Source organism: Chiloscyllium punctatum, chromosome 39, assembly GCF_047496795.1.
Source record: "Chiloscyllium punctatum isolate Juve2018m chromosome 39, sChiPun1.3, whole genome shotgun sequence".
In the NCBI taxonomy this organism is placed as follows: domain Eukaryota; kingdom Metazoa; phylum Chordata; class Chondrichthyes; order Orectolobiformes; family Hemiscylliidae; genus Chiloscyllium; species Chiloscyllium punctatum.
In genome coordinates, this window is record NC_092777.1 from 28424254 (window position 1) to 28568432 (window position 144179).

A 144179-nucleotide genomic window follows, 5' to 3' on the forward strand; every position below is an offset into this window, starting at 1 on the left:
GGAACAGAGGGATCTTGATCTGCAGGTATATAGATCCCTTAAAATGGCCACCCAAGTGGACAAGGTTGTTAAGAAAGCATATGGTGTTTTGGCTTTCATTAACAGGGGGATTGAGTTTAAGAGTCATGAGATCTTGTTGCGGCTCTATAAAACTTTGGTTAGACTGCACTTGGAATACTGTATCCAGTTCTGGTCGCCCTATTATAGGAAAGATGTGGATGCTTTGGATACAGTTCAGAGGAGGTTTAACAGGATGCTGCCTGGACTGGAGGGCTTATCTTATGAAGAGAGGTTGACTGAGCTCGGACTTTTTTCATTGGAGAAAAGGAGGAGAAGAGGGGACCTAATCGAGGTGTACAAGATAATGAGAGGCATAGATAGAGGCGATAGCCAGAGACTATTTCCCAGGGCAGAAATGGCTAACACAAGGGGTCATAGTTTTAAGCTGGTTGGAGGAAAGTATAGAGGGGATGTCAGAGGCGGGTTCTTTACACAGAGAGTTGTGAGAGCATGGAATGCGTTGCCAGCAGCAGTTGTGGAAGCAAAGTCATTGGGGATATTTAAGAGACTGCTGGACATGCATATGGTCACAGAAATTTGAGGGTTCGTACATGAGGTTTATCTTACATGAGGATCAATGGTCGGCACAACATCGTGGGCTGAAGGGCCTGTTCTGTGCTGTACTGTTCTATGTTCTATGTTCTATGAAAGTTTAGCTGCAGTGAATGTGTTCACAATGTTTGACTTAGAATCTTTCAGAAGGTAGGCCTGGACCTCATTGCACTGCTGACAGAGTTGTGCACTGCTGAAGATCTCACCCTTCAGATGAAATGTTGTACTGAGGCTTTATGTGAGAGAGACCATCTCTAATATTGATACATAATTAAACCCATTGTACATATCGAGGAAGAATAGCTTACCTCTCTTTATTGCCCTGAGTGGTATTTGACTGTCAACCACTGCCTAAAACAGCTCTGGTCAGCTCTGTCTTTGGAACCTTGACTGCCCCACTTCCCATGTGACAACAGTTACTCCACTACAAACCTACTTTATTGGCTGTAAAATGTTTTAGCCACCCTGAGGGCTTGAATAGTGCTATATAAATACAAGTTGTTACATTTTGGGTCTTTAATTGTTTTGTTGTCTGAGACCTTTCATGCCATGTTGGTCAAATGGAACCCATATTGTCGATTATTCAGGTGCTGGCTCTTTGAACTGCCACTTAGCCCCAGTCTGATCTTTCCCTATAACCCTACACACATCTTTCTCCTGACGTACTTATCCAATGATATCTTAAATGTTGCTAATGACCCTGTTTCTGCCTTCGCAGGAGGCAGCATATTTTGGATTATAATAGCCCACTTTACCAAGAATTCCCCCTCCTCTCAGCATAGGCAATTTTGCCAAACATCTTACATCTTTGTTCTCTAGTTCCTAACCTTTCTACTAGTGAGGCTGGAGAGAGGGAACGATCACCAGGCCTGTGAGTCAGGGGAGAGAAGACTCCCCAACGTCCACTTGAAAGTTATTTGAAAAAGCAGATTGTTATGAAATACCTGCAGAGAGGCTGGTATCCTGTCACCAAGTTACCCTTTCTTGACTTGAGTACAGTACACTGGCTGTGGCCAGCCAGCTCAGAGTCAGTCTCCTGGATTGAGGACATGCTAAATATCCTGTTTATATCTGTCAGCCAGGGCTCCCTGATTGCGCCAGATTAATAACTCCATTCAAGGATCTCATAGTCAATGAAATTCACCTAATTCTAATCGCTACAAGTTAAAATAACACACTATTGTTTGGCACCCTCCAGAGGATTCTGAATGTAGTAGACCTCACCCAAATGGACTACCTGTGCTCCTGATTCATATGTTCGTACCAATACGTGCATATGAATCAGGAGCACAGGTAGTCCATTTGGCACCTTGAACCTGCTGTATCATTCAATAAGATTATGGCTGACCTGTTTGTAAGGTGAATTGTAAATTCCCATCCACCTCAATAACCTTGGGTTCCCTGGCCTCACAAGAATTTGTCTGATCATCTGCTATTAATATTGTAAATCTGGTCTTATAGAGCCCTTTAATTAACAGATTAAAGAGGTTTAAAATGGTGGCTCCTTCTGATACAGTACCTCATAATGGCTGTGTAGAATTTTCCACTGCTAAATTGGGATGTTTTGTTCACATTTAAAGATCAATAGCAAGGCACAATTTCCAACTTGCTTCAGGGGAGAAAGGGAAATTGGAAAATTACTAGTGAACCACTGGTGACAGCTTAATTTTGAATGGCTCTCTCAAGAAGTCTGGAAACCATCATGAGTTGTCAACAGCAACAAATAACAATAACTCTCAGCCCCACTGTCTGGTTAAGTCATGTATAGGAATGTTTACTTACCTTGCAGTACTGGGATCAAAACACATCTTTGTTATTAATCCCTTTAAAGCCTCAGTGAACTATGAACCAGAATTCATGCGAATGGTGATGTTGGCAACAAAGACCATCAGTTAGACTGCCCACTTCTAGATTCTTGATGGGTAGCCTCACATCCCTATTTGCTAGGGAAAAAAAGTCATTAAAATGTGTCAAAGTGTACCTGACTGATATGGACTCGTGGTTAATGGCTGATTCACATCTTATGTACTGAGAGAGGGTTAAGGAATTAATTATTAAGTGTTTCCGTATCATGGAAAGAATTGAAAAATATGCTGAGGTTTCATATTTTCAAGACTGGTTAGTAAGATTGGAGTTTGTGTCTCTTTCCCCCTCTTTGGTTTATACCCCGCAGTAATTTTCATTGCTTTTGCTAATTCTCTAGGGCACCAGTCTGCTTCAACAAGAGCTGTTTATTGCTGCTGCAAATCCCAGAGTCTGGATAATTTCATTTCTGACAGTCTGTCCAATCAGTAAGTGGCTGGTTGTTTAATTTTAAACAATGTTATGCTATTAAAGTAAAGCCAGCTCGATAAAGACTGAAGCTGTTATCACTTATACATGCAACTTATCCCTTCATATCATACCGTGGTTTATTTGTTCCCATTGTACTCAGCCAACCTGACTTTAGCTTACAGAGCACTCAAGTGATGAGGTTTCAATTGTTTACAGTCTGCTTTCCTTGATTTCTAAACAGTGGCTACATTTCTGAGCCACAGGTCTGAGAGGTGACGCAAATTAATTGATTTTACTTTGAGGAATATTATGGTGAATAGATGGCAGGCTGCTGTGAGGGAAACAATTTCACCAAGTTATTTATTCATTGTGGTTTCTGAGGTTTCACATGAATGGCAGCACAAGGACTGGCCTCAGAATCTTCTTGTGGATAGTCACAATATTTGCTGATTTAAAGCAAGCCAGGAATTAAGTCATTGTTCACAAAGGACCCCAGGATCGTAAGGATCTGTGACACTGAGACAGAGAATTCCCGGATTCTAACCTTTGAGCAAGCTTTTTAACCTGTTGTGCCAAATCTCAACTGATTGCATTGCTAAACCTTAATATTTTTGATACTCAGCCTTGAATGTGATCATTTTCATCAAAACAGAAGCAAACACTTGTCACACTAATAAGTGCAGGTGATAGTAGCAATGTGTTCATGTAAAGATCTTGCTATAAATACTCGTATAATGGGAGGTGACAGCCTGTTGGTATTATTGTTGTCCAGAGCCCTAAGTAATGTTCTGGGGACCTGGGTTCAAATCCCATCTTGGCAGATGGTGAAATTTGAATTCAATAAAATCCGGAAGTAAGAGACTAAATGATGACCATGGAGCCATTGTCAATTATTGGAAAAACTTATCTGGATCGCTAATGTCCTTTAGGGAAGGAAACTGCCATCCTCATCTGACCTGACCAACATGTGATTCCAGACCTGCAGCAATGTGGTTGACACTTAACTATCCTCTGGACAATGCGATGGGCAATACATAGAGTCATGGAGTCATAAAGATGTACAGCATGGAAACAGACCCTTCGGTCCAACCTGTTCACGCTGACCAGATATCCCAACCCAATCTAGTCCCACCTGCCAGCACCCAGCCCATATCCCTCCAAACCCTTCCTATTCATATACCCATCCAAATGCCTCTTAAATGTTGCAATTGTACCAGCCTCCACCACTTCCTCTGGCAGCTCATTCCATACACGTACCACCCTCTGCATGCAAACGTTGCCCCTCAGGTCTCTGTTATATCTTTCCCCTCTCACCCTAAACCTATGCCCTCTAGTTCTGGACTCCCCGATCCCAGGGAAAAGTCTTTGTCTATTTATCCTATCCACACCCCTCTATAAGGTCACCCCTCAGCCTACGATGCTCCAGGGAAAACAGCACCAGCCTGTTCAGCCTCTCCCGAAAGCTCAAATCCTCCAACCCTGGCAACATCCTTGTGAATCTTTTCTGAACCCTTTCAAGTTTCACAACATCTTTTCGAGAGAAAGGAAACCAGGATTGCTTGCAATATTCCACAGTGGCCTAACAAATGTCTTGTACAGCTGCAACATGCCCTCCCAACTCCTGTACTCAATACTCTGACCAATAAAGGAAAGCATACCAAACACCTTCTTCACTATCCTATCTACCTATGACTTCACTTTCAAGGCGCTATGAACTTGTACCCCAAGGTCTCTTTGTTCAGCAAAACTCCCGCGGACCTTGCCATTAAGTGTATAAGTCCTGCTAAGATTTGCTTTCCCAAAATGCAGCACCTCGCATTTATCTGAATTAAACCCATACATGCTGGACTAGCCAATGATGCCCTTATTCTATGAATGAATAATGAACATTTATCATAGTGCTGCACATAGTAACTATAATAATTCTTCTTCACTGATGTTTGGAAACCATAGACCCAGACTGGCTCATAAGAAAATTGATATATGCTTAAATCTGATAAGGAAAACAAATATGACTCTGTTCTACCTTGGATCCTTCCTAAGAATTAGAGTTAGAATTGATCTCAGGGGCTTCTCTGCCTTTATGCCTGGTGATCTCCATACAGTTAAGCAGTAACACCTTTGATTAATGCAGCAACCTTTTTAATAAACAATGTTCTGCAGTAGTGAGTACAAGTAGGGAAAAAGAAATCGAGTATGAGAGAAATTTTGCCAGAAATATAAGGTGAGAAGGTGTAAAAGTAGACAGAGGCTATTGAGCTCATCAAATCTGCTTTGTCATCTAATGAGATCATGGATGATCTTATTATCCTCAACTACAGTTCTTTTTTCCTTTTCCTTACAACCCTTGCTTACTTTACTGATTAAAAGCCTGTCTATTTTTGCCTTGAATTCAGTTAAAGACTGAGCCATTATAGCCCTCTGCAGTAACGAATTCCACAGAATCACTACTCTCTGAGAAAAGAAGTTCCTCCTCATCTCTATCTTAACTGTGCAGCTCCTTATTCTGAGGTTATACTCTTTGGTTGTAGACACTTTCAGAAGGGAAAACCACATCTCTACATCTACGTTGTAAAGTCCCTTAAGAATGTTGCTTCTTTCAGTAAGGTTCCCTCTCATTCTTTTAAATTCCAATGAGTACATGCCTATTTAACCTCTCTTCATAAGATATTCATCCATACCTGGAATTAGCCCAGGTAAGGTGAGCAAACCCAACCATTCCACACTTGCAAAAATCAAAGTACACTGTCCAATATTTGATGAGATTCTGCAATTGGGCAACATTTGCTGAATTATCCTGATTGTACATAGGCAAACAATGTGGGATTATCAGTCGGGCTGTGCATTTATGCATACTGCAACTTACCAGTATTTTGGTATGCTTCCATGAAGGCATTAAATGAGGTTTGGGAGTTCTCTTCTGAGACAGAGATAACAGAGCCATTCACATACTGAAGTTTCACAAACAAGGTCACTGTCCTTTACTTGTTGGATTTCAACCAGTTGCATTTTAAAAATTTTCCTTCCATCCTGTAGACAATGTTGATACCACTGGGAAGCTTGTTCTTGACAAGCTGAAGAATGGTGGCAATGAAGATGAAGAAAAGGGTGCCGGCAATGACACATCTCTGCTTAACCCTGACTTGACCTGAATGGATTCTGTCATATTACCATCAACGAGGACCATTAGTAGCATCCAAAATCAACTTTGCTGGATTGGCCACATTAAAGCAGCCTGAATTCTGACTGGCAAAGTGAATCATCTTCACTCAACTCAAAGACTAAAAGAAAAGCATGTCAAAGACTCTCTGAAGGCTTTCCGAAAGAAATGTCATACGGATGTTAACATGGAGGAGATCCTGGTTCAGTAGAAACTTACTTGGAAAAACCTCCTGTATGAAGGGACATAAGTCTTCAAGAGGAAGTATGGAAAAGAAACCTGAGAAAGGAATGCCACTGATTTCAAGGCCAAGGAATAACTTGACATTCTGAAAACCCCTGCCAAATATGTGGTGATGCTGCTGTAGGATTGGGCTCATCAGCCACACAATGATCAATAGAATCCATGGCCACTAACAGGGAATTTCCTAGGTGTGCAATCAGACTCGTTAATGAGTGATTGCCAATGATGATGAATATAAGTCACATATATGAAAACACAGGGCCCTGTTCTTTGCAGACAGAAAGAACATATACATACACTGTGTCTATTTCAACTCAACAAAAATGTGGCAGACAGTCTCTGATTCATTTCTCAGGGCAATGTCGTGATCAATCAGTGTCAACTGCTTTCTTTAAAAAACTTCAAAAAGCTTGACCATTAACTTCTAAACATAATCCAGTTTCTGCATTCTCCATGGCAACACCTCTGACATTCAGAGTCCATGTACCAACCACATAGCCTAAATAATGTTGGAGAAACTCAACAGGTCTGGCAGCATCTGGGGAGGGAGAAACAGAATTAGTATTTCAATACTGGTAAGACTCTTCTTCAGAACAGCAATACTTAGAGGTACATCATCAGCACTCAGGTCTCATTCAATCTAAACTTGTTTTATCCCTTACATTGGTATTCTTGTGAATTGTCCTGATATGGAAGACAAAGAATTTTGATGAGTTTTGAAGAGCTGTCTCTTTTCTGCAAAACTCAAGTTCTGCACTACTAAACAATTATAATATTTATTATTGATGTTAGCAAGTATACATCCCAGAATAATCATCACTAATCACTTCAGGCGAATATTACATTACATTTTGTGGTAGACTGCCATTCTCAACGCATGGGTGGCAAGGTGACAGAGCAGAAAATTCAATTATTTATAGAGAAAGTTCCATTTCCGTGAACTGGAGTCAATGAAATGAAACTAAGATGGGTTCTGTTTGGGTGATCTGTACTGCCAGATAACTGCCTGGAAAGCACAAAATAAAATCTATCCTTTTAACCTCACACATGGAATAATGAGACAAAGATCCTTTTAGTTCATTTCTAATATTGTATTTTTGAGGTTAATGATGCTGGAAGGACAAATAATCTAGATTGCTCGATGTCTCTTTTCCCCCACATTACTGTAACCACATTCTTGAATATTAATCTTTTATTTGCACAGTCATTGCATCTCCGAACTTACCTAGGTGCCTCAATGTTATCCTATGTTGACGTCATCATCCTTAAGTCTCTGTTCTGTGTAAAATCTAGCTCCCAATAAGATTCCTTTTGTAGGTCTTCTTTTCCAGAATTTTAAATCTGGGGAAGTTCTTACCACCCTGAGGTTTTCCCTTTTCCAATCTTCAAGTACTTAAATCCTAAACTGCTAGCAAAAAGTCAAAGTCCATAATTAACTTTCATTCGTTTTTATGTGTCATGTAATGTTCTGTGGTGCCTCACTTTGGGTTCTTAAGTGTAAAACAAAATTTTGTGAAACAAAAAGATTGTAATTATACTTAGCAATGATGTTTAAGCCCATGTTTATGATCGGCAGGGCTTTCTTTCAATTTCCTGCCACATTTGTCCCACACTCAAATTTTCTCAATATACCCAAAGGCTTAACCATGAAGAAATGAAATCAAATATTACATAACTGAACACTAGCTGAGTTTTAAATTGCTTTGGGTTAAATTCTTCTAACATCACAATTAGCCATTTGAAAAATGGTCTGTTAGAAGCTTCCTCAAAACATACTGAACATAACATTTCTTAAATAATCAACTTCTGAAGAGCTTTTGATGGGCTCCATGAGTAAAGCTGATGACTACTGACTAGACATTGGCCAACCACTAAACAGCTGCTTGTCAGACAGCCTGGGAGCTCCTTTTATTGTCAGATGGTTTCATGTGATCCAAATATTTCATTGGCACAAGCAAACAAGTTCACTTAGCATGTGGTGTAAGGAAGATTTGTGCTTGGCACACTCTTTAACAGTTGCAAAAAGTATTTAATCACAAACCAGAATCAAGTGGCATTTGAAATTGAATAGGATCCTTTACACCACTGAAAACAGATGAAATTGTGATGTCGTTGAAAATGTGTCTGTGCTGAATCAAGCAAGAATACGTATGGGTAGGTGAAGTGCTTGCTTTTGGATGGGCACTCTATGTCTAATCTTTGCAAAAGAAAATATCATAATGTCCAAAGAAGAGCAGCTATTATTTTATTTTTGTGCTGCATGTCTATTCATTGCATCAAATGAAAATAACTAGCATCTTATTTGTAATTCCCTTCCCTGCCCTCTCACCACGTGTGGTGTCCTCTTCATGATGGGGTATAGTTCCAGGGGTATTAGCGACTCCAGAATAAAACCTTGCCAAAATTGTTACTGCTCAAAATTGTGTGACTCCAGACAGAGTACCTCAGGCTAACAGTTTGGGGAGTACAAATCAGCTAAGTCTTATCATGTACCTGCATTTCTCAGTTGATTTAGCAATGACTTACGATATGATTCTGTTTATCAATACTCATTTCTTTCTGCATCATTTAACTCTGTCAAACTGATGATTCTCAGATAAGAGTGAAATACTGCAGATGCTTGAAATCTGAAATAAAAACAGAAAGTACTGAAGAAACTCAGCAGGTCTTGCAGCATCTGTGGGGATACAAGTCCAATACAACTCTGCTTCAGAACCCATGACTCAGAAATTAAAACCTATTTCTGGAATGATACTTGCATTTTGAACAAAATATTCCACGCCATGCCATGTTTGTGAAATTAAGACTGAATGCTTTTCAAGTAATCTATAGAAACTGTATGATAAATTCACTAGATACAACCATAATGCCCAGCTCGGTGTTCACTCTATTTACTCATGTGTCTAAAATACAATTCACACTTTATCTTACAATCAGATTGTCATAAGTCTGTTCCCAACCTTGTTGCACACACAAATCATACTTTCAGTTTCAGGCATTGAGTTTCAAGGAAAGGATTTATTTGAAGTTCTCTGATTCGGTTCTTATTATTTCTTAGTGGAGGTCTGTAATTTGTACAGTTAACATGTAAGACTGGGGAACACATGTGCTATTCTACACAAAAAGACTACTGTAGTAGGAGCAGGCTATACTTAAAGGTTCCAGGAAATGTTTAGTTGGTTGATTGCAAAGCAGTTCATAATATATCCAGTGTATGATCTAGCTGGGGTAGTTGTATCTCAACTGTCTATTACATTCAACTAAATTACTGCAGACTTCCTTGTAATTGAGTAATATGCTCTTCCAGCACAATATAGCAAACATATATATTAAACACAAATCAAACTGTAGAATGTCAATAACTTTGGTAACTTATACTTACAGCAATAAATATAAACTACTCAATGGGAAGTCATGGAGTACAATTACTTCACAAAAGAAAAGGTCTCATAATATATCAGTGGCAAATTTATAAACATTTAATTAAATTAGCTCATGAGTGAAATCAGTTTGTATCACTGGGACTTATTCCAGGGGCTTATTTCAGGAGATTGTTTTCTCGGGTAGTTCATGTACAAAGTACAATTTTTTTTATAGTTAGGCAAATATTTTGATTTTTGGCTCATTTGAAGCTTCCAATGTTCTGGCATTCACAGAATCATATTTCATTTCAAGTTGTGCTTTCAGAACAGACAAAAAGGCAATTGGATGAGAGATGTTGAGCTAAGATGTATATGGACCTTTCAGGGTGAGTATCCAATCCTACAGCCAATCATTAACCACCTCAATGGGTTATCACACTTTAGTCCCATGAATTGTTGTCAGTCCAAAGTACATCTGATCTCTACTAAAAAAGATAAAGTCAACATAGTCCCAGAGGACTGCTTTCTCACCAGAGAAGGCTACCACCATACCTCTGGTGAGGGGAGATGTTGCAAAGGAGAATTCTTCATGGTAACCTCAGCAAGTTTGGGAATTGAACCCATACTGCTGGTGTCATTCTGCAATGCAAACTAGCCATCCAAGCTAACTGACACACTCCTAGTGCAATACACTGAGTTCCAGTAAATATTATCTGTACATAGGCTTATCTTCAAGTACAAAACCTACATATGGTTTCACCGATCTTTGAGAATGATCGGTCCTTTACATCCAAAAAGAATAAATGGACAGAGAACAAATATGCTTTTGCCAACAATTTAGGAATTTTCCATCAGTGAAAAATTGATGCTAACTTTGGGTAGAATAAACATGTTTACATTGAAAGGTGCTGTCCTGTGAGTGGATTTTTGTTAATCTTCCACATCCAATGCTGATAAGGGCTACCTAATTTTTCTCCACACCCAGCTCAAGAGATATTTTACCACACAGTAAAGATGAAAATCTGCTCATTGGCATTTATCATGAATCAGTATCATTTAATCTTTATCATTATCTCAGTTGTATACATAAAGCTGAGTGCATGTCATTTACAAGTGTTGATGGGTAAGGACTACTCTGTTACCCATTTTGCATTGTTTCATCAATCTGAATATACTCTAATCCTTCTCTGAATAAATTTTAAATTCCTTTTTTTAATGTGTAAGTAGATGACCATATGCTTACGAAGATCTTCCACTAAAGACATTGATTATTAAAGCTTTCTCGCTGCTTTTGACCATATCTTTGTTCCATAGATGGTGGACATTGTTCTGGTCCAAAAGGCATAGCTAAATACATTAATAGAGTTAAATAATCATGTTCTCCCTTTCCTTTCTCCATAGAGTTTTCACATGAGTTCCTCATCAATGCAGTGAGGATGGTTTTGTGTGAAGTCAGAGTTCAAACTTGTGGCTCAAATTGGAATTTAACCTTCAACTGATGAAGCTGCTGGGATTCACCAGCTCTGCATAAGAAACAGGAGCAGAAGTAGACAATTTAGCCCCTCAGGCCCCTCAGGAGGTTGTCCTGATGAAGGAGCGGCGCTCCGAAAGCTAGTGCTTCAATTAAACCTGTTGGACTATAACCTGGCGTTGCGTGATTTTGAATTTGATATTTACCTGATACTCTTTCGCATCTCAATTTTAAATGAATCTCCGATTATTCTGTAATAATGCCGCTTTGTTTGAGATTTCCTCAGTAGTGGAAACAGCTTAATATCTACCTTGTCAAGCTCCTTCACAATCTTGTATGTTTCTAAAAGTTCACTCCTCACGCTTCTAAACTCTAACGAAGAAAGACTTAACCGGTTTAGCCATTCTGGCTATGTCAGTGCTTTCATCCTGGGAATTAGCTGAGTAAATTGCTTTGAACTGCCTCTGATTCTAGCATATCCTTTCTTATATACAGTTGTGTTTTTTTTTACGTTGTTAGTAAATTCTTTATCTTTAATTTTAAGGAGTTAAATCCTCTTTACATACAGATTCGCATCCAAATGTTGATTGAAACTTTACTTCATTTGAATTTCTATCTGCCTTGATATTCCCAAGTTTTGAATGTTCGAAGATTCTATAATTTCTATAAACGCTGTTTGCTGTATTACGTAAGGTTAAGGTGCATGCAGGATGATACAATTTATCATTGGATACATAAAAAGATACACTACTTTCCACAACCAGCTGGCAATACAGGGGCTGGAATGCATTATCAGCCAAGTCAATATTACTTTAAGTTGATAAGATGCCCCTGGAGTTATTTTTTAACAGCCCCCTTTAAGAAGTGGCTCATTACTTAACAATGTTAATTGGTTTTATTTTACTGAAAATATGATTTTAAGTTGGAGACACTTGACACTGATTGTGAGTCTTGGAGTTAGGAGCTACACGTTTGTAATGGCTTATTTTGTAAATAAGACAAAAATTGAGTTAAAACCTATTTTCTAGGCTCCTCTTTATATCAATTCAGGAGGTTTCACAGTGAGAGCAAAAATATCACTTTTATTTCGAAAGGTCTGATTTTTCAGTAGATTTTGAAGTACTTACGATTGTTTTCAATGTGCATCTGACTTTTGGTCACTGTCTGTTCTATCTCTTAGCCTATTTGATTTTAACTGCCTCTAGTGGTGCCAATGCTGTTCGATGAAGAGTTACAGGTCAATGAAACAAAGAAACAAAACACTATAAACTAAACTGTGACACTAGTTGTCACTCATATAGCACACTGCATATGCAAACCTTTCATTCAGTCACTGATACACATATGTCAACTAAAGGCAGCTTTGTTCATAGATATGAGAAAACAAACTTTTTTAAACAAACATTGTTAACATAGGAATTCTGAACTTTCATTTCTCTATTAAACCTTACATGACTGATTATTACTGCTAATTATTTAACAGATGTTTATGTAATGTGAGTTATATTATTTAACTTATGCAGAGTGAAAATTACAGACAACATCTGACTAATTGTACTTAGTGGCAATGCTTACACTTGTATTTAAGTTAGTTCAGTTCAGTGGATGGCTCAGCAAGCAAGTTTTCCAGTTGACATTAAGACATTGAATAGTTTCTCCACTGCTGATGAGCAATGGGGCAGCATGGTGGCTCAGTGGTTAGCACTGCTGCCTCACAGTGCCAGGTTCCCAGGTTTTATTCCAGCCTTGGGCAGCTGTCTGTGTGGAGTTTGCACATTCTCCCCGTGTCTGCGTGGGTTTTCTCCAGGTGCTCTGGTTTCCTCCCACAGTTCAGAGATGTGCAGATTAGGTGAATTGACCAGGCGAAATTGCCCATAATGCTAGGAGCTAGGCAGAGGGAAATGGGTCTGGGCTGGTTCCTCTTCGGAGGGTCGGTGTGGACTGGTTGGGCCGCACTGTAGGGAATCTAATCTAATCTTGTGTATTGCATGCTAACCAGACAAATCATACCTTACATAAGTATACTAAGGTATTAGAACAGAATGCAGAATATACTGTTAATTGTGAATGATTGGCATAAGAAGGGGTGAAAGCAGTCAAATGTTAGATGAGTTGAATTTTATATCCTGTAAAGAAGAGAGACTGACCAGGATAATACTGGACCAGAATCCTGCAACTGTGGAACCTTGGGAGTACAGGGAATTGAAAAGAGGTGCAAGTTTACGATTGTCTCAAATGATATACAATAGAGTTACCTTTCTATGTGAATAAAGCATCTGAAAATCAGGAAATTGAACAAATAAACCTAGCTTTTAAGCATTTGGCATATGTAATTATGTATTACTGTATTCCTGGTTTACATTTGTTGTCCATCCCTCATTGGCTCTCTAGACCATTTCAGAGAGCAATTAAGAGTGAAACTCATTACTGTTGATCTGAAATCACATGCAGACCAGGTGGGTAAGGACAGATTAAATTAAACAGATTTTCTTTCCTGAAGGACATTTGTGAGCTAGATGGGTTTTCACAACAATTGAGACATGGTGCTGAATTCTTTCATATTTTAGCTAAGTGTTGTTTCCCTCCATGACCCATGGCAACTTTTCTCACACAGTCTTTCGCAGCCCATCTCGATAATAATGTAACCAGGCCACACTATACCCTTCTTGTTCAGTCCAGCAGTCACAAAGGCAGAAGAGCTTGCTGCTACTGAGATTTCTGATGAAAGATTTCCAAGTGAGCTGATCATTCTTTTTGAAATTTAAATCCCAGAATGGTTTGTAAAGTTCATGTTTCTTTTTAATATTAATTAATATCAAATAAATAATCTTACAAACTCCAAAACAGATTCCTTACTATTAACTCTTACTATTGTCAAACTAGTCCAATGTACAAAATATTGGTTACACTAATGAAGTTAACAATCCCTTCCTTTCACTAACTATTAAAATGCTGTTTAACTTTGTTTGAGACATGTGTTATGATATGAATAAAGGTTAATAACAACTTTTCAGCTCAAGTCAACCAGTGATGTGCACTGCAGATCAAATTTAAGGAAGCTGCTTTATCACAAACATCAGCAAACAATTCATACTAGGACCTGATCAGGTGCACCCTAGAACTTTGTGGGAAGCTAGGGAAGTGATTGCTGGTCCCCATGCTTAGATATTTGTATCATCAATAGTCACAGGTGAGATGCTGGAAGACTGGAGGTTGGCTAACATGGTGCCATTATTTTAAAAAGGTGGTAAGGACAATCCAGGGAACTATAGATCGGTGAGCCTGATGTCAGTGGTGGGCAAGTTGTTGGAGGGAATCCTGAGGGACAGGATGTACATGTATTTGGAAAGGCAAGGACTGATTAGGAATAGTCAACATGACTTTGTGCATGGGAAATCATGTCTTATGAACTTGATTGTGTTTTTTGAAGAAGTAACAAATACGATTGATGAGGGCAGAGTGGTGGACATGATCTGTATGGATTTCAGTAAGGCGTTTGACAAGGTTTCCCATGGCAGACTGGTTAGAAAGGTTAGATCTCAATGAATACAGGAAGAACTAGCCATTTGGATACAGAACTGGCTCAAAGGTAGATGACAGAGGGTGGTGGTGGAGGGTTGATTTTTCAGACTGGAGGCTATGACCAGTGAAATGCCACAAGGATCGGTGCTGGGTTCACTACTTTTCATCATTTATATGAATGATTTGGATGTGAGCATAAGAGGTGTAGTTAGAAAGTTTGCAGATGACACCAAAATTGAAGGTGTAGTGAACAGCGAAGAAGGTTACCTCAGATTACAATGGGATCTTGACCAGATGGGCCAGTGGGCTGAGGAGTGGCAGATGGAGTTTAATTCATATAACTGCGAGATGCTGCATTTTGGGAAAGCAAATCTTAGCAGGACTTACACACTTAATGGTAAGGTCCTAGGGAGTGTTGCTGAACAAAGAGACCTTGGAGTGCAGGTTCATAACTCCTTGAAAGTAGAGTCACAGATAGATAGGATAGTGAAGACGGAGTTTGGTATGCTTTCCTTTATTGGTCAAAGTACTGAGTACAGGAGTTGGGAGGTCATATTGCGGCTCTACAGGACATTGGTTAGGCTACTTTTGGAATATTGCATGCAATTCTGGTCTCCTTCCTATCTTGTTAAACTTGAAAGTGTTCAGAAAAGATTTACAAGGATGTTGCCAAGGTTTGAGGATTTGAGTTATCGGGAGAGGTTGAATAAACTGGGGATATTTTCCCTGGAGCATCGGAGGCTGAGGGGAGACTTTATAGAGGTTTATAAAACTATGAAGGGCATGGATCAAGTAAATAGACAAAGTCTTTTTGGCAAAGTCCTTTTGCCGCATGGGTGGTACAGTGGCTCAGCAGTTAGCACTGCTGCCTCACAGCACCAGGGACCCTGGTTCAATTCATGCACTGGGTGACTGTGTGTTGCACATTCTCTCCGTATCTGTGTGGGTTTCCTCTGGATGCTCCAGTTTTCTCCCACAGTCCAAAAGATGTGCTGGCCAGGTGAATTGGCTATGCTAAATTGCCAATAGTGTTAGGTGCATTAGTTGGGGTAAATATAGGGGAGAGGAATGGGTCTGGTGGGTTATTCTTCAGACGGTTGATGTGGACTTGTTGGGCCAAAGGGCCTGTTTCCATACTGTAGGGAGTCTAATCTAATCTTTTCCCTGGGGTTGGGGAGTCCAGAACTAGAGGGCATAGGTTTAGGATGAGAGGGGAAAAATATAAAAGAAACCTAAGGGGCAACTTTTTCACACAGAGGGTGGTATGTGTAGGAATGAGTTGCCAGAAGTAGTGGTGGAGGCTGGTACAATTGCAACATTTAAAAGGCATCTGAATGGGCATATGAATAAGAAAGGTTTGGAGGGATATAGGCTGTGTGCTGGTTGGGTTGGGATATCTGGTCAGCATGGATGAGTTGGACCGAAGGGTCTGTTTCTGTGCTGTGCATCTCTATGACTATAATTCTATATCAGCTCAAAAAGAAAAACAAAATATAGTTTTCACAAGATCACCTATTGCTGCACTAAAAGAGATTGCATGAAAAAAAAACACACAGCAAAGGAGGCTATTTGATCCATCAGTTTTGTGCTGGCTTTTTGAAAGAATGATGCATTAGTCTTCCTCCCTTCTTCTTTTAAAATCAATCTGCAAATTTCTGCTTTTCAGTAAATATTCATTACCCTTTTGAAAATGTGTATTCTAAACTGATGTTTTGATTTTTATATTTGCTGATCTGCCACATGTGAAAATCATCAGCGATAATATGTTGTGTCATATAATCTATAATATATCAGTGCCTTGTAGTGTACCAAGACTACAAGGCTATTTTCTAGAAACAGAGCAACCATAAAGTAAATAAAATACCTGTGATGATGTTGAGTTTCAGATAGTCTTTAATTTGTTGAAAGATCATAACACACTGGTGCTTACAGCTTTTGTGAGTTACTTGACTTTGATATTCAATACAGATTTTCAAATAGCAGCCCATCACCAGAAATAGTCTATTTTTCAGTAATAGTACCATTGATAATGTCAGGCAAATCTGTTCATTGTAACCTGAAAGGCAATATCTTTTTTCTTTATTCACGTGTATCCAACCAGTCTAGGGGTGCTTGGGAAACTTTTACGCATTCCCATACACTTTTCTTGGTCAATGAACAGTGTGTTTGCTTTAACAGAGAGGTCATACTCCAGGGATGATTTTTTATGTACCAGCATTTGTAGAGTGTCTTCAGCATCCTTTAGCCTCTGCTGCAAGATCTGAATGGTGTTATCAAGTTCATGGACTTCATTAACAAGGCTGTAATAAAGACAGTGAAAAAAATGGCCTCAAGAAACTTTCTAAGTTAAGCTTTAAATGAAATATAACTCCAAGTTTTTACATTATATCACTTGCCTCTCTTCCATTTGATGACTATGAAAATTCCTTACTTATTTAATGTGCTGCTGATTGAGGAATATTGTGCTATCTTATTTGGCCCATGTTGCATCTTATCCAGTTTATTAACATTATGGAGTAGGACACTTATTTAAGTCACGAATCTCCTAGTATAATGATGAAACTACACGAGGACAACATTTATCTATAATTCTCATGAGGTGAATTGAGGTAGTTACAGTATAGAAACATAGATGCATAAAACTATATCTACCTCCATCGAGAAAACACATTATATTTTGGCCTCAACCACTTTCTGAGGTAGGGAATTCTACAGGCTCACCACACTCTGGGCAAAGAAATTTCTCCTCATCTCAGTCCTAAAAAATCCAAATTCTTAAACTATGACCCTGGTTTTGAACTCCCTACCCAAGTATATCCTTCCTGCATCTACCTCACTGGTTCTGTTTGAATTTTGAAGGTTTCTATTAGACTCCCATCCTCATTCTTCTAAACTGTAGTGAATACACAATCCTAAACAACTCAATCTCTCCTCATACCTCAGTCCTGTCTTCCCAGGAATCAATTTGGTAAAGTTAAGCCTAATCCTAACCTCTAGAGCAAGAATATCCTTCCTCAGAAAAGGAGACAAAAATATTCCAAGTGTAGGTTCAGCAAGATATCCTCATTCCTTTACTCAAATCCTCTCACTATGAAGGCCATTACATAGTTTTTCCTGCCTGCTGCACCTGCACGCTCTAGGACAAAGGAGGAAAGTTATGTGTGGAGTGAGAGAAAATGGGTGAGATTTTTAAGGGGCACTTTGCATTGGTATTCACCGAGGAGAAGGACATGACGGATGTTTAGGTTAGGAATAGATGTTTGATTACTCCAGGTCAAGTTGGCATAAGAAAGGAGGAAATGTGTATTCTAAAAGGTATTGAAGTAGACAAGTCCCCAGGTCCAGACGGATGTATCCCAAGTTACTGAGGGAAGTGACAGAGGAAATAGCTGGGGCTTTAACAGATATCTTTGCAGCATCCTTGAACACGGTGAGGTCTCAGAGGACTGGAGAATGTTTTCCCGTTGTTTAAGAAGAGTAACAGGGATAATCCAGGTAAATTATAGACCAGTGAGCCTGACATTAGTGGTAGGGAAGCTGCTGAAGACAATACTGAGGTATAGGATGTATTCCCTTTTGGAAGAAAATGAGCTTATCAGTGATAGGCAACATGGTTTTGTGCAGTGAAGTCACGTCTTACCAACTTAACAGAATTCTTTGAGGAAGTGACAAAATTGATTAATGAGGGAAGGGCTGTAGGTGTCATATACATGGACTTCAGTAAGGCATTTGAATAGGTTGCCCATAGTAGGCTGATGGAGAAAGTGAAGTTGCATGAGGTCCAGGGTTTTACAGCTAGATGGATAGAGAACTGGCTGGGCAACAGGAAACAGGGAGTAGTGGTGGAAGGGAGTTTCTCAAAATGGAGAACTGTAGCCAGTGATATTCCACAGGCATCGGTGCTGAGACCAGTTCAAAGTTAAAAATCATACAACACCAGGTTAAAGTCCAACAGGTTTAATTGGAAGCTTACTAGCTTTCGGAACGATGCTCCTTCATCAGGTGGTAGTGGAGGGCTCAATCCTAACACACAGAATTTATCGCAAAAATTTACAGTGTGATGTAACTGAAATTATACATTGAAAAATTGATTGTCTGTTAAGCCTTTCATCTGTTAGAATACAGTGATAGTTTCACTTCTTTCATGTGTAAATCACAAAACCTTGTTTTAAAAAAGTTGCATTCTCGGGTGAGCTGTTAACAATGGTGATAGCTAGACAATATGTTGAAGGGGTTGGCCCCCTGTGTTCTCTATGTCATGATGTTTAGATTGATTCTAATCTAAAAAGTAAGATAACAGAGTTCTACATGAATGCATGCAGTTTTTGAGCAAAGTACAATGTAACCTTTCAAGTACAAATTTACCCCACAAAATATATGTGTGCATGTGGGTCTTTGTCTGTCTGTTTGTGTCTGTCTGTCTGGGTTGGAGGTTGTGAGTGTGAGAAAGTGTATGTGTGTGTGTGTAGTGAGTGCCGAGTGTCTTCAGTCTGTGAGAGGGTGCATGTGTGTCTGTAAGGGTGTGTGTGGGTGTCTGTGTGTATGTGTGTCCGTGTGTATGTGTGTATAGGAGTGTCCGTGTGTGTGAGAGTGTGTGTGTGTGTGTGTATGTGTGTGTATAGTGTAATGGTGGTCACCTGTAATGTGACATGAACCCAAGGTCCCTGTTGAGGCCTTCCCTATGGGTACCGGACTTAGCTATCAGCCTCTGCTCGGCCACTTTTCGGGACCAGTGTTGTTTGCGATATACATAAATGATCTGGAGGAAGGTATAGGTGGACTGATTAGCAAGTTTGCTGATGACACTAAAATTGGAGGAATAGCAGATAGTGAAGAGAGTTTTCAGAGAATGCAGCAGGATATAGATAGATTAGAGAGTTGGGCAGAGAAATAGCAGAGGGAGTTGAATCCAGGCAAATGCGAGGTGATGCATTTTGGAAGACCCAATTCAAGAGCAAACTGTATGGTAAATGGAAAAGCACTCGGGGAAATTGATGTACAGGGAGACCTGGGTGTTCAGGTCCATTGTACCCTGAAGGTGGCAGGTCAATAGAGTGGTCAAAAAGGCATACGGCATGCTTTCCTTCATCAGACAGGGTATTGAGTATACGAGTTGGCAGATCATTTTACAGTTGTTTAAGACTTTGGTTCAGCCACATTTGGAATACTGCATGCAGTTCTGGTTGCCACATTACTAAAAGGATGCAGATCCTTTAGAGAGGGTGCAGAGGAGGTTCACCAGGATGTTGCCTGGTATAGAGGGTGCTATCTATTAAGAGAGGTTGAGTAGATTAGGATTATTTTCATTAGAAAGATGGAGGTTGAGGGGGGACCTGATTGAGGTCTACAAAATCATGAGAGGTATAGGCAGGGTGGATAGCAAGAAGCTTTTATCCAGAATTTGGGATTCAATTACTAGGGGTCACAGGTTTAAGATGAGAGGGGAAAGGTTTAAGGGAGATATATGTGGAAAGTTCTTATGCAGAGGGTGGTGGCTGCCTGGAACGCGTTGCCAGCAGAGGTGGTAGAGACGGGCATAATAGCATCATTTAAGATGTATCTGGACAATTACATGAATGGGCAGGGAGCAGAGGGATACAGATCCTTAGAAAATAGGCAGCAGGTTTAGATAGAGGATCTGGATCACTGCAGGCTTGGAGGGCCGATGGGCCTACTCCTGTGCTGTAGGGTTCTTTGTTCATTGTTCTTAATTTCAAAAGCTATTGCACAAGGATAGCCACATCATGTTGAACATTGCTGGAAAAACTCAGCAGGTCTGGCAGCATAATATATAAAGAAAAATCAGAGTTAATGTTTTGGGTCCAGTGACTCTTCTTCTGAACTGTTCTGATTTCTCTCCATAGATGCTGCCAGACCCACTGCATTTGACCAGCAATTTGTTTTTTTTTCTGATTTCCAGCATCTGCAGTTCTTTCATTTTTTTTCTTGTTGAACATTCCTCTCTCTCAATTTACAGCCATTCAAAGAATAATCTGCCTGTCTACTTTTGCTATCAAAGTGGATCACCTCCCATTTATCCACATTATAATGCATCTGCCATACATTTACCCACTCACTCAGCCTGTCCAAATCACACTGCAACATCTCTGCATCTTCCTCATGGAAAAGGCCAATATGGGTGAGCTCACAGCTCACCTTCCACCCAGATTTATGTCATCTCCAAATTTTGAGACATTACATTTCATCCTCTCATCTAGATCATTAATATAAATTATGAATATCTGGGGTCCTAGTACTAATCCCTGCAATACCCCACTATTCACTGCCTGCCATTTAGAAAAAGGCCCATTTATTCACATTCTGTCTCCTGTCTAACAATTAATTTTCTATTCATCTCAATACAATACTCCTAATCCTACGCATTTTAATTTTAAACATTAGTCCCTTATGTGGTACTTTATTGAAAACCCTTGTAGAAAATTCAAATAAATCACATCCTTTGGGCCCTCCTGATCAGTTCTACTAGTTAAATGCTCAAAGACCTCCAGTAGGTTTGTCATTTTCCTTTTGTAAATCCATGCAGACTCTGTCTGATTCTACTACTGTTTTCTAAGCCCTCTGCTATAAAATACTTGATAACAAACTCGAGCGTTTTTCCCAATACTGACGTCAGAACTCACTGATTTATAATTTCCTGTTTCTTTGTACCTTCCTTTTTAAATAGTGGGGTTACATTAGCTACACTCCAATCTGTAGGAACTGTTCCAGAATCTTGGAAGTTTACAATGCATCCACTATATAGTTTATCGTGTCCTGGGGATTTAACAGTCTTTAATTCCATTAATTTCTCCAACACCATTCCTCTACGAATACTGATTTGCTTTAATTTCTCCCTCTCACTAAACCCTCTCCCCCCATCATTTCTGGTACATTATATGTGTCTTCCTTTGTGAAATTATTTGATAAATTCAATGTTAAATCAATCAAATTTCAAGGTCAGTGCGCTTAATTGCAAGCGAGAAACTTAATTTCATTAATCACAAATAATTATTTGTTTTTGTATAAAACATGAAATTTTAGCATTCTTTTCTTCCAGGCCATGTAGCTCATTATCCCAGACTGAATTTCATCACATTACAGAGTAATTAAGGGAAAAGACTGGGAACAAATAACAGGTCTCAACATATCAGCAGAAAAGACAGGAACAAATACCATAGCAAATAAGTATTAAAATGAACTTTGTAGAAGAGCAAGAAATGTAACCAAGCATTTTGTGTCTTGGTTTCCCATTTGAGTGTTAATATTACCAGAAGTTTATATTCTCAAAATTTATTCTTTGGTAAATCCAAGCATTTGATTTATTTCCATCAGACCTCAATTATAAGAAAAGAAATCCAAAAATAGTGTCTTAATATAAAACTGCAGATGCTGGAAATCTGAAACAAAGACAGAAAGTGCTGGAGAAACTCAGCAGCTCTGGCAGAATCTGTGTAGAGAAACAGAGTTTTGAGTCCAGTGAGCCTTCATTGGAGAAGTAGTATGATCTTCAGTATAATCCAAACTTTTAAGGTACCTTCTTGCACCTACCTCTACAATTGGTTCACAAAGAACTAGATTTTTGCTAATGCGTGAAAAATAACATCTTTGGGATTCTGGCAATTCTAAATTAAATTAAATAAAACTAATTAACATCTATTTTTTGTTAGTACAGTTTTTAAGTAACAGGAGCCTTGATATTATTACAAGTACAAGTAACAGTTCGTGCCAACAGTAATTTGAGAGCCTATTTCTCATGAATTGCTGACCTTTCATACTCATGACACAAGCTCTTTATTTCAGGCAATGCATCCATTTTTAAAAATATTCTGAAGAAAAACACAATGTTGTTTGTTAAAATTGAAAATACAGGCACAAAATATATTCTGTATTCTCTCATCATAACCTGGACGTGATTAATGTTTAGTTGCTTATCATGTCGTGAAAATGATTTTCAGGAGTTAAAACTCCAACTGGCCAACATTCTACTGGGTTAATAAATCAAAAACTCTCTAGAAATATCTTTCTTCCTCTCTTTAGTCAGAATATGGAAGATCCATAATATAACCTGTGCTCTGGGTATAAGGCTGCATGGAAATAGATTTAAAAACAGGACATTACCTTTGGTATCCTATCAATATGTGAATCCCCAATGGCTGTAACTATATTATTCATATCTCCAGTAGGAAGGTTTCTTTGAAGTTCAAACAGGTTTATGTTACTGTGAAGGCAGCATGCATGAGGCCCTTTGAAAAGCTGCACAGTTACCACGGTCATAGCAACAGTCTCTATGTTAGCCACACTGTTGTTATATCACTTTCATAATGTTTTCACCTTTTTACAACAAACAGTTCACGATGCACTCCATGACAATTTGATGACTCAAGATGACACAGTGGAGATTCTGGGCAGATCACATAATGAATTTAAAACAATGGGTGGAAGCTGACAGACTGAGTGGGAACTCAGAATTTTTTTGAAGTTATAAATTCCATAACTTTTTTTGAAGTTATAAATTCCATAACTTGTAGCTATGGAATTATGCATTCACTTTTGGATCCATCACAGATTAGCAACAATTGGAAATTCTAATTCAACTGGTCACTTCTGAACAGTATTCCGACTGTGTGCAGCATGATCAGTGCCCCGCAATAAATATCTTGAATCCTAAAGTACCGAACACTGATTTTAAAAGAACATGAGTAAAGGATTTTATATGCTTAAAATTATTTAACACTGCTGATAAGCATGTGCTCTTTCACCAGTAAAATAAAATTCTTGAGTTCTCCCCTTGGCTTAGTGAAAATTCCTGTTCATAACTGAAGTTACCCTCTCACTCCTGTTGCTAATTTAGTAAACCTCTTCTATACCTGAATACTTTGCTATCCTTCCTAAAGTGTGGTGCCCAGGACTAATTCCAAAAGAAGCATTATCAGTGTTTTACACAACTGAACACTAGGAAATGGAAAATTCCTCTTCATCTCCAATAAGTGATCAAACTAAACGAATATATCACATTAATCCAGTTTTACATTCCAGCATATCCACCTCTTTTGCACCTCTATTCCAGTCAGCTTAAGAAGCAACACTTTTTGAAGAAAACAATAATTTAACATTCATTGGAGAAGCTAAAAACCTATTTTGATTGTTCATAATTGACTGGGAATAGTTCAGAACATCTAACATTGGAGCCACAGCTCCTTCTCCAGAAGAATTAGAGATGGACAATAAATGTTTCTTTTGCCAACAGCACACACATTCCATGAACAAATAATAACAAAAAAACTGTTCTCCTTTCATAATTTATACTCCTGACTCCCAATTCTTCCCATCCCATTTAGTTGAAATAATTGCTTGACATACACTGTCCAATGTGGTACTGAACATTGCAATGCAGGAAGATTCTAGGTCCACTATCTATGCTGCGTTAAGTAATTTATATCAGGATGCCAGCGTGCACACAATACCTGCCTGTGCTCCATGAAGAAAGAGGGCTGTTTCCAATAGGAATACAATGACTCCTCATGCAAAGATTGAGTGTATGGGCATTGAGCGGCAACCGAATGAAACTTAATTGCAATGGTCCCTGTGATTGAGAAGTTTGCTAATACTTATTGTCTTGGACTTACATGAGGGACAACAACTTTATCAAGGTAATAATGTATGACTGTGACAGCACCTGTGAAAGTATAGCAGAGTAGCAGACCAAAGTCTGGATATAGCATAAGCATAGTTTCTGATGTCTACTCAACTACAGATTGATCAAACTTCTTGTGGTACAAAAATATTGCAGTGTATTTGATATACTGTTATTAGTATAGTTTCCTTCTATTAACATAGACAGGTTCTTCCCTGTCTCCAGATCCACTAAATTACACATCTACCCCCTCACCAGTGAAGGCTGTAAGAAGAAATTCTGAAGTACTGCAGAAACATCGTCCTCATAATCTGGAGGGCTCACTAAAATGAAAGAATATTCATAATTTGATCTGCCTGTTAAAGGGATTATTAAGTTACAATTCTTGTAACAATGCATCTTTTAAAAGAAGGGTCAATTAATTAACAAAATCAATACTTTGATGGTTTGGTTGAATAGCTATTCCAAATACATTATGATGCCTGAATTCTCAGTTTCCATCCTTTACCTTTTTTATGACTTTCCTTTGAAGTTGAAAATATTATCTGTAATGGTGCCAGTAGCCACAGAATTGTTTGCATAGCCCTGAGTGTGTCCAGTTATAATGGGTTACCAAGCCAGTGTACGGTTGTGTGGCAAACCACAGCATATCCCTCGCCTGCTCAGATGTTTGGCATCCTTTGCTTTGCAGCAGGTCACCCCACCTAGTGGATTTGTTTAAGAACTGGCCAAAAGGTTGCAGTGTCAGACTTTGCTGCATCTTGTCTTCTGAAGCTGCAACACTACATATTGTGCTCCAACTGTCCTTCTGATTCTCATTCATGTTTACTTTAGTGAAACTTTATTCACGCGATTTTGCTGTATGTTGTAATAGGGAAAATTTGCCTCTACTGATTCATGAGAAGTAGGTATAAAGATCTATATTATAGATAAAATAGATAAAGGAAAAATTTATGCACTGATTCACGAAAAGTAGGAACAAAAATCTACGTTATTGATAAAATAGATATCAAGGAAAAATGTATGCATTTAACATCCTTTTATTTACTTTCTCTTCATTCAGGGAGAAAAATTGTGCAAATACTGATTGGAGCCTAATAGTATGAGGGATGCAAAATAATGGATAGAAATGAAAAGTTATGCAACATGGCCTTCAAGTCCCTGATTCATTGTTAGCCAGTTTTAGTTTGAGTCATCAGAAAAAAAGATTAGAGATAAAATCAAGAGGTATCCTGTTTGACAGAGGAGGTCATATCAGGGAACCAAACACAACTTCAGGAAAAGAATGTCATTTCTGACTAGTCTGAATTTTTTTGAGAATATCATCAACCTGTGCAGAAGGGTAGCCTGGCATCTCTATACTTCACATTTTGGAGGAACTTCGAATTAGGGATAGTTTGATTGTGTTTTAGACAATGATGAGGTTGTGTTTATGTCCAGCAATTATTTCAACTAAATGGGATGGGAAGAATTGGGAGTCAGGAGTATAAATTATGAAAGGAGAACAGTTTTTTTGTTATTATTTGTTCATGGAATGTGTGTGCTGTTGGCAAAAGAAACATTTATTGTCCATCTCTAATTCTTCTGGAGAAGGAGCTGTGGCTCCAATGTTAGATGTTCTGAACTATTCCCAGTCAATTATGAACAATCAAAATAGGTTTTTAGCTTCTCCAATGAATGTTAAATTATTGTTTTCTTCAAAAAGTGTTGCTTCTTAAGCTGACTGGAATAGAGGTGCAAAAGAGGTGGATATGCTGGAATGTAAAACTGGATTAACGTGATATATTCGTTTAGTTTGATCACTTATTGGAGATGAAGAGGAATTTTCCATTTCCTAGTGTTCAGTTGTGTAAAACACTGATAATGCTTCTTTTGGAATTAGTCCTGGGCACCACACTTTAGGAAGGATAGCAAAGTATTCAGGTATAGAAGAGGTTTACTAGATTAGCAACAGGAGTGAGAGGGTAACTTCAGTTATGAACAGGAATTAGAAAGGATGGGAATATTCTCCTTATACTTGAGAATGTTAAGAGGAGATTTAACAGAGGTATTCAAAATCAGGAATACTTGGAGAAATCCACGCAGATGAGTCAGTAACCACAAGACACAGGATTATAATGATTGGCAAAGAGCTGGCACAAGAAAGAAGTTCTTCCAGAAAGTTCTTGTGACCTAGAATGCACTATCTGAAAGGGAGTAGAAAAAGATTGGATCGTAATATCCAAAAGAGAATTGGATAGATACTTAGAAGGCAAAGAGGGGACAAGGAAAGATCAAGGGGGTGGTATGAATTGGAAACCTCCTTCAGAGAGTTGGTACTGGCATGATCAACCAAACGGCTTTTTTCTGTGCTATATCATTCTATGATTCTAATTGGCGTTATACGAGGTTGACTCTCCCAAGAGATCACATAGTATTATACAGCACTGAAACAGACCCTTTTGTTCAACCAATCCATGCCGATCATAATCCAAAACTAAATTAGTCCCACCTGCTTGCTCCTGGCACATATCTCTCCAAACACTTCATAGTCATTTACTTACCCAAATGTCTTTTAAACATTGTAACTGTACCCGCATCCACCACTTCCTCTGGAAATTCATTTTGCACACAGACCACTCTGTGTACAACAAATGTCCTACATGTCTTTTTAAATTTTGTTTTCCTCTCACATTAAAATATGCCCCCTAGTCTTTATGTTCCCCACCCCAGCTGTCATTCACCTTACCTATACCCCTCATGATGTTGTAAACCTGTATAAGGTCACCCCTCAACCTCCTACACTTCAGTGAATAGATCCCAACTCAAGCCCTCCATTCCTGTATCTGGTATTTGCAGGATTTAACATACTGTAATAATTGTACCTGTGATGGACAGATTATAAGATTCAGTTTGTTTTCCCTGTTTGATATTTTTGTATGGTTGTAATTTTGTGTGTTTTATTTTGGTGTTTATGTACAAAATACAAATAAAATGGTGAGTATATGAGGAAGTCAAAGGCATTCATTAATGTTTTGCATTTGCTGCCCAGTGAAATTGTATGAGCGAATTTTTATTTATTAACTTACTGTATTTGGGCTGGATCACGGCACAGTTCGACATTTGGTCTCCGTGTACGTTCATCCAAACGGGTTTGAGCCACCTTTAAAGGTGCTTCTTTATCTTTGATGGCCTTCTTGATGCTTTCAATTGTCATTTCAGTTTGGAAGATGACTTGAAGGGTCTGCAGAAGCAGAGAAAACACAGAGGAGGAAAATGATGGATATAATTCTCTAATGTTTGTCGGAAACAGAGTCCACCTGCTTTTATTGTGTTTGGTAGAAATACTTGTTAGGAGAACACAGTATTCAGTTTGGTAGTCTTATCAACAGCTGAATGAGCAATGTGTAACAACATGTTGATCATTCATAGGTAAAACTGGTTGACAAACCTTTTGTTCTTTAGAAAAGTAATCTTTGGCTAACCTCAAGATTGCATTATTCAGCTCTACATTTGTTTGTATTCAATTGTGCTGGAGTTCCCTCCCTCATGGCATTGAGGATCAACTGTACAGCAAATTGACTGCAGCAGTTCTAAAGGCAGCTCAAGGGCAACTAGGGACAAGGCAAAAAATGCTGGCCAGCCAGCGACACCCCTTCCCACAAGGGTATTTTTAAAAAAATGTAGATATGTAATCTATAAGTCAGTGAGGTGCTAACAGCAGATCCTCATATACTTTTCTCTTTATAACTGTGTGTGTTTGTCAGTAATGTGGCAGCCCTTATTCTGGTGATGTCTTTCCTCCTTTTTAGGCTAATACTTGCACCTGTGGTGGTTGGGGAATAAGTTTGCAGTGAGCAGACATCATTAACAAACATGTAATACGATTAGTCTTACTGCTGATATATATTATTCATTAGAAACACTATTTATGTGTTAGCTGGGAATGTCAATGGAGTCATAGAGTTATACAGCATGGAAACAGACCCTTCGATCCAACTTGTCCATGCTGACGAGATATTCTAAACTGACCTGGTCCCATTTGCCAGCATTTGGCCCATATCCCGCTGAATTCTTCCTATTCATGTATTCATCCAGAATCCTTTTAAATGTTGTAATTGTACCCACCTCCACCATATTCTGGAGTCCATGCAGACAATGTCTATTGTTTTGCTTTCATCAATCTTCTTTGTCACTTCTTCAAATAACTCAATCAAGTTAGTGAGACATGACTTCTCGCACACAAAACCATGCCGAATCTCACTAATCATATTACCACTGCGGCATAGTATTATAACTTAGATAAGTGTGTCTAATCCATTAAAAAAGTTTCCTTCAACAAAAACAATTTGAGAACCACTTATCTAAGTCATACTTAAGTGACTGTTACTAGCAACTTCTTAGTAATGTATTATTTTTGTAAAGCAATTAAATGTACATGTTTATAGATGTTTAATAAAACCATGTAAATATTAATGTACCTTTGGAATATGATGCAAAATTCTTTTGCAGATCTCACATCGAATCTAAAGCTGGACCATAAACTCAAGAATCTGTACCTAAGTACTCTCATACCTAAGATGGTGCCATAAGTGAAGTTCTGTACATTTTTCACTGTACCCATGTGAGTACAAGTGACAATAAAGCCAATTCTAATTCACAATTCAAATGACTTCTATCAGACAGGTTATTTGACTCCTACACTTACCTTAGCAAGATGTGTCTGCAACTTATTTTTGGCTTCAGCTGTCTCAGAGATGCGGTTTGTAAATGACACATTTAGATTGTTAAACTGGTTCCACATCTCATTAGAAGTTAAATTCAGGAGACTTTCAATGTCATCACGGAGTTTAACAGATGCAGCTCGTTCACTCTGTGATCGTAAAATGTTATTATCTGTAAACTTGGCCCAAGACTCCGGAACAGAAATTCTGTGTGTTTAAAAAAATTACAAAGACTTCAAATCATCTCTATCTTCGATTGCCTTTTCAAACATTAGGAGAGCAACAGTGCTAGAAAACAGAAAAGTAAAGAAATCAGACAGATATACAGAATTCCTCCTCTTTATCGAAAGTAGATCACAGCTCCAGACAGGATCCATTTCTCTGCTCTGCACTTTTTCCAAAACTTCTTTGAATAAGGTTGACAAATGTCAAACAAGTAGTGTTCTTTTGTCAAAGGTTGACAAGAAACTATTCATTGAATAAAAGTAATTGATTACAATTAGAGTATTGTAGAGCCTGGGTTATTATGATTGACTAAAGGTATGTTTACATCATTCCCTCAAATGTCAATATATACAGCACAAACAACCTCCTAATACCAGGCTGAAATATCTCAATTTGTTTAGTAATTCCAAAGTAACTTTGGAAGTCTGAGAAATGTTTGGACAATTCAGCATTGCAATTACTTTGTTTATCATTCATAAAACGAATGTATTTCATTAGAAGTGGTTTGCACATTATTTTACAAGATAGCCCTTGACTTTAAGCACACTGATTATTGATATGTTAACATATCAGGATCAAACAGTTTGATCAGATTTGTCTCTTTCAAACTTAAAGTTCAGATTTCAGGAAATGAAGGAGCACTTGCAAATGATTGGTGGACGCCTCATAACATACCAAAATCATAAGCTGACGATATCATTGTACCTATACCCTAAGTTTAACAGAAAGTGAAATGATGTTTGAACTGTTGGATTTCTGACAACCGAACCAAATGACTGAATTCTTAGGTACACCTTGTGGACCAGGGGAAACAGGAGATATCCTCTCCTGTAGAACGCCCAATTTCTGGCTTCCTTCCCATCTCCCTAATCTCCAGCATCTCTGTTACTATCCCAGTTTTGAAACTCCATGCACCAGCTGTTTGTGAAGTGAAAAAATGGCATTAAAAGATGCAAACAAAGTTCAGTCATTAAGATCATGGGACCCCACCCCCATATCTGAAACAAGCCAAGTTTCCTACGATTTTGGCTTCACCCTCCCCAGCTCCCAAGAAATACTGCAGTTATATTTTGTTGCTGAAGATGCTTTTTGAAGTAAGTCATAAGTAAGGCCTGGGGTATAATTTTCCCCTCCCTGGCGATAGTTAGGTAAGTCAGCACGGAGATACACTTAGGTAAAACACTGGATTAGTGGTGCTGGAAGAGCACAGCAGTTCAGGCAGCATCCAACGAGCAGCAAAAGCCCTTCATCAGGAATAAAGGCAGTGAGCCTGAAGCATGGAGAGATAGGCTAGAGGAGGTTGGGGGTGGGGAGAGAGTAGCATAGAGTACAATGGGTGAGTGGGGGAGGAGATGAAGGTGATAGGTCAAGGAGGAGAGGGTGGAGTGGATAGGTGGAAAAGAAGATAGGCAGGTCGGACAAGTCCAGACAAAGTCATGGGGACAGTGCTGAGCTGGAAGTTTGAAACTAGGATGAGGTGGGGGAAGGGGAAATGAGGAAGCTGTTGAAGTCCACATTGATGCCCTGGGGTTAAAGTGTTCCGAGGCGGAAGATGAGGCATTCTTCCTCCAGGCGTCTGGTGGTGAGGAGATATACCTCTTCTTGTCATCTCAACTATTATACATTCAACGAGAAGCTCTAAAGTAGATTTTCTAGACTCACCAGTAGTTAAGGCCCTTAAATATTCAATTAATAGCTATTAACTTTCTCACTGATGCCCAGCTTGGGTTCTGACAGGGCCACACAACTCCTGATCTTATTACAGCCTTGGCTCAAATATGGACAAAACAGCTGTATTCCAGAGGGGAGGTGAAAATAACTGCACCCGACATCAAGGGGCCCCAACGAAACTGGAGTGAATGGGAATCAGAGGAAAAACGGTCTGCTGGTTGGTGTCATAGCTGGCACAAAGGAAGATGGTTTGTGGTTGTTGGAGGTTACTCATCCAAGATGCAGGAGTTCCTCAGAGTGCTATCCTTGACCCAACCATCTTCAGCTGCTTCATCACTGACTTCCCTCCATCATAAGGTCTGAAATAGGGTGATTCACTGATTTATTGTACAATGTTCCATTTGTAACTCCTCAGATACAAAAGCAGTCTATGTTCGAATGCAACAAAACCTGGAAAATATCCAGGCTTCGGCTGAAATGTGGCAAGTAACACTCAAGCCACACAAATGCCAAGCAATGATCATCTCCAAAAGAGACAATCAAATCATTAGCCCTTAACATTCAATGGTGTTACCATCATTGAGACCCCAACTATCAACATCCTAGGGTCATCACTGACCAGAAACTCAACTGGACTCGCTGTATAAATCCATTGGCTACTAAAGTGGGTAAGAGGGTTGGAATTCTGCACCTTAGGTATATCTCACTTAATCTCTGGGTCACTTCCCATATCCCCAATCTCTTGCACCTCTGAGACCTTACCAATTTTGAGACTCCCCTCCCCTGACTCTCCAAAGCATGTCCACCATCGATGAGGCACAATTCATGATTATGATGGACTAGCTCTGGATGAGTGCAATTCCACCAACACTCATGAAGTTTGATATCATCCCTGACAAGGCAGCCTGCTTGTTTGGCATCACATCCACTAACATTCAATCACTCCACCACCAACACTTTGCAGTAACAGTGTGTACTATCTGCAAGTTGCTCTGAAGAAATTTACCAAGGCTGTATCAACTTCACTTTCCAAACCTGGAAATTCTATTACCCAGAAGGACAAGGACAGCAAATGCATAGAAGTACCACCTGCAAGTTACCCTCCAAGACATAGACCATCCTGAACTGGAACTATCTTACCATTCCTTCAATGTCACTGGATCAGAATTGTAAAACTAAACTAACTACACATGAAAGACTCTGCACACCCACGACTGTAGCTATTCAAGAAGGTAGCTCACCACCACCTTCTCCAGGTCAATTGGGGATGGGAAATAAATGCTGGCCTGGCCAGTACAATCAACATACAATCAACAAATAATAAAAATGTAATTTCAAGAAATGATGTGTTTCCAAGTTCCATGAGAGCCAATTGGATTGAATATAAAGGATATGGTCTCCTCAGTATAAAGTGGATGAAGAAATTGAAAGGAAGGTGGAAGTTACAATCATACATTATCTTTATTCTTTCAGATATTTTCATGAAGCTATTCCTTATAAGGCTTTTCAAACTAGAATTTAATTCCTAAGACATTAGAAAATAAATAGGATCGCAACTGAGTACCTTTTTCTCCAGTCAACATGTGAGCAACCAATTGTTCAAATCCAAAACCTGCTTTCTCATTTTATAATAACAAACATGATACTGTCATGGTAATTTACACAAAATGTAACAACATGAATATTTTCAAATTCATACACCCTTAGTTTAAAAAGTAATGGCCTGGTAAATAGTTACTGTTTCATTAGCTTACGTAGCATCCACACGATCGATTCCTCTGTAGTAGCCGATACCATCAGATGTATTTCGCAGCTGGTAACACTTCCCATCAATTCGGTAAGCTGTGTTCTTATCACTGATATCCTGTTCCAGCTCATGCTGGGTTTCTCTATTTGATCTGTAAAAATAAATAACCTTGTGTTTCAGTAATGCAAACATAGAAAACTAATTGGGAACCATATTACAAAGGCAAAATACTGTGGATGCTGGAAATCTAAAAGGACAAACAGACCATGCTGGGAATGCGTAACAAGTTAACCAACATCTGTGTAGAGTAAAACATTAATGGAGTTAATGCCATAAACATTCCTCAATGTTTTCAACCCATAATATCAGTATAGACTCAGCACATCTAAGATCAAACCTATTGAAATTATTCTAATTAAGGATGCAGCATTTTATCACTTGTTATTGTATATAACAGTTATAGTTTGCATGGGTTTCAGTTCTGACATTTAGCCCGTACAAACGCACAACATTCATAAGAATCTTGAACAAATTAATATAACTCAAATAGCTTATTTTCCATAATTAATTGGGATGATACTACAGATTGTGATTTCTGACAGTTCTTCTTTCATCAGCGAATCTGGCAGTAGTTCTATTTTTGATTCATAAACTTGGAGTCAGTTAATGGACAATAAGTTACTCTTGATGGAAACGTAACAATGGTTAGTGATTTTATTGCTAAAAGTTTAAAAGATGTCTGTTTACTAACAATAGTTTTGTTGTCTGTAACACGTTTTAAGATATTTTCTTCCCATGTTTCACTCCCCCATTAAGGGGAACATGAGGATTTATCATTCATTGAACAGAAATCTCTCCTCTCACCTTCATCCCTTATTCTTACATCTTACTAAATGCTCTTAAAATGTAGTCCCTGGAAGATACGTAATTACAGTGCAAAACCAAAAGAACAGTATATGCTGGAAATCAGAAACAAAAATAGAAATTGCTGGTAAAACTCAGCAGGTCTGGCAGCATCAGTGGAGAGAGATGAGAGTTAATGTTTCAGGTCCAGTGAACCTCTTCAGAACTTATGGGAGCTAGGAAAAGTTTTTTTTATGCAAAAGCTAGGGTGGGGACAGGGTTAAGGAGCAAATAATAAATGGAGATAGAGGTTAAACAGAGAGAAGAACAATTGGACAGACAAAGGAGTGGATAACGGTCTGCGTAGGAGAATAATTAGCTACTGATGGGGACTATTAGAGGCTAACAATGGGTTGTGTGTAACAGCAGACCATGTGATAATAAGGCCTTGGGTGTGGGGGTTGGGGTAAGGAGATGCCTCAAGCCCTAAAATTGTTGAACTCAATATTGAATCCAGAAGTTTGTCGAGTTCTGAAAATGAGATGTTGTTCTTCCAGCTTGCACTGAGATATGTTGGAGCACTGCAGCCAGCGTGAGACAGAGATGTTGGCCAGGGAACATGGTGGTGTGTTGAAATGGCAGGCAATGGAAGTCAGGGTCCTTTCTGTGAGCAGAACATAGGTGGTCTGCAAAACAGTCACCCAATCTATGCTTTATCTCCCCAATGTAGAGGAGAACACATAGTGAGCAGCGAATGCAGTAGACCAGATTCAGTGAAGTGCAGGTAAAGCACTGCTTCACCTGGGAAGAGTGTTTGGGCCTTTTGGATACTGAGGAGGGACAACATACACAGAGAGGTGCTGCACCTTCTGCAGTTGCAGGGGAATGTGGCCATGGGGCTGTGTTGGAGGCGTTGGGAGTGAAGGAGGATTGGACCAGGGTGGCCCAGAGTGAATAGTCCTTCTGCAAGGTTGATAAGGGAGGGGAGGGGAGGAGGGGAGGGGAATATGTGTCTAGTGGTAGCATCCTGCTGGAAGTGGCAGAAATGGCAGCTAATGATCCTTCAGATATGGATGCTAGTGAGATGGTAAGTGAGGACAGAAAGGACCCTATCACTGTTATGGGAGCAAAGAGAGGGGGTGAGGGCTGAAGTGCACGAGATGGGTCAGACCCGATTGAGGGCTTTGTCAACAGCAGTGCTGGGGAATCATCAGTTGATGAAGAAGGTGCACATTTTAGAGGCCTTCTTGTCAAAGGTGGCATTATCCAAACAGATCTGATGGAGACAGGGGAAATGGGAGAATGGAATAGAGTCTTACAGGAAGCAGGGTGTGAGAATGTATAGTCAAGGTAACTGTGAAAGTCGGTTGGTGTGTATTGGATATTGGTGGCCAGCCTTTTCCCACAAATGGAAACAAAAATGTTGAGAAAGGGAGGGGAGGAGTCAGAGATGGACCAGGTGAAGGTGAGAGCTGGGTGGAAACTGGAAGTGAAATTGATAAACTTTTCCAAATCTGGACAAGGGAGGGAAGTAGTACCGATATCATCAATATACCAGAGAAAGGGATGTGGGTGAGGATCGGAATAGGACTGGAACATAGATTGTTCCAAGTACCCCACAAACAGACAAGCATAACTAGGGCCCATACAGGTACCCATGGCCACTCCTTTGACCTGAAGAAAGTAACAGGAGTTAAAAGAGAAGTTTTACAGTGTGAGAATGAGCTTGGCCAGGTGGTGGAGGGTAGTAGTGGATCGGGACGATTCAAGCCTTTTTTCCAGGAAGAAGCAGAAAGTCCTGCGACCATCCTGATGGGGGATGGAAGTCTAAAGGGATTGCACATCCATGGTAAAGAGAAGGCAGCTAGAGTTCACAAACTGGAAATTCTGAAACTGACATAAAGCATCAGGGGAATTAAATATACATTAAATTCAATTAATTCAATTTTAGTTGGATAGGGGATGTGAATTTGGATTTTTCTATCACCATCCTGTACAACGCAGATGGGAAAGACTGCTTGAGATTTGACAAGGAACAGGAACAGAGTTCCAGTTTAGAAATAAGATTTGACAATCTTATTGAATTGATTAATGAAAAATATAACCCTTGAAAAGCAATTTCTAATGAGCACAGAATTAGTCATATTAAAATAAAATCAAATTACTGCGGATGCTGGAATCTGAAACCAAAAGAGAAAATGCTGGAAAATCTCAGCAGGTCTGGCAGCATCTGTAAGGAGATAAAAGAGCTGACGTTTTGAGTCTAACTGACCCTTTGTCAAAGTTTTGACAAAGGGTCAGTTAGACTCGAAACGTCAGCTCTTTTCTCTCCTTACAGATGCTGCCAGACCTGCTGAGATTTTCCAGCATTAGTCATATTAGCTTGGCTGTATTGCACTAAAGTTATGTGAGTTCAATGATTTAAATTCACATTACAAATGTTAAAGGAATATTTTTAATGAAATACCTTTTCAGTAACATCAAGTAATATTATACAGTTTACCATGAATATATTTCATATCAAGTTGTAATGCCAAATTTACAATTCTCAATCAATTTTCAACAACAAGAAATTTAGGAAGTAGAATTCTAATTATCTTTCAAATGATTCTTTGCAGATGCTGACCTTAATCAATCTAGCAAGGTTACTTTGATGTTTTCCATATCTGCATGAGACCCAGACAACAGTTCCTGGTGAAACTTGAGACATTTAATACAATATCAAAGCTGAACTGAAAACCAGCTAAGAACTGAATAAATTCAGTAAATTACAAATTTGTTTTCAAAGGTCAGTCAAAGTAAAGATTTGAATTTATGTGGGTCTCCAATACTCTACCAACATCCAACTATGTTTTAGTATTCAATCCAATAAATTATTGAGTGTAGGCATAATCACTAAGTGAACACTAACGTTATTCTATTTAAAGGTTACCACTACATACAAAAGTCAGAAGTAACAAAATATTTCACAATTAAAGATCATTTAAATTGTTACTTCCTTTGTAGTTTTTGTGCCCATGGCCACAATAAAAAGTAATGATCCATAAAAATAGATTAACTGGAAGTGTAGGGACTTTACTGTGGTTACATGTACAAAATGGTTGATTTTCTTGGCATTTCACATTATGAGCCAGAAATGAAAATCATGGATGGAAATTGTTTAAGAGTCTCTTACAGGTAAACCAAATTTTCCAAATGCTAGATCAGGAAGTTTTTTTTTCCAAACTATTGTATAACATAATCTGAGAGCAACTATGATGTGCATCTCTTAATTGCCAGAATGTCTCTTTCTCTGTATAATAAGGTTTCCCAGGAAACATCTCCCTCCCTACATCCCGTAACAGGGTATTGCTGATTCTGTCTTCTCATAATACCAGTACTCTTCTCTCTATAGAACCCATTCCTTCTTCAAATCTCTCAATCTGCTTGAATTCCATTTCTTCCCTCAAAAGGAGAATTTCTTTCCATTTCATCCCTCAAGAAAATTCTTCTCCCTTTCTTGCCATACTCTACCAGGGTTCCTTTCCCTCTCTTTTCTCTGTTCTCATCAGACCACTGTATCAGTGAAATAATGTTGTCAGATTTCCAAAGTATTTTAGCCCACTGGCTGGGAGCCAACCAAATAGATCAGCCAATTGAGATTCCTTTTCTCAATCATGTGGAAAATATTAACTAAAATTGTTTTCATCAAATAACAACAATTATTTCTTGTCTTGTATCTTTCTGGTTGCCATAATCTCTTTTCAGCTTTAGTAATTAATTCCTGACTTCATCTGCAGTTTCTCTTTTTTTCCCTACGCTTGTTCTTTACTCTTACAAATTCAGTAAAACTCCTTTTTCACTTGGATTCTGAATTTATCTTTTTCTCTCTGCAGGTTGAGTAATAACTTTTGTACCCAACCCTTCTTTGTTTTTTTCTCTCAGTTTCTGCAACAATTTCCTTATTTTTATCCATTTATGTTTCACTGACATTTTCATTTTGTTTTCTTTCCCTATCTAAGTTCCTTCACATCTTCTACACAATCTGATATGCTTCCCCCTTCTCTTGTCTAATCCTTGCCAATTTTGTCTGCCTGACCTAACCTCTCTCTATTCTTTCAGCATCAACCTCACTGTTCACATGCAATAAACTAAAAGAAAATATTTTTTTCATTTTGTTTAGAAAAATGTGAACTGATTGATTTCAAGAAACAATTATCTGGCTAAAATTACCATTCAAAAATAACACGATGGGAATTGTATAAGAGTCTAGCAGATCCCTGGTTACATGATATTGGTTTGTAATGACTGAGCCAAAGCGAGGTATACTTTAGTTGTAAAGTTTTGATTGCAAGTTAATTGGTTGAAGGTGATTGCCTGTTAAACTGTGGATGTTGGTTCTTTGCAAATGAATTTGTTACAAAAACTTTACATTACACTAAAGACTATGTGAATGCTTGGAAATCCTTCATGTTTCAGAACATTTTTCAATACCAACACGATAAATCTAAGATTATAGAATTAAAAAAGGCCATACAACATACTGTGTTCAATTCAGCATCCAGATTTATTTTAGGATTCAATTAATTCTCTTCCTATTCTGAAGCTGCAACTTACAATTCTTTTTCTCCCAAATTTAAAATGTGTGGTTTACTTTGTAATTCAAATTGTTACCCTTACGCAAGTTGGGTTATTGATTTGTTCAGATATCTTCTCATTCTTTCTTGACAGGACTTTATACATTCAACCTCCTGTTGGAAGAAAGTTGCAGATCTCACTTAAGCAAAATGGTCATACCAGCGCAATTATATTTTCAACACAGAAATCCTTCTGATTCAATTGCACCAACCTTTAATAACTGCTTCTCCACATCATCATGAACAAGATCTATACCGATCCTTTTCTCTCTCTGATAGAGACATTCCTGTGCCATCTGTTGTATTAATAAATGACATACAGGTGAAGACCTCAAACTACAACTCATACTGACAGCATTTAAGATAAGTTATGTTATGCTATACTGTTATTAAATTCTCAAACCCAAGTATTCCTTGCAAATAATACCAGTCATTAGTAGTTAATTGCTAGTAATGATACACTCATTAACATTTTCTATCAAAGTTTTAAAACATATACCATACAATATAAAGGCTGTTTTAATTTAGTGCCTTATTTTGAAATGATTAATGTTGTTGTTATGGCCCAGACTAAACCTCCTCAAAATCAAGAAGATAGTCTGGATCCTAACTTGTTCTTATTGTAAAGGTAAGTGTAAGTTATTGTGTTCCCAATGCATTGAATTACTCAAACTATCAGTTTTGAAAAAAAATCACTTTATTCATACACTAATGAATACACCGAGAATAAAAATAAAATAACTGTAACTCTTCCAAAATGAGATAACCTACTACTAATTTACTGTTCTATTGTTGTAACATCCCATAAACACATCCTTAGCAAAGGCAAATTCAGTAAAATAGATTGTCTCACATGCAATTCTTGCAGCAGGAAGAGAACCCCAGCTTTTAGCTGTAACAGAGAGAGGAATAAGAGCTTCCACATCCAGCCTCAAGATCCTAGCAACTGCTACTGAATGCTAAAATTTTAAAAAAACACTAGTCCTGTGGGAGCTTGATCCCACCCATTCAGGCTGCTTCTATTGTTTCAATTTTTATAAAACCTCAAGGTTTCATAAGCTGATTACCTTATTGGCTTTGGAACAGAATGCTTGCCACCTCTGTCTCAATCATTCTTCATAAAAACAACCAGGACAAATTACACCTTTTAAAGCCACATTATCATCACACTGTAAACTGCAAAACACTGGGGTGGGGATGGGGAATGAGTGTTGTGGAGAGTGTGGGTACAAATTAACTATTTTGACCACTTTCAGTGTGATATAATAAATGTATTCTAAAAGGTGTTAGCAGCATCAGAATACTAGACTTTCAGGTTTTTGGGTTCTAATTCTCAGATATTTGTCTTTTAACAGTTTGTCAGTGCATTCCTCTGGGTTCCTATGCCTTCACACTCTATGTCCCAGATGTTTGTTTACTTGTCCAATATGTCAGTTATATACCACATGTTAGTGATTAAACATAATCCACTTTGCCTTTTGAAAGCAAGAAATAAAACTTTCACCAGACCATTTCATTAGCTAGAAAAAACAAAATAAATTTATTTAATCATAAATGGATAATTCTATAGGTTTAACAATTCCTTCTTACAAGGTTTAACAATTCCTTCTTACTTGGATAGTGGCCATGCAAAATTGTAAAGCACACTGAGTGCAAGATGCTGAAAATTAATGTTTATTATCTACAGAATCTATTACTTTGTTATTTAGTTATATTTATTTCACACGGACTGCCCAATTCAAATGAGCTGTTGCTGCATGTAGCTGCTTGTAGCTGCTTGTAGATGGTTGTACCAGGTGACCTTCTGCCATTCTTGTCTGTCTTGTGTCACCCTCACATATTCACTGTAGCTTGTCTGCAACTATTGTGTGACACCCGTCATCCAACTCGAGGCTGACTCCTCCTTCTGTTGCCCTCCACTTCACCTTCTAGAAGAGCAGTCTGTAGCCATCCAGCTCTGACTAAATGCCTGAAATACTAAGATTTTATTTTCTGTTTGTTACTTTTTAGAAGTTTTTTTTTTGCTCCTGTAATTTCATGTATACCTTCAGTGATTGTAATTTAAAAATAAGGGGCTGAATATTTAAGACTGAGATGAGGAATTACCTTTCATCTCAGATGGTTGAGTGTCTTTGGAATGCCCTTCCTCAAAAGGCGGTGGATGCATAATATTTAAAGTTTTGGGGGCAAACATAGGTAGATTCTTTATGACCAAGGGTACAAAGGTTATCAAGTGTATGTAGGAATGTAGAGCTGAAGGTACAATCAGATCAGCCATGATCTTATTAAATGGCAAAGCAAAGGCTTGGTATCTTATCTTACTCCTTGTTCATTTGTTGTCAAATGGTCTGTACACAGATCGTTTGGCATTCTGTAAAGACTGCAACTTTCCTTTTTTCTGTGTTCTTGATTATTGATTAAAAATGAGAAAAAGGTCTGTTTTAAAACCAAGCATTGGGGAAGGGGTTGCTGCATTTATGCATCAGTCAATGGAAGTATATGGCAGATGCAGCAAGCAATGAGGAATTCAGATTGGCATTTATTACAAGAGGATTTCAGTTCAGAAGTAGGGATTTGTTACCACAGTTATACGGGACCTAGGAGCATTGTGTGCAGGTTTGGTCTCTCTACATAAGAAAGGGCAGTTTACCATAGAGGGAGTGCAGCAGAGGTTCACTACATTGGGCCCAGGGAATGGCAGCGCTGTCCTATGAAGTGGGCCTGTAGTCACTAGATTTTAGAAGGAAGAGAGGGATTCTGATTGAAACATACAAATATTTAAACCTGCTGGACAGGCTAATTACAGGAAGACAAAAACAGAAATTGACGGAGAAGTTTGGCAGGTCTGGCAGAATTTGTGGACAGGAAGCAGAGTCAATATTTCAGGTCCAGTAACTCGTTATCAGAACAAATAGCAGCTAGGAAACAGTGCTATGTATGCTTAAGATAGGGATGGGGATGGTTGAACAAGTGAGAAGATAAGTGAAGATGAAGCGCAGATGAAGAGAAAGAAAATCAGCAAACAAAAGTACGAATAATGTCATGCTAGGGAAAGAGAAAAGCTTTTCACCTTATTTGAAGCGATTATTTATCATTAGCATATTGATCTTACCTGCACTATCAAGGCAAACTGCATTATTACATCATTTGAATATGCAACCAATTAGTATTAAGATGCTGTTTACCTGAAGAGGGCCCTCTGTCTCTGTCAAGGCTCGCTCTAATCGTTTCTTGACTTCAATGAGAGAATTCGTTTCTCCAATCATTTGCTCAGTCTCATGAGCTAATTCAGATTTCCAAAACATGATGTCATTGACACGTTCTCCTAAGTTTTTGTTGGTTTCAAACTGTGTTTTCTTTGTAATGTTTTCCTTGTTCTGGATCAGACGAACAGTGTCAGCCCTTAGCTTCTCTGCGTTGTGTCTGTAGGACTCTGATTCTCTGTAGCTGGTCTGGTTAGATTCATACCAATCCTGGGGACTGTATCTGGTCAACAATGTTGTTCTATTCGATGGGATCTGAACAGTTTTGGTTTCATTATGTCCAGGGACATTATTAGTAAAAGCAGCTATGGTAGGAGCAACACATGCTACTTTGTAATAAGTGCTAGGTCTCCAAGGCATCATTAAGCTTTGTCTGAACACATTTAAAGGGTAGTGGCCTTTGTAACTTGATGCCATCGTTGATATGGCCGGCAGAAAGTTAGCACTAGCTGTTCTAGGACGGGCGTAAGTAGCAGTCATTGTTGAGTCTGAAAGTGCAATGATGTTTTCCTCTATAAAATACACAAATCATTACACTTAAACACAATTTTGATTTTTTTTACTGATTTAATTATGTGCAAATATTACAGTAAACTAATTAATCCTGTACTTCATGAGGAAACACAGGTTGTAGGAAATCACTCAGACTGCAGATTCCCCCATCAAATGCCATGCCCTTACTTGAAGTATTGAATTAAGCCTTTTTTTTTAATGAACTTATGATTCAGCAATGTAACTTTATGTGGTGCCTTTTGGAACAGAAAGACGTACCAACGTTTTAGGGAATAGATCGGGGAATTACAAGAGTCGTGTGTGAGAGGGAAAATGATAGGTAGAATTTCACTATGGAATCAGTCCAAAAGAAGAATAAAAAGCCTAGAGTTGATTTCTGAAAGGAGGGAAGCCAGAAGAATGATGCACTGAGGAGTGAAGCAAGGAGGTCAGGCAACAAGAAAAGCATGACTGGAGCCAAAAAATGAACAAAGAGCTGAATATCATTGTTGAACTTGAGTGGTGTAAATTCAGAAAGAAGCTTGAAGCTAAGGATAGAGGACTTGAAGCTGATCCATATGTGGTTAATTCAGTCTTAGGAGGATGAAAGTAAATACAGGCTTTATGTGGCTAAGAATGCAAGCAACAGCATGAAGAATAAAATGTAGTCTGTGAAATATGGATGCCGAGAAACCATTGAAGAAAAAAGGGGGAGAAGTCCAGCTCTAAAGCCCAAGGAATGTTTGGGCCTCTTCGGAGAAATGGGATGGACACAAGTAATGTTACAAAGCTGAAAAAAGATGATCTTGGAAACACATCAGATATGGAGAGAGAAAACAACAGGGTGTTCTGATTCTGCAACACTACATTTGGCTTGAAATGATTGCAAGGAGTTTGATGGAAGTAGGCATAGTTATATCTAGCAACTGACAGGCGAGAAAACAAGAGGTGATTTTGATTTTACCAACAGTAAGAAACTCTGAATGGCCTGCAACTGAATTTGAAGCACACAGTTCAATAATCTAGCAACACTCTTAGAAACAAAACATATAAGCCGTGGAACCATAGATGCTCATAGGATAGAAGGATAGAGGTTATTCAGTGCCAATTCTTAGTTAGAGCAATCCAGAACTAATCCTTGTTGTCTCCTCACCATGACCAATGTGTGGGAGCTGAATTTAGAAACTGTGAATCCAGCAGGAGTCTCACCTTTTGACAGAACAAATAGTGACACCAAAAGTGTGCTCTGCTTGACTTCAGTCCATGAAAAATAGCATTAGTTACATGATCCTGCTCAGGCATGGTAATGAAATTTGCCCAAAGTCACCTTCCTTACAGCAGATGATTCATTAACAAATAATTTAGATGTTGCCTGTAGCAAATGAAACAGCAAAAATATTTCCAGACAATTAACATAACACTTTCAAATTCTCAACTTGAAAATGTTCCTCTTCAGTAATTTATTGTCATTGTCACTTCTATAAATGTTGCTGACACTCTTACTGGCTTTAATCATTAGATGTCAGCAGGTGCAAATCCAGCCAACTATATATTAAGACCTGTGAGAGTAAAGATCTACTGTACAATCAACAAGAGGCCAAGTCGGTCCATGGTTGGAACTAACATTTCAACTCTATTGAGTTAAAGTAGTAGCCTGAACTGCACTGTGAAAGATGCTCATTGTGCCTCTTCGAATCATCCTACCCTAACATTTACATCGAACAGTAAAATAAGATTGCCAAGAATCTTTAATTGATGTAACTCTGTATGAAATATGGTGGTGCATAACAATTGTACTTTTAGACAAATGTATAAAAGTGTAAATCACATTTTTATATACAATTACTAATCAAATATCTTGTTGACTTCTTCAGTGCACAGTTTTTTCAGATGACATTCCTCATCAATAGCTCCATTTTTGTTTACTCTGCTGATTCGGTAACCTTAGTTGGTTAGATGGCTGGTTTGCAGTGCAAAATGATGCCAACTGCATGGGTTCAATTCCTGCACTGACTGAGGTTACTATAAAGGACTCTGCTTCTCAACCTCTCCTCTTGCCGGAGACATGGTGACCCTCAGATTAAACCATCTCCCACTAATGGGACAGCAGTCCTATGGTCTGGTAGGACTATGGCTACTTTACTGTACTCAGAGTTAGGGTTACTGTAACACAAAAATATCTGGATCAAAATATTGGTTAGAAAAAGACAGAGCACTGATAACCTGTGGGGGCTTCCCGTGCCTATTTTAAAGAGCAAAGTTCTTTGAGCATTTGAAAATCTATATGAAGTACTTGAGCTTTACTTTTACTTTACGTTTTTCTCTATGTTTCTTTGCACTAATTTCTTCTGTTTCTGGTCAGAACAATGATGTACAATTCCATATTATCTCAAGGATTAGAAGTAACACATTTCTATTGGGACCTGATATCTTATTAGGGAAATGGCAATAAGAAGCAGAAGGAAATAGTGCTTTTCCTAATACTGACATTTTGACAGGTGTCTAACGCAAATTCCTACACTTCTTGCTCTTTAGATATGCCTCACGTGTCTCTGTTACTATATTCACAATTTTTCAGTAAGCACATCTAAGCAGTTTCAAAACTTGTGCATATAAAGGAACACGCTGACAAAACAGCAAACAAATCAACTTCAAATTTTGTTCAAGTACAAATGCTGATAGTAAGCTGGACTCCAGGGCATATTAATATGTAATCATGCCTGCAATAAAACAATGTCTGTAGTATTTTATACATTCATACTTTTTACTAGATATCCTAAAGTAGCATAAGCAAAATGATAATAAATTGAACTATTAACTCCTATTCACTTTAACTTGTCAGCACAGTATGATGGAATAACGGTGCTTGCAGTTGCTGAAATCTGATTATTTTGATGTAATTTTGAAAATTAAACTCAAAGATGAAGACACTCTGCTTTAAAAACCAAAAGAACTGCGGATGCTGAAAATCAGAAACAAAAACAGAAATTGCTGGAAAAGCTCAGCAGGTCTCCCAGCATCTGTGGAGCGAAATCAGAGTTAATGTTTTGGGTCTGGGAGGGGTCACTCTAACCAAAAACGTTAACTTTGAGAATTGAGAATAATTGAGAATTGGGCTTTTCTGAATGACCAACACATGCGGAAACAGAAATTACTGGAAAAGCTCGACAGGTCTGGCAGCATCTGTGGAGAGAAATCAGAGTTAACCTTTGGGTCCAGTGATCCTTCCTCAGAATTGAGCAAGGAACTGAGGAGGGGTCACTCTACCAGAAACGTTAACGCTGCTTTCTCTGCACAGATGCTGCCAGACCTGCTGGGCTTTTCCAGCTATTTCTGTTTCTGTATGTGTTGGTCATTTAGGAAAGCCCAATTCTCAATTATGCTAATGAAAGGAAGAACTTCAGATACTGGAGATCTGAAACTCAGACAAACAAACAGTGTTGGAGAAACTCAGCAGATCTGACTGCATCTGTGAAGTCCTCCAGAACTGACGTGACATCGGTCACCTTAATTTCTCTGCTCCCCTCACCTCGCCTAACATTTCACCCTCTGAACGGACTGCAGTCTGTGCTCACAGATCCAACCCTGACTTCGTAATCAGTTCTGTTTGCACTGGGAACCATAACTTTCCACAAATGCTGACAGATCTGCAGCGTTTCTCCATCAATTTCTACTGTTGTGTGTCTCAATTATGTTTTTGTACTTTATCCAGTAAAATGCAAATAGGCTGAATTTAAATTGCGATTTTCTAACTTTTTTTTGAAAAAAAGTACAAAATAAAATGTTTTGCTTTACCGACCAGACAACAGAATTATTGGTGCTCTGGTGCTGTGACCGTCGCTGTCTTGACACCTGTTCAATGTACTGCAGCAGGTAAGTGCAGCTTGCCCTACACCGCTAACCCATACCTGATTGTTCAGGGCGTGTTCACTGTCCGGGAGCATTGACTGATTGACCGCAGTGAGATAGAACCGAGTGTGCCGGACGCAGCCGAGTTTGTACCGATCAGCAAATGAGAGCAGGGGTAGGGGGTGGGTCTTGAACAACAGTTTAGGCTGTGGTCTGTGTACAGAGAAACCTAGATCTCTGTTGCCATGGCCTCGGTGAGTTAGCAATAGTCAGCCTTTGGAGTGGCGGGGTTGGGAGGGGGAGGAGGTGGTGAAGGGAAGCCTGCGGATAGATTTCAACCTGAAGAATGGAGGGTGCTGCTATCAGGTAAACACAGACACCCGAGAATGGGAAGGGGAGAAATGAGATACCACCCTGCAGCACGTTTGTATTGAAGTGTCAAAGTTGTCTTGCGAATAAAGACACAACTTTACAGTTTTCTCCCTTGTGGTTGATTATTGGCAGTAACAAAATTGAGCGATTTAAAGCATTTTGTTAAAGTCCAGCTCTTAACAAGTGTTACCAGGCAATAGTGAGGTTGGCACACTGGTATGTGCAGACAATAGGTTAAGGCTAATTGTAATTATTGTGGATAAATAATCAATAGTTTAAAATGTAAGTTAAGATAATCATCCTCTTTTAAAGATATTATTTCAAACCTTCTTTATAGTTCCTTGGAATTGCTGGGGTGCGCAAAGCAACTGATGTACCACCACTGATCAGTGGTTTTACTCATAGTGTGACAATCTTACAAAGATACCATGTAAAAATTTATAAAGGAAGGTTTGATAAATGTGGTGATGAATAGAAAGCGATATTTTGGCAGGTAGGGCACTGTATTGTAAGGTTCTGAATATTGTATGCATTTATGGATTTGTTGGGGGTGAACAGTGTCTAATTGCTTGCAGAAATGTACCTGTATCAAGTTTTAGGTAGACTGAAAAATCCTGTACCACCTGTTGCACCAGAAAGTACTTACATGATCATTTCTTTAAAGGTTTAAAACATGTGTAATTGTTTTTTTTAAAGAGTAGTATAAAGTACTTTAAGAATTTGGATTGATTGTTGAGAGATCAGTTGTAATTCTCAGGGATAATAACAAATACTGGTCCATGTGGCTTAGTGACACTTGATCTGGCAGCAACAGAAACGAGAAGAAAATTAAGGAAGAAATCATGTGGCTGACAGATAGAAAGGAGAGCTGGAGACACAATGAAGCCTTCAGGAAGGGGAGGTGGAGGATGAAGGCACAACTGCAGAACAAAGAGAAAATGTACAGGACAGTTAATGTGAGGAGAGGAAGCAAGTCACTGTCAGGAAGAGGACAGTTTTCTGTCTGGCAGAAATGGATGGAGAATTCCTTGAGAGTACTGTGCTACCTGGCTAAAAAAGGTCCAACACTTAGAAAGTCATGTGATAACGTGGAGGTACTAAAACACGAGGTATTTTCCCAGAAATGGCCAAAACATGAATTGGGATGCTGTTCGTTGGTCAGGTGAAAAAAACTTTGGGGAAAGCTGCACTATCAGGATTGCTGTAGTCTTCGCAAGAAAGGATTGATAAAAGTGTGCCTTGTTCATAATATTCATCCTGGAGATCCCAGCAACTGGAACTTGAACGAGAGCAGCATATAAATTCTGTGGCTACAAGAGCACATCAGAGCCAATGAAATCTGAGGTACATAACCAACCTCCTGACTCCTCAAAAGCAGTCTGCAATCTAAAAAGCACAAGCCAGGAGTGTGATATAAAACTCTGAATGGAATTGAATTGAATTTATTGCCATATGTGCCAAGACACAGTGAAAAGCTTCATCTTGTGAGTAATACAGGCAGATCACAGAGTTAAGTAGCATAGAGAAGTAAATAATAGGTAAATAACGGCAAAACGAAAACACAGGTACAGGCAAGTGTTAAGAGTTTGAGTTCATTCAGTATTCGAATAACAGTAGGGTAGAAACTGTTGCAAAACTGTGTTCAGGCTTCTGTACCTTCTCCCCAATGGTAGAGGTTGTAGAAAAACATTGCCAGGGTGGGATGGATCTTTGAGAATGCTGGCAGCCTTTCCTTGACAGTGGGCCTGGTAGATGGATTCTATAGATGGGTGGTTGGCCTTTGTGATTGTCTGGGCCGAGTTCACCACTCTCTGTAACTGTCTCTGATCTTGATTGGTACAGTGACCATACCAGGTAGTGATACATCCAGACAGAATGCTCTCAATGGTGCACCTATAAAAGTTGGCAAGGGTATTTGCAGTCATGCCAAATTTTCTCAGCTGCCCTGAGGAAGAAGAGACATTGCTGGGCCTTTGTAACCAGTACATCCACATGAAGAGGAGAAAGTGAGGACTGCAGATGCTGGAGATCAGAGCTGAAAATGTGTTGCTGGAAAAGCGCAGCAGGTCAGGCAGCATCAAAGGAGCAGGAGAATCGATGTTTCAGGCATAAGCCCTTCAGGATTCCTGAAGAAGGGCTTATGCCCGAAACGTCAATTCTCCTGCTCCTTTGATGCTGCCTGACCTGCTGCGCTTTTCCAGCAACACATTTTTCAGCTCATCCACATGAAGAGTCCAAGAAAGCTTGTTGTTGATGATCACTCCCAGGAGCTTGACACTCTCCACTTATTCCACTTCTCTGCTGTTAATGAGTAACATCCCACCTAAGTCAATAATGAGTTCCTTGGTTTTGCTGGCATTGAGAGCTAGGTTGTTCACAAAGCACCATTTTTTCAGGTCTTCCCCCTCCCATCTGTAGCGTGTTTTGTCGCCATCTGAGAGTCGACCAATTATGGTGGTGTCATCAGCGAACTTGTAAATGGCATATGCATTTGCAGTTTCATAAAAATTCAAGAAAACTGACATCATCTTGGACAAAGCAACAAATCCCACTACCTTCAATATTCACTCCTTCCAATACTGATGTATTGGAAGCAATGGCAGCAATATGTCCCATCTGCAAGACACACTGCAAGAACTCACCAAAGATCCTGCAATAGCACCTTACAAACCCATGACCTCTAACTTTTCAGGTCCTGTGACTTTTGCTCACAACTGCGGACCCGAAATATTTACTCTGACTTCTCTCCATAGATTCTGCCAGACCTGGTGAGCTTTTCCAGCAATTTTTTGTTCTTGTTTCTGATTTCTAGCATCTGCAGTTCTTTCAGTTTCAACAAAATATGTCTTTTTCCAGCAATTTATAAATATTAAATTTTGCTCTCATTAAGTATTGAATTTGAAGCTTTTTACTGCAAAACAGCAAGTACTGAAGAACTTTAGTATAATTTGTTAGCTTTTGAATTGGAAATTTGGTGAGATAACCAAAAAGTCTTTGTGCTTGAGGTCAATTAGGAGATGCTAAATATTACTAGTTGACTTTTATTCCTTTACCTCAATGTTCCTGTATCAGTCATTGGTTTTTATGTTCTTGTGGGCAAGTGTGATATGATAGTCTTGTTTGAACTTGCGTGGGATAACTGGGCCCGGTCTTAATTACTCTGCAGGAGGTTGTTGTGAAAGAACCTTCCTCAGAGTTCAGACTAATTGGTAAAGGATTTCTAAATTGTATGAAGCTTCTTGTGATTCATCTATCTGTTTGCTCAGTCTTAAATTGGAATGGCAAGTAATTAATAAACACAAACAAAGTATAAATGTGTAAATTCCTATAACATCTTTTCTATTGTATTTTACAAATGTCTTATTCTGTTTGCAAGAACCATAGTGTATAAAAATTATTTTATATTTTGTAAATAATCTGAACTATTATTACAACATTTTACCACTTGATTAAATGCGTGACAACATTCTAGCCTCAATATTGAGTATAACTGCTTCAGAGCATCATCATCACACCCATTTTCATGGACAGTGCATGGTGTAAAGGTTTTGCTGTTGCCATTTGTAGCACTACTTTTAATGAAACATCATTCCTGTATCTACAAGGTACAAGTCTTCATTTAATTGCTGTTGAAGCTGTATTCCTCCAATCAAGAAGATCAAATTTTCCAGGACAAAGCAGTCCATCTGATTGGCACCCATTCACAATGTTCATCATGCACTCACTCTCTACCACTGGTCTACTGTGGCAGAAGTGTGTACCATCGACAAGATGCACTGCAGCAACTCACCAAGGCTTTTACAGAAGCACCATTTAAACCTTCTAACTAAGCCACCTAGAAGGACAAGAGCAGCATATGCATAGGACCACAATCACCGACAAGTTCTCCTCCAAACCATAGAGCATCCCAATTTGGAAATATATTGCTATTCCTTAACTGTCACTGAGTCAAAATCTTGGAAATCCCTTCCTAACATCATTGCACGTGTACTTGTTCCACATGGACTGGAGCAGTTCAAGAAGGCAGCTCACCCCCACCTTCCAAAGAAAGATATGTAATAAATGCTGCATTGTCAAAGATGTCCATGAATGATTGAAGAAATTAAAACATCGATGCTGCATATACCTGCTAAATGTTCCCAGCATCTTCTCTTTTCATTGATATTTCCAGGACCTACAATATTTTCCTTTTGGTTAAGAATCCTGACTGTTTGGTCCTGGCGGTCATTGTCTGAACAAGAAAGGAACTAAATAACATATCAGTGCTTGTCAGGTTCTTCCAGTGTTCTACAATCAACAGATAAAGGTGCTATTGGATAATATAGGCAAACATGGTAGTCATTTTGTGCAGAGCAAAATCCCACACATAGTAAATAAATGAATAATTTGATAACTTGTTTCTCATGGTATTATTACAAGAAGGAGTGCTCATGGGGATATTTTACATTGTTCCTCATCATTTATATCCATCAACGCACAAAGTTCAAATTTCTATCAATTATCTTTGCAAGTATGAGTGTCATTAGAAGTTCAAACTAGTTCCTGAGGTGTTCATAAAACTTGAGAACAGAGAATAACCTTCAAATTACTGTTGATTATCTCTTTAACATCAGCAACTGTTTGTGTGGTTACCAACTGCCCCTGTGACCCATGCTCATTAAGTGCAATCGTGTTTAAAAAAGATCAATACTGCAGGCATCTTGAGAAATGCTCCTTTTTTTTGGAAATACTCGGTTTGGTGAGTATTGCCTGACACAGTCTTCAAATCTGTAAGTATATGCAAATAGTACATTATCTCTAAATGACGATGCTAGCTTTCTACCAAAGGGTATGAATCATGAGGATAGACGAGTACATTTACTTATTGGGATTGCAGCCATTTTGGTGCATATATTCCATCGATAGGTTACTGGAAAGTGAATATTTCTTATCAGTATTAAAGAAGTTTAATCCTTAAATGTAGAATAAGAATGCTTTGAAATCCATATTTAGTATTCAGTGAAATATAACACATTTACATGTCTGGGAGAGACTTGACATGTTGTTATATTTTTTCTATCCAGTGGGTCGGTTCTTCTCCATGTTGCTGTACTTTCAGAGGCAGAATTAGATAAAGGGAATTTTAAAGACACTCATTGCTTTACACACATGTATAGTGTTATGATCCCAGTGGATCGTAATACTGGACAAGTCACCGAGAGTGAAACCTGGCTTGATCATTCATAAATTTAATTTTTTCTTCTGTTAACTGTGGTAGTTAGTCCCTGAAACATATTCACAAGGGACTGTAAATGTTCTTTAGCAATAGATCACAAGTTTACTATACAAATCTTTTTGAAAAGCATACGTGCAGATCAGTTTAGAAAGATCTCAAAATAAACAGCATAGCAAAGTTTCGACCTGTTTCCTAGAGTTATGACTTCTTATGAATTGAGGCTGTTATCCTGAACTGAAAACTTGATTTTTCTCCTCATTGTTCTGAGCTGATGTCAAAACTGAAGGTCACTGGTCTTTTTTTTCTACATTGTTTATATAGTTGAGATTATACATTCTATCAATTCACACCACAATAATCCTGCTGGGAACTTAACTAAATCATAAACTTTCTTACAAGTGATACACTTACATCACTGTTTCAAATTACGTTTTGATCTTTTTAGAAAAAATGGCTTCACAGACTGAAACCAAACATTCATCAGCGTCCAATTTAAAAGTTCAAATTCCAAAAATTAATTATCTCTTATAAATTTAAGGACTTTAAGACCAGCCCAAAAAACTACTTGCATTATACAGTGCCTTTGACATGGGAGCATCATTAAACAAAATTTGACATTGAGTGTCATAAGGAAATCTTAGGATCAATGACGAATGCTTGTTCTTATTAAAAAAGATGAGAGAAAAGTGAACCCCAATCCTCTTCCCTTACTGTCCATAATCTGTCTTTTTTTAAAGAGAAAGAAGTGTATCTTTCTTCCTTTCTGAGTCAGTAGTCAGTTTGAAAAACAACAGCAAGCTTTTGGTTTAAATTAATAGGATTATTTATTCACACATTCATCACAACTGTTTAATGATGTTACACGCCTGACATTTAGATTCAGATAAGAAAGAAAAGGTTAACAGGAGTAATACACTTATACACACCATGAGCCAAAGAGCAGTTTGTAATTTACATTATCTTAGGAAAGGTAATTTATTACAGGCCAGAGTCACATAACAAGGTTAGAGCTGCATTTGGTAGGTCACAAATTTATTTGCTTGTAGTTTTATTACCAGCTGGTCAAGTATCTGTGCTGGTGGCAATGGAAAGTAATTGGTTGGAAGATCATATGTGGGTGCACATTCCATTTTTAAGATATAGGTGCCTTTGTTTCTTGCTGTGTGATATGCAGACTGACTGGTCTCCCCCTGGTTGTTGTGGCAATAAGATTTGCTTTGATCAGATGACCACATGATCAATATTTCTATTGTCCACCCAAAATGGTTTGAAGTTTCAAGCCATTGTTACACACAATCAGAGATGGATAATGACCATCCATATCTATGCATAATTAATTGGTTTCTGCAGCTCCTTTTTGTTAACTACTGAGTTCCAAGACAGTGTGTCCAGCAATCCATTATTTGAGTTTTGGTAAGTTCACAAACACTAGATGCACATTTCACAAATGATTTCATTTTAATATGTCTAATTAAGGGAGGCACTATAAACATCATCAATTAATTAATAACTTTCCAGAGCCTTGAGATACTTGTGAGTTTATGCAGAACATGCAAACGTTACCTACCCCGTCATGGCAGCCATCTTAGGAGTGTCCATGTTTATAAATAAAGGCATTTTTAGAAAATTCTATACTGAATACAGACCATCTGCTACAAATATGATATTCCTTTTCTGGATATGACACTGGACTTGAGAACATATTGGAAGAAAAAAAACAGGTAGTAAAGCAGGAAGGTTCAGAGAAAGAATTTTAAAGCTTGAAGCCGAGGCATACAGGTGTCAATGATAAAGTAATTAAACCTAAATAGTTCTCATGTTCCCTAATTATTCGATGTCAAAATCTTACCATCCAATGTGCAGTCATTATCGCAAAGTATAAAACAACTGATATTTCTCACAAAATATTAAATCTATTATTTAAACTCTAATTATGTAATTTTACTAGATGCAGTTTTAACTAAATAAACTGAAATGTTGTTCATCAGCAACTTCATCCTTGGAAAGATTTTTTTTTCTGCAACAGCAATTGAACTGTTATGAAAACATTGTTGAGATTTAAATGAGGCACTGAATGTGTTTTGTGTTCAGCACAGAAATATCTTACCAGATGGGTTTACTTTAATTGTTGTACATGCTGTTTCACCAGCACCCTCTCCTAAACAGAAAGAAAAATAATTAAAGTCTGCTTAACATTCTGAGATGTGTATTCTCCCACAATCTGAGCAAGCCAGAATGTGCTAATTTGTGAAATACAAGACATGTCGGCAAAGCTGCTAATAAACACTTTGAAAATCAGAACACATTATGCCTGGAATTTTTCTTAGCTACTTCTACAAAGAGTTCAGATGTAGGTAAATAGTTTCATAATCATTTGTTTTATTTTATTACTTTTCCCAATCCTTGCACATAATTTTATAAACAGACATATCTTTATGTGTGTTCAATAATCTTTGCCAGCATCATGCATAAGATTTACTTAATGATGTACTGTAACAGTCATAGCAAACATAATAGGAAAGGACTATTTATTTCTATTTCCAGGAAGACAATTGTATTGAGTTCAGTGTTTTGAAGCCAAAGAGAGCTAAGAAATGTTGAATATACTTGTGCCAATAGATGCCTTTATATACTTTTGTTGGAAATGAAAATAGGCAAATTGCCATTAGACTATTTGGTTGACCTTCCTGAAATTCTCATTTTGATGGGACACATGTTGAATTTGGTTATTCACTTTAAGGGGTCATTATGAGAAGAGATTGTCTCAAACAAGTGTGGCAGTTGTTGTGCAAAGAGGCAAACGCTTTCTTTGAAATGAATGCTGTCGTCTCATCAGAAGTATGACAAACTAACAGCAAAGGTTCATTAGACATTGTTTATTTGCTGAAATGTACTTCTTGAAGTGCTAAAATAATTCCTTGAAGTCTGTTTTGTGGTTGAACCATGATGCAATCATTGACAGAATGATTGGATCAATCATTGCATTTAATGTTGTGTTTTTTTAAGCATTCAACTGAAGTGAAATTTAATGTAGAGATAAATAGGGAGTGAATATTAGTAAGTCTCCGTTGTGTTGTATTGGAACTGAGAGAAAATTAACATTAAGAAATATGAAACTGGCTCTCTTTCACCTTCAGGTTCCTGAAATTCATGTCATTGTTAGAGTTGTGAAATAAATTGTGTATTTCTTCTGTCACAATAAGCTGTTAAAAGGATACAAAGTAATGTCTTGGCATGTTTGGTTTTGCATCAGAAAATGTTGTTATATTGTACAAGATTGTTGTCTCTGTACAGCTCATTTAATCATTGTTGCTGGTAAGAGTATTATATAATTTAAAACATATGGACATGATGAACATGAACAAATAGGAAATATAGTGTGTTTTATAGGATTAAGGGAATTGAATGGTAAAACTGTAATTTGAGCTCAAATATTTATAAAATTCTTGAATTTCATTCTGATACAGCGAGAATATAATGTACATGCTCTGTAGTTCAGAAAATATGATTTTTTTTACTTTTACAGAATAATTTCATATCATATTGGGGATTTACTTTTCATTCCGTTAAAAATATAATTTAAATACATCTATAGGATCTTTTGTTCTAAAGCTTTACTTCCAGGGCGAGCAGTTCAACTTTCTGATGTTGTTTGTCCCTCATGACTTTATTTATTGCTATTGGGGATCAGCCTTGTGGACTTTCTGTGCATGGCCTCCAGCACTTCAATGTTTTTACTGTGTCTAAGCAACCTAATTAATGTTGTACTTAAGGTGTAATCTGACCGGCGCATTGCACACTCTGATCTGACTTCCTCAGACTTTTATTACGTTTTTTACTGTTTGTAGCCAAGGAGACACTCCCAGGCTTTCACCTGTGTTGGATTTAAGTCAGATGTTACGATCTGTGCAAAAACAGCCTGTTGACATGTCTACTTCTGATTTGCCTGTTTCCTTGTTTGGAAATGACAGTCTTCAGCTCGGCATCTGTACACAACTGAGATAAGCAAGTCACTGGCGTGAATGACACCAGGCATTGTACCATCTAATCACCAGTCTAATTATATCATTCAATGAAATGCTTTTGTGTCTTTAATTCACTCTTCTTAAATAGTCTATTTGTAGTTTATTTAATCCCTTTGCCTTTGTACTGCAGTCCTGCATTTAATACATCTTCTTGATAGAGTGATGACAAGACTTTGGATGTTATGTTAGCGCTGAATTCTTTTCAAATTACCAAATAGACTAAAGGGGGAAAGGACTGTAGGAAAAAGATGCTTTGAATTTTAAATTTGCACCTTCATTAAATCCTGGGACTTAGTGTTTCAACAAACCTCCTCCATAGCAATAGGGGAAAAAGTCTGTTGATTACAATTAAATATTAATAAAGTTAGATACATTCCATTATGCTGACTGAAAAGGAATATCTTCCTGGGAACTAAATTATTCTTTGGGGAGCTGAAAACTAAATAGTATCTTTATCAAATCTAAAGAAACCTATTTCCAATTCAAACTGAAAGGAAATGCATAATTTAGCTTAAATGGAAAAAGAAAATGCTGGTGAGAACCAAATAGTTAATGCATTTGGATACTGTAGTCATTTGAGATGGGAGGATTTAAAATTGCTTGTCTCATTGAGTAGACATTATTTACATTCCTAGGATCCTCACTGATTTTTCCTTAGTTTTATTTTATTCTTTTAGTAATTTTGGTTTGGAACTGGGAACTGGGAACTGTAAGCTAAAGATGACTTTTGGACTGGGGGTAACAGTTTCTGTTAAAGGAAAACAAGCCAAACAAGATTTTGTTTATTAGTGAGATCAGTACTGGAAATTGATTTCAAGGTAGGTTCCTGTTCAAAGTTCTGCAGATGTTTCATCACCAGTGTTGAGCAATATGCTTAAACACATGACAGAAGATGGTTATTAATGAAGTCATGACTTGGGAATTGGTTCCAGCAAGTCTGGAAATGACCTTATGCACCAGAAGATGGCAGATCTTGAATGTTAAGTGGGATCTGGTGGAGAAGTCAAATAGTCTGTCACGGAGTAGTCATTGACTTTGGGACTGTATTTTCTGTTTTCATGAATCTGACATTAAATGCCACAGCATGAAGATTTGAAAGCTCTCTGCTTAACTTACCATGAGCAGCTCTTGGAAGCTCAGATAATAGAAAACTAAGTTATAAGAATTGCTGTCCTTATCTGAGTGAACTGTAAAGGAGACCCTGATCAATATCTTCATAAAATTAATCATCTATTCCTGTGGAACAATGCATAATGAAAGCCACTGAAGTAAACAGGCCAGTTTTGTTATTTTATTTATCCCTTGTGTTTGTTTGTCTGTCTGTCTTTTGTGCATGTGACTGAAAACAAAGGTTTGAGTTTAAAGCATAGACATTAATTAGATAACTTTGCTGTTTAATTTTGCTTTACTAATGTTATTATATGGTTAACAAATTGCTAAGTCTTTTGTTTAAGTTACAAACCTGTGTTGAGAATTGATTATTCACATAATCTGAGATTGATTATTCAAACGTCTGATTCAGAATCGTTGGGGTCGATATTGAGAGTCTTGAAGGTTTCAATTTTACCGTGTTGCAAACAGAGATTGAAAAATTGATTTGGTTCAGCTGTCAGTCTCCATGTTGTAACAACATTTTCTATTAATAAATGAGTTTTCCATTAAGTAAAGGCAACATGCTGAGAAGGAGTGCTACACAGATGTCACACAGCCCAACAGGCTGACAGGACATCAAAATATCTCATTTAGTCCACATAGGTCCAAATACACATTTACATATTATTCATCAATTAATAGGAAAGCTGCAAAGTGGACGTTGCAAAGGCCTTACTTAATGTATCATGCTGTTTACTGACTTGGATCCTGATTCCACCATGCTACTTGCCGTGATTGAAGATTTTCTGGCAGGTCAGTTGATGCACTCAGCATATTGGTGAGATTCTCATTTGAAATTTCTAGAATTGAATTTGTCTATGACATTGCCCTCTGGCAAACAAAACCTGACCTGTCTACAGCCCATTCATATCTGGATGATTGACAACATGCTGATCCCAACTCTATTCTTGCCGCACAATCATTTGATAGTATTCATACATACTAACTGTTGGTCTCTGTCTTCCTTCTTGGATTGCTGAGGCTAGGCAGATAGCAGCGTCCTTGGGGATCTGGAAGCAGAAAATTAGAAGGGGTAAATTGATATGGGGAAACGGGGTAGAAATGGGAAGCCCAGAGTTCCATGATTATATCAGCAATTTGCTCATCCTGGCAAGTTGCAAGATGAGAGTGAACTGGGAATTCCAAAGGAGCAAAAGACTAAACATGATCTAATCTTCAATCTTATCAGCAATGTCAGATGCTGCGGACCCCCTTGCATCTAGCACCGTGCTGCAAAGTGCCATCTCTGTTCAGGAGGTACAGATCTCCTTCTCCCTTCTATGGTGGGATAATTTGTCCTTAAGCAAGGTTCAGTGATTGTGCAGAAATATATTTGGATAATGTTTATATCATAGCTGAATAGGTGGAAGCATTTGGTGGCTGTGAAGCTGGGTATAAGCATGGCCACATTGGTAGATGCGTGAGAGTGAGGTCAACTATCTGCATCCTGGGTGTGAATCCTGAGTGGCAGAGACACTGACCTTCTGAGTGAAAGTTGTGTGAAGCATTGAGCAGTCGGTGGGGTAAGTGGATGTCATGTAAAGATATGTTCATTGACCTTATCACACAGATGAGAAATTCAGGTTTCCTGTAGCACTGCTGCTAGGTCTCCAGATTTACAACCGAGGTGTTAACTCTTTTGGCCATCTGTTTCCTCACCTTCTGAGTCTAGTTTCGGACATCCATCACAGGAACATGCTATCGTTTAACCCATGTGCATCATTGATATCTCCAGCACCGCATTCATCATCCTGGCACCCCAGTGCTCCTTGTTTTCAATTCCCAGCAGCATCGTTTAGTGCAGCTTCCCTTTAAAGGTGATAACTGTCTTTAAGAAGGACAGGTTGATTGCTCCATATGTTATTACCATCAACACGGAGTACAGAAGCAGCCAGCAATGCACTGAGGAAGTCAGCAGTGAGGAAGTTGTTCAGCCCAAACTGCAATATTAGAAATGTGATGGGAAGAGCAAAATTTAGAATTTAGATGTATATAGAATTTTGCAGCCAGGAAGCAAGCAATTTGCTTAAACAGGTTTATGCTCCATTAAAGCATTCCCCCTCCTTCCCTCCCCACCCCCCCTCCAGCCAGGTCATCTTGCACCATTAATGTATACCTTCATTCCTGGCTAAATTCCCCAATGAGTTCCAATTACCACTTTCGAAATAGCCATCTCTGTCAGGTCACCTCCTCCCCTGTTCAGTCCTTCCTGGTGGTTGAGACTTAATTACAAATCCAACATCAGTATGTTAATTATAATAATGGAGTTAAATACATATTCTATATTAGTCTTTTAAATTTAATCTTTAACAAAGAGTTAGTAGCCGGCATCCTATTTCCACCACATATGGAGTCTGCCAAGAATAGGTTCTAGAGTGTGTTGGTTACTGGATGCTTCTCTCTGAATATTAAGTCATGCCTGTACACATTCAGATTCAAATCCTTTAGGCAAGTCAATACTTGTTTTGTGCACAGAAGTAAAAATCTGTAATTGGGAAGGAACAAACTAAAATTCTCACATAAATTTATAATGGTGAGGACCTTCAAATATAAATTTCATCACAGCTTTAACAGGGTGTAATTTATATCAGATGATCTAAATCATATAGACGATATAAATTTATTGATTTGTCCTATATATACAGTTTCTTTCATTGTGAAGAAATTTGAAGTTTATGTCTAATTGATTCAACAATTATAGCAAATATAGAACTGTAGCTGGAGAAGCTTTGATTCTTCAACATGAAATGGGCACAGTTTCTGCCTGGACCCTGAACATTTGAAGATCTACCTTTATTAAACTGAGTAGATCTCGGGGCTCAATGGTAATAACATTGGACCAGTAATTCAAAGCCTTAGATTAATGTTCTGGGGACATGGGTTTGAATCGCACCATAGCAGATGGTGAAATTTGAATTCAATAAAATTGGGAATAAAGAGTTGGCCTAATGGCAGCCATGTAACAACAATTGATTGTTGTAAAAACCCATTTGGTTCACTAGAGAAAGAGATCTGCTGTCTTTACCTGGCTTGACCTACATGTGACTTCAGACCCATTGCAATGCAGTTAGCTCTAGTGTTTTGAAATCAAGAAGTATTTATGACATATGCTTTAGAGTTTGTCATGACCTTGATTGAAAACTAATTTAGTAACATTTTCATTCTACAAAGGACAATGATCTGTAGTTAAGAAGGAAACAGTTTTATTAATATTAGTAAAACTGTTACTTTGTTAACTACAAAGAAACTCTCCTCAGCCATCTGGACCTATTGCCATAGTTGACCAAGCCATCCTCCTTCAACACCTCACTGATATCATCCTGCACCATTCCCTCTGATCTATCCTTAGCTCCTCCCTTGCCTCATGTCTTATCTACATGAGGCCTGTTGGTAAAATTGACTGAAGACATGACATTAGTTTTCACATGTAGGGTAGTGATACCTAATTCTACCCTCAACACTAAATTCAACTACTCCATTGTGCTAAATTGCTCACTCAGTATTCAATTTTGGATAAGCAGAAATTTCCTTCAATTAAATATGAAGAAGATTGAAGCCATTGTCTTCAGTCCCAGTTCCAAACTACCTTCCATACATAAAAACCTAATCTCTGTCCTTGACAAAAGATTGAGATTAAGCCTGTTTGTTTGCAATCTTAGTGTCACATTTGATCTTGGATGAGTTTCTGACTTCATATTCATATCATCACTATGCCATCTACTGCAGTTTTTGATTTCCACTTTTCCTGGTCTGCTGGTGGACTTTGGATATCAATAATGCAATTCAACAGATTATACTTAGTGGTGTTTACCAAGGCAATCTACACTACAAAGAATACTGCAAAAATCTTATCCAAACACTGACCAACACAGCTGATGAGCCTGCTCCATCCCAATGTCCAGCTATTGATGAAACAATCCCTTCCCAAACTAGCTAACTGCGCTGATGCACATTTTCTTTATACCATGTGAATTCACCTAATATCCGGCATGGAAGACTTCATGATCCCTGCTGAGATGGAATAATTTAAAGTTCGAAATATCTATTGCAGAATGATTTTTGAAAATCCTCATAAAAAGATTATTTACTACATTCAACTTCCTTCAGCTCTGTGGTGTATTACACCAATAAACATTTTAACACAGTGCATAAACCCTTATAACAATGACCATTGGATTTCATTAATCCATTTCAAAGAATGTATAAGAAGCATACTTTGTGTGTTATTTCACATTTTGGTTGACAGCCAGATAATAGATAATAGGTGGCTGTGAAATCATTATGCGGTAATGATCCAGTATCAGTCGTGCTTAAGCTTATGTCAACAGAGTGAAATAGTAAGCAATGCTTTATAAAATTCCAGACATTTTCCAAAGATTTAAAGGGCAGAACTTTTAAATGCCTTGACAGAATGCCAGCTCCTTTTTTACTGTTTTTGACAGTTTCTCTTGATACTTTTGGCTCATTCTGTTAACACCTGGTCACTACTCCAACTCCCTTAAAAATGATATATGCCATTTTTAGGTGTGGGACTTCCAATTTTTGCTATGTTTGCCAGTTTCTGTCATGGCAAAAAAATCCAGGCCAATATATATTTAGACAATTTGGTGCTGTACTTCTACATAAGGAGCCTGTGAAGTGTTTTGAGGCCTTTAATAATGTTAAAGAGGCTGGATAAATATGATGCTGTTTCTTTGCAAACTCCTGCTGAAGCCTTCAAAAAATGTTATCATCCTCCAGAAGTATGATTTTCTAAATGTTTTTCAAGGGTGATTGTAATTTTTTTTGTTCGTGCAGCGATATGCAATGTCATCTACAAAAATGATAGAGCGGTGTTGTATATATTTTTTGAGATACTGTACGAAATACACCAAAGTCCAGCCACAGAGATCAGTAGGTAACATTTTCCTTAGCTTCAAATTGACTGCTAATTTAGTACCAAGGTGACTTACCCTCTGTTATTCCTTCTGTCTTCAAAGCAAGGCTCGGGAATCCAGTGTATTGGTTTAAGGGGGTTTGAACCAATCTAGTATCCATTGTGACATATTTACTATGGTGCTATCCATAGAAAATTGTATCTGCCATCGCTATTACAAACACAATAAAAGCTATGTATTATATATATATATAATATGCATTCAGTAGAAAACTAGGTTACAAATTTTGACTATTTAGATATGTGTATTGATTGCATCATGGTAATGGGGTTCTTTGCAAACAGTGAGTTAGTGACTTTAGTCAATTTGGTACGTTTCTGCAGAATGTCAATATTTTGGATAGCTATAAATGTTCCCTAAATTGGAATTTATTTGTTTAATGCTTCAAAGACAAAGTAATTAATTTGATGTTTTACAAGAAACAATATAGTTGAGGTCATGAACTGGAATAAGAGAACTGGCTGCATATAATTAATTAATGCCAATTATGTAGGATATTTAAATTATTAAATATAACATTCATAAGTAAACTATATTGTTCATCATATTTATATTTGTACAAATCATTTGATTCTGTCACAGTGACTTCAATGCTCATTTTATATTATTAAGGTAGGTAGTTTTATAGGGGGAATGCCATGATCCCCTTCCAAAGCAGAATGCTCACAAGTCAGAGATCAGATTGCAGACTGTTGAAATTGTTTCACATAAAGCATAAAAGGCTACGAAAGAGCTAACAGAGGTATTCAAAATTTACAGATTTTGATTGACTAAGTAGCTAGAAACTAGTTTGGCTGGCAACTGGGTTACTCAGTATAGCTCAGAAATTTAAATCAACGATATAAGATTTATTGATGAAACATGTAGAAATTTCTTCGCACCAAGGGCTGTGAAGATCCGGAAGAAACGACCTGAAGGTTTGGTGGAATCACGTTCTATTGAAACTTTTAAAAGGTAATTGAAAAAGTAATTGTTATGAATTAATTGACATGTTTCTAGGGAAAAAGCTAGGTCCCAGGACCAAATTCAACAGCTTTTACAAAGGCGCATTGTGGTGAATGCCCTCATTTGTGCAGTAAGATTCAGTGAAGTGAATTGATTTGGTGACCAGCACTCTCAATGAACATAAATTCCCAGTGGAAATGCTTAGTTACAAAGCATTCCTTATTAAAATTCCTGATGTTGATTCCAATAAAACTGGTTGGTTTGTGCATATGCGGTATAGGTGCTATTCCATTTCAAACTGATTTTAATAGTGTTTATTTAATTTGTCACGTTAAGTTCACGCACAGACAGTAATGCAGTTAGGAGAATTTTTCTTGCATGCAATAATTATGAAGAAGAGGGCAAAGTTAGTAACAGTCTCCTTTTCTTTAAAATAGGACAAATTCAATTCTAATATATTTACTATTTAGAAAGTGTTTGAATAACTCAAATCCTTGGTATAATAAGATTGCTATGCAATTTTCTATCAAAATTGTCTAGACAAAATCTATTATATGGAGTAACTTTTAAGCTTTTTCGCAGCAGTCACTCACAACATGTTTAGATTATTCCTGTAATTAACATTTATGATTTTGGAAATGGGCCATCTGTTTCCAACCATGGCCCTAATGATGAACAGATTAGGATTGGTCCATATACGACAGAGCAGGAGTAGGCCATATGTCACCTCCGTGGTAAAAACAATGACTGCAGATGCTGAAAACCAAATACTGGATTAGTGGTGCTGGAAGAGCACAGCAGTTCAGGCAGCATCCAACGAGCAGCGAAATCGACGTTTCGGGCAAAAGCCCTTCATCAGGATTATTCTTGATGAAGGGCTTTTGCCCGAAACGTCGATTTCGCTGCTCGTTGGATGCTGCCTGAACTGCTGTGCTCTTCCAGCACCACTAATCCAGTATATGTCACCTCCAGCCTACTTCACTATTCAATGAGATTGTGGTTGATTTTCTAGGTCAAATCAATTTTTCAGTTTGATTCCCCAGATCCCTTGTTCCCTTAGTATCACTGTTTTTGTTTTGCCTTGAACACTGGGAAAGCCCAGTCCTTCAAGGAGAATTTCAGGTTTCAAAACTTGCTGAATGAAGGATCACAATCCTAAGTGGGGAGCCCCCTTATCTTGAGACTATCCCTCCTTGTCCTAGAGTGTCCAGCCGCAGGGCACAGCCTCTCTCTTGTTTAACCTCTTATAAAGCCAAAACCCACCGTGGGTCATATTTCAAATTAGAAATTGTCCAGCAATAAGATGGGTTCAGTTGTGAATTAAATATTAGTGTCCATTAGCTACTCATTTCCATCATTTGCGTGACTCTGAGTAAATTCATTTGCCATTTGTTTATTGTAATAAAACATGTTTATGTGAATTAAAACTCGTGTTTTCTATAACTGAAGTTTTAACATTATGGCATGTAGATGTCAGATTTTAAACAAATTCTTTGTTAGAAGTGTGTCATGAATAAATAAACAGAAATGATCAGTTACAATATTTCTGAAAAACACCAGATTTATAGTTAATTACATTGATTGTACTCCACATCTAAATAAGTTGTACTTTTTACTTTTACAAATATATTTGATGTTATTGTAGAACATGCCATTCATATAATAATGGCTCGGTTGTTCCATCACAGAAATATTGGAGACTGCCAGAAGGCCCAGGTTTGAATTGCATCATTGATTAATGATCTCACTTGATCTACTCCTGTAATGTTAGTTTGCAAAGTTCAAAATGACCGTTGGGATAAGGAAACAAACCATAACCCTTGCTGGCCACTCGAGTGATCCTCCTGGCAGCTTGACAAATGGCTTTGGCATTGATATTATCCATGGAGATGGCTACACACTGAACTGACTGCGTTTCTCTCCACGGTAGAGTGAACACAGACTGAAGGCTGCAGGGAAATAAAAGCAATGAGGAGAAGTAAAGATAAAAATCAATTGATTTTAATCAATCTATTAACTCAACCAAAGTTTGAGTTGCTTAGGAATATGAATGCCACATATCAATGATTACTTAATTAGTGAACTTCCAAAAATAGCAAACAATTCTTTTTCTTTCATTAATACTATTAAGTTAAGTTCTATTTCTATCATTTCAAGCACCAATTTATTTCCATTTTTCTGTATTAGTAAGGCTTCACAAAGCAAATTTATATATTATATTAGGAGTATAGACACAGCCTGCTCAATTTCTCCTGATAAGAAGTTACTTCCCGAAATAGGATCTTTCTAGAGAACCTTCTCTGGATTGTCTTCAATGCCAATATATCTTTTCTTAGATAAGGGGACCAAATTTGTTCACATTATTCCAGGTGTGGTCTAGTACCATGTATTACTTTAGCAAGATTTTCCTATTTTTATACTCCATTCATTTTGAAGTAGTTAGCTCAATTGGCTGGATGGCTGCTTTGTGATGCAGAGTGATGCCAACAGCACGGGTTCAATTCCAATTCCTGCGATGGTTGAGATTATTATGAAGGATGCTTTTTACAACCTCTCCCCTTCCCTGAGGTGTGCTGACCACCAGTTGGCTCTCTCCAATGAGAGAGCAGCTCTATGGTCTGGTAAGACTACTTCAGCAACTTTACCTTACCTTTAAAGACCTATTTGCTTTCCCTATTACCTGCTGAACTTGTAAGCTAGCTTTCTGTGATTTATTTAAGAGGACTCCCAAATCCTGTGTGCTGTAGCTTTCTGCAGTCTTTCTCCATTTAAATAATATTCAGTTTCTCTATTCTTTCTACAAACTTTGCATTTTCCCACATTGTATTCCATCTGCCAAGTTTCTACCCACTCTCGTGACCTGTCTATATTCTTCTGCAGATTCTTTGTCATTCTCACCATTTGCCTTCCTTCCTCTTTTTGTGCTATTTACAAACTTGGCTGTAATACATTCATCATAAATTCCCTACAGTGTGAAAGCAGGCTAGTCAGCCCATTAAATCCACACCAACCCTCTAAAGAGCATCCCACCAGACCCAAATTTTCCAACTCTATCCCTGTGACCCTTCATTTCCCAACTTAGCCTGCACATCCATGGGCACTATGTGCAATTTAGCATGCATCTTTCAATCGTGGGAGGAAACTTGATGAACCAGAGGAAACCCATGGGGCACAGGGAGAATGTGTAAACTCCACACGGACAGTTGTCCGAGAGTGGAATCGAAATTGGCTGCCTAGCACTCTGAGGCAGCAGTGCTAACCATTGAGTCACCATGCACGTGGCTTTCTTCATCCAATTTATTAATATTTATTGGAAATAATTGTGGCTCCAGCACTGATCCAATGGTACTCCAATAGGTACAGATTTCTATCCTGAGAATGCTCCCTTTATCCCAGCACCCTGTCATCTGTTCATTAGGAAATCCTCTATTCATGCTAAAATACTACCTCTGATGTCATTGACTCTTAGTAAAATGCCTGATGTGTAGTACCTTATCAAGTGCCTTCTGAAAATTCACTGCTCCCCCTTTATCTATCTTTCTCCTTACTTCCTCAAAGAATTCTAGTAAATTTTGTCAGGCGTAACTTTCTTTTCATGAAACCATTTCAAATCTGGTTGATCTTATGAACTTCTAAATGCAGTGCTATTATATTCTTTAAAATATACACTAAAATTTTCCCGATAACAGATGTTGCACTAATTAAACTATGGTTACCTGATTTTTAATGTCCTTCCCTTTTTGAATGAAGCTGTGACAATGGTCTAGAATTATCCAGAACATAAGCATTCTTGGAAATTACAACCTGTCCTAGGATGAATCCCATCAGCTCCAAAGGAGTGTTGGGGAACCTGAAGGTTTGGATGTTACTGGGAAGGCCAGGGTAGGGGGTGGTTGAGGGAGAGGGGTTTGTTGTGCTTGGATATGGCAGAAATTCTGTCGGGTCTCTGTGTGGGGTTGGGAGGAATTGAAGGCCAGGTCAAGGGATGGAGTTGAGGTTGGATTAAGGATAGGAGTGGTTTGGTGGCCATGGGGACTGGGGAGTTTTGGGGTCAGGTTAGAGGTCAGATGGGATATCCATGGGAGGCAGGGCTTTCAGAGGGGGTAGTCTTTTGGATTAGTTTAATAATTACTCAGAGTTGCATCTGGTCATCAATTCCTCCAAACTTTGTGAGATAACTACTAAGCAAAGTAGCCCTCCAAAATCTCTGACTGTAGCTCAGCATTAGGAATTTTTTCCAATGGTTTCAGATGCCAGGTAATTACCCATTTAATGTTTCAACTTCCCGGGCTATTCCCTTGGAGTCGGATGTATTTGGACTTGTATTTAGTCCTGACGCTTATTTGTCATTTGTGCTTCAGCAGCGACAATCTCATATTCAGAAGATCTGGGTCCTTATTATTCCATCAATTCAGAAGGTTGGTCAAGACTCCAATGAACATGTGCATTTTGACATTAATAAACTTTTTAAAAAGTTATGGGATGGGGGTGACATTGACTAGGCCAACATTTGCCAATATTTCTAATTGTCCTTGAGAAGGTGGTCATGAGTCACTCTTTTGAACCACTACAGTCCGATGTGGTTAGGAAAAAAGCTCCAGAATTTTGACCCAGCAGCATTGAAGGAATGGTCATGGTTCAAATTCTGGATTGTGGAATACAGGAGAGCTTGCAGGTAGTGGTGTTCACATGCATCTGCTGCCTTTTATCCTTTGAGGTGATGGAGTTGGCAAGTTGTTATCAAGGTGTTGTCAAGCAGACATGGTGAGTTGTGTGTTCATAGATAGTACACACTGCTGCTACTGTGTGCCAATGGTAATGGGAGTGAATGTTGATGATGGTGGATGTAGTGCCAATCCAGCAGACTGCTTTGTCATGTTTGGAGCCAAGCTTCTTGAGTGTTGTTGCAGCATTCATCTAGGAAAGTGGAGAACATTCTACCACACTTCTAACTTGTGCCTTGTCAATAATGGACAAAGTTGTGGGAAGCAGGAGATGAATTATTACCTGCAGAATTCCTCTGACCAGCATTCGAAACCACACCCAGTTCAGTTTTTGATTAATGTTAACCCCCAGGATGTTGATGGTGGGAAATTTAATGATGGTGATGATTGTTGAATACCAGGGAGATAGTTTGAGTCTCTTGTTGAAGACTACTAAATAACCTGAGGATTGCAAATGGAACTGAATGCTGTGGAATCATCAGAAAACATCCCAACATCTGACCTTAGGTGGGAGGGAAGATCATGATGATGTTTGGCTGATAGCTGAAGATGTTTGGCTTAGGGCCTGAGAAACTCTTGCATCAGTTTCATTGATGATCATAAACTAAAATCATCATCTTTTCTGCTCTATGTGATTCCAGTCAGTGGAGAGTTTTCACTCTTATTCCCAGTGCTACGATCATAATGAAAAATCTTCTATCAGTATGCAACTTCCATAATTTGATTTTAATGCCTGAGATTTTCATGGACTAAAAATGGCCTGAGAAAGGACAGAACTGATCTAAAAGGCTGCTGTGATCACCTGACAGGCTCAGGCAATTCACATGTAATATATGGCATCAGCTGCCTTGGACTTATCATTTTAATCAAGAGATATTGAAACTCAGTAAGGTGTGGATAGACACCTCTTGTTTCACACACACTTGCATGATAGCTTAACTTATTGCAGATGAAAGCTCACATATTGAGTGTTCACTTTGAGCAGCTAGCAAGTGGAACTAGCTAAATTTGGAATATAAGTAATTTGCTTTGAGCAGCAAAGCAGAGAGGAAATAACATGCACTGATAGTAACTAGGATACTGGGAGCTCTTCCCAATTTCTCTCTCAATTGTAGAAAACCGCACTGGTGAAAAGCAACTTGGAAAAGTCACCACTGAATGAGATTGCAAGATTTGCAAACATCACCACTCCTTAAGAAGTAGGATAACAGGGACTATGCAGTTGGAATCAGGTAATTTCATTCTCATAACCAAGGCACTCTTAGCATTTGTAACTGCATTTGCCTTTACCTACCTGTCTGTACTCGACAGTTGTCCTACTCTGTTTTTAAGTTCTTTACTTGCATTTGTGCGTGTTTCAATTCAGGTTTAATTTTTTTTTGGAACATAGTAAGTAATAAACCTCCAGAAACAGTAGGAATTGTCTCATTGTTTTTGATCTGGTTAACTTAGTTTAATAGAAATGTGATCGCCAGGTTCTAAAAAAAGATTATTTTGTCTGAGTGAGAGGGGCTCAGAGGAGGGGAGCCCTTTCTCAGCTGGTCATAACAGTATTAACTTCAATTTTGCTAGGGCTCCCTAATACTACACCGTGACCAAGTGCATCAATTTTTCCACCTGAATCTATTTTCAAAAAGATATGAAGTGAACCCACACAAAACATTTGAGGCTATCTAAATGTATAAATTCAGTTGCTCCATCTGTTGTGGGAGCTTAGTTGTAAATTCTGTGCTGAACAGGGTAAGTGTATGAAGTGCTCGTTAGTACAACATTCCCCAGGAGCTGAAAGGCCCAATCGATCACCAGGTACCTTTGTAAGACATTTTTGTTTTGCTGTCTTTATTGATTACTGTGGAACAAGAAGGAGAAGGAACATTCCTTCAGACTCCACAAAAATCTACTGTTCCATTGTTGACCTATTCCCCTTTTCCTTTCCCTCAGTAGGCACTCTGCAACTTCCCCCTTCTTCACTACAGTCCACTCCCATCAAACTTAGTCGCAGACCATGCCCTGACTGACTTTCCACTACAAGAAAGCAGCAAGATCCTGTTTAGCAGCCATACTGAACCAGACTGAAGCTCAAATTTAATTATTGTGTTGGGCTGCTTCTGCAGGCATTCCATCAACATGGAGAAAGAAATAACTTGCCTTTCTTTACATTACACCTTTCATTGCCATAGGATGTCTCAAAACACATATCACCCAATTAAGTTAAAAATCACACAACGCCAGGTTATAGTCCAACAGGTTTAATTGGAAGCACTAGCTTTTGAAGGCTGCTCCTTCATAAAAGTAGCACTCCTAAAGCTAGTGCTTCCAATTAAACCTGTTGGACTATAACTCAGTGTTGTGTGATTTTTAACTTTGTACAGTCAAACATCGGCATCTCCAAATCATCACCCAATTATGTACTTTCAGTGTAGTCACTAATATAATGGAAGAAACTAGCAGTTAATTTGTATGCTGCAAAGTCCCCAAGCAGCAATGTGATCGTGATAAAATAATCAGTTTTTAATTGGTGTTAAATGAGGCATACATATTAGGCAGAACACTAGGGGAAACCTTCTTGCTTTTCTTTGACAAAAATGCCCATGGGATCTTTTATACCCACGCAGGAAGGCAAATAGTGTTGCGCTTTAGCATCTTATCTGAAACACTGGCATCTTCAACAGTGCAGTATTGCTCTGGAGTGTTACCTTAGGTTAGGTGTTAAAGTTTATGAACTCACAACCTTCAAAGTCAGGATCAAGATTGTCAACAACTGAATCAGGGCCAACACCCATTACTCACGACTTCTTAACTCTCCAGTGGAAAATCTTAACCCAGTGTAGAAATAATGTATACTTCAGTAAAATATCTTTTAATGAAGGAAATCTGCCAACCATACCCGGTCTGGCCTACATTTGACTCCAGGCCCACAGCAATATAGTTGAGCTGTCAGCAGTGATCTAGGCAATTAGAGATGGAAATAAATGTTGGCCGAGCCAGTAACAATCGCCTCTTGTGAATGAGTAAAAACAAATATTTATTGCCTCAAACCTGAATGTTTTTCAGATTGACTGTTTATCACTGGATGGGTTTTGAGTAGAACTGAACATTGCACATCACTTCTAAATCCATTCATGGGATATGGGAAGGAAAACATTTATTACCCATCCTTAACTGGACTTCAGAAGATGCCGGTGAACCATTTCCTTGAACTGCCTCATTCACTTGTTTCATGCACACTCACACACACAAATATTCAATAAAAATGAAGGAAAAAGATGGTTTCAGCTCATAATGCCCTCAGTCTCTTTCATAACAGGCCTATAATTTCTTATGTAATATTATAGGTAAATGTAATGCTTTAAAGCTGAAATGAAAGTCTTGCAAAGCAAAGGATTCTCAGGGAGTAGCAGGTTTCTTGTAGTTTAGTTTTCAGGTGCTTGGTTCTCAGATGAAGTTGAAACAGATTGCGGGAGTCCTTCACTCTGTTTAGGGTGGCTCATTTTCAAGGTCAATTTAATAGTGTCTTTCTGTCCAAATTTTAAAAATATTGAAAAAGGGGAATCGTTAGCAATATCCTTTTTAGCTATGACTGCGAGGCAAGGATGGCTAGGATGCATAAAGTGTTCCTGCTGCACCACTGCCCATTCACCTTTGTACTACCAACAAAATGTTTGGTTAGGAAGCGCTGCCAAGGCAACCAGAGGTTCTAACTGAGTCTAGAGGCCATGAGGAGAGGAAGATTCCATTTGAGTCTGCAAGACAAGCTTACATTGTCACAACAAATTAACAATAAGAGGTCTACCGACTGGACCCTGCCCTGCATCACATTAAAGGTCAATAGTTAAGCTCTCAACAGGTGCCTCTGGAACAACAGCAGTTCATAGATAGTTTGTTTCCCTAAATCAAGCTTTTTTGTTAATTTGTATAAAAATATTCTGTCAATGAAATAAAGGATCCCTGTTTTCTAACCTCAACACAGTTTTTGTGCTGGATAGAGCTCAAATGAGTGTGAGGTGGCAGTGAGAAAGCAGATGGGCTTACACTTGTGGACGGCACAAGGTCATTACTCTTCTTCCTGCACTGCTGGGCATTACACTGGACTATCCTGGAATCCCCACAGTATGGAAGCAAGCAATTCAGCCCATTGAAACCACACTAACCTTCTGAACAGCATCCCACCCGGTCTCAGCAATCCCTCCCCCCCCCCCCCCCCCCCCCAATCCTATCCGTGTAACTCTGCATTTATCATGGCTAATCCACCCAGTCTGTGCATCCCTGGATACTATGGGCAATATAGCATGGTCAGTCCACCTAACTTGTACATCTTTGGAATGTGTGAGAAAACCAGAACACCTGGAGGAAACCCACACAGATGTGGGGAGTTTGTATGCAAACTCCACCAAGACATTCATCTGGTGCTGGAATTGAATCCAGGTCCCTGACACCGTGAGGTAGCAGTACTAACCATTGAAACAATGTGCCATTGGAACAACAGTGACTCAACTTTGGACCATGTTGACAAGGGCTGATGCCGAGGTTTGCTAGGGCTGTCCTGTGGAATGAAGATGGCCCACCACCCCATCCACAAGAATGGATCCTCCAAAACCCTTTCAGCAAAACTTACCCCTTTTGGCCATCTCTGGGCCGATTCTTCCCACACTGCAACTATGAAACCACAACTATTTCTGGTTTCTGGTGTTTGACCGGTGCACAGCTAGGCTTTAAACTTGACTCTGGCAGCAGGAAACCTAAATGGTCTCAGCAGCAATGAGCACTTCTTCTGCTGGTGGGCACAGGATAGCATGAGATTGGTGTCATGGCACATAGATAATGAGATGAGCAGCATGAGCGTACACAAGAAAACCTGCTGAAGCACCCAGGGAGGAGCCCTCCAAGAAACTCCCCAAATTAACACTTAGCCCCATTCGGAGAAAAGAGCAGCCTACCCTTTCTGAAATCATATATTATGGCAATGTAGTAAATCAGCATGTGCGCTTTTTAATCCCTTAGTGCTTAAGATATGAGATAGGAGTTTAATTCATGAATGAATCAGTAATGTTAATATCAGTGGCCAGAATAGCTCATTCATCCAGATAAAAAGTTAGTTTCCTACTTCTTAAATGATTTCGGTGTTTTCACGTCCACACGGTAGTCCTTTCCATTTCAGATTACTGTTTTTATCAAGATCTTTCTGATCTAAAACCAGAACTTGTCTTTTATTGCCTTGAGTATCTGCCTTCATTTTCCTACTGTTGCCAGTTAATTTGATATTAGGCTCAGATCTGTTCTAAATCATTGACTACTTTTCGTGTGCCTCATCTCTAACCCAAAAAGCTGAACCATCTCCTATCTGTGCTCCTGATGCGGTGTTCTAATAATACTGTGTGGTGTTTCTCTGAAGACTTTCCCATATCCCTATGTCACCATTGTTTCACAGTGACCAGAACTGGAGGGAATGACCAAGTAACAGGCCATCAAACTCTTCCCACCATGAGTATGAATTTCTCTGACTTATTCCCTTAGATTTGTTTGCATGAGCAAAATTTTAACTCACTCAAAATCTATTCAATTGCACAGATTTAAAATTGCGGCAAGTGATAGGAAACAGAAGGTAATTGTTAATGGGCATTTTTGGGCCGGAGGAAGGTTTAAAGTGAAGTTGATCAGGGGTTGGTAATGGCACCCATATGCTTAGTTCTGATTTTGTTGATAAATAATCTAGATCTTGCTGTACAGGAGGCAACTTCAAAATCTGGGGATGATATAAAACTTGGGAGCATTCTAAACAGGTAGATGATAGTGTGGAACCTCAAAGGGACATGAAGAGTTTGGTGGAGTGGTTGGATATGGGGCTGATGAAGTTCAGTGCAGAGAAGTACGTGACGATATTCTTGGATACAAATAACCTGGTGAGACCGTGTTAAACAATGGTAACTGTTTTAAAGATTGTGCAGATGAGCACGATCCATTAAAAATGGCAGGACGGTTTAAGAGAGCAGTTAATAAAGCATTCAATATTCAAGGCTTCATAAAGAAGGGCATTGAATACAACAGCATGGAGTTGAGGCTGAATTTATAGAGGACACTAGTCATACTTCAGCTGTAACAATCAGGACCATTCTGGGCACCACACTTCAGAAAGAATGACATTGGAGGGAGTCCAGAAGGAATTTATGACAACGGCTCCAATTGGAAAACTCCCTGAAGGGTAGAAGGCTAAGAGGAGATCTGATAGAAATTTTCCAAATCTTGAAGAATCTGGCAGAGTAGATAGGAAGAACCTGTTCCCACTCTTAAAAGGATCACAAACCAGATGGTTTTGCAAAAGAAACAAATGCGGAGTGAGAAAAAAAATCACACAGCGCCTTGTTATGGTTTGAAATGTATTGCCTGGAAGTGTAGTACAGGTATGTTCAATTGAGGCATTCAAGAGGATATTAGATGATTATTTAAATAGAACCAAGATACAGGCTTACAACGAAAAGGCAGGAAACTGGTACGAAGCCAAAATACTCAGGGATCCAGTGTGAACTTGATGGGCCAAGTGGCCGCCTTCTGCATGAGAACAGTTCTGTGAAGTAAACGCATTAATTAAAGAGAATAATAAAAATTGACACAAATAGTGGAAGCCTGCCAAAAAACCACTGCCTACTAACATGCAGTGCTTATGTCTGCAAAACATGGGAGCAGTTATTCTTGACTTACTGAATAGTAAAGCACAGCGATGTGATACGATGAGGTAGTAAAAATGTGTTTTCTTATAAAATGCATGGATTTGGAGACAGATAGGAGAATCAGAACAGTGCAGCTAGGCAGCGAGGATGATGATTTTTCATCATCAGTGTAGATGATATGGCATTCTATCGCTAAATATTATCTGAATGTTTCATTCTGGAAGAAGGCAGCTTTCGGAATGTGAAAGCGTGGTTCACAAGCTATTTGAAAAATCTAAAAAATGTCCATGCAAAATTATGCAAGCGTGAAAGGAAAAGGAGAATGCAGAAATGTTTTTGAGAACCAAAATTACTAGAAATAGTCAGCCACAAATTTAAAAATAGTAAACTATCACCAGATAGCACCAACTATATTTTCTCTCTTGTTCTCTCTTCGTGCCACATTTTTCTCTTTTATCTACAAAGACCTGCAGTTTCTGATGCAATAGTTTTTAATAAACTTAAACTTATATTTTGGGAACAAAAGGTGATAAGGAAAGTTGTGTTCTTCCAAAACAGTGTTCTTTTTCAACTGAAATTGTGTTTTGTTTCTCAACATCTGTTTCTCTATCTATAAACCTTTATGTATTTTGTAGTAAGGAGTTTTACATTTAATTATTTAAAATTCCTGTTGGGTCTTTCTTATTCTTTCATGAGTTGTAATCATCACAGGCAGGGCCAGTATTTGTTCCTCATCCTTAATTGCTCTTGGGAAGGTGGTGGTGAGCTGCCTCCTTGAACCACTTAAGTCCATTTGGTATAGAAACGTGAACAACGCCTTTTAGAAGAGAGCTCCAATATTTTGATACAGTGACACTGAAGGATCTATTTCCCCCAGGGTATTGATATTGGCGGATTCAGTGGTGGTAATACCATTGAATATCAAGGGTGATGATTAGATTCTTTCTTGATGGAGATGGTTATTGCTAACACTTATGTGCTATGAATGGTACTGGCAACCTGTCAGCCTAAACTTGGATATTGTTCATGTCATGCTGTATTAGAAAATGGACTGCTTCAGTCATACTTAAAAGTCATGTACTGTGCTGAACATTGGGCAAACATCAGTGAATGTCTCCACTTCTAATCTGATTTAGTGGGGAAGGTCATTGATCAAGTAGCTGAAGATGGTTATGCCTAGGCCACTACCCTGAGGAACTTCAATGTCCTAGAGCTGAGGTGACTGACCTCCAACAATCATAACCATTTTCCTTCGTGCTAGTATGCTAATTGGAGAGTTTATCTCAATTCTCATTGACTCTAGTTTTGTCAGGGCTCCTGATACCATATTTAATCAAAAATGGACTTGATATCAAGGGCAGTCATTCTCATGTCAGGTCTCAGTTTCAGTTCTTTTGTTTATTTTTATACAGTCATAGATCCATACAGCATGGAAACAGACCCTTCAGCCCAACAAGTCCAACTATAATCCCAAACTAAACTAGCCCCACCTGCCTGCATTTGGCACATATCCCTCCAAACCTTTCCTATTTGTGAACTTATCCAAATGCCTTTTAGATGTTGTAACTGTACCTACATCCATCATTTTCTCTGACAGTTCATTCCACACATGAGCCACTCTCTGTATAAACACGTTAGCCCTCGTGCCCTTTTTAAAATCTTTGTCCTCTCACCTTAAAAATATGCCCTCCCCCCACCCCATTTTGAACTCTTCCATCCTACAAAAAATACCCTTGTCATTCACCTTATCTATGCCCCTCATGATTTTATAAACCTCAAGAAGGTCATCCTGCAACCTCCCATGCTCCAGTGGAAAAAGTTCCAGCCTTTCCAGACTACATTGATAACTGAAACCTTCCATTCTTTCCTGAACCCTCTCCAGTTTAATAATATCCTTCCTCTAACAGGTGACCAGAAATGGCCTTACTAACATTCTGTACAAGCTCAGCAAGACATCCTAACTCCTGCTTAAACTAAGGCTGTAGTAAGGTCAGGAGCTGTGTAGTCCCCACAGATCCCAAACTGGGCATCAGTGAAAATGTTATTGTTTAGCAGATGCTAATACTGTGGATGATCACTTCGTCATTTTTTTGATAACCAAAAGGAGACTGTCGCCATGATAATTGGCTAGGTTAGGTTTGACATGTTTTTTGTGTACAGGACATATCAAGGCAATTTTTCATGTGGCTCCATTGTTATTGAGGATAGAGATATTTGTTTAATTGTCCACTACCATTCATGACTGTGCAGGACTGCAGAGCTTAGATTTGATCTGTTGTTTGTGGAATCACTTAACTCTCTCTATCACTTGATGCTTTTGCTGTTTGGCATACAAATAGTCTTGTTTTGTAGCTTCACCAAGATGACATACAATTTTTAATATATGTCTGGTGCTGCTCTTAGCATGGTCTCCTGCACTCTTCATTAAATTGAGGTCAATTCCTGGTTTGATGGGTATTATAGAGCATGAGCCCATGTCATTTCATGACATTGCAGATTGAGTTGGAGTACAATTTTGCAGCTATTGATGGCCCACAGTATTTCTGGATTCCTAACTTTGAGTTGCCAGATCCGTGCAATGCCTATCTCATTTAGCATGATGGTAGTGCCACAAAACACAAGTATCCAAAATGTGAAGATGTGACTTTGTCTCCACAAGGACAATACAGTGGTCACTTTTACTGATACTGTCATGGACAGTTGCATCTGCAGCAGGCAGATTGATGAGGTCAAGTATCTTTTCTCTCTTGTCATTTCTTCATCACCTGCCACAGACCCAATCTAGCAGCTCTGTCCTTTAGAACCTGACCAGCTCCAGCAATAGTGTTGCTTCTGAGCCACGCTTGGTGATGGACATTGAATTTCTCCATCCAGACTACATTCTGTGCCCTTGCCATCCTCCATTTACTGTTCAGTATGGAAATGTACTAATTCATCAGCTGAGGGGTGAGGGTCTGTGGTAGTACATGGTAATCAGCAGGAGTTTAACCTGATGCCATGCGTCCTCATGCAGTCTGAAGTCAATATTGAGGGGTCCCATGGCAACTCCTTCCTGAATGTATACCACTGTGCCACTCCCAATGTTAAGTCATCAGTGAGACATAACCAGGAATGGTAAGAGTGTTGTCTGGGATACAACTATATTTCTTTTCTCCCTTTTCTTCTTATTCCTAGGCAGTTCCTTGGGACCAAGGATGACTTTTTTCTGGTCCCTGAAGTAAATTCTCCAAAATTGGATCCATGCACCTTGCCACAGGGTTGAGACAGGTAGTAAATGGCAAAGTGTTTGAGTGGGATGTTTGGGTTTTTTGAATGCTGCTTCTACGGTTTGTACTTGGCACTCATCTGGGGCTGTCAGAACAGCCTTAAGAAGGGTCACTGGACTCAAAATCTTCATTGATGCTGACAAACCTGATGAGCTTCTCCAGCAATTTGGGTTTTTAGTTTGTTTCAGATCTTCAGCATCCACAGTTCTGTTTTATTTTATTGCTTTTGAAAGGTAATTTACCCCATGTCGCACCACATGTTCTCAATGTCTATTAATGGTGATCCACAATTAGAGGCTAACTCACACATTAGAGTTCTGATGTAAAATTATTGCAAAACACATAATTTGGAAACAAGCACCTGATTGTTCCACTTTGTATCCTTTACTCCATTAGTTCATTCATCAGCTATAAATTAAATAGTAGACTTGCTGCATGAGCTGTGATCATGCTCAGTAAAAGTTGTTAGAACAGAATTTTAAAATATATTTTAATAAATGCACAGAAAACAAAAAATATAAACATTTAGCTTAACAGAATAGTTAGTGGTGTAACATATGCAGTAAATTTAATTAAAATTCAATCAACCTGGATTTGGACCAATCAATGTAAGTGCAAAATGATTCAGCTGTGAATTATTTTTAGCATTTTATGCACTAATTTATGTTCATGAAGTTCTCTAACCTAACATAAACTATGACACCTTTTTGCAAGAACATTTAGTATACTAGATAAAGGCCTACAATAAATACTGCCTCTACTAGGTCACTTAATGAATTGCAATTTTGACATTCCTTTTCACAAAGTAAAAGAGTTTAACTGAGAAATTGCTCCCTGAGCTGAGGAGGCCTCTTGGCATCTGCTTTCCTTTGGTTGCTGTGCGGGTTTATAGTGCTCCAAAATGGCACTTGTGTGCATGCACTCATGTGGAACCAATTGCATTGGATGCCATGTTAGTGAAGATAGAAGTATGCAAGGCATGTAGATCATAGCATCAATCAGTGTGCAATATTGATTTCAGGCCACTAGTGCCCATTTGAGCTTAATGCCCTTCCTTAACTTTGCACAGCTAAGTACTTATTCAGTCGCAGAAGGAATGCCACAGAAAGGTTTTAACAACTCCTCACTGGGTTAGTTGCTGGTTTTTTTGGCTGTTGTTAATATCTTACAATTTTTCAAGCTGTAACAATTTAGAGGCTGTGGTATGGCAGATGCTTAAAGAGAGTTTGGTCATTTCAGGACTTGTGCACAACAACAGTTGCTCAGTAATAGACAATTTTCTTGTAGTACAACAGAGGTCATGAGGAGCAAGACAAGCTGCTGAACAAGGGAAGAGATGGGAAAGGAGTGTTCTCAGCAGGAAACCATATCTGTCCGCAGTGGCCTAAAGATCAATTCCTCTTCCTGAACATCGATAATGAACAATGTGTGTGATGTCTGTGCTTCAGTAAGAATGTCAACACAGAAATCTACCTCCTGCTGCATCTGCAACCTCAGAAGAAATGAAATTGATTGGTATAAAATTGATCACTGTTGAGTACTTCACTGAGGAAAGATTCACATTGTGAACTTATTGTGAGAAGCCATCATTGAATTAACTTTATTTATATTTCCCCAATAGAGAACGCAGCACAGAAGACTCTACAAGATAGCATTGTGCCTCCCCACTTGGAATCAGCAGTTTAAACATTAAAACGTGAAACACTGCTTGTACCATATAACTAAAGCAACATCAAAATACCTGAAAGTTAACAGTTGGGCTGCATTCTCATTGTTACTATAATCATAACTAAAACACATAAGGCCAGCACTACCAGAATAATTTAGGCACTTATCTTGAAAAGGAATAATGAAAAAAAAACTTTTTTCTTCTTCCTTGTTGTATTTATTCAACTAACCAATCTTGCTTCTTTGTCCTTCTGTTCAGTTATCGTCTTCCACTTCCACCAGCTTGGCTTCACTCCACTGAATTCCACTGAAAATTTTGACATGGTCTCCTATAAGCAATATAGATATTGAGAGACTTCACTTTCAGTGTAATTTTCAGAAAAATAGTATTGAAGAATTTCCAGGCTATTGTTTCCTGAACAGACTACTCTGTTTCTCAGTGATCTTTTTCACCTCATTGACAAGACTTGTAATTCCACTCCAGAAAGATATAATTAACCATAAGAGTGCTTTGCAACTTCCTGAAGTTTTAAACGGTGTTAAGTTAAAGCAGGTTATTTCTAAACTCACCCATATGTAAATTTGTAGTGAATAAGAGACGTTTATGCCAGCTAATATCTTTGAAATGCATGCTGTTTAAAAATAAATGCACATAAAATACGCATTGCTCTTTGATAAAACAGAGCTCATTATTATAAATGATTCCAAAATGATCAATGATTTATAACAGCAATAACATTTATTTCTAACCCTTACTGACCTAATGGTGTTGGGAGTATGGTTGTGATAATCCTGACAGTCTTTTGTTCATTTCAATGCTCCAATTTGTGGAATAGAATTAACTTTGGTTGGCATATGTTATAGGTTTTTAAATTGTAATGCCTCACATTCCTATCACATCTGTTCAAGCTTAAGAAAACTGTTGTGAAATAACCGGAAGTGTTAAGTATTCACAGATACTGCAGTTTCAGTTTGGCCATTTTAAAGTAAATTCATGAATACTTACATTTGTCACAAATTCAGATACTTTGTTTATGGGTTGCCAGCCTTTGAGAGAATGTATGAATGCATCCGCACAGACATCAAATGTCTTAGTAAGCAAATGCAATTTGAATTTCAGCCTAGTTTTACCACAGCTGTCTGCCTGGGATAAGTTAGGGGTTAATGAAAGAAGGGGAAAGACGTAAAGCCACAGGGAGTCGGAATAATGTAGGTGGATAATTTATAGAGTATAGAACCCCAGAGATAGACTTGCATGCCTATATATGTTGTGCAGATCAAGGGTTTTATTGTCCTGGGACTGTGAAGACTGTAAAAATATATAATTAATTTTTGAAGGTTGAACATTTGGAGATTAATATCTGAAGCTCCATCTAATGGTAGAACTGAGCAGCTTCAGAAATGACTGCATTGGTAATGCCCAAATAAGGGGTGCAGAACATGTATTCATAGCCAATATAAAATGATAATAGATATTTAGACTCAAGAACATTAAACCATTAAAAAAAGTGGACACTGGTGAAAAGGTGGCAATGCTTATTCAAAATGCTGGCAAATTTTAACATGTGATAAATGTCTTGTATGCAGTAGCTGTGAAATCTGCATTATTCATTATAGTTAAATCTGATCTGTTGCAAACAGATTTTGTGTGATATAATAATCTTAACAAAATCTGTCAACAGTACTGCATAGGATGAAAACAAGACACATAATGGAAAGGGTTGTTTTTCTCGCCTGAGTACACAAAGAAAAGAAAATGTCACAGTGCGTTAGGTATTGTGTTTTTACTTTTACTCACTATCCAATTCATAAGCAAAGAACGTCCTGGATTCAGGCAGCATCTTTTGCAACTTCAGGCTTCTTTATAGCTGAACTGTAGAAAACTGGTGGTGCAGCAGCAATGGTTGGATGTGATATAAACTTTTCAACAGAGCTTCTCCCAAGATGTGACATTGAAAGAAAAACTGATGCACAGTTTAAAGAGTAAATAATGAATAGTAATGTTCCATGTACTTTCCACACAGTTAGCTAATGATTCTCTGTCTGAGTTTGTTTGATTGTAAATCGTTGTCAAGAAGACCTGCCAAGCATACTGTGTCAACGGTGCAGTGAACCGAACCTGGATTTTGCCATTGACATGACAACAAAACACTTAAAATTAGCTGGCTTTAACCCTCTAAAACTGACAGCAGATTTTGGAGTTTGTGTATGCACAGGTAAATATGGAAGTCTAGAGGCTGCTGTCAGTGTTTGTACATTTTTCCTGAAAGAGGTTGCTACTGAAGACTTTCAGACTGCAGCCAATTAAAAATCAATGAACTGGTGAGGAATTCCATTTCTGTACAATAAAGCCTCAAGGTGCATCCAGGAACACACAGAATCAGGAGAAATTCTGGCTTTGCGAACCTAAACTTTAAACATGGTTGTCCGCATTTCCTGTTCCTGTGTGCAGGTTGAATGGCAGGAAATGGTCCAGGTGTCTTGAAAAGGAGGATGCAGGGGCCCCAGCACTGTGTTCAAACTTTAAAATAAAAATCCCTTAGAAAACGTTCCTCTCGCTCTCACCCCCTTGCTTCCCTCTTCTCCTTGCCTCATTCCTGCCAACCTGTGTCAATTGACCAATTTCCTAAGATTACCCATGCCTCATGCCCCCAATCAACCCCATAGCACTTTATAAACCCTTTGCCAACTCCGTGCCAACTTGAACCCCCACCCATTACCACTTTTCCTTCTCTCTCCATGTCAAATCACTTATCTCAGGAGCTGACTATTCCAAGTTATTTATACGTATTCTTCTCAACAGTCAATAGTTCACGAACACTCCTTCCCTCCCAAGAAACCCTGGTCCCATCCCCAAAGAATTCCTGAAACCACCAACTAAGGATCCTTAGCTGTCGCTCTGAAAGCATCACACTCCACAGCTCTCAGAAGAGGTTCCCTGGCTGTCTAGAAGAAACGTACTGAGAATGGACTTATGGTCTCCTGGTCTAATCTCCACAAAGCAGCTTCCAGACACTAGGGACAATAAATCAGATTTCAGAGGAGATAGCTGACTAATTGACTAACTGACTCCTGAGCAACATATGTATGAATTACAGAATGCACCTAACCCTGTCCATGTAAAAAATAGAAATACTGAGTTCAACTATGCTGGTATTGTGGTATTTTCACCACATTGGAAGTGCTCTCAGTCAGAGTAGAAATCTATGTTTAACCTCACTGTTAAATACTTGGAATAAGTTCCACTGAGTTGATTTGGCTTACTACTTTTGAACAACCTCTCCTGACTACTTTGTTTCATAATTGGAATGCAAAATAATTCGATTATTGTTTAGAAAATCTTTATTTCATGTGGTTATTTAAAGTTTGTGTATGACATTTCAGTTTCTACCTTAATCTGGTAGGTATGTTAGCATTTTAGAAGGTAAAAACAATGACTGCAGATGCTGAAAACCAAATACTGGATTAGCGGTGCTGGAAGAGCACAGCAGTTCAGGCAGCATCCAACGAGCAGCGAAATCGACGTTTCGGGCAAAAGCCCTTCATCAGGAATAAAGGCAGTGAGCCTGAAGCTTGGAGAGATAAGCTAGAGGAGGGTGGAGGTGGGGAGAGAGGAGCATAGAGTACAATGGGTGAGTGGGGGAGGAGATGAAGGTGATAGGTCAAGGAGGAGAGGGTGGAGTGGATAGGTGGGAAAGGAGATAGGCAGGTCGGACAAGTCAAGGAGACAGTAACTGAGCTGGAAGTTTGAAACTAGGATGAGGTGGCCACAACATGGTTGAAGAGCTTCAGAGCAGAGCAGCAATCAACCAAACCGCTCCGTGGCCCAACATTTCAACTCCCCTCCCACTCTGCCGAGGACATGGAGGTCCTGGGCCTCCTTCACCGCCGCTCCCTCACCACCAGACGCCTGGAGGAAGAACGCCTTATCTTCCGCCTCGGAACACTTCAACCCCAGGGCATCAATGTGGACTTCAACAGCTTCCTCATTTCCCCTTCCCCCACCTCACCCTAGTTTCAAACTTCCAGCTCAGTTACTGTCTCCTTGACTTGTCCGACCTGCCTATCTCCTTTTCCACCTATCCACTCCACCCTCTCCTCCTTGACCTATCACCTTCATCTCCTCCCCCACTCACCCATTGTACTCTATGCTACTCTCTCCCCACCCCCACCCTCCTCTAGCTTATCTCTCCATGCTTCAGGCTCACTGCCTTTATTCCTGATGAAGGGCTTTTGCCCGAAACGTCGATTTCGCTGCTCGTTGGATGCTGCCTGAACTGCTGTGCTCTTCCAGCACCGCTAATCCAGTATGTTAGCATTTTAATTTCATTCTCCAAGAAATGGTAATAAATAGCAAAAGCTAGTCAATTATTTTGTTAGTGAGAATATTTCAATGTGATTGATTATTTATACATCATTGTTGCCTGGAGATCTTGTTGACTTAGTGGTGGTTTGAAATTAACATAAGGAAGTTGGAGATCCATACCTCAGAAAGCATTTGATTTTTGAAGTCAGCTTTCTTCAAAATCAGTAGCAATTACCATTACTTTGCCACTGACTGAAAACTCTGTGTCAATGTAGTTCCAAGAGGCATGTTATGCGTTGTTCATCGGCAATATACGTATTCCGAGGAATGCTTTCCCAGCTGAAACCTTTAAAATGAGGTAGAAAGTGAGGACTGCAGATGCTGGAGATCAGAGCTGAAAATGTGTTGCTGGAAAAGCGCAGCAGGTCGGACAGCATCCAAGGAACAGGAGAATCGACATTTCGGGCATAAGAGGAAGGGCTTATGCCTGAAACGTCGATTCTCCTGCTCCTTGGATGCTGCCTGACCTGCTGCGCTTTTCCAGCAACACATTTTCAGCTTTAAAATGAGGTAGTAAAGTATAAAATTCTATTAATCCAACTGAATATTTGAAATAGAATTATCTAAGCACTTAAACCCAAAATGCAATAGAAAGCCCAATCAGATTATCAGGACAGGATGTTATATAGTAATGCCTCTGTCAGTGCTGAATACATACATTATTTTGTAAGGATTGCAAGCCTCAGTAAAATTTCACTGTACTCACATAAAAGTGATATACTGTCTTGTAAATGGTAAAGTTTCCACTATGTCTTGACTTCACTTGGAACTATTAGACTCACTCACTTTGAGCAAGGAACTCAGCAGGATGTGGTTGATAAGAATGCAATCCTTTAAAAGGCTTCAGATACCATACAGCTAAAAGCTTGAAGACTAGACAACAATATCTGAAGATATTGCAGTGTGGGCTCCTTTATGTAAAAGCTACAAGTAAAGTTAAATGGAAGCTTTCGCTCAGGGCTTATGAAAAAGAATTGGAAAATAGTGAAATCAGATAATACAGTCTGCATGTTCAATGGGCATCCTGAAACTGTCAGTTGACTGTCTTCAGGTTCATGTAGAAATTTCACATAAGTTTATGTTCATGGGAAGTTTACCTGAAGTTAGTCGCTTCCTTTGAAAGATTAAATAAATTTGAAAGAATCCACAGTACATTCATTTATTACTTTTTATATTTACAGCTTCAGTTCTGACCTCAAAATGGGTGGAGATGTAATGGATTAAATTTGACATGAAACCATTTGTGATATTCATCACTGTGATCTCAGTTCATATTGACTGCCTTTAAAACACAGATAAGTTACACCAGTGCAAGACAGTAAAAATTACAACTCTGTCGACACCAGCATTTTTACTCAATCACAACAAGTTGATTGAAAGAACTTACATTGAAATTTGTACACCATAGGTTTCTGAACCATTTAATGTTTGTCAGATTGAGTTATTTGGTCATCTATCAGTTATGCACCCAATGAATTGTCTCATTATACTTGCATTACTGCAGAATTCTGGCAAAAGACAATTTCCTTTGTTAGTAATCTGGCAGTGAATAGTTTTCAAAAGTAATAATGACCATAAAACTCAGATACTGATTAATGGACAAGCATTTTATGTCAAGTGGCTATTGTGTTTTGCAGAGTGAATAGAATATTTGCAGAAATTTAGGAAATATGGATTGAAATTGGAATATTCAAGCTACAGTTAATACTAGGATTAATTCAGCAATAGAATGGTGCAAAAGATATGTTCCAGCAGGTCTTACTGAACTTCTGCCAAGTGCCTTTGAGTCATTTGGAAACCGTGAATACAGGCCAATAAGGTTAAGAAGAAACCAATAACCACAAGGGATTCATTCTAATTTTTCTGCGTATTTAAGTTTCTGTGTGGAAAACCAGGGATTGAGGAATTCTTGTAGAGGATTGTAATCTTCACAACACATCCTGCTCTATTCATTGTGCAGAGGGAGGGAGTCCAATATTCCCGAGTGACGAGAAAGAAAAGTCTGGCCATCTCACTGTTTTTCCCTGATTGATTTATCATAAAAGACAGCGAGGGAATGGGAATATTAAACAATGGAACATGTTATACAATCAATTAGTAGGATCTGCACCCAGGCTCCATATGGAATACCATTAGAACCCTTCTGGTGCAATCGGATCCTGGTTTGTGTGACTCCACTCCAGAGCTCCACTTGTTCATTTTAAGCAGTCCATGCACCTAGTTTCTGTCAGTCTGTAGACTCAAAGTTGACTGTGTAGTTAATCTCAGCTGTTCCATTAGTTTCAATGGGCTGGAATAGCAAATCAAGGGCTCTCAGCACAGACCATGCTGTTACAATGAACGTGGAGAGAATCTCAGCTCTCTGCGCTGTGACGCTGTGCTGAGTTTTATCAAAAATTGGCTGTGTCAATTTCCGGGAGTTCCACAGAGAACTCTGAGCTCTGGTGAGTATTCTCACACAATTCTCCCCAGCTTTTCTCATTATCTTTGTACTAGACCTCCAAGGCACATCCATGTGTGCTCAGGAAGTATTCAATAATGCCAGGACTTCCCAGGATTCCTAACACTAGCACCATACCTAAAGCCCAGCTATGTATCAAGTAAGGGCTGCCAGCCAGGAGCTGTACCTCATAGTGCACCTAGTGGGATGGGAATGAAAAATAAATGCTGCTGAGAACACATTGTAAATACAAGTTCACATTCATAAAACTTGCTATTTTCTCTCATCACCTGTCTGATCAACTGTCATTGTAATTGCAGCTACAAGAATTGAGCTACACGGGCTTCCTAACCTGAGCACTATATCATTTTAGAACCCCATCCAAGGTTGTGCCACTCTTTCCCTAACGCCCTCCATAGCATGACATCATCTCATTGTACAATGTGAGAAATTGGAAAGCTATCGTACAATGAAAAATATCCACTTTTATTCAACAACAGCAAAAGCAAAGAAAAAAGAAAGCAGAAAAAAATGTATGGCTCATCCTTTGACTGACTTGGAAAGACAGATCTGACCAATGAGTGACTGGCCACTGATTGTTGTCTGTGTATCGTCCTGACCAACTTACAATGAATCCCTGGTCTGAATTTCCAGGACTAACCATGTCCAAGCCTCTGGACTGCAGTGATATGTGCCCCCTGACACTACTGACCCAAGTGACTGTGTCGAAACCTCTGGACTGAGATTAGAAGTTGCTCTTGACTAGCTATGCAGGAGTCCTTAACTGCTGAGAGCCCCATTGAACTTGACCAAGGAGTATTCACCTTAGACTTGGAGAGATAGCCCATTTAATGTGTTTGCTGTGTAGGTTGCTGGCTCATGCTCGAGCTGTGTGGTTGATACAGCACAGCTCTATACTTCAAAAGTGCAGCTCGTTGACTGATCACTCCAATCAACTACGACAAGCTGCCTGGCTTTGTGGCTGCACTAAACAGTAAAAAAAGGCACGACAGATGTATCATGAGTCTTTAAGACCTGAAAGAGGCACCAAAATGCAAAAAGGCAAAACAGAGATGCAAATGAGGATCTGAGAAGATATAAAATGAATGAATGCCAAGAGAGCAAGCAAGGACCCCTGGGGTACTCCCTGCTCCAATCCATGACATGGTGCTTGCCCAAGTATGCAAAGTGTCCTGGAAACAGCATTACAACAAAAGGTGTCGATCTGCTCCAAAATGCAACATTGAAGTGGAGAGCTGCATTCTCAGTGAGTCAGAGGCACGTCCTGATGATGTGGTGAGTCTAATGTCTGATGCAAACTTCCACTGAGAGGACGGTGTAGGCGGTCACTGCGTTTGGAGTGTACCCTAGGATATTTGGGATGTGGAAGGCAAGAGGAGCAATGGTGAGACTGACTTAGCAGATACCCATTCTGACTTTTATATTGATAATTGTCTCTGTCTGAAAGCTATCAGGAGCCTGGGAGAGTACGAAACTCCACATCAATGAGTTAAGATTAGGTGCAAGTGCCATGTTAGCGCATGCAAAAAGGCCTCTTGCTGCTAATTAGCAAGACTCTCAATTTACCATTGAAAATCTAGTTGAAGATTCAGATGTTGAAAATTTCATTTTATCCACTTGCCATATTTTCCCTGATTCTTATTGTCTACATTTTTCTGGGGCTGAGAAAAGTCAATTCATTGCAACTGATTAGAGTCACAGTCATAGAGATGTACAGCATGGAAACAGACCCTTCGGTCCAATCCATCCATGCCGACCAGATATCCCAACCCAATCTAGTCCCACCTGGCAACACCCAGCCCATATCCCTCTAAACCCTTCCTATTCATATACCCATCCAAATGCCTCTTAAATGTTGCAATTGTACCAGCCTCCACCACTTCCTTGGCAGCTCATTCCATACACATACCACCCTCTGCGTGAAAAAGTTGCCCTTAGGTCTCTTTTATATCTTTCCCCTCTCACCCTAAACCTATGCCCTCTAGTTCTGGACTCCTTCACCCCAGGGAAGAGACTTTGCCTATTTACCGTATCCATGCCCCTTGCAATTTTGTAAACCTCTATAAGGTCACCCCTCAGCCTCCGATGCTCCAGGGAAAACAGCCCCAGCCTTTTCAGCCTCTCCATATAGCTTAAATCCTCCAACCCTGGCAATATCCTTGTAAATCTTTTCTGAACCCTTTCAAGTTTCACAACATCTTTCCGATAGGAAGGAAACCAGAATTGCATGCAATATTCCAACAGTGGCCTAACCAATGTCCTATACAGCCGCAACATAACCTCCCAACTCCTGTACTCAATATTCTTACCAATAAAGGAAAGCATACCAAACGCCTTCTTCATTATCCTATCTACCTGCAACTCCACTTTCAAGGAGCTATGAACCTGCACTCTAAGGTCTCTTTGATCAGCAACACTCCCTAGGACCTTACCATTAAGTGTGTAAATCCTGCTAAGATTTGCTTTCCCAAAATGCAGCACCTCGCATTTATCTGAATTAAACTCCATCTGCCACTTCTCAGCCCATTGGCCCATCTGGTCAAGATCCTGAGGTAACCCTCTTCACTGTCCACTACACCTCCAATTTTGCTGTCATAGCGTCATAGAAGTGTTCAGCATGGAAACAGACCCTTTGGCCCAACCCGTCCATGCCGACCAGATATGCTCACATCCAAATCGTTTATGTAAATGACAAAAAGTAGAGGAACCAGCACTGATCCTTGTGGCACTCCACTGGTCACAGGCCTCCAGTCTGAAAAACAACCCTCCACCACCGCCCTCTGTCTTCTACCTTTGAGCCAGTTCTGTATCCAAATGGCTAGTTCTCCCTATATCCCATGAGATCTAACCTTGCTAATCAGTCTCCCATGGGGAACCTTGTCGAATGCCTTACTGAAGTCCATGTAGATCACATCTACCTCTCTGCCCTCATCAATCCTCTTTGTTACTCCTTCAAAAAAACTGAATCAAGTTTGTGAGACATGATTTCCCACACACAAAGCCATGTTGATTATCCCTAATTAGTCCTTGCCTTTCCAAATACATGTACATACTGACCCTCAGAATTCCCTCCAACAACTTGCCACCACCGAGGTCAGGCTCACCGGTCTATACTTCCCTGGCTTGTCCTTACCACCCTTCTTAAACAGTGGCACCACGTTTGCCAACCTCCAGTCTTCCGGCACCTCATCTGTGACTATCTCAGCAAGAGGCCCAGCAACCACTTCTCGAGCTTCCCACAGAGTTCTCCGGTACACCTGATCAGGTCCTGGGGATTTATCCACCTTTACCCATTTCAAGACCTCCAGCACTTCCTCCTCTGTAATCTGGACATTTTGCAAGATGTCACCATCGATTTCCCTACAGTCTATATCTTCCATATCCTTTTCCACAGTAAATACTGATGCAAAATACTCATTTAGTATCTCCCCCATTTTCTGTGGCTCCGCACAAAGGTTGCCTTGCTGATCTTTGAGAGGCCCTATTCTCTCCCTAGTTACCCTTTTGTCCTTAATGTATTTGTAAAAACCCTTTGGATTCTCCTTAATTCTATTTGCCAAAGCTACCTCATTTCTGAAGGCTTCCCATTTTCCAGCCATCCCTTTACCTGTGAACATCTGCCTTACTGGATGTTTACAGTGTAGAACAGCAATGATATAATCAGGCTGTCTAAGTAACTAATCATTTTGAAGGGTTTTAAAAGACACCCATACAGGAAACAAATCACATGTGGAAAATTGAAGACTGGACATGCACATCGGGTGAAAATAGAAGCTTTACTTAGCTGAAAGAAATCAGTTAATCATTTGATTGCACTCCATGATTATAATTAGTTTAGAGCCCGGTCTTTTGTACATCAGTTTAATAAGCAAATCATTATTTGAAATCCTGATACACCTGAATAAACAAGATACAAGTTTTAAAGTGTGTGTGTGTGTGTAAAAAATGGGAGATTGTCTGTTGTGAGACTGGGTCCATACCAGAGCCTGTGTGAGTGCCCTTACAGACACATCACAACTTCTTCTGGATTTCTCAGCTAACCTGTGTGTGACTGATGTCCTGAATTCCCAGTGAGTTTCACAACGGTAATGATGGTGAACACTGACAGTTCAATGTCAATGACCCAGTCTCAAACCATCAAAATCTACCCAGTCTATATTACATTTGGAATAAAACATCCAAGTACAAAATAACAGATGACTAATGAACAGAGATCTGATTTCCATTTTCTGTAATGCAAATATAATTCCATGTAATAAACTGGGCAACTGGCGCAGAATCTAGTTTTGACTTTATTTCCTGTCCTGATGTGCCTTTGTTTGGTTGTGCAATGTTAATCAAATTAAAGTGTTGCTATTGAACACTAATCCTGCCTGAGTGTCTGTAAATGTATAGATGCGCAATTGTAGCCTGGGTAAAGGTAAAATCTCCACAGTCCCAGAGGACTGTAGTGATGCTCTGTCACTAGAGAGAGACAACTCATGGTTGTTTAGCCTGAGGGTCACTCCACCTCAGGCAAGGGGTGAGGTTGAGAAGGTGGGAACATCATGGTAACCTCAGCCAGTATAGGGATTGAATCCATGCTGTTGACATCAATCCTGCTGGCCAGCCAAATTAGTTACCTGATGCCCAAAGGAAAAGTCACCATAGCCTTAAAAGGATGGTTCAGTGACTTGAATGAGAACACTGGCAGCAATTTAACCTGAGGTTCACCGTACCTCAGGTGAGGAGAGCCTTACATGGTAACCTCAGCTGGTGCAGGAACTGAACCCATGCTGTTGGCATCGCTCTGTGCCACAATCCAGTTATCCAGCCAACTGCGTTAATGAAACAATGGCGTTTTCTCTGACCTTTTTAGCTTGACAATGATCAAATAAAAGAGAAAAGTTTAACAGAATGAGGATCAGACTAGTGCTGCAAAGAGGTAAAAACAATGACTGCAGATGCTGAAAACCAAATACTGGATTAGTGGTGCTGGAAGAGCACAGCAGTTCAGGCAGCATCCAACGAGCAGCGAAATCGACGTTTCGGGCAAAAGCCCTTCATCAGGAATAAAGGCAGTGAGCCTGAAGCATGGAGAGATAAGCTAGAGGAGGGTAGGGGTGGGGAGAGAGTAGCATAGAGTACAATGGGTGAGTGGGGGAGGAGATGAAGATGATAGGTCAAGGAGGAGAGGGTGGAGCGGATAGGTGGAAAAGAAGATAGGCAGGTCGGACAAGTCAAGGAGACAGTAACTGAGCTGGAAGTTTGAAACTAGGATGAAGTGGGGGAAGGGGAAATGAGGAAGCTGTTGAAGTCCACATTGATGCCCTGGGGTTGAAGTGTTCCGAGGCGGAAGATGAGGCGTTCTTCCTCCAGGCGTCTGGTGGTGAGGGAGCGGCGGTGAAGGAGGCCCAGGACCTCCATGTCCTCAGCAGAGTGGGAGGGGGAGTTGAAATGTTGGGCGACGGGGCGGTTTGGTTGATTGGTGCGGGTGTCTCGGAGATGTTCCCTAAAGCGCTCTGCTAGGAGGCGCCCAGTCTCCCCAATGTAGAGGAGACCACATCGGGAGCAACGGATACAATAAATGATATTGGTGGATGTGCAGGTGAAACTTTGATGGATGTGGAAGGCTCCTTTAGGGCCTTGGATAGAGGTGAGGGAGGAGGTGTGAGCACAGGTTTTACAGTTCCTGCGGTGGCAGGGGAAAGTGCCAGAATGGGAGGGTGGGTCGTAGGGGGGTGTGGACCTGACCAGGTAGTCACGGAGGGAACGGTCTTTGCGGAAGGCGGAAAGGGGTGGGGAGGGAAATATATCCCTGGTAGTGGGGTCTTTTTGGAGGTGGCGGAAATGTCGGTGGATGATTTGGTTGATGCGAAGGTTTGTAGGGTGGAAGGTGAGCACCAGGGGCGTTCTGTCCTTGTTACGGTTGGAGGGGTGGGGTCTGAGGGCGGAGGTGCGGGATGTGGACGAGATGCGTTGGAGGGCATCTTTAACCACGTGGGAAGGGAAATTGCGGTCTCTAAAGAAGGAGGTCATCTGGTGTGTCCTATGGTGGAACTGGTCCTCCTGGGAGCAGATACGGCGGAGGCGGAGAAATTGGGAATACGGGATGGCATTTTTGCAAGAGGTAGGGTGGGAAGAGGTGTAATCCAGGTAGCTATGGGAGTCAGTGGGTTTGTAAAAAATGTCAGTGTCAAGTCGGTCGTCACTAATGGAGATGGAGAGGTCCAGGAAGGGGAGCGAGGTGTCAGAGATAGTCCAGGTAAATTTAAGGTCAGGGTGGAATGTGTTGGTGAAGTTGATGAATTGCTCAACCTCCTCGCGGGAGCACGAGGTGGCGTCAATGCAGTCATCAATGTAGCGGAGGAAGAGGTGGGGAGTGGTGCCGGTGTAATTACGGAAGATGGACTGTTCTACATAGCCAACAAAGAGACAGGCATAGCTGGGGCCCATACGTGTGCCCATGGCTACGCCTTTGGTCTGGAGGAAGTGGGAGGATTCAAAGGAGAAATTGTTAAGGGTGAGGACCAGTTCGGCCAAACGAATGAGAGTGTCAGTGGAAGGGTACTGTTGGGGACGTTTGGAGAGGAAAAAACGGAGGGCTTGGAGGCCCTGGTCATGGCGAATGGAGGTGTAGAGGGATTGGATATCCATGGTGAAGATAAGGCGTTGGGGGCCGGGGAAACGGAAGTCTTGGAGGAGGTGGAGGGCGTGGGTGGTGTCTCGAACGTATGTGGGGAGTTCCTGGACTAGGGGGGATAGGACAAAGAGAAAGAACAAAATATGAACAGATAAAAACAAGGATACTGCAAACCCATGTATCCCTGTCTCTGTCAAGCTCACAAACCAACAACCAACCACTGAAGAAGCATCATTTGGAAATCCTCACTGGATTTTGGATTGAATTAGGCTTTCATAATTCTTGGCTTCTGCTAACAAGAGTGATTGTTCCAAGGCTACTTCCTGATGTAACTTTCCTGAAGACAAAATACTTCTCTTTGGTTAGTTTCCATGCTGATTGAATCTGGCACCCTTTTTATATGCACAAGTGCCAAATGAAATCCAATTCTGACATTACAGCAAAGAGGATTCTATTGTGTTAGTATCCAGAGTTCTAGCTGTCTGGCAAAATATCAGGATGTCACAAAAGAAAAATCAAGCAGTGTATTTAAATTAAGTTGAGGTAGATTGTGTTCAATGGATCTTCATCACATTTCTATTTGGACATTGGATTCAGATATCTCTACCCAATATGATTTATTTCGGGTGTCAGTTGGATGGAATTAATTTGGAGATTAGCCAATAAAAAGGGTGGGGGAATTCAGAAAGCAGCTGTGAGAAAGTATCTGGAGGTTTAAGGGTGGTACAATGAAATAATACGTGTTTGCTTCAATCATCTTTGCTCAATTCAGAGCTGCCATGTCAGAGCACTTCAGACACCCAGTTTCAAAAACACATTCAAATCTTGTCCCCTTAAACATCACAAGAAGGAAGAATAAATGGATGTCTTGTGGAAGACAGAATAATCTACAAGCATATCTGGTAGATTACCTGAAAATTATGCAGTTGCATTCCCACATACTCCATACTAGTGGTAGTAAATTGTGTACTCAGTTGCCTCACATTTTACCTTCATTTGGAATAGCTGTTTTTCTTTAAGATGCTCTGATGAAATTTTATTTACAATGTAGGGTCAATAAAAAGTAGCCCATTTCAAGCTTTCTATCAGATGGATGTGATAAAGGTGCATAATATATAGTACATAACAAATGCTATTTGGGAACTTGTTTGAAGGAACAAGTAGATGTTAGTCTGTCTACTTTGGGAAAAACCCTGTTTAACTTAGCAATCAGTGAGAAGAAGGCATCCTACAAAGCCATTAAAGACAAGAGTTTAGGGGACCCATGCTAAGTAATAGTGAGCTGAGTTAACAGTTTGTTTTATGCATTTTGGGGAAAGGTATTAGCTGCTGAAAATAGTACCTAAAAGTTGGTGAAAGGAAACTGATTGCAGCCATGCCAGCTGAGCAAGAAACTTTAGCTTGAAGACAGGAGAGTCTCTTCAGTGAGGTTTGAGTGTCTGTAAGGGTATTACTGGGTTAAAAGGGATGAGCTTTTGCTTTCTGCTGTTACTAATTATATTGTTCCAGTAGTTCTTCTCCAGTGCAATATAGGTTACATTTTTATTTGTCTAATAAACAATTTATATTCCTCTGTTAAAAGCACACCGGCAGCCTCTTTTCAATATGCTCAGTAATTGATCTCTATGGTAAACAAAAATAAAAATTAAACTTATAACTAGTAGGGTTCACTCTAGCTGCAAGTTTTACCATCAGCTGGATTTATAACATTAGGTCCTAAGTCATTGGTCAACACATATTTGGTGTTTAAATCAGAGATGTGTGAGGTTGTACTGCAGTTCACAGACTGCCCACTTGTGATTAGTTGGTAATTCAGTGGCAATTACACCAATGGAGAATAACATGCCCTTAGTGAGTCAGAGAATTTTTACATTATTACAAACGTTGTACATGTGGCTTAGATAATCCATTGGGTATGGTATTGCAAACAAAATTCAGCCACGTGAGACACTAATCCATTTTTCTGGGCAGTTGCCAATTATATATGCAGCGTGGATTTCCAGTAGTAACTCCATCCTACAGAAGGAAGCCGCCATGGCAATGAAAGGCAACCCATGCTGTTTCAACGATAGACTTGCTGCACACAAAAAAGGAACTGAACTGTGCAGAATCATTTAGAAGTCTGAATGACATGGGCTATAATGTGATTTGATGTGGAATCAGAAGAAAAGTCCAATACAGCTCTCAATGTCAGGAATGTCAGGAGAATCTTGCTTCATCTTTTATGCTTTTAAAAATGGCATGGCAAGTTGCCAAAGAGGCAGTGACAAGTTGCCAAGTAAGGGAGACTATGCTTTGTTAAACCTCATTACTATTCTGTTTCCTATCTTACAAAACCTTCCAAACTAGCTTCATATTGAGAAATCTCAACATAGAAAACAGGGCAGGTACCTAGTGACTTCCTTTCACCATCTGCTCTGAAAGTCCTCCATGTTGGATACCAAATAAATTTGTGGCATATAAATAGATGCGAACTACAGATAAACAGTTATGAACTATTGGCATATGATTCTGTAATTGAAAATTGTAACCCACGTATAAAACTGCTCCTGTGCACCCATATACAGGCAAATATAAATAGATAGGGTGCTGTGGGCATAGGGAAAAACTGGGAAGGCAGGTCAGTGTTCCCCGTCCACAGGGTTTGCTGAGATGATTCTTGTGTCAATCAGAATGATCCTTCTCAATCTTCCTCCCAGTACTTTCACATGTTACCAGGAGGAATAGTGTGGATTGGTTCACACTTAAAAAATGTCTCTGATTTATTAAGTAAAAGTCAAAATTTACAGAAACTAACAAGAGGAAATAAATTGATTCTCTTCCTGTTAGATCTGCTTGTTACTACAGAGCAAGAACAGCTCTTCCCTCCTAAACATCTGATGGCTTCTGCCTCAAACATTCACGTGTCCAAACTGTTTGGCTCCCAATTAGCTAATCACATAGCTGTTGGCAGGCCTGAGGCCTTTGTCATTGATAACAGGTCTCCATTTCACAGACCAATCAGCCACTTGTTGCTGACCAAATTTCCATTTGTACACAGTCTCTGGCTCCAACTAGGCTTCCCTCAATGCTTGAACCAAAAGCTGTGTAAACAGTACTTACTTTTAAAAAGCCAGCAACCTTTCAACAATCATTAGTGTACCTGCCTTACATTGACTTTGCACAGATTACTCCTTTAACTAAAGATCTATATTACCAGGCCCATATTACTTCTGTCTTGCGTGGCTGTTTAGTGCAGATACATGAATATTGCCATGGTTGTAAACAAACTTCAGTCAAGCCAAGGAGGCTGTCCTTCAGTTAGAGAGCCCTGGTACAATAAGTCAAGGGAAGCCTCCAAACCCTTGGAGGGTTTACATAGGGGCCTTCACAAGGGCTTTAGATAACCACTTGGGTTCTCAGAGTCAGGATGCTCTCCTTATAAGTGGTGAAGAGTTGAATAACGGGCAGCCCACCATCTGCCATTAGTCTTTCTGTTCTACTGTGGATTGTTTTCTACCTGGAATGGGAGAAAGGTGAGTATTAAGTGAGATGAAAGTAGGGAGAACAGCTGTTACTCTAGGTGCAGGTGAGGAAGTATCCCAAGGACTGAGTAGGTGGCACAGAGGGTATGCAGGGTGAGAGGTGTCAGGAGTTAAGATGGGTGAGGGTGATTGGCAAAGATGTTACAGGCAACAGTCAGAGTGGTAGAACATGAGCCTTTCTCAAGGATAGTCAGCATGGTTTTATGAAGGGCAGGTCGTGCATCACAAACCTTATTGAATTCTTTGAGAAGGTGACCAAGGAAGTGGATGAGGATAAAGCAGTAGATGTGGTGTATATGGATTTTAGCAAAGTGTTCGATAAGGTACCCCATGGCAGGCTAATGCAAAAACTACGGAGGTATGGCATTGAGGGTGCATTAGAGGTTTGGATTAGGAATTGGCTGGCTGGAAGGAGACAGAGGGTAGTAGTTGATGGTATTGGTTCATCTTGGAGCGCAGTTACTAGCGGTGTTCCACAAGGATCTGTTTTGGGACCATTGCTGTTTGTCATTTTTATAAATGACCTGGAGGAGGGGCTTGAAGGCTGGGTGAGCAAGTTTGCGGATGACACGAAAATCGGTGGAGTTGTGGACAGCGAAGAAAGATGTGGCAGGTTACAGTGGGATATAGATAAGTTGCAGAGCTGGGCAGTAAGGTGGCAAATGGAATTCAACGTGTCTAAGTGTGAAGTCATTCACTTTGGTAGGAGTAACAAGAAGATGGATTACTGGGCTAATGGTAGGCTACTTGGTAGTGTGGATGAGCAGAGGGATCTTGGTGTCCATGTACACAGATCTTTGAAAGTTGCCACCCAGGTAAATAGTGCTGTGAAGAAGGCAAATGGCGTACTGGGCTTTATTGGTAGAGGAATTGAGTTCCGGAGTCCTGAGGTCATGTTGCAGTTGTATAAGACTCTGGTGCGGCCTCATCTGGAGTATTGTGTGCAGTTTTGGTCGCCATACTATAGGAAGGATGTGGAGGCATTGGAACGAGTGCAAAGGAGGTTTACCAGGATGTTGCCTGGCATGGTAGGAAGATTGTATGAGGAAAGGCTGAGGCACTTGGGGCTTTTCTCATTGAAAAGAAGGTTTAGGGGCGATTTGATAGAGGTGTACAAGATGATTAGGGGTTTAGATAGGGTTGACAGTGAGAACCTTTTTCTGCTAATGAAGTCAGCTGTTACTAGGGGACACAGCTTTAAATTAAGGGGTGGTAGGTATAGGACAGATGTTAGGGGTAGATTCTTTACTCAGCGGGTTGTGAGTTCATGGAATGCCCTGCCAGTATCAGTGGTGGACTCTCCCTCTTTATGGGCATTCAAGCGGGCATTGGATAAGCATATGGAGGTTATTGGGCTAGTGTAGGTTAGGTAGGCTTCGGTCGGTGCAACATCGAGGGCCGAAGGGCCTGTACTGCGCTGTATTTTTCTATGTTCTATGTTCTATGTTCTTGGAGTGGATAAAGTAAGAGAGACAGAGTGAATGTGAGGTATCAGAGAGAAGATGATGCTATTTATGCTGATAATGAAGGTGATTATTCATCTTCCTCCAACACTGGGCATTCCTCCAGATGCTAATATTGCTTTTATGTGGATAACAGCCTCAGACCAGACTGGCATGGTCAGGTACCGTGGCATCCACTGCTGGCCCTGGGAGGAGAGTGCATCCTGCCTCTGTACCATCCTGTCCAATTGGACCTCAGGTCTCTGCTCTCAAACATGAAACAGGTTTCCTTTGGTTTGTCATGTCTTGGGTAACTGTCAGGAACTGTATAAGGCAGCCTGGGACTGATAGGAGTTGCACAACAGACTTATCAAGCTATGTGGCCAAAAGGGATGCCAGTGAATTCTGGAATATCTGCCAAATGGTTAAGTTGTTCTGGGAATGGCTGTTGGCAAGATGGGGATGAATTGGATGTGGGCAATGTCATATGGGGTAGATTGTTAATGAGGCAAGTTTGTAAGTTATGGTGAGAAAATATGCTAGACCTGTCTTCAAAAGTCCCTCCAAAGAAACTCAAAACAAAACTCAAACATAGCCCAAAAAAAAGGTTCAACCCAGAGGTTTTGTTGAAAGTAGCAACAGACCTGAAATGATGTGTAGTGAAATTTAGAAAGGTTTTTATTGGAGTCTTGGATCCTATATTTCACTGTCAGCATTAGAGAAGCGACAATTTTGTTCCTGACAGTTAGTCCTCCTCCCTGATCCTGGCAACAGGTCCCCGTTTTGTATGTGATACGCAAAGACAGTCAGCTGGAGTCCCAAGCTGTGCTGTTATTTAACTCAGCAGTGACTGCCAAAGGGTGGACAGCTGAAATTGCTGCCCAGGGAGGGAGGAAAACATCGCTGGGCCACTTCACAGCCAGATGTTCACCCAGCGACCTCCTCACTTCACCTTTTCACACTCTTTCCTGGATCACCCAAAACTGAAAGCTTGTCATCAGGAAAATCTGAGACAATGTCTTGTAAAATAATCCCAAAACAGCAATCTGGGGTTTCCACCACTTTTGATTTCTTTACTCCAGCATGCATTTACAATGTTTGAAGTATGATTCAGTTTCTACAGCACAATTTCACTGTGAACAATAGCTCTGCATTTCTTATCACCCACATGTCAGCCACTACGGCAAAGAACAATAACAAATTGTATCCGTACATTCAAACATCTAAAGGTATTTCGCAGGACTGCTGGGGAGATGATTTCATTTGTCCTGATTTCATTGAGTAAAGAATGGCAGTGTGGTACTCATTGATCTTTAGAATGCTGTTTCAGCTGCGACAGTTTTCAAACAACATTCACCACAATGCTATCCAATCACCTGCTTTTCACCCAGGCATCTTTTAACATCCAAAAAGGCTCTGATGATGTACCATGGGCAGAGAGTTCCCAATTAATAGAATTGAATGCCCTCGCTGGAAGTGATTTGGAGGGGGAAGATGGCATTTAATTGGGTTCGAGGTTAAAAGATGGAGATCCTACCGCCTTCCCACCTCTGCCCTGATTATATCTGGGGGTGGGAGTCTAATGGACAGTCTGAATGCCCCAATGCCAACTGATTAAATCCACAACAGCCTGAGGCATCATCAGATTGGAAGCCCCCAAAGCAAACCTGACTCCTGGGGAAGAGGGTCATCACTCTCAGGCACTCAGCAGCTAAATCAGGAAGGTCGGGAGCACTGAGGGTTATTCTCTGGCTTATCTTCCAGCCGCCTCCAGCCCTGATATACATTGGCTAAATATCACATCGCACAGCAGTCACATCCAGAGTCCTTGCCAGCAAAGGTCTGTTTCTGTCCAGTTCATTGCCCTATTGGCACTTGATATGATGGGTCTTCCCAAAGAAAGTAACACTGAGTTTTTAACCAGCTTTAAACCAATGTGAGACTTCTGTTGCCTGGATTGAAAGGAAGATGCAACTTAAAACAGAACCAGAGCCAAGTTAATTCTCACTTTAAAACAAAAATCAAATTTGGTCAATGTAAGAAATTCAGAACAGAAAATGCTGGAAATTATTCAGGAGGTTAGATGGCAGCACCGAAACTAGCACCAGACTCATGTTTCAGGCATAACTGTGGGTCAGAACCAAAATGTTTGTTTCTCCACAGTCCTCGGTGAGTGATCCTGACATTTTCTAGTTTTGGTTTGGAGTCCAATTGTGTCTCATTCTAAAGTCAAATGGCACATTAACTCTAAGCCATGCAATTCAAACTGAATTTAAAATGTTGTGACAATTTCTCAAAACAGAAACCACTGTGCACAGATCCGACATGTGTAAGTGCGATATTATTGAGAAGCTATGATGAAATGCTTGGCTGAGATAGAGGTGCCGCTGTCAAAGAGTTGCATCTTTCATGTTAAAAAATCACACAACACCAGGTTATAGTCCAACAGGTTTAATTGGAGGCACACTAGCTTTCGGAGCGACACTCCTTCATCAGGTGAATCACCTGATGAAGGAACAGTGCTCCGAAAGCTAGTGCTTCCAATTAAACCTGTTGGACTATAACCTGGTGTTGTGATTTTTAACTTTGTACACCCCAGTCCAACACCGGCACCTCCAAATCATCTTTCATGATAATACTAACGTACCACTTGCATAGGAAACTCATTTGACTACACCTTACGTAGTACTGGAGTGCATCCAAAACTATCCAGATTGTTCATGTGGGGCAAACATTGGGGTGGCATGGTAGGTCAGTGGTTAGCACCTCTACCTCACAGCGCCAGGGGCCCAGGTTCGATTCTGGCCTTGGGCAACTATATGGAGTTCGCACATTTTCTCCATGTCTGTGCAGGTTTCTCCAGGTGCTCTGGTTTCCTCCCACAGACCAAAGGTGTGCAGGTTAGGTGGATTGGCCATGCTAAGTTGCTGATAATGTCAATGGATGTGCAGGCTAGGTGAGCTAGTCATGGGAAATGTAGGGATAGAGAAATGAGGTGGGTCTAGCTGGGATGTTCTTCGGAGGTTTGTTGTGGGCTTGATGGGCTGAATGGTCTGCTTCCATACTGTAAGGCTTCTATGATTCTACAAACACTTCCTAGCCATAATGCCACAATCCTACACTGATTTCAAATAGATTGGTTGCGGTGATCCAACATTAGCCTCAGTGAGCTTTAACAGAGGAGACTGTCACAGTTGATCACTGCGTATCAGCCTTAATTTCAAAAGTGTGCAAGTTGTGACAGCAAATTCTGATGTAGTTGTGATTCCCTTAGAGTGGATTAGCCACCAGCAGAAATGATGTAGCTTCATATGGAAATGAGTGGAAACTGGAGCACCCAGAGGAAACCAATGCACACTCAGGAGAATGTGCAAACTCCACAAACTGGTTTCCTCCCACAGTCCAAAGATGTGCAGGTTAGCTGAATTGGCAATGTTAAATTGCCCATAGTGTTCAGGGATGTGTAGATTAGGGGCATTAGTCAGGCATAAATGTAGAGAAGTAGGGTAGGGGAATGGGTCTGGGTAGGTTACTCTTCGGAGGGTTGGTTTGGACTTGTTGGGCTAAATCTCTACATTGTAGAGATTCTATGATTTCAGCAGAACCATATCATAACATAGGCCAGGACCAAAAGGGACAAATAAGGGAAAAAAAATCTTATATTAAACTCAGAGAGTAAATATATGCAAAAACTGGCTTTTATTCAAAAAGGTGATAAACAGTACATCAAAATCAAACTGCTTTTACAGATAAGTGGGAGAATGCTTTTCATTGATGTTTATAAAGACAAAAGCTGGTGGAATTATCTGAGTGCAGTATCCATTACCCAGCAAAGTAACATTGACAGTGTGAGTAGAGAGGCGCAGACATGCAAACTTTATCAGCACAAAAACGGCTGTGCGATTTGGATTAAAGTAAAATAGTATTAATGGGAAAGTTAGCTTCAGCCTTTATTTGACCACTATAAAGTAATGTGGAAATTGGCAATGTACGGTCAAAACAACAATGTCTGTGATCCTGCTTCCTCTCTGGGGTGTGTCTTTGCGAATGGAATTTACTCTGCAGCCTTATGGGACAATATGCAACTCAAATGTGTGAATGCTTTGGGATGTTAGTACAATATTTCTGGCATGCTTCCTTTGCCCTTTGCAACATATGTGGTGTCCCTCTGTTCCTCAGCTATTGAACCTGATCTTAAGCTAAATGGTAAACACCCACAATACTTGTGATAATGGAGTAGAAATTGTACAACTGCTTTGGCACAGTTTGTGTGCAATTACAGTGGTGAGGTAGAAATTGATTCTGAATCTAGATTCCATAGATTGCAGGGTGCTTCTGGGCATTCCTGGATTTTCCTCAAATTTCTTTCAGAAATAGGAGGTCCTATGGGGTCTACATCTACTGACTGCACACGAACTTTCCATTATTGGCTGATGATAGGCTGAAAATTATAAAGACAAGTGTGAATCTATTCTAGGCATTGAGCACTTTGCGCATTTCCTTTTCATATATCTCCTCTTCAAACTAAGTATCACTTTGACAGATTTCTTTGCTGTACCACTCCAGATGATGATGTCCACCCAATCATTTAATCGAGCCCATCATTAGGAATTGTCATGGTGAGAGATCAGCAGTGAGTGGAATTTCTGCTGTGCCTGAGTTTTGGTAGCACAATACATACAAATCTTTGGGTTCATGCACTTGATGTCTAATGTTATTCTTTAAAGTGACTAAGATATTTTAAGTTCAAGATTTCCAAGTAATATTGGAATTACAATAATTATTAAACAAATTTGCTGAACCACAAACAATCAGATGGATATTGTTGGTGTAGTGGTAATGTTACTGGACAAGAGAGGTGAGGTGAAGTGAGACTGACTGCCCTTGACATCAAAGCTGTAACTAACCGAATGTGGCATCAAGGAGCCTTAACAAAAATAGAATCAATTGGAATCAGGGGAAAACTCTCCACTTGCCAGACTCATACCTGGCACAAAGGAAGATGGTTGCAATTGTTGGAGGTCAGTCATCTCAGCTCCAGGACATCTCTGCAGGAGTTTCTCAGGGTAGTGACCTAGGTCCAACCATCTTCAGCTGCTTCATTAATGTGCTTCCTTCCATCATAAGGTCAAAAGTGAGGATGTTCGCCAGTAATTTTGTACTGTGTTCAGCACCATTCTCAATTCCTCAGATATTGAAACAGTCCATATTCACATGTAATAAATCTGAACATATCCAGGCTTGGGCTAACAGGTGGCAAGTAACATTCATGTCACACAAAGGCCAGGCAGTGATCATCTCCAACAACAGAGAACCTAACCATTGCCTCTTTAGATTCAATGGTAACGTCATCACTGCATTGCCAATATAAATATCCTTGGGGGTTACCGTTGACCAGAACTAAACTGGATTAGCCACAAGAGGCTAGGCATCTTACAGCAGGTAACTCTCTTCTTGACTCTCCAAATCATGTCCACTATCTGCACAACACAAATCTGCATATTTAGCCCCTTGCAATACTCCTTATACACGCAGCTGTGTGAGCCACTTAAGCTCGAACTCTATTTACAAGTTTGCCGATGACACCACAGTTGTGGGCTCAGACAACAATAAGGCAGAGTACAGGGAATAGATAGAGAGCTTAGTGGCATGGTGCAAAGACAAAAATCCCTCCCTCAATGTCAGTAAAATGAAGAAGCTGACCATCCACTTCAAGAAGAGGAGTGGAGAACATGCCCCTGTCTGTATCAATGGTACTGAGTTGGAGGTGGTCAACAGCTTCATGTTTCTAGGAGTAACTATCACCAGCAATCTGTCCTGGTCTATCCATGCCATATGGCTAAGAAAGCACATCAATGTCATTACTTCCTCTGAAGGCTATGGAAACTTGGAATGTCCACAATGACTCTTACAATTTTTATAGATACACCGTAGAAAGCATCCCATCAAGATGCATCACAGATTAGTATGGCAACTGCTTTGCCCAAGACTGCAAGAAATCACAGAGAGTTGTGAACGTAGCCCAGTCCATCACGGAAACCAACCTTCCTTCCTTTGACTCCGTCGACACTTTCTGCTACCTCAGGAAAGCAGCCAACAAAATCAAGGACCCCTGTCACCCCAGTTATACTCTCTTCCATCCTCTTCTATCGGGCAGAAGATACAAAAGTTTGAAAACATGGACTAAAAGATGTAAGAACAGCTTCTTCCTTGCTGTTGTCAGACTTATGAATGGACTCCTCATATATTAGAGTTGATCTTTCTCGGCACTTTCTCTGTAGCTAAAGCACTGCATTCTGTTCTATTGATGCTCTTATGTAAGTTGTGATTTCTCTGGCTGGCATACAAAACAATACCTTTCAATGTGTCTCAGTACATATGACAATAACAAATCAAATCAAATCAAAGTCAGGAGCTAATGGAATACTCCCCACTTGTCTTGATGAGTCCAGCTCCAAAAACACTGTCCAGACTAAAGCAGCCCATTTGATTGGTACCACAATCATAAACATTCAGTCACTCCAACACCAACACTCAGTAGCAGCAGTGTGTACCATTCACAAGATACACTGCAGAAAGTCACCAAGACTCCTGAGACCGCACCTTCCAAACCCACGACCACTTCAATGCAGAGGACAAGAGAAGCAGAACACCATCACCTACAACTTTCCCTCCAAGCCCTTCAGCATCCTGACTTGGAAATATATCACCATTCCTTCAGGGTTGCTGTGTCAAAATCCTGGAACTCCCTTCCTCATGGTATTATAGGTGTACCTATAATATGTAGATTCTAACAGTTCAACAAGGTAGGTCACTATGACATACCCAAGAGCATCAAGAAATGCTTGCTCAGTCAATGATGCTCACATCCCGTGAATAAATTAAATATAGTAATCCAGATGTCCTGAGATGGCACGGTAACTCAGTGAGATTAGCACTGCTGTCTCACAGCGCCAGGGATCGAGGTTTAATTCCATCCTCAGGCAACTGACTGTGTGGAGTTTGTACATTCTCCCCATGTCTGCCTGGGTTTCCTCCGCTTTCCTCTCACAGTCCAAAGATATGCAGGTTAGGTGGTTTGCCCATGGAGTCCAGGGATATGGGGATGCAGAGTAACAAGGAGAGGGTGGGGAATGGGTCTGGATGGGATGCTCTTTAGAGAGTTAGTGTAGACCTGATGGGCCAAATAGTTTGCTTCTGCCCTGTAGGAATTCGATGTTTCATGTTTAGGTCACATACTACAGTAGATGCTATAATTTTCATTTGATTGATAATGCATCTAATTAAAGCGAATCTCAGTGATTGCGACCACTACAATAAAGCATAGAACATAGAACAGTACAGCACAGAACAGGCCCTTCAGCCCACGATGTTGTGCCGACCACTGATCCTCATGTATGCACCCTCAAATTTCTGTGACCATATGCATGTCCAGTAGTCTCTTAAATGTCCCCAATGACCTTGCTTCCACAACTACTGCTGGCAATACATTCCATGCTCTCACAACTCTCTGTGTAAAGAACCCACCTCTGACATCCCCTCTATACTTTCCTCCAACCAGCTTAAAACTATGACCCCTCGTGATAGCCATTTCTGCCCTGGGAAATAGTCTCTGGCCATCGACTCTACCTATGCCTCTCATTATCTTGTATATCTCAATTAGGTCCCCTCTCCTCCTCCTTTTCTCCAATGAAAAAAGTCCAAGGTCAGTCAACCTCTCTTCATAAGATGAGCCCTCCAGTCCAGGCAGCATCCTGAAAAACCTCCTCTGAACCCTATCCAAAGCATCCACATCTTTCCTATAATAGGGTGACCAAAACTGGACACAGTATTCCAAGTGCGGTCTAACAAAGTTTTATAGAACTGCAACAAGATCTCATGACTCTTAAACTCAATCCCCCTGTTAATGAAAGCCAAAACACCATATGCTTTCTTAACAACCCTGTCCACTTGGGTGGCCATTTTAAGGGATCTATGTACCTGCACACCAAGATTCCTCTGTTCCTCCACACTGCCAAGAAACCTATCCTTAATCCTGTACTCAGCTTTCAAATTCGACCTTCCAAAATGCATCACCTCACATTTATCCAGGTTGAACTCCATCTGCCACCTCTCAGCCCATCTCTGCATCCTGTCAATGTCCCGCTGCAGCCTACAACAGCCCTCTATACTGTCAACGACACCTCCAACCTTTGTGTCATCTGCAAACTTGCTGACCCATCCTTCAATCCCCTCATCCAAATCATTAATAAAAATTACAAACAGTTGAGGCCCAAGGACAGAGCCCTGTGGAACACCACTCACCACAGATTTCCAGGCAGAATATTTTCCTTCTACTACCACTCGCTGTCTTCTGTTGGCCAGCCAATTCTGTATCCAGACAGCTATGTTCCCCTGAACCCCATTTCTCCTGACCTTCTGACTGAGCCTACCATGGGGAACCTTATCAAATGCCTTGCTGAAGTCCCTATACACCACATCCACAGCACAACCCTCATCAACGTTTCTAGTCACATCCTCAAAGAACTCGATGAGGTTTGTGAGGCATGACCTGCCCCTCACAAATCTGTGTTGACTGCATTTAATCAAGCCATACTCTTCCAAATGGCCATAAATCCTATCCCTCCGAATCCTTTCTAACACCTTGCAGACGACAGACGTGAGACTTACTGGTCTGTAATTGCCAGGGATTTCCCTATTTCCTTTCTTGAAGAGAGGAATTACATTTGCCTCTCTCCAGTCCTCAGGTACGACTCCAGTGGAGAGCAAGGATGCAAATATCTTCGCAAGTGGTGAAGCAATCACATTTCTCATTTCCCAAAGCAGCCAAGGACAAATCTGGTCCGGGCCTGGTGACTTGTCAATCTTAATGTTTGACAAAATTTTCAGCACATCAGCTTCCTCTATCTCTATCCATTCCAGCATGCACACCTGCTCTTCAAAGGTTTCATTCACTACAAAGTTCGTTTCTTTCCTAAAGACAGAAGCAAAAAACTCATTTAGGGCTTCCCCTACCTCCTCAGACTCCACACACAGGTTCCCTATGCTATCCCTGATCGGCCCTACTTTCTTTAACCATTCTCTTATTCCTCACAGAAGTATAAAATGCCTTTGTGTTCTCCCTAATCCGTTCTGCCAAGCCTTTCTCGTGCCCCCTCCTGACTCTCCTCAGACCATTTTTGAGCTCCTTCCTTGCCTGCCTGTAATCCTGTAGAACTGAGCTTGACCCTAGCTTCCTCTACCTTATGTAAGCTACTTTCTTCCTTTTGAGGAGAAGCTCCACCGCTCTCGTCATCCAAGGTTCCTTTATCTTACCCCTTCTTGCCTGTCTCTGAGGGACATATTTATTCATCACTCGTAACAACTGTTCCTTAAACAGTCTCCACATGTCTATAGTGCCTTTACCATGGAACAATTGCTCCCAGTCCATGCTTCCTAACTCATGTCTAATTGTATCATAATTTCCTCTTCCCCAATTAAATATCCTCCCATTTTGTCTAATCCTCTCCTTCTCCATAGCTATGTAGAATGTGAGGCAGTTGTGGTCACTATCACCAAAATGCTCTCCCACCACAAGATCTGATACCTGCCCCGGCTCGTTTCTGAGCACCAAGTCTAGAATGGCCTCTCCCCTCGTCGGCCTGTCAACGTACTGAGCTAGGAAACCCTCCTGAACACACCTTACAAAAACAGCTCCATTCAAATCTTCTGTTCGAGGAGGTTCCAATCAATATTGGGAAAGTTAAAGTCACCCATTACAAAACCCTACTGTGTCCACACTTTTCCAAAATCTGCTGGCCTATGCTTTCTTCAATCTCCCTGCTGCTATTGGGGGGCCTGTAGTAAACCCCTAACGAGATGACTGCTCCCTTGCTGTTCCTAATTCCCACCCATACTGACTCGGTAGGCAGATCTTCCTCGACAATGGAAGCTTCTGTAGCTGTGATACCCTCTCTGATTAGTAGTGCTACACCCCCTCCTCTTTTTCCCCCTCCCTATTCTTTTTAAATGCCCCTGATAAACCCATGTCTCTGTTATGGCCACAACATCATAGCACCAGGTGATCCATGTTCTAAGTTCATCACTTTTATTCCTGATACTCCTTGCGTTAAAGCAAACACACTTTAACTGATCCCTTGGTTCCTTCCCAGGAAAATCCTTCCCACTAGCTGGTCTACCTCTTGCTATTGCCTGATCTGCATCAACTCTCACCTCCGGTATACAGCTCAGGTTCCCACCCCCCTGCCATATTAGTTTAAACCCTCTCGAACTACTCGAGCAAACCTTCCACCCAGGACATTGATCCCCTTCCAGTTCAGATGCAACCCGTCCTTCATGTACAGGTCCCACCTTCCCCTGAAGGCATCCCAATTATCTACATATCTGAAGCCCTCCCTCCTACACCAGCTGCGCAGCCCCGTGCTAAGCTGTGCCCGCTCCCTGTTCCTCGCCTCGCTATCTCATGGCACTGGTAGTAAACTAGAGAGCACTACTCTGTTCGTCCTGCTTTGCAGCTTCCATCCTAACTCCCTGAAATCACTTTTTATATCCTCGATCCTTTTTCTGGCTATATCATTAGTGCCAATATGTAACACGATTTCTGGCTGTTCGCCCTCCCCTTTCAGAACCTTATACACCCGATCGGAGACGTCCCGGACCCTGGCACCAGGGAGACAACATACCTTCCGGGAATCCCGATCCTGACCACAAAATCTCCTGTCGATTCCCCTAACTATCGAGTCCCCTACCACGAGTACTTTTGTATTCTGCCCCCTTCCCTTCTTTGCCACAGTGTCAGGCTCAGTGCCAGAGAACTGACTACTATGGCTTTCCTCTGGTAGGTCATCCCCCCCAGCAATATCCAAAACGGTATACCTATTGCTGAGGGGAATGTCCACAGGGGTTCTCTGCACTGTCTGTCTGTCCCCTTTCTTCCCCCTAACTATAACCCGTCTATCCTTGTCCTGAGCCATAGGACATTGATTATTGCAAAACCTCACGTGATTCACAGATGTGCTTTAAGGAAGTTCATTGCCCTGTTTAACTGGTGCAGCCTACATGTGACTCATAGCAATATGGCTGCATTTTAATTGCCCTCTGGAAAGGCTGAGCCAATCACTCACTTCTTGGGAAATTAGGGATAGGCAACAAAGGCTGGCCTTACCAATAACGCTCACAATCCATGAACCAAAAAAGAATGGAAAAAACTCAAAACACTTCCATTAATAATTAACTTGAACTGTTATGACAAGGTGCAAAACCAATTAATTATGAGCGGTTGTAAATAAATTCCTTGCAAATTGTGAAAATCACCATCCTATAAATTTAGTTCGTAAAACAACTTATTAAGCTCTAGTCTGCCTGCTTAACACTCTTATTAATGGTTACACTACACTTCTTCAGACAATAGATGTATTTAACTGTTTGATTAAATTAAAACAAAATGGTGAAAATATTTTCAAAAAGCATAAAAAATGAATGGCCACCTTTTTTTAGTTTGAAGTGTTTGTTAATGGTGGCTTGATTTTAGATGATGAGTAACCTCTGTGGGTTCCTGGAATGCGATTGATCTCACAAGCTGGTTGTACGCTAGCAGTCAGATGCCTGTGTAAAGTTTGGAGCAACATTTTGAGCAATGGCTAGAGATGAGTGTTGCATTTCATTGGCATCAAACCAACATGCAACAGCCTAGTGTGAGAATCCAGTATCGCCACCACCTGAGGAATTTAATACATGATCAGAATGAGCATGGGCGCGTTAATTATAACTGGGACATTGGCTACAACTCCTGCAGTTCAAACTTTAAGCTGGCTTTTTATTTATAGAATGTAATCTGCTTTGCAAACTGGTCGATGACACTAATTTGAAGACAGTGACTGTTAAACCTGGGTTTGTAAGTGCTGGTTCCATGGTAACCACAAACTGCCAAAGTGCCAATGGAATGTTTCCAGCTACTTCTGTCATGATCTGCATGGACCACCTGACATTAATGTGGGTGTGCCAAGCCTGCATCAGGCATATCCAGTATGAGTGGATCCTGATATCAGGTTGGTTGTAAAGTGGCTTTGGCACATGCTATGACCTGTTAACACCTTTTCATAATCACTGTCAGCATGTGTTCAGCCACACAAATGCTCACCAGAGTATTACTTTAAGGGGAAAATGATCTGAAGTGTTTTTAAGTTGCTTTTGCTAGTACAGGATTAGTGGAAGTGCCAGGCCTCTTTATTGGAGGAGATTTACAAACCTTTTGGTCTTTTGACAGCCTAATATTAGAATATCACACAGAAATCAAATCAGTTGTTCAAACTGTCAGGTGTTATGATCATACCTGATGTTGTTACTGGATAAGTCAGATGCCAGACTAAAATCTGGCTTGATAGATCATATTTTGATTTTTAAAAACTAAAAGAGGTTATCTAAAAGCAAGCATGTAGTGATGCAGATTTAATTTCAACAACAAAACAGAAGTTGGTTAGACAAAAGAAAATAAGATTGAATAAATCAGGCTATTTACATATAACACAAGTTGAAAGATTTTAAAACACACAGTACAACACAATCCCATCTTTCCCAACACCATTATTTTACCAAATTTAAATAAGAGAAGAGTTCACTTCTCTATTATATCTATGGGTTTAATATCACCTTTTTTTAATTCCAGCTCTTGAGAGTTTGGAACCTCTTTCATGGATTAGTCACACATCTCAATTTAGAATTTCTCACCTTCGAATATCCCTTGAGATTTCTAACTAAACACTTCCGCTCTGGAACTTTCAAACAAAAATGCTGAAGGAACATATTTCCTAATTATTCTAAATTATCTCCATTCTTCAGGAAAAACTATTTTACACAACTACTTTCTATCAAGAATGTTACAAAATGAAATCACCACTTTTCCAAGCTATATTTCTTGCACCTACATAAAAAAATGTAGATACTTCTAAACAGAAAGCAAGCTATTGCTCCACAATGTTTGGTCATAAAACTCTCTCAATACAAAAAAAAAATCCACAGGGCTCCCTCTCTCATATTGGCTTTTAAAGAAATCATGTTTCCAGAAATATGGGCAAGTTAATCATTCAAACCCCTCATATACATAGACCAAACATCAGGTGCCATTAGTTCAAAATCCAATCTGTGAACCAAATGTACTAAAATACAATTATAAATTCACTCCATGTATCACAGCTCCCTGCCCCCAGAAGAACAAAATAATTATCTTTAAGAGGCATTTTCATTACCTATAAAAATGATTTTAACATAATTTTAATGTCACATTAACAGTAATAACATATTGACATTAATCATGAGCTACACAGCAACCATTTTAGGTAAGTCCATGCAGATCACATCCCTCAATGTCCTTCAAACCTGCTCTTGATAATGTGTCTGTGACACATTTTTTTCTCTAAGCATATGTGCAATTTTCAAATTTTACGCTTACAGAATTGAGCTCCATTGAAACAGTCATACAGTCCTGAAATCTTTACAAGAAAATTCAAGGACTGCAGTCCATACAAATAACAGTTGATTTCACATTGATGCTGATGTATATTTTTAAATTCTGCAGAGCCAGCCCAAGTCTCTAAAACTGAATCTTATGCTTTTTTGGCTGTTTTCATATTCTGCCAAGTTTTTTGCAGCAGTATCTGCTACAAGACTATGAAAGTTTTTTCAATGCATCTTGCTAAATTTGCTCCATTAACTACCTAACTCACCTTGTGATAATCCCTCACATCCAATCCTGGTCCCATTGTTCCACACATTGTGCCCAGCAATTCAACACTGCCAAGCTATTCTGGAATTCACCCAGCACCTTTACTTTCCCATCATCTGTAAAAGACTGCTGTGCACCCAGACATGTACTGTCAGTCCACTGCTGCCCTGCATCATTCCTAATATTTGCCCTAGACATTGCAAGCGGGAGAAATTACTGCCCTACTTTCATGGCAGGGACCTGAAGGTCCTGACAGACAGGTGGTGCAGAGGTGGGACATCTCTTTCTCAGGATAACCAAAGGAAACCACAACACCAAACCATGCCAGTCTAGTCCAAAGTTGCCATCTGGACTAAAATGGACTGTCTGGAGAAATGCCCAGCAATGCAGGAGGAAGGTCAATGACCTTTTCCATTCCACCATCATTAGAGCCACCATCTTTGATATTAGATTAGATTAGATTACTTACAGTGTGGAAACAGGCCCTTCGGCCCAACAAGTCCACACCGCCACGCCGAAGCGTAACCCACCCATACCCCTACATCTATATCTACATCTACCCCTTACCTAACACTACGGGCAATTTAGCATGGCCAATTCACCTGACCTGCACATCTTTGGACTGTGGGAGGAAACCGGAGCACCCAGAGGAAACCTACGCAGACACGGGGAGAACGTGCAAACTCCACACAGTCAGTCGCCTGAGGCGGGAATTGAACCCGGGTCTCCGGCGCTGCGAGGCAGCAGTGTTAACCACTGTGCCACCGTGCCGCTCACAAATCTTCTCGCAATCTCACAATCACTCTATCCCAACCACCTATCAAGATACATGCTCTAAATCTCTCACTATTGCCTGCAATCTCTACCTTCATGTATTCTCACCCAAGTAGCTCTATATCCCAAAGAGATTCTATACATGGCTCTCGTTGTCAGGATGCTGTATGTCACACTGTATGGAGGAGTGGGTGTTGCTGTCATCTGCAGGGTCTGCCAGTATTGACGCTTCTTTGATCTAACAGCCTGTTCTGTTTCTTATGTTCTGTACGAAGCCAGATCCCTGCCAACAGAAGTCAGGGATCCAGCCACTTAGGGGATGTTGGTTGCAACAGCTGCCTTGCTAAGGAGGAGAAGGCAGATGCTGGAGCAGCAGGTGTCATAGGGAGGCCAGGAGCAGCAGGCAGGCTGCCACAAAGGCTGAGAATCAGGCAGTACACGGAGTCTCTCAAGATGGAGCGGGATTGTAGGAGGGGTAGAGGCTTTTGCCTCGATAATTGTTCTGCATAATTGATGGAGGCAAAGAGACTGTTGAGGAATTAAGAGAATAGGAATAATGTTCCAAGGAGAAGGAAGAGGATGAAGACATTGAGCTGGAGGAAGCTCTCATTGTGTATGAGAGAGCTCAGCTGTTTTAGGCACTACAAGCCAATCGGGTTCTGATTAACCCCCACTTCCCAATGGATGAGAGCTGCAGAAGTCATGCATGGACTGGAAAATAGTTGTTGGTCATCATGCATTATGGGTGAACTGCCACCTCTATTGGGTTTTTTTTCTGTTCACTTTTGCTGACTGTAAATAAAAACTAATTCTCTGAATGCTTGCCTGCCTATGACAGATCCCCATTGGACAATAGTAAGACGCTGGTCTGCAGTGAACAAGTTAGAGGTCACTTAGAGAATGTGGTACGGTAGGATGAGGCTAAGGACAGATAAGCTGCATGGCCTAGTGGTTAGACAGAAACTGGGGCAAGGAAATCTAGTTATATGTGTGAAGAGGTGTCAGCTATGCCAAATATACATCATGAGCAGCAAGGGTTTGGGTCTACTGTGCCATTACAATGCTAACGATGGACAATTCTGAAGTCCCAACACTTGGTAAAGTTGTTCGACTAGGGTATAAAGATGGCACAGGTGGCAAGGATGCCAGTCCATTCCAGGATATCTAATAAGTGGCAAGTACTTCTGGCCAAGGTGAATGGGACAATTAAAGTGGCATGGGACAGGAGGAGTGCTATAGGGAGGGGTAGGTGGTTAATGACATAGTGTTTTTACAATGTAGCAAGAAATCTCGCCAGGTCTCACGAAGAAAGTAACATGTAACCAATAGGATCATAAGATCCATCCCCTGGTGGACACCATGAGATGTTAGTGTTCCCAAAATGTTGTTTTGTTTAGATCAAAGGACATTGAGGATAGATGTGAAAGAGGTGTACAAGATCGTGACAGGTTCAGATCAAATACAGAAATAAAAGCACAGGTTCCAGTAGTCATAGACCCAAGGCTTGAGGCAAGAGGTGCAGGGGACAATGTACAGAAGAACTTTAATAAGCAGCAAATAGCAATGTCCTGCAAGGTTGGTAGAAGCAGCAATGACCACTGACTTCAATAGGAAATTATCTGGGCATGAAGAAAATAAATGTGCGTGGCTCTGAGAATTCAGTAAGAGAATGGAACTGAATGGAATGTGCGATGGGAAGACAACATAGACCTGATAGGCTGAATAGAATTCTTTGTGCAGTCATGATACCACTCAGATTTTCACCTCAGCTTGAGCTCTCATTCACATTGAAATAATTCCAGCAGGAGCTTTTACGAAAGTGACATAGCACACATAAAGATGTCACAATTTAAAGTACCAAATGTGAAATGATTCATTTTGGTAAGAAGAATGAGGAAAGACAGTACAAAACAAATGATACAACACTAAAGGGGATCGGAAGGGGAGGGAGCTGACTGTGTGTATGCACAAGAGGGTGGCAGCAGAGTTTAACAGCATGGTCGATAAAATATTGAGTATCTTAGGTTTTATTAATAGGGAAATGGAGTTGAAGCAGTTTATGTTGAAGTTGTACAAGGCACTAGTTCAATCTCAGCTGGAGTGTTGCATATAATTCTGGGTGCCACACTGAACGAAGGGTATGAAGGCATTGGAAAAAGGGTGGAAAAGATTCACTTGAATAGTCTCAAGATTAAGGAACTTCAGTTATGAAAGAAAATTGGAAAGGTTAGTGCTATTTCCCTTGGAGAAAAGTAGGCTGAGAGATTATATAATAGTCATTCAAATATTAAGGGGGCTGAACAAGATAGCTAGGAAGAAACTGTTCCTACTCAATCAAAAATGAGAAAACAATGTTTTCTCCATGAGGCTTCAACTGCTCTGAACTTAATGACATTTGTCAGCTAAAATTTTAAAAGGAAATCCCTCTCTTGTCAAAGAAGGACAATGGTAAATACTTAGTCCATCGGGAAAAGCATTCATGCAGGGAAACAAAATATAAAACTGGTTATAGTTAATTTGAACTTGCAAATAATCAGATAAGATTTCAATTTCTCTGCTTCAATGAATTTCCTAAGCACTCCAATTCCATATCCCAATTAGTTTGGTTAATTTAACAGCTGTAAAACCTGAACATCTGCAGTAACTCATCTTCTGATAGGATCAAGGTCCATAGTTTAGGACATAAAGATTGGAATACTAGTGTACAAATATATAGACAACACTGGAAAACAAACATGGAGGGAATATATTGGAATCAATTCCTGCACAGCACTTGTTGCAATTCTTAAAGCAAAATTGTTTTTTACAATTTGACTGCCTTCCCTCAGAACTGCGTCATTAGTAATTAGCTTAACCTGACTTACTCCATTAAAGCAATGTCTCAGCACAAGTTTGGAGTTCAGAAGAAGTCATATTGGTCTCAAAACGTTAACTCTTTTCCCCTCTCCACAGATGCTGCCAGACCTGTCGAGTTTCTCTAGCATTTGCAGCTTTGTATTTTGCTTCAGCTCAAATTATGTTTCTACAACTTGTGCTCCATTCACGTGAAATATGACAAATTAAATAAGTTGAGGTTGTACAGGACATTGGTGAGGCCTAATCTGGAGTACAGTGTCCAATTCTGGTTGCCCAGTTATAGGAAGGGTATTATTAAACTGGCCAGAGGAGCTCACCAGGATGTTGCTGCGTATGGAAGGTTTGAATTATAAAGAAAGGCTGGTTAGGCTGGGACTTCACACTGGAGTGTTGGAGGTTGAAAGCTGACCTTATAGAGGTTTATAAAATCATGAGGGGTATAGATAGCATTAATAGTAGGTGTATTTTCCCACAATGGAGGATTTCATGACTAGGGGGCATTTTTAAAGAAAGAGGAGAGAGATTTTAAAAAGACATGAGGGGCACACCTTTTACACAGGGAGTGGTTCACATGTGGAATGAACTTCCTGAAGAAGTGGTGGATGTGGGCACAGTTATAAGATTTAACAGGTAAGTACATGAACAGGAAAGGTTTGGAGGGATATGGGCCAGGCAGGCAGGCAGGACTAGATTAGATTAGATTACCAACAGTGTGGAAATAGGCCCTTCGACCCAACAAGTCCACACCGACCCTCCGAAGAGCAACCCACTCAGTCCCATTCCCCTACATTTTGCCCCTAACTAATGCACCTAGTACTACGGGCAATTTATCATGGTTAATTCACCTAACCTGCACATCTTTGGACTGTGAGAGGAAACCAGAACACCCGGAGGAAAGACACGCAGACACGGGGAGAATGTGCAAACTCCACACAGACAGTTGCCCGAGGTGGGAATTGAACCCAGGTCTCTAGCGCTGTTAGGCAGCAGTGCTAACCACTGAGCCACTGTGCCGCTCAGTGGTTTTTTGTTAGTCCTGTATTTTTTTTTTGTCACTACCTCCCCGAGTCGGGAGTGGGTAATTTGCGCGCCTGCTGCCTTCCTTGGATGTGGTAGCCGTTTCTCAGGCTCCCTCTCCAGAATCGAACCCTGATTCCCCGTTACCCGTGGTCACCATGGTAGGCACAGAAAGTAACATCGAAACTTGATAGGACAGACATTCGAATGAGTCATCATCGTCACGAGGACTTGCAATCTGCCTGAGGTTATCTCGACTCACTAAAGCTGCCGGGCGAGCTCAGATTGGTTTTCGTCTGATAAATGCGTGCATCCCCACATGGGTCAGCACTCGTTTGCATGTATTAACTCTAGAATTACCACAGTTATCCAAGTAACGTTTGGAGCGTTTGGGGTTATCTTCGGCATGGACTGGTTGGACCGATGGATCTGCTTCTGTGCTGTAATATTCTATTACTGTATAATCTAAATCTTGGAGATATAGGAGTCCTTTGTCAACGTTAGACTGACTCGTAAAACAAATTAATTTGTTAATTATAAAAATAATTGAAGCATTTTTTGAAAACAAATCCAAGTTCCTACAGAAAACTTGCACATGCACATTCATCTCTATATTTGTTTATAGGCTCATGATGAGCAGAATGCCACTGTACATACAGAACAGAATTTGTAATTCCCAGCTCACAGCAATCCCAAAAGAAATTTGATTTAGCTTCCTTTGGATGCCTGCTCCAAACATTTCATTCTGAATGCTGCCAGTGATTATTCCCTTAAATGTAAGTTGCCTAAACAATTGTCCTCAGTGGACACCTCACATTTTCCAGTTGCATCCTTTGGATCACTTTCCCATCTGTGGCTGTATAAATTGATCACAGCTTGTTCCAAAAATATGGTGTCTATTATTTTTAAGCAGGATGTTTTATATCTAAATCATATTTTTTCTGAGTTTTTCCTTTTTCCAAGAGGGAAAGGGAAGGCTACAGGGAAAGGGCGGCTAATGCAGGATAGTTGGACAGCTCTTTCACACAGTTGGCATAGGCACATTGTGTCAAATGGTCTCTTTCTATGCTATAAGTTTAAGTGATTCTAAAATTGAATCTCAAGTCGCAAAATCAGCCATATCAAAAAAACTACTCCATTTGACTTTTCTTTTCCTTCATCAAGGTGGATTTGAGCTATATAATGAAAGGCTGAACAGACCGGGGCTGTTTTCCCTGGAGCATCGAAGGCTGAGGGGTGACCTTATAAAGGTTTACAAAATTATGAGGGGCATGGATAGGATAAATAGACAAAGTCCAGAACTAGAGGGCATAGGTTTAGGGTGAGAGGGGAACAAGATATAAAAGAGACCTAAGGGGCAACTTTTTCATGTAGAGGATATTACGTGTAATGGAATGAGCTGCCAGAGGAAGTGGTGGAGGCTGGTACAATTGCAACATTTAAAAGGCATTTGGATGGGTATGTGAATGGGAAGGGTTTGGAGGGATGTGGACCGGGTGCTAGCAGGTGGGACGAGATTGGGTTGGGATATCTGGTTGGCATGGACGGGTTGGAGCAAAGGGTTTGTTTCCATGTTATACACCTCTATGATTCTATGACTCTATAATATCATTTTGAATGCTATAAAATGCAACAGAAAAATAATCACATTCCCTTACCTCTAAAATTCCACTGAAAAACATAATCCACAAACATATTAATGCTACACTTGACTCTCACACTACAATAATGGATCTTCTGACATCTTAGTACATTTAACATTGATACTTTGTTCAAAAACACACTTGCACCCCAAAATCTATATTGCAGTGTGACTTATAATTAATATATAACTTAGTAGAGGTGAGGTGTCACAATACACTTTGGGAGTACAAGTTCCTGAATGTGTTCCTTCACATGCCCTTTTTACAATGGAGCTATGGAGAGTGATGGGCAGATGGACAAGGTGATAAGCTTCTTTCCATCTCAGGGTCAACCAGAATCTCTTTAAATCTTACCAACTGCCATTGGCAAATGTTGGAAGAATTTGTAGGTTTGAGTTTAAGTAATGTTTGACTTGTGAAGAAAGTGAGGATTGCTGAAGCTGGAGATCAGAATCGAAGAGTGTGGTGCTGGAAAAGCACAGCCAGTCAGACAGCATCTGAGAAGCAGGGGAATCAATGTTTCGAGCATAAGCCCATTTCCTGATGGAGTGCTTATGCTCAAAACATCGACTCTCCTACTTCTCGGATGCTGCCTGACCAGCTGTGCTTTTCCAGCACCGCACTCTTCAACTAATGTTTGATCACATGATGAAACATTTTTGATGACCATCGTTGGACTTGGAGGTCCAACACACAGGCAGGAATGCTACTCATTGCATCACAAGACCTCATAAACTAAACAATCAGTTACAAAACAAGCAAATATATAACAATCGTGTAGTGACAAAAATAGACAAACGATAGATAACAAGAAAGTAGTGGGTGGGATATAAAATGAAGGACAATGTTAAGTAAGAATATGCTAAAAAGTACAAACCAATGCACATGTGCACACTGCAGGACTGAACTATATATATATTTCAGCATTTCAGTCTTCATTGAGGACCTATGCCATGTAAGAAATAGGGTAAAATACCAAAAGAGAAATGCTGGAAAATCTCAGCAGGTCTGGCAGCATCTGTAAGGAGAGAAAAGAGCTGACGTTTCGAGTCTAACTGACCCTTTGTCAAAGCTCCCTTTGTCAAACCCTTTGTCAACCCTTTGTCAAAGGGCTAAATACCTTCCTGGTATAGATTATTAAATTTAATTTACCTTCTGAATTGAATTGATTGCTCTGGAGGTAACCAATTCTAAAATTGGTTAGTTGCATAATGGATTTTCCAAACTTTGTGCAACTGTTAACTCTTCATGTCTGGAGCGGTTTTGAGCTCAATAACACTGACATTAGGCAAGATCACCTTAAATGGAGTGCACCAAATTAGTGACAAAATTATTTTGTAACACCAGAGGAAAAAATAACTGAGGGGTTTGTTGTCGTTGTGCTCAAACTAATGATACATGAATAACAGCAAGTCCAAAAAAGCTGGCAGCAATGTATAGCAAACCCAGGGTTGGATGTCTGATCTCTTTTATACCATTTTGGCCTCATTGTAATTGGAAAACCAGCATTTCAAACTCACTTACCCATGTTGTGCAGAATTGTGCATTCTGCTCCCCAGCTACACCCTTCACTTTTATCTGATGTGTTCCTCATCTCATGATAGTTTTGAGAACGTCAGATGAATTGCAGCAAAAAAAAATGCAGTGGGAGGGAACTAGAGAAGAATTCAAGATGAATCTACGATTGGGGAAGAGTGGAAAGAAGAGTGAGAATTTACATTTGAGGGAAACAGAAGGAGAAACATTTCCATGAGAGGAAATGGGACAATGGGGTGGACTGGAGGAAGGTTTCGTATTACGGCTGTTGAAAGGATTAACTCTTGGATGTTTCAAAAGAAAGTATGAATGTATGTCCAAGATAGCATACAATTTCTCTATGAAATGAGAGAAATCAGTTCAGATTTTGCCACAAGCCTCCACTGTACAGGTGATTTAATGTTGAGTATATCTACAGCATAATGTGTCAGCATGTTGAATGAAATCTAAATATTGTCAAATGCAGATTAAACAAATCTCGGCACAATTCAAATGCAATGTAAAATAACTGCTGGTCATTCATATTTACTATTGCTATGTAGAAAATCCAATGAAAAAACATAATTTCTGTGCAAAATACTTACTCATTTTTTAAGATTCAACCATACTAAGTGTTTCAATGCTCCAAAACATCTGTTTAGAAACCTGAGCAGGGGTCTATGAATATATACATGGAAATTATGTCAGAGCAATCACTGCAGAAAAACTGGATGCTTGAGATAAGCATCCAAAGATATCCCCTGTCAATACACAAGCATTTCGATGCCCATCTACACAAGATGAAACAGGAGAAAACAATAATCACTGTTCCTCAGTTGGAATTAATTCAATAGGTTTCAAATAACAGTTGGATTTATCCACATAGCTCCAATCTTTAAAAAGAAGTAATTTGAGAGAGCAGCCAAGTAGTACAGAGGTCAAACTATTCATCTCATACTTCTGTTATTGCAGGTTTGAGCTTGACTGAAATTCTGCTTCGCCTGCCAATACATGCATTCAGCTGACTGTTTAATGGGAAGCATTAAAGAGGAGGAAAGTAAATCTTGTGCAGGATCTTTTATGGTTCTATAATGCAAATTGATATTTTGTGTGATAACAAAACATGGATAACAAAGTGTATTTGTGAAGATGATAGGATTACTTCTCCATAATTCTTCCTGAAATTGAGCAGAATTACAAAGGAAAATGCAGAAAATCCAGATCCACATTCACTCCCATCTACCAACCCAAATGGAACTTTTCTCCACCCATCTGTGCTGCAGCTAACCACTATGCCCCCTCCCCCAAATCCCCTGTTGGATTCCCCCTTTCCACTGCAGACACTGCCGTTTTCTGAGCTTGCAATCTGGTAGGTCCTGCAACATCATCAAGTCTTAGACCTTTCCTACAGAAGGTGAAGGCATATAGCAGCCATATCCACTTCTTATTAGACCTCGAGATGCACCTTCTAAAGTAGTTCATGTAATCAGTGAGAGCCATCCTTCTAATGTACTGGACATTTCAACCCCTTTAAGCTTCCTCATTGCCTGATGTAATGCTGCTGCCTGGTTGCCTCATGATATACAGACAGTCTCCAAACAGAAAGTGGGTCAGGTTTGCATTAGATCAAAGACCCAGCCCAACCCCCCTCTCCCCGCACCCCACCCCCCCACCCCCCAATACCAGAGCTCTTCCTGCAGATTTCTTAACATAATTACTTAAAATCAATAGAGAGCACAAATCACAGCTCTGAAATCTGCAAAACATAAGCTTTCAATTCAGCTAATAACAGTCTTGTGATGATGAAAGGTATTCTTTCCATGAAAGCACATTAGTCAAACCAATGGATAATTATTCTAAATGCTCCACATTTTATGTTGACTGGTGTGAGTCAACATCACATTCAGTTGTTTACACCAGTGATGTGATATGCATTATAGACATTAGCCAGTATAACAGTACAACATAGTCATTCTGAAGGTAACTCTACAAGCAATCTATAAAACTTAAAATCTATCAATATGGTATGTATTATTGATAGTTAAGAAACGACAAGTCATTATCTAAAGTTATATCAAAAAACTATAAAATAGCTCTATATATGTATATGGCTATGTACATATGGATGGCAGATGAAGTGCAATATAGTGAAAAATAGAAGGTACTGCAAAGAGGAAAGGAAATATGGGAAACATATGCCCTTCATGAACAATGTTCAAGCAGCTAAGAATGAACTTGGAAGAGATTTAGAAGTTTTATTAGACTTGATATATTCAACCAGTAGATAGCATTAACCATTAAAGAAAATAATTGGCTGAAATAATTAGCCAGGAAAGTAGAAGATAAGGCAAAGGAGTAATGATTGATATAGTCCTCTGGTCTGAATATTTCTGGGATTTGGGTCCATTTCTGGTCAGCAAGATATAAGTGATATATTCAGATAGTACAGTGAAGCGCAATGAGATAGATTCCTGCAGGCTTAGAAGAAAGGTCTTCTGCACTGGTTCAAACTCAAGTCAGGGAGGCCAAAGTGGAGGCATGATGGGTTACCATTTGCATCAGGTCAGGAATCATGGTGTGTCAGGACCTGATGCTTTCATAAAGTTATGAGTGGTTTACAATTTAGTTCCTGCTGGAAATTCAAATTTCCTTATATTTTATATTTTTGTAGAGGCAACTGAATTCCTGAAGGGTGTGGGAACCCTGTCAGGTAACCTAATTCATGAACTTTGGGGGAAATCTGTTATAGAGTTGGGACAGTTTTGATTAGGAAATACTATTGCCCATACCCCCTCATTTCCCCCTGTCCTTCCATGCTCCTCTTATCCTTACAAATCATCAATAACCCACCAAATTCCATGGCTTTTCCATAGCCCTTCCATTTCCCTTCTCTTATGCTAGTGTTATTTCCACGTCCCCGTGAATGTTCCAGGCCCACTCCAATAATATCCTCTATGTACAGAACCAATCAGCAATTGGCATCTGGAAAGTATTTGAAATGTTTTTGAAATTGACACAATAAGTAAAACAACTTTTAAAAACCACTTTTGAAAAAAAAAAGTCATTTTACAACCTTATAAAGTATCAATAACCATATCCATTCATAGTATGAATGCAGAATTTTAAAATCTACTTCACACATCTCAATCTTGACCAAATTAGCAAACAGAGATTGAAAAAAAAAGCAACAAGGAAAGTATAACTTATTACCAGATAACAAATATGCCAAACACACAATGCTATTCCTCCCTTTCAAGGTGTGGAAACAGACCGTCACTGAAGTGAATTTACTCGGCATTTTGGACCTCAGCCAAGCATTCATAATGAGGCCATTTGGCAACTGCATCACAGAAGCTGTTTAAATCTTATCTCTTTTTTATCATGCCTGCTGAACACCCCATTGTCAGCTGCAAGAGACACCATGACCAAGAATATACATAATAAGCAAAACAGCTTTAATTATCAACTTTTTTTAAAAATCCCACAAACTCATAAAGTCTCAATAACCATATACATTCATAGTTTTAATGTCATAATCTTACATACCTCTCCATATGTACATCAATTTACATTCACCCTTACAAAATTCTTCGATACCCTACACAACAAATTAACTGTCACAGTTTTATTCGCAGTTCATACAGTGTGTGATGCCTATGGCATATCATTGTACCTCTTGCTGCCACTGTGTGTGATGTCATTAGGATTCAGGCCTTTGTGAGGAGGACATGTATTGTCACATGACAGCTTTCAACCAGCAGGAAGCTTCAGATTTTCAGTTGAAATGAGGCATTGATATAGGACGCTGCCTCATCCATGATATTCTGAACTTCTTTCCTGGAGGATTGTGGACTATTTCTTACACCACTACCTAATCAGCAAACATATCATTCTGAATCTCTGTGAAAATATTGTCACACTTTTCCATATAATATTGACCACACTCTTTTAAAATGTGATCAAAGGTATGCATTTTCTTCGACAGTAACAGGAAACTCATGATCACTTGTGGATTACATGCATTCTGGGTGGATAATGAGTTATGCCTGGCAAGGTATGTTAGGGTTGACCATGAGGTAAAAACAATAACTGCAGATGCTGGAAACCAAATTCTGGATTAGCGGTGCTGGAAGAGCACAGCAGTTCAGGCAGCATCCGCTGCTCCTTGGATGCTGCCTGAACTGCTGTGCTCTTCCAGCACCACTAATCCAGAATAGGGTTGTCCATGCTCAACTCAGGTAGGCAACATGCCCAGCCTGCAATTTTTCTGCTGCCTTTCAAAGGAAAATTTATACAATCTTTCCAGATTAAGTGATTAGACTATGCTGAAAGCATGTTGGAGCTCTCTATCAAATTCACAGAAATAATAGGTCTGCTGTTGAGGCATTACGGGCAATGAATGTGGATTTTAAATAGGTCAATGCCTCAATTAAAATAGTGGACAAACAAAGGAATTTCATATGAATGTCTAGTGTATGTGTTAGGAATTCGTGGACTAATATCACATGAGTAAGATTCATGTTTGTCATTCCATGTGTAGAAATTCTTGAATTTTGGTGGTTCTTTCTCCGCAAGTGTCAAGCAAGAACCAAGAGCTTTGCTACAGGGAGGGATGGAAGAACCAAAAGGAAATAAGATTCTCTTTCATGTATCACTTCTTTACCTAACAGCAAGATAGCAGAGGCTTCACAACAAGTTTTATTTATTTCCACCATTAGACAGTGAAGTGAAACTTAAAACCGAGAGAATAGAATGGAGCAGGGGTCAATTTCATCAAATGCACTGTTCAGAGTAAACTTGTCTACTCTAAAAACATGGCAAACTTTCATTCCTGTTTGGTATTAAGTGAATGGCAATACAGTGACATCGTTGGCTCGCATCTGTTCTTACTCAAGAATTAATTCCCTACCCCAAACAGATTTTGCAAAAGTTCCCTTTATCAAGTGGAGAATTAGGCATGCTAGCTTTCAACAATTATTTGGAACAAAATTCAACTTTCTAAACTAGGAATATGGGACATCTGAAATCTCCCAATATGGTAACAAGATTGTTATTAAATTTATTCATTTTGGAGTTGAATTGTATTTGCATTCCTAAAATGTGAGCACATGACAGGCACCACATGCTGTCTTCACTTCTTTTTATTTTTAATTGGCAAGGAAGTTTATGGCTATAAACTGTAGCGATCTGGTAGCTCAAGCTGAAAAGAAAATATCAACTAATTCACCTTTGACAGTACATTGAGCTGATCTATGGATATTCTTTGCTTACTATTTTTTTTCTTAGAAACATTCTTCTGGGTTTATTATATTGAATCATCAGACTTAGAAAACTATATCCAACTTTTGAAATGCCCGTGTTGTGGAAACAATATGTGACCAATCATGTTGCACATCGGATGTTAATGTGCTAATGGTCTATAGAGGAATAGAGAGCCTGGATTCAGGATTCATGATTTGGAAAGCAACTGTGAGCCAATTCATATTGGACTATGGAAAGCAGGTGAGACATTGGAAATGACGCCTTCTGAAACTTAAGTAATTATGGTTCATTTATTATTTCAATCTGTGAATGGCATTGGATGAATGTGGATGTTGAACTAATGGAGAAAAGAAGCAGAGCATAACTTAAACCAAAATATTTTTAGTAGAATAATAAATGTATGATGTAAAGGAAATTAGAAGGTCATAATTTATCACCATGTATAAACTGCAAAAACACAGTGCAAATTATTTAGATAAACCACACGCTCTAATGATACCTGTAGTTTAATTAAAATCTCTCCACATGCTGAGAATAATATTTCTGACGTGTGCTTTCAGAATTGTTAATTGAAGCAATACATAAGGTTAGAATTGTGTCGCTAATGAGAGTAAGTGTTCTGCGACTATTCGTGGGTGTATACATGATACTTGATTGCACTATGCAACTGATCAGAGAATTGACAACTACAATTAAGGAACAGTCATGACAGTGATTAAGGGACAGCATTACAAATGTGAAATGGCTAGAAAGCTAATAACAGCTTAATTATTCTGCTTGGCCCTGACTAGCTTCGATGGGTGTTGAGTGAATAGATAAGTTAGAAACCTATTTGCTTCTGCAGTAATCAGGCTTTGGCTTCTGCAGAAATGTGGGCAGGTGGTGCCTTAACCTTTCCTTTGGGCAAAGGAGGAAGATTTTTGGTACACCTGAAGTAAATTAAAAATGGAACAGTTTGGGCTTCACCTTCATGGTGAATTCTAACTTTTCTCAGCTGTTTCGCTGCTTAAGTCTGAAACAAAATCATACACAGACCTGGCCTACAAATATGAAAAAGGCTTCACCAGCTTTCCATGGGTGGTTTAACCACTGTCCAGAAATCTCACAAAAATTGTGATCTCTATGATCCAAGCAACCCAACAGTGGATAAGTAACTTCAGCGGGTTACATATGCTCGGCCAAGTCTTTGAGTGTCTTTAAGACAGAGATAGGCTTTTGATTGATAAGGGGACAAAGGTTACAGGGAGAATGCAGAAGAATGGGGTTGAGAAACATATCAGCCATATTTGAATCATGGAGCAGACTCGGTGGGCTGAATGGACTAATTCTGTTCCTATATCTTAAGGTCTTATGGTCTCCTATGCCCTCCATTGGGTGAGAATTGAAATTGTCCCATGTTCATACTAAAGTGAATCATAGCTATTTCTTTCAGTGCTTTCAGGAATGGATTTCTCAAGGTGCTTTTATTAAATTGTTTATTCATTATCTCTGTTCTTCTTAGATATTTCCATCACAGCATAAACTTCTCTACGTGCAGAAAGATAACAAGTAAATCCATGTCTCAGTGCCTTAAATGTGAATTCAGCTCAACAGCATTGCTTGATGCCATTCCCTGCACATAACACAGTGTGCGAAGAACATGTCAAGTCATAGGGGTGAGATTGTCGCTGCCAGAAACTTTATAAGGTGTTTTCAGCCCATGAATCTGCACTTCTGGATGTACAACCAGAAATGCTTGATCACAGTGAATCAATTTATTGACAAAACACTGGACATTCAGTTGGAGGAAGTCCTTCAGCAAAAGACGGCCACAGGATTGAAGAGAACCAGAAGAATTAGAATTAGGATTAGATTTTATTGTCATGTGTACTCCAGTGCAGGGATACAGGAGTACAGTGAAAAGTGTACAATGTCGCGATTTCCGCCGACATCTTAGATGCAAAGGTACCTCGGTACAAAACCTTAGATACAAAGTAAAAAAATAAGGAAATATAGTTAAAAGTTCACCATTAAAGTCCTTGTTAAGTGCTTAACCATACTGGCCTCACACTGCCCACAAGGGTTTGATCTCCTCTGTGCAGGGCTCAATCTCCCCACCCTTGATGCTGCTGCTGGGATTCATTGGGCTGCCTGCTCCCGCTGCAGCCATGGATGCTGAGGGTCCTCTATCACCAGCGCGTTGGGCTCAATCTTCCCCTGCATTAGGCTCGATCTTTCATTTTCTCCTGCACTGGCTTGGGCTACTCCATGTTGGGCTCCCCCCGCCCCCCCCCCCCCCCCCCCCCCCCCACCCCACTCTGTCACTGTCCCTCACGCTGGTTCAATCTCTCCATGGAAGGTAAGTAGATTAAAGTGAGAAAAAAACAAGCTGTGAAGAAAGAAATGAGGTTAAAAGCAGATGGAGCAGTTGAGCTCTGGGCAGGAGCCCACACACTGCACCTGCTATCTTGGAGGACAACAAGGATGGAGCTGATGGAACTGTAAATGGGATCTCACACAGGGACAATTCTGAGAGGAGATGAGGATGAACGCTTTCAGAACAGACTGGCGATATTATCAGATCAGATATCATCTGTGAAGAGAATGGGATAGAATTTTGATCAAGGGCCATAAGGCTGAAAACATTAGAGGAGAGGGATAAGCCCAGCAACTGCAAGATCATCAGCCTAATGTCAGAGGTGGCTAGTAATCCAAAAGAAATGGAACTGTCACTGACAAAAATATGGATGAATAAAGGACAGCTGGCGTGGATTTATAAAATACATGTTATGTTGATTAATACTTTATAAAGTAAATCAGTTGGCATATGGACTTTCAAAAGCTGTTTAATAAATTACTCGTGAAATTGAAGTCTATATGATTAAAGGGTCAGTGACAGCATGGTAAGACAAATAGCTATGAGACAGAAAACATAGAGTTGTGGTGAATCATTCAGCCCTTTGAGTCCACATTGATGCTCTGAAGAGCATCCCACTATATCCCATGGGCACTATGGGCAATTTAGTACAGCCAATCAACCTAACAGGCACATCTTTGGACTGTGGGAGGAAATCCACACAGGCACAGAGAGAAAGTGCAAACTTCACACAGACAGTTGCTCAAGGCCAGAATCGAACCTGGGTCCCTGGCACTGTGAGGCAGCAATGCTAATCAGTGCAGTGAGCTGGACTTTGGACTTGAGGGATGTCCTCCACCATGTGATCAAGGGCCTGTAGGTCAATAGTGGGCCTCTTCAGTCACAAGAAAGGTGGCCAAAACTCAAGACCCTGAGCAGATGTCAACCTTGAATCAAGGGACAGCTGACAGATTGGAGGTACAAAATTGATATTTTGCAGATTAGAAGAATGCAATTAGGGAATGTACAACATGATATATTTTGATATAAAGATTAAGGAAAAACAATGTCAATTAGATAGTTTAATTTTAGAGGGAGAGGCCTGAGATACCTGTGCCTAAATCTTTTAAGGTAGCATTGCAAATGGATAACACTTGAGGCATGCAGGGTTCTTGGCTTTATATATGGAGACAAAATATACAAAAGCAAAAAACGTTATGGCAAATCTGTAGAAATCACCAAACTTTAGAAAAGATGCCAGCAGCATAGCAAGGTTGCAGAAGAGATTTCCTAGAATAGTGCAATTAAAATAACTTGCATTTATATAACACCTTTCAGTTAGAAACATCCCAAGAAGTTTCACTTGAGTTTTATCAAACTAAATTTGATACGTCTGAAGCAGAAAAAAGAGATTTTAGGGCATATAACTCAAAAAGGAGTGAATTTTAAAGAGGATCTCTAAGGAGGAGAAAGGGGTAGGTAGGGAAAGGTATATGGGAGGGAATTCCAGAGCTTAGTGCCTCAGTACAAGGAGCTATGGCCATCAATACTGCATTGATTAAAACTGAGGTATGCAAGACACCAGAGGAGCATTGATATTTCAGAGTGTTGTAGAGACAGAGGTGTTTACGAAGACAGAGAGGGATTTTGAAAATACAAATGAGGAAGCTAAACTTGAGGAACTACTTCATCAGAAGGCAACATAACTCACTTAATGTTTGAATAAGACTTGATGTGATTTTAGATGAGGACAACAATGTTTTCTGAGCTCAAGTTTATAGGGAGTAGAACCTGGGAATCTGACGAGGCATCAGTTGGTGTAGTGAATTGCACAGATAATTAAGGAATTTCAGCACTGAGCTGAGGCAGAATTTGACAGTGTTATGGAATTATAATTGGTTGCATGCAGTTTTTATGATGGATCAGAAATGTGTTCAGAAGCTGTGTCAAGTCAAACACGATTTGAACACTACAACCAGCTTGTTTTGGCCCAAGAAGGGTGAGGAGAATGGGACTAAATGGGTAGCTCTTTCAAAGAGTGGGTGCAAGCGGTGGACCGAATAGCCTTTCTCTGTGGTCTATCGTGGTATGATCCTGTGATTAACCTTATCTATCATTCCACCCCCTAACCCTGCTCAAACTACAGAAATGGTTCAGAATTCTCGAGTTATTTCAGATTTCTATTTCTCCATTGCACCACACTTGAGTAAATTTCCCAATACTGAACCATGTAAGTGTGTGGCTATCTTAATTGTCTTCCATTTCATTGTCTATGTTTTCACATTTTGGTACTCTTTCTGTTGGTCTTGAAATAGGACAAGCATCATGCATTAAGTACCATGTCAGCGTGAAGATCCTGACTGCTGTACTTGCACATACACAGTTCTAACCCATTTTCTAGCTCACATCAACTGCTGGATGAGACAGAACTTTCTCTTTTTGAACATTGAGAATACCCAATTTTTCTTATTCCAGTCCCATTAAGAAATGTATATCTTTGGCATCAGCTTCAATCCCATCCCTCGGTGCAGACACAGGCTGAACCAGGATTGTGTCCAAATTCAATCTCATTTTTCACTGAGCAGTGTTTTAAACTCCATACCTTTTCTATCATTTAGACGTTATACTTTCATCCTCACAACATGACCTTTCCTCATTGACATTGTGCTAAAGCCAATATGCTGATAGTTTCTGCTCAGTTAGTAATAGTATGAAAGGCTAAAAAAAAACATAAAGCAATAATGATGGACTATCACTAGTTGGAGAAGGAATTCTTATAGCCTATGTAATTATTTAAAGGTTTTGTTGCATCCTTCAGCTCAAATCATGCAATATCTACATATCCACAAAATACATTAGTGCAAATAACATGGTGATCCCAACAGGCTATCTGGAACTTCAATGAAACTGAGAACAAAGTGTGTCTCCCTCAGCAGTAAGATTTTAAAACTGAGAAATAAAGAGAATGAACAAGGAAAGTGAATAGGAATCAAGTGAAGTGAAGAGAAGGGAAAGAAAACATGAAATAAGAAATATGATACAAAGAAAACAAAAGAAAGAAAATAAATTATGATTGAAAATAACTTATGATTCAATAAAAAGGAGGTCATTTGGCCCATTGTCATAGAGTCATAGTCATACAGACCCTTCAATCCAACCAGTCCACATTGTCCATAATTCCAAATTAAAGTAGTCCCACCTACCTTTGCTTGACCCTTATCCCTCCAAATATCTCATATTCATTTAGAAATTAGCATTATGTTCCCTTTCCCAATTAAGCTCTCCACAAGGGAACAATGAGTGCTTTTCACTTGCCAACTGCATATAAGAGGTGTGCAGCAAGTGAGGTACTGCATTTGCTGGACTTTGGAGTGAGGAGCCATATTTTGTCCTCTTTTGGGATTGTTTGTCAATGACACCATATTTGATCCCTATCTTCACAGCACTTCATATGTTGCAGACCAGAAGGTGCCTTCACAGTGTGATCCTGTGCCGTTATCCTCAAGGTAATAGCTCAGAAAGGGAAATTAACTCCTCTAACAACAACAGGGACATGCTGGTGGACAGGGCTGTGTAAAGGAGGCCACTGCAGCTGACTCAGGTTGGACAGAGGCAATGACCTGGATCAGTGCAGAGTCCCAGGTGAAACATAGTGCACAGCATTGTCATCATTTTCTCTCTGCTACCTTCCATGCAGAGGACCATCACCCACGCTCATCTTGCCACTGAATAACCTTCTCACCAAGGCTGATTACAACTCTCACTATTACATGCATCATGTCCAATCAATTCCTCTCATCCCCCTCATCCTTCCAAATTATTGACATGTCCAGCCCCAAGTATTTCCTACTCACTCACCAGGTACACCTTATTACCATTTTTTCTCATGTATCACCACTAACTGCTCTTCCATTTGTACCTGGACCGCTCCACTGGACTTGCTGGACTGACCAGGCCATCATCCAAACTGGAATCAGTTAAGCCCTTAGCTGTGGCGGTATGCCTGATTGACCACATTCTCCCTTGATCTTGTTAAGTACTTGTCTCCTTTGCGACATGGCTTTATGGTTGAAGCACATGCAGTGTACCATACGGCAACACGTCATCCCATTTGAATATTCTGTGCTCCAAACCATGACAAGCTGCCACCTCTCCCTATGCAGTAAAAAAAACAAGGATGCCAGGCACAGAGGTTGGTGGACTCCAAATAATTACAGAGTGAGTGTGTACTAGGTAATAAAGGTAAGAGCCATCAGATGTATATGGTGTAGATTGCATCATAGCCATAAAATTGTACAGCACAGAAACAGACCTTTCAGTCCAACTAGTCCTACCTGCCTGTACCTGGCCATATCCCTCCAAATATTTCTTATTCTTGTACTTATCCAAGTGTCTTCTAAACATTGTAACGTACCCACATCCACCATTTCCTCTGGAAGTTCATTCCATACACGAATCATTCTCGATGTAAAAAAAGTTGCCCCTCGTGTCTTTTTAAAATCTTCCACCTCTCACCTTAAAAGTATGCTCCTTAGTATTCCAATCTTGAATCTTGAGGGAAAAAACACCTGCCATTCACCTTATCCATACCCTTTGTGATTTTATAAACCTCTAAAATGTCACCATTCAACCTCCTGTGCTCCTGCAAAAAAGTCCCAGCCTGGGGTGGCATGGTGGCTCAGCAGTTAATATTGCTGCCTCACAGTGCCAGGGACCCGGGTTCAATTCCAACCTCAGGTAGCTGTCTGGAATTTGCACATTCTCCCCGTGTCTGTGTAAGTTTCCTCTGGGTGCTCTGATTTCCTCCCACAATCCAAAGATGTGCAGGTTAGGTGAATTGACCATGCTAAATTGCCCATAGTGTTCAGGGATGTGTAGGTTAGATGCATTAGTCAGGGGTAAATTCAGGGGAGGGGATTGGGTCTTTTGAGGGTTGATGTGAACTTGTTGGGCTGAAGGGCCTGTTTCCACACTGTAGGGATTCTAATCTAATTCTATCCAGTCTCTCCTGATAACTCAAACCTTCCATTCCCAACAACATCCCGGTAAATCTTTTCTGATCTCTCTCCTGCTTGATAATATCCTTCCGAGAACAGGGACTCCAGGACTGCACATAGTACTCCAGCAGAGGCCTCACCAACATCCTGTACAACCCCAACATGACTCATCATAACTCCTATATTCAAAGTTCTGAGCAATGAAGGCAAGCACGCTAAATGCCTTCTTAATCACCCTATCTATATGTGATGCAAATTCCAAACAACCATATACCGTAACTCCAAAGTGTTTGACAACACTACCCAAGGCCCTACCATTAACTGTACATGTTCTGCCTTTGTTTGTTTCACTAGAATGCAATATCTCACTTTTATCCAAACTAAACTCTAGCTGCCACTCCTCAGCCCATTGAACCAGTTGATCAAGATCTCTTTGTAATCTTAGATAACATTATTCACTGTCCATTATGCCACCAATTTTGGTGTCACCCACAAAGTTACAAAGCATGCCTTCTATATTCTCATTTAAATCATTTATAGGAATGATAAACAAAAGTGGACTCAACACCGATCCCTGTGTAACAGGCCTCCAGTCCGATAAAACAACCCTCCACCACCACTCTCTGTCTCTTGCCGTTAAGCCAATTTTATATCCAGTTAGCAAGATCACCCTAAAACCCATGTAATCTAACTTTACTAATTAGTCTATGATGTGGAACCTTGTCAAAAGTTGTACTAAAGTCCAAGTCTACTGCTCTAGCATCAAATGTGTATGTATCCCTGTGGTCAAAGCGACCAAGAAACAGCACGCAAGTCAGACGTGTCCCTGAGCTCCAAAGTGAAGTCCTAAAGAGCTGAAGTGGCATCTGAGTTGGTCCAAAAGCAGGCATGAAGACAGAGCGAAATTGGTGGTTTGCCAAAGTCAACTTGCATGGATGAAGGCGAGAAAAGGAAGTGTCCATAGAACATGCAGGGTAAGAATGGTGGGGTTACCTGAAGGCCTGGACCAAGCTGCTGCCACCAGGTTCACACTCCGAATTTCATGTCAGGAATTGATGTCATCTTGTTTCTTATGGAAGGAAAGAAGAACTAGGAACAGCATAGAAATGAGGTGATTTGGGTGAATAATGAGATGCAAATGCAACAAAATATGGTAGTTGCCACTCATCAACAAGATTCTGACATCACATTTAAACCTTAAGGAGAAACTTGAAAAACATGTCAAGATTCTGAATTTTTCTTATATTTTTTCAATTTTCGCACATATCTAGCCATTGCCCACGCCCCTCAAGGGAGCAGAAAATTCTGCCCACTATTTATGCAAATTAAGTGGCACAATGTTGTTCATTGATGAGTACCTTCTGGAGATTCAAACTCAATCAAAGGCTGAACATGCAGGTTAATATGGGCAATGATAATGGTTTGCATCTGTCACACACTGTTATTATCCAGATGTTAGAAGGTAATGCATTTCAGCCTCAGCAGACTCCCTATTCTATCAATGTCACTTTCTCCAGTTCCCACACAGGGATCCTTGTGGGCTTTTACTTTCAGTGAATTTGCCAAAGTTAGACTAAATTATAAGCAGATATACCCAATGGCTTCCTGCCCACAGTTTTAAGACCACCTCAAGTAATTACGTTCAGAGCTCTCACAGCCAAATAAGAAAGAAAAATGATTCCAATCTGATCAGTCAGGGGCTGGATGTGAACCCAGTAGCACTCAAAAGTTAATAATTTTGTTTTAAAAATTCACTTCTATAATCGCAGGAATTTACAAACCAAAGGCTTCATTTTGTGCGGAGAGTATCGTCCCTTTCCTCCTCCACAGGTCTTTTATATTATTATGATTGATTCTCTAAGGGAACATTGTAAGTATTTTAGGTCATTACAAAATATTCAAAATAAATTAGAACCAGCTAACAGTGAAATTGCTGCAAGTCTTTTTAAAAAAATAATTCTCAGAAAACAAAGCAACAGAAAATTTCTTCCAGGTGGAATACTAAACACAGTAGAGAAGCTTTCAATATAGACAATAAATAAAAACAGGTACTCAGAACATAATTAATTTTTGGAGTACACAACTTGCAATCCTGGATTATGTACAAATACTCATAGAAGTACTGTAAAGATACAGGATAAAATGGTTTTGATAAACTGGAAGAAAGATATTTAATTCCCCAGCTACTGACTCTGCTTCCCTAGCCAGTCTGTCAGAGTCTGTTCACAAACCCAATGCCATATTTGACTCTGAGGTGAGCTTTCACCAAAGGCTGCCTGTTTCCGCCTGTGTTACATCACTCAATTTTATCCTGCTGCAGCTCATCTGCTGGTAAAACATTAATCCATGCCTTTGTTATTAATAAACTGATGATTCCAACACACTCTTGACTAGCCTGCCATCCTCTACCATTTGTATACTTCAGGTCATGTGTAACTCTGCTACACAGGATACATCTTATGGTTCTTAGCTTCATTACTTAGCACTCACTCACTTTGTCTACACCAGGTTCTATCCAACCAACACACCTGTGCTCTCTGACTTATGTCGGCCCAAATGCAAGGTCTCAATTTTAATATTCTTACTCATGTTTTCAAATCCCTCCTTGGGTTTGCCTCTTCCCATCTCCATAAACTCAAACTCCACAAACTTTGTGTTAGTCTGTGTTTGTGTTACTCTAATTCTAGCCTCTTGTGCATTCCTGACTTTAATTGCTCAACCATTGATGATCCTGCCTACAGCTGTTGTTTTGAATGGGTGCAGATGCTAGTATACTTTATGCTGCTACAACTGTCTATGGATTGTGCAGCTATCATGGACAATAGCCTGGATGATTGACCCTTTATCCTGTCTACCATTGATTTCTCTTGGGTGTTGAGATTTGTACATCACTCTTTCAGACTGACCTGTCCAGCTAAACAATTTGCACTCTATTTCTCCTGCATCTCTATTCTTAGCCTTATAAAATGTATTATATTAAGGACTTTCCCTCACTCTTACAAAGTCCTATATAAACTCTTTGTTAAAGTTCTACCGTAAATTATACTGATTATAGCTCTCCTGTACAGTGTTTCCACTTTTCTCTCCTTCAAACCTCGATCATGTGTGCCTGTTGATGCCAGAGGAATATCATCATTAACATATCATTCCCAATTACATTACTGTGGAAGATATAGACTGTAGGGAAATAGATGGTAACGTCTTGCAAAATGTCCATATTACAGAGGAGGAAGTGCTGGATGTTTTGAAATGCATGAAAGTGGATAAATCCCCAGGACCTGATCAGGTGCTCTAGATCTCTGTGGGAAGCTAGGGAAGTGATTGCTGGGCCTCTTGCTGAGATATTTGTATCATTGATAGTCATAGGTGAGGTGCCGGAAGACTGGAAGTTGGCAAATATGGTGCCACTGTTTAAGAAGGGTGGTAAGGACAAGCCAGGGAACTATAGACCGGTGAGTCTGACCTCAGTGGTAGGGAAGTTGTTGGAGGGAATCCTGAGGGACAGGATGTACATGTATTTGGAAAGGCAAGGACTGATTAGGGATAGTCAACATGGCTTTGTGCATGGGAAATCATGTCTCACAAACTTGATTGAGTTTTTTGAGGAAGAAACAAAGAGGATTGATGAGGACAGAGCGGTAGATGTGATCTATATGGACTTCAGTAAGGCGTTCGACAAGGTTCCCCATGGGAGACTGATTAGCAAGGTTAGATCTCATGGAATATAGGGAGAACTAGCTATTTGGATACAGAACTGGCACAAAGGTAGAAAACAGAGGGTGGTGGTGGAGGGTTGTTTTTCAGAATGCAGGCCTGTGACCAATGGACTGCCACAAGGATCAGTGTGTGGGTCCTCTACTTTTTGTCATTTACATAAATGATTGGGATGCGAACATAAGAGGTACAGTTAGTAAGTTTGCAGATGCCACCAAAATTGGAGGGATAGTGGACAGTGAAATGGGTTACTTCAGAATCCAACAGGATCTTGACTAGATGGGCCAGTGGGCTGAGAAGTGGCAGATGGAGTTTAATTCAGATAAATGCAAGGTGCTGCATTTTGGAAAAGCAAATCTTAGCAGGACTTATACACTTAATGGTAAGGTCCTAGGGAGTGTTGCTGAACAAAGAGACCTTGGAGTGCAGGTTCATAGCTCCTTGAAAGTGGAGTTGCAGGTAAATAGGATAGTGAAGAAGGCATTTGGTAAGCTTTCCTTTATTGGTCAGAGTACTGAGCACAGGAGTTGGGAGGCCATGTTGCAACTGTACAAGACATTGGTTAGGCCACTGTTGAAATATTGCATGCAATTCTGGTCTCCTTCCTATTTGAAAGATGTTGTGAAACTTGAAAGGGTTCAGAAAAGATTTACAAGGATGTTGCCAGGGTTGGAGGATTTGAGCTTTTGGGAGAGGCTGAACAGGCTGGAGCTGTTTTCCCTGGAGCATCAGAGGCTGAGGGGTGACCTTATAGAGGTTTACAAAATTACGAGGGGCATGGATAGGGTAAATAGACAAAGTCTTTTCCCTGGGGTGGGGGAGTCCAGAACTAGAGGGCATAGGTTTAGGGTGAGAGGGGAAAGATATAAAAGAGACCTACAGGACAACTTTTTCACATGGTGGTGGTACGTGTATGGAATGAGCTGCCAGAGGAAGTGGTGGAGACTGGTACAATTGCAACATTTAAGAGGCATTTGGATGGGTATATGAATAGGAAGGGTTTGGAGGGATATGGGCCGGATTCTGGCAGGTGGGACTAGATTGGGTTGGGATATCTGGTCTGTTTCCATGCTGTACATCTCTATGACTCTATGACTCTACAACTGCCCCTCTATTTCACTCTCTTCCTTTAAGTTTTCAAAACATGATAAAACCTAACCCTTTACTAAGCATGTGTTCATCTGTCCCAAATCTCTTGCAATGCTCAGTGTGAAATTTTGTTTTATTCTACTCTTGTGAAGCACCTTAGACATTTTAGTGTGTCGAGGATGTTTTATAATCACAAATTATTACAAATGTGATAGTTCAGCCCATATTTTACACTGACTCAGTGGCTATGGAGTACTGCATTGAAATCTGGTTGATCTATAATCCTTTGTCCTTCTAGGCTGTCACCTTTTAGTGTGTCACCAGTAGCAGTATACACAGTCCAAAAGTAAATACTTCACAGGGCAAACAAAATGCCTCATGCAAACAGGCCCCTTATAGCAAAACAGCTGTTTTAATGCAGTGGAGAAATGGTGCCCTAAGGAATGTTAGATGAGCAGCTGTGCCAATTGTTGCATCAAGGTTCCTTATGTAGTGAAGGTCAGCATTGTCTGCAAATTCTTTATTCAGGTACTTTCCATCCACCCACAACTGAAACCAAATGATAGACAAATCTAATAAGTACTTTCATGTTTAGGGAGTAAGCCAGCCTGCCATTCAATGCTGTTTAAAAAGGATTGCTATGACATTGATTTACCATGCTCACAATAACATCGTCTTCAGCTTCCATTTTAAAGGCAGCATCATCTTGCTTCTCAAATTATTGCCTTTTGTAAATTCATTATTGAGGGTGTTACTGGCTACACCAACATTTATTAGTCATCCTAATTGCCCAGAGGGCAGTTAAGAGTCAACCCACATTGCTGTGGGTCTGGAGTCAGATGTGATGAATGTAGGTTTGCTTGCTGAGCTGAAAGGTTCATTTCCAGACATTTCATTACCTTGTTAGGTAATAACTTCAGTGGACCTCATGTGAAGCAATGCTGAAAATTCCTTCTTTCTGTTTATACCTTTGGGTTGGTGATGTCATTTCCTGTGGTGAAGTCACTTCCTGTTCCTTTTCTCGGGGGTGGTAGATGGAGTCTAATTCGATGTGTTTGTTGACAGAGTTCCAGTTGAAGTGCCGTGCCTCTAGGAATTCAAAAACACTAAGATGGAAGAGGGTGAAATAATGGTCTCATTTGATGTAACAGCCCTGTTTACTTCAATCAACATTAACCTGGCCAAGGAAACACTGACTACACTATTAGAAGATCCAAAGACACATACACCAAACACCACTAACTTCATCAACAAGGAGAATATCATCAAGCTAGTGAACCTATGCCTTACCACCCACTTCACCTTCAACAACAAAACCTACAGACAAACCAATTGAACACCCATGGGATCTCCGATAACAGGGTTCTTAGCAGAGGCAGTAATGCAGAGACTTGAGCAAAAGGGTTTGCCAACCATCCATCCCAAACTCTGGGTCCACTACGTGAATGACACCTTTGTCATTACTAAACAAAACAAGCTAGAGGAAACCTTCAAGACCATCAGTAATAGCCTTACTGGCATAAAGTTCACTAAAGAGGAGGAAAACAACAACAAACTGCCATTCCTAGATGTCACAGTAGAGTGAACAGCCAATGAGGAACTTCAAACCAGCATCTACAGAAAAACAACACATAGCAATCATCCCAACACCCACAAGCGAAACTGCATCAGAACATTATTTCAATGAGCCAACACACACTTCAGCACAGAGGAACTACGCAGAGCAGAGGAAAACCACCTATACCGTGTATTCAAAAAGAACGGATACCCAATGAACACAGACCATCGATTTCTCAGCAACAAACCTAAACAAACAGACAAAACACATCCAGAAACCCTAGTTACTCTCCCCTACATCAAAGACATCTCAGCAATGACTGTCAGACTACTCAGATTCCTTGGCATCATGGTAGCTCACAAACCCACCAATACACTAAAACAACAGCTAATGATCTTGAAAGACCCTATACAGACAATGAGCAAAACTAACGTCATTTACAAAATACCATGCAAGGACTGTAACAAACACTACATTGGACAAACAGGCAGAAAAGTAGCCACCAGGATACATGAACACCAACTAGCGACAAAAAGACATGACCCTCTCTCACTAGTATCCTCACATACAGATGAGGAAGGACACCACTTCAACTGGGACAACACGTCCATCCTAGGACAAGCCAAACAAAGACACGCACGAGAATTCCTAGAAGCATGGCATTCCATAGGGAACTTTAATAACAAACACATCTAGTTAGACTCCATCTACCACCCCCTGAGAAAAGGAACAGCAAGTGACTTCACCACAGGAAATGACATCACCAACCCAAAGAAACCCAAACATATAAATAGAAAGCAGGAATTTTCAGCATTGAAAATGTGCGGTCCACTGAAGATGTTACCTAGTAAGGTAATGAAACATCTGGAAATGAACCTTTCAGCTCAGCAAGTAAAACCTACATCCAAAACCTCAACCTGAGCGACAAATCTTCTCAAAACTTGCTCAGATGTAATTACCAGGTAAGGATGGCAGCTTCCTTCCCAAAAGGGCATTAGTGAACTAGATTGCTTTATCCCTCAGTAATTGCCAATGAGCTTCATGTCATCATTAGACTCTTAACTTCAATCTGTTTTTTATTTAATTCAAATTCCACCATCAGCTATCATAGGATTTGAACCTGAGTACCCAGAACATTATCTGGTTCTCTGGATTAACGGTTCATCGACAATACCCCTAGGCCAATGTCTTCCCATGTTGTAGATGGAGGATATCTCAGTCTTAAGTGGCCTCTAGTTCTGTACACCTCAGTCATTGAGAACATTCTTCCTACATTTATGCTACCATGCCCTGTTTGAAATGTATAGGTTTCTATTAGATCTTCCTCCTCATTCTTCTTTCTATATTCTAGTGAATTTCATCTTAATTGAATCCAGTCGTTCACCATATATCAGTCCTTCCATTACATATTACCCAAGGATCTGAATATAACTTCAACAATGACCTAAGAAAAAAATATCATTCACACCAACACCTATTTCTCAGTTTCAAAATTGGCGGTACATTTTTAAGATAGCCACAGAGCTCTTTGAGAGAAAAGAAGGAGGCTGGAAGAACAGAGTAAGCCAGGCAGCATCAGGAGTTGGACAAGTTGAATTGTTCTTCAACTGATTACTTCAGTCTGAGAGCAGATCATGCTCGCTTAGTTAAAATTCACACAACACTAGGTTATAGTCCAACAGGTTTATTTGAAAGTACAAGCTTTCAAAGCACTGCTCCTTCATCAGGTAGCTAGTGGGGCAGAATCATAGGACACAGAATTTATAGTAAAAGATCAAAATGTCATACAACTGATGCGATGTATTGAACAAATCTAGATTGCTGTTAAGTCTTTAATCACTTGGAATGAGGACTCAGGTTTCGATTGATCAATATGTAAACCCCAGAACTTCTTTCAAGTCACCGTCCTGAGACAAGGTTTTATCGTTATGAAAGTATGTGACATCCCAGCTCAGACAATGCATTCAAGATATGAGGTTAGAGTCTGTCTGTATCCCAACCTTGAGTCAGACTGGTTCTAACTCTAAAGTAGGAATTAATAAAATGTCACATGGACTGACTGCCTACAGATTGTGTGCTTTTTGAACAAAATAGAATGTATCTGCAAATACAAATGTTTGCTGAGTTTGATTGGTGAAGCCTGGGTATGAATTCAAGATCAAATTAACAGACAACAGTACAGGGGCTGGAGTTGCATTATCAGCATGAGTGCAGACATTATCAGCATGAATGTAGAGACATGTAAACCTATGGTCCACTTCAAGACTAGGGGCATCTCCGCACTGCTTTGAGATGTGTAAACAAAATATCAGGAGAAAACAAACATCTACATTGGAATAAGGGTATACACTGTGGCTAGGAATCTTACTTATGCGAGAAAGGGCAGACAAAACTGTGACAAAGAATTGCAAATTGCGCATGGACTTGAAATAATAGTGAAAGTTATTAAAAATGCATAAAGAATTAAATAATTTTCATGAAGGTGGTGAGGGAATCTTGCTATACAAAATTTCCAGTTGCGCAGAATTGTGTGGCACAAGGCTATCCCCCAGTTGCTCTTATTGCAATGATTTCGCAGTCTTGCTGAGGAGTTAAATAGTAGGGACTAAGTAGAAAAGAGACACCACCCCAGAGAGAGAATGGAAGATTTGCAAATTATTCAATCCATGTCACATTTGAAGACCGCACAGTTAGGTAGTTGCTGACTTCTGTAGACAGGAGCCTGGGAGCATGTTTGCCTTCCCACCACCTCATTCAGAAAGCATGGCATGTTTCAAAGGGCAAAACAGGGCAAATATCAATGGGATAGATATTCATCTTCTTTTAATCTAAAACTGAAACCATATGAAATCACAGAGGAATTCAATTTATGCTATGGTCCTATGTTCATTATAGTTATCAAAAGTCAGCCTTTCCTTTTGTTACTAAGAATATTAATTAAGCAAGAGTGAGTCAAAATTCTGGAAACATTGTGCACTTAACAAAATAGTATACCCAGTTAACTATGCACTGCCTGCCAAAGGTCAAAGGCTTGGTCATTTTATTATACTAATTGGGACAAATGTTGAACAGGATATTCCCTGATCCACGACAAAATGTGTTAAAGTAAACAGTTTCCCAGTTCTGCTTCCCTTGTAAAGAAAATAGTTTTCACCAGCCTAGACTAAAGAGCCTCAGGGAACATGACCGGTTCAAACCAGATTTTACATGAACAGATGACTAACTGTATAATAAAAGCATTGAGCAAATATCATGCGATGGTCTATATGTGGTGCAGAAACAACGAACCTTGTGTTTATGTATACTGTCCATATTATTGTTTGATGCATGCATATCTGCAAAGTGTTTATACATCTATTTTTCCCACCTACTGCCCTCCCACCTAAAACATAGAAATCATTCCAAGCTCCCACTTAAACTGCAAGGAAAAAATAGTGAATGATTCCATTAACTCTTCATGCAAGCTTAATCTTGTAATTAAATTTACCAAATAATTCAATAAAGAATATTTTGTGGCTTTTGCTGTTATACCTGACTGACAGTAAGACTGAATAACTTTGGATCATGCAGCTAATTTAGTCTTTACAAACTGGCTGCTGCAGTGCAGACAGAGATTATCAGCAGAGGAATTTGACTCTTGAATGTCTTGATAGTCAGCTCCAAATGTAAAAACATTTACAGGTATAAATGATAAATTTAAAAGATGACATGCATTGCATCATGATGTTATATAGGCAAGCTGGCCCTGACAGTAAAATGTTTTGCTCAGTACCTCAGAAAATGTCATCTCCTCACACATTTTGGCTTTATTACTGAAAATTATGGAATTCTATATGGAATATGTTGTATGCTTTGGACACTTTGATCCTTGTGTATTAAAGCACTTTATCCAAGCCATCGTTTTAGTGAGAGATACAGAATTCTGTTTTCAATCCGATATTCTTCACAAAACATTCCTTATTCAAAATAACATGGAAGCATTTCCCAAATTCCCATCATATTTACTTTCTATCCATCTATCCACCTCAGAAAGGCACCTGCAACAATCCATGTTTTTGAGCTGGGCCATTGGAATCTCCTTCCTCACTGATTGTAGGGCTGGCTCTCATCCGAAAAGTGGGTCTCACAGGTCAAGGTCAATCTCTCCATCTACCTCTCTGTCCAGGTGGTCAGAGCTCTACTGCTGGGCCAGGTTGAGTCTTCCTCGCATCTCCTCTGAGTCTTCACTGAGGGGCTGGCTTCCAAGTGTGTGTGTTTTTATCCCCCTTCACACTGGAACTTCAAGATTGTTCTGTGGCCTTTGGCCAATCGGGTCATGAGCTGGTTTCAAATCATCCAAAACTGTTGCGTTAACAGCCCTCATAGTTGCCATGCCGAGAGGTGTTAAGTACACATACTCAGGAGTCGAGATGCCCAAATATCTGATCAACACTTAACCTCCTTTGTTCACGTCCAAATCGTTTATGTAAATGATTTGGATATGAACATAGGTGCCTGGTTAGTAAGTTTGCAGATGACACCAAATTGGAGGTGTAGTGAACAGCAAAGGAGGTTACCTCAGAGTACAATGGGATCTTGATCAAAAGGGCTAATGGGCCGAGGAGTGATAGATGGAGTTTAATTTACATAAATGTGAGGTGCTGCGTTTTGGAAAAACAAATCCAGGCAGGACTTATACTCTTAAAGGCAAGTTCCTGGGGGGTGTTGCTAAAGAAAGAGACCGTCGAGTGCAGGTTCATAGCTCCTTGAAAGTGGAGTTGCAGGTAGGTAGGACACTGAAGAGGGCATTTGCTATGCTTGCCTTTACTTGTCTGTGCATTGAGTATGAGAATTGGGAGGTCATGTTGCGGCTGTATAAGACATTGGTTAGGTCACTTTTGGAATATTGTGTGCAATTCTGGTCTCCCTGCTGTCGGAAGAATGTGGTGAAACATGAAACGGTTCAGAAAATACTTACAAGGATGTTACCAGGGTTGGAGAGTTTATTTATAGGGAGAGGCTGAATGACCTGGGGTTGTTTTCCCTGGAATGTCGGAGGCTGAGGGGTGATCTTATAGAGGTTCATAAAATAATGAGGGGCATGGATAGGATAAACAGACAAGGTGTTTTCTTGGGGTGCAGAAGTCCAAAGCTGGAGGGCATAGGTTTAGGGTGAGAGGGGAAAGATTTAAAAGGGACCTAAGGGGCAACGTTTTCACACAGAGGATGGTGTGTGTATGGAATAAGCTGCCAGAAGAAATGGTAGAGGCTGGTATAATTACAACATTAAAAAAGCATCTGGGTGAGTATATAAATACAATGGGTTTAGAGGGATATAGGCCATATGCTGGTAAATGGGAGAAGATTGATTTAGGATATCTGGTTGGTATGAACAAATTGGACCAAAGGGTCTGTTTCTGTGCTGTACATCTCTATGACTCTGACTCTTTAACATTTCTCTAACACTCAACCATCAAGGTGGTTGTAACAGGGTCCCCTTGAACCTTTATAACCTGTTTGATTTTGGTTTCCACTGTTCTCTGTAGCTGAGAACAGCTGGCTGCTGTTTAATTTAGTTTGGCCAATTTTCTGTCAGGCCTGATTTTTCCAGTGGTGGCTCAGTTTAGAGTACCCAATTTTGGCCATGTTGTCACTTGACCACAAAACCTATAACTTATAAATACAAGTAGGGTATTCAGCTGAATTTGCCATAAGTATCAGCAAGCCAGCAGAGGACTGTTTCTAAATCCCAGACATGTACATTGCATTAAAGGAGACTAATGAATGGCATTCTCCACTTTCACTATCTAAATAAAGGTGTTGATTTGATTTGATCTATTATTGTCACGTACTGAAATATGGTGAAAAGTATTGTTTTGTGTGCTAACCAAACAACTCATACCTTACGTAAGTCGATCAGGGTAATTGAACAAAATACAGAATATTGTGTTAGAGCTACAGAGAAGGTGCAGAGAAAGATCAACTCTAATATTTGAAAGGTCCATTCTTAAGTCTGATAACAGCAAGGAAGAAGATTTTTTGTAAATTTATTTATGTGTGTTTCAAACTTTTGTATCTTCTGCCCGACGGAAGAGGGTGGAAGAGAGTTTAACTGAAGTGGGAGGGGTCTTTGATTATGTCGACTGCTTTCCCAAAGCAGCGGGAAGTGTAGACCAAGTCAATGTAAGGAAGGTTAGTTTTTGTGATGGATTGGGCTGTGTTCACAACTCTGTACTTTCCTGTGACCTTAGGCAGAGCAATTGCCATATCAAGCTGTGCTGCATCCAGGTAAGATGCTTTCTTTGTGTATCTATAAAAATTAGTTGGAATCGTTGGGGACATGCCAAATTTCCTTTGCTTTCTGAGGAAGTAAAGGTGTGGTGTGCTTTCTTGATTATAGAGTCAATGTTGAGAGACACATTCATGCAGAAGAGTGAATCAGAGAGGCTGAAGGGTGGGCTGACTGGCAGTGTGGCTGGGAATAGTGAATGATAATTTAAATAGAGAGCATGACATTGAACAAGGTCACCTAAAGGTCCAAACAGCATCATATACAGTAAGTAGTGAGCAGAACCCAGCTCAGGATATACTGTACAAAGGAAACAGCTTCCAATGGCTTAAGAGCAAATAAAGAGGCCAACATGAGAAA

At 39.9% G+C, this 144179-nt stretch overlaps 1 protein-coding gene and 1 long non-coding RNA gene across 7 annotated transcripts; both read right to left on the bottom strand.

Annotated features, from left to right (window-relative positions):
• Positions 1-16519: 16519 nt before the first annotated feature.
• Positions 16520-45840, bottom strand: tekt3 (tektin 3). 2 transcript variants are annotated; one of them, XM_072558345.1, is made up of 8 exons: positions 45747-45840; positions 41269-41858; positions 38296-38379; positions 38127-38197; positions 32632-32775; positions 28966-29188; positions 27347-27501; positions 16520-16944 (listed from the first exon to the last, which is right to left on the bottom strand). In XM_072558345.1, exons 2-8 carry the CDS (start codon positions 41824-41826, stop codon positions 16728-16730), a joined length of 1452 nt encoding a protein of 483 aa, XP_072414446.1. In that variant the 5' UTR covers positions 41827-41858; positions 45747-45840; the 3' UTR covers positions 16520-16727. The 2 variants fall into 2 exon arrangements, with proteins under 2 accessions (XP_072414446.1, XP_072414447.1); XM_072558346.1 differs by lacking the exon at positions 45747-45840 and adding an exon at positions 45638-45685.
• An 18007-nt stretch (positions 45841-63847) lies between these two features.
• Positions 63848-118742, bottom strand: LOC140463903 (uncharacterized). 5 transcript variants are annotated; one of them, XR_011954813.1, is made up of 3 exons: positions 118606-118742; positions 78887-78985; positions 63848-64282 (listed from the first exon to the last, which is right to left on the bottom strand). It is a non-coding gene; the product is annotated as an uncharacterized lncRNA (long non-coding RNA). The 5 variants fall into 5 exon arrangements; XR_011954812.1 differs by lacking the exon at positions 118606-118742 and adding an exon at positions 80455-80507; XR_011954810.1 differs by lacking the exon at positions 118606-118742 and adding an exon at positions 79663-79728.
• Positions 118743-144179: the final 25437 nt, after the last annotated feature.

Excerpts from the sequence above, each read along its gene's own strand:
- tekt3 (XM_072558345.1), bottom strand. The coding sequence starts at position 41,826 with ATGACTGCTACTTACGCCCGTCCTAGAACAGCTAGTGCTAACTTTCTG. Across the intron at positions 38,380-41,268 it reads AGACAGAGGGCCCTCTTCAG|ATGGCACAGGAATGTCTCTA; the intron begins GTAAACAGCATC and ends TTAATACAACAG. Across the intron at positions 29,189-32,631 it reads ATCGATCGTGTGGATGCTAC|AATTTCTGTTCCGGAGTCTT; the intron begins GTAAGCTAATGA and ends TTAAACACACAG.